This window comes from Python bivittatus, unplaced genomic scaffold (genome assembly GCF_059951505.1).
Source record: "Python bivittatus isolate LINGU-HERP-01145 unplaced genomic scaffold, Pbiv_v1 ctg000840_np1212, whole genome shotgun sequence".
In the NCBI taxonomy this organism is placed as follows: domain Eukaryota; kingdom Metazoa; phylum Chordata; class Lepidosauria; order Squamata; family Pythonidae; genus Python; species Python bivittatus.
In genome coordinates this window covers 1,339,647-1,483,825 of record NW_028277113.1, presented here as the reverse complement: position 1 = coordinate 1,483,825, position 144,179 = coordinate 1,339,647, and the positions used below count along the sequence as shown (strand labels likewise).

Below are 144,179 nucleotides of genomic sequence, written 5' to 3'. Positions count from 1 at the left end.
TCTCTAAGCCCTTGGAAGAAGGCAAAGGCAGACTTCTGAAAATTTCAACAAAATTGCAGGGACTTGCTCAGACAGTTACCAGAAGTCAAAACTGACTTGGAGGCACTTTTTTTTTCTTTTAGTGGTATTCACTTTTTTAGGAAGCCAGCTATGAGTGGTTATCAGGAGATAATCAGGAGTAATGTTTCAGAAGTATGCTGGTGATACTCATTTCTCTTTCTCTATATTACCTGAATTAGGAGACTATGCACAGGCATTGTCTGGGGGTCCGGATGTGATAATGCATTGGATGAAGGTCAATATGTTGAGGCTGAACCTAACCAAAGTCGTATGGATAAACAGTTCTCTTATCCAGGAATTAGAAAAGCCTTTTGCTTTGGCTGGGATTGCACTCATCCTGAAGGATTCAGTGTGTAACCTGGGGGTATTCCTAGAGGCATAAATAGCTTCCTGGCATGAATGACATTTTCCAACTGATCCACTAATTTTAGTCATTCCAGGTAGGATGCCATGGCCACAGTGATCTATATACTAGTAACCTCATGACTGACCTGTTCCAATATACCTTAAGCAGATACTTGTTTTTTAGATTGCTTGTTTGCAAATAAATCACAGCTAGATTTAAAATAAAACAACACAAAGAACGGGTTAATAGTCCAGACATTTTCAATTGGCATCAGCATTGCTGCTGGGGAATATACAGTAGCTATAGTATAGTATCTGAAGCTCTATATGTTTATCAGAACCTATAAAATCAGAGCCTCTAAAATGCCATAGAATTTACACAAGCAAAATGACACACCTTGGCTGTTCAGTGAAAAAAAAATCCATATTTGTATTTTATTGAACAGGGGTTTTTTTTGCTAGAAATGGTTTGGAATTCATTGCACGCAAGTGTGTTTGTTATAACTTGCAGGGCATGGATTTAATGATTAAAACATTAGGCTCCTTCACCAGTTACAAATGCATTCTCCTCTGAAAAGTGTTATCACTTAGGCTTAGATGATATGTTCTAATGTAAAAAAAAATATATAGGAACAATGTTGTGACAACCTAACATTAGCACACATAATGAGGAAAAGGTTTTAAGAAAATATAGAAAGAGCAACATTTAGTAACTTCCCAAACTTCAAAAGTGTGTACAGCAATTTTGACAGATTCTAGTCTGAGAGCCCGAAACTGAACAGTAGTATTTAAGTGATGAGGAAACTGACATCCATCACAAACTTAGCATTCATAATTTTGGTGATGGTGGTAGAGAAATACATTGCTGGTTGTTCAGACAACATGATATTTGGCTGAAAACTAAAGGAATCTTTAACAGGAAATGACCAATATAAATATATTACGTGTTTTCTCTGTGTTGCTAGGTTTTCTAACCCATCCTACTCTTCTTAAATAATGTCCTCCACTCCCCACTTTAGGATTCTCTGGAAGACTTCTGGCCCCTGTTTAACATTTGGCATTTCTCAGTATATCTCTTTCCAGAAAAACAGACCTGCCTTCCCCATAATTCAAGCAGGATTGGAAAATTCCCAAAATATGCTGTAGCCTAGTCTACCATTAAGAAAAATGATGCATTATTGCTACCAGCCTTGCTGGGACAGAATACAGACATTCCCTGATAGCAATGGAATTTTTTACTGCCGTAAATTCAGCTCAGTGTTATTGATTATTTGTACAGGCTTCAATTGTGTTCCTGGGCACAAGAAAATAAGTGGTTTTAGGGATTAAGTGTGAAAACAATGACTGTTGATCCATGGAATGCCGTGTGAATGGTTATCATGTTGGTGCCCTGCCCGTAAACCCATAAAGATATTCAAGCCATGTTATCTGATCACCCAGGATGATCCACTGGCAATCTTTGAAAAGGTGATGCTTGTCAGTAGCTTTATCTTTTTCTAGAATGGCACCTCAGCGATGTCAAAATCTGAAAAAGAACAACAGGTTTTTTTTGTGTTTTTTTTTTCCTCATTTTTGTTTTAAAATATAATCCAACCTTGGCAGGCACTCATGTTGAGGTCAGGTGACTCATAAAGGCAGTCCAATCCAGTCATGAGGCACATTTTTCTGTGGCTCAGCTTCCCAGCATTTGCTACACTTCCTGAGCAAGGCAGAATCATCAGTTATTCATCATAGTTAGGAACGTCTCCATTTCAGTCTTTGCAGCAGAGCATTACTCTTATTTGGACATCAAATTTCAGCCACCCCTTCCCTGCAAAGAAGAAATTTGCCTGCTTTCTACGTATGACCCATTCCTGAGTGTGGCTCTCTAGAATGAAGGAAGGAAATGTCTTGGAGCCCTGAGGGTATATCATATGCAGGAACAAGTAATTCAAGGGCACACCTTCCACTCTGTAGGCAGCCATTTATTTAGACACACACATACACAAATCTGACATCTGTAGAACCTACACACATACACAGAGAGATATAGAGGAAGGGAGAGAGAGAGAGCAACAGAAACAGGCACATTCATGAACAATGGGCACTTCTGCAGCAATGTTGCATACCACAGTAGGATCTTCTTTTGACCAGATTGATTTCATGATGTTTGTTTTGGGGAACTGAGCTGATTTATTTCTGACTCTGCTCCAGTTTATTTGACACTGCAGTAAAGCTAGAATTTTTTTTTAGGGGGGTGGGGATTGCTGTGACTCTGCAGAATTCATTTTCCCATTGACAGAAATGTTTGCCTCATACTGCCTCCCTCCCAGCTCTTAGGTCAAGCCTACCGTTACTCATTCCCCACACTTATCCCATACAACTTAAATAGCCTGTTTATGAAACTCACTACTTTTGGTATGTGCTGGTTAGAACTTACCTCCACTCTCCTTCAATCTAGTTCAGTCTAGCTGTTCTGGCAACATGCAGTCACAATCACAGCTACTGGGAAAAGTAGTCCATTGGAAAGCTACTATCATGGTATCATTCACAACTCACAGAGTTTTTAAAAATAGCAGAGGAGTGGCAGCAAGGTGGCTGAGAAGACACTGGAGGGTTTCAAACCTTTTGTTTATTTTTTTTTCCTCTTGATCTTCCCTCTTACAACTTCCCACTATAGCATCCTTCCTTCCTTCCTTCCTTCCTTCCTTCCTTCCTTCCTTCCTTCCTTCCTTCCTTCCTTCCTTCCTTCCTTCCTTCCTTCCTTCCTTCCTTCCTTCCTTCCTGTTTGCAGACAAATGCACCTAAATACTGTATATATCCTGGAAAACAAGGATGGCAGGGTTCTAGTGGGGTGAGAGGATTGTTATCTATGACAATGGTAACTGGGGTAGAACATTGATTTCATTATTTTGCACTTTCTTGTTGGTTAGCTGGAGGAAAAAAAGAAAATAAATCGTGATTAGGTCATGGTGTTCTCTCCATGTTCTCTGTACTTTAAGGTTGACAGAAATAAATATGATTGTGGGTTTGTTTCAAATTGCTTTATGAAGCACTGCAAGTGGGAGTGGTGGTGGGTTGGAAGTACCCATCCTTTTCCTGATCATATACAGTATCTCTCTTAGACAGATGTACAAGGTCCCCATATCCATCACCCATTCACCTATATGTATACATACACATGCAGATTCATACTCATATCACTACTTTTCCATCTCATATCACCACTGTTCTATTAGTTTCCCTTCTTACTGGAAGGGGCAGGGGAACCATAAAGGGGTTGGTGAACAGAAGCCTTGAGAAATCATGATGACCTGGAAATTTTGATTTCTATCATCAGATGTAGAATTGCTGTGAAATCACATGAGGTTACAACAAAATCCCCTCAACCCCAGCCAGAATGGTCAGTGTTGAGGGATGATATGAACTATGTTTAATAATATCTAGAAAGCCATTTGTTGTAAGGTTTGCCCCGTTCGACAGAGAAACTCCCGTGACACGTGTGGTTCACAAAAGAGGTTTACTCATGCGTAACGTAGCAGTCACAAGCAAAGCCAGGACTGGCTTGGTACAATTGCATCACTCGTTATATTCCCCCCTTCCCGCGCTTTTTTCTGCCCCGCGATCGCGTTACCGCTGCGGATTATCGGCCCCCCAATAATCCCTCTTGATTGTCCATGATGGCAGGTTCGGTCAGGGTCCATTGTCCTTGATTGGCAGTCCCCTCTGGCTTGGGTTGGTCCCTCCCCGTTACGTGCAAGCCCGAGGGTTCTGTGCTGCGCGGCGATCTTGTTTCGCTGCCTGCGGCCCCGTTCATTGTTGGCTCCCGCCGTTATCAGTGTATAGTTAAAGCTTCCGCTGCGGTTTTCCTGTTTGGCTGGGCGCAGGTGGCCCATTAATTAGCGGCGCTTTCAGTTCCTCTTTTCCTCGCTAGCTACTGCCGGTGGAGTTCGCGTGGTCTGGCTGCGAGCTTCCTCGAAGCCCCGTGCTGACCGAACCTGACATACCGCCCCCCTGAAGACAACTCCCCCCCCCGACTTTATTTCGGTTTCCCGGGGTATTTATTGTAAAAGTCCCGCACTAGGTCTGGCGCTCTTATGTGGGTTTTGCTTACCCATTCGCTGTGGGACTTGGGAAAATGTTTCCATTGCACTAGGAGCTGGACCTGCCCCTTGTGCCTCCTGGCGTCCAGTATCTGGTTGATCTCGAAATGCTGCTCCCCACCGACCATGATGGGTGGTGGCACCCCCTCTGCCTTGTGCCAGGCGTTCCCTGGCTGGTGCAGCTTTAGCAGGCTGCAATGGAACACCGGGTGGATCTTCCCGAGGCTTTTCGGGAGTGTCAGCCTGACGGTTACTGGATTGATGACCTCTGCAATGGGGAATGGCCCCACAAACCTCGGGCTGAGTTTTTTCGATGTCTGGTGCGTCTTTAGGTTTTTGGTTGACAAATACACCTGGACCCCCACTTTCCACTGCCCCTCGGGGAGTCTCTTGCGGTCCGCGTGTTTTTTGTAATCGGCTTTGGCTCTTTGCAATGCCGCGTGCGCCGCTCGCCGGGTGGCGTTGATTTGGGCGAACCAGGCATCCAGGGAGTTGATTTGGGATTCCGGCTGAGGCAACTCCGGCATGGGGACGAAGTCTCTCCTGGTGACTACTTTGAATGGAGAAAAGCCGGTACTCTTGTGGACGGCGTTATTGTATGCTACTTCCGCGAATGGCAGTAGCTCCGTCCAATCGTCCTGTTGGTGCCCCACGTAGCATCGCAGGTACTGTTCGAGCCCCCCGTTCAGGCGTTCCGTGGCTCCGTCCGTCTGCGGATGCGCCGCGGAGGAAAGGGCTTGCTTCATCCCCACCCGCTTCAGGAACTCCCTCCAGAACCGCGCGATGAAGTTGCCACCCCGATCGCTGACGACCCGTTGGGGCGTGCCGTGCAGCCGGTAAATATGTTGCACGAACAGCCTCGCCAACCTCTCTGCCGTGGGGACTCGCTGGCACACTACAAAATGCGCTTGTTTGGAGAATAAGTCCGTAACCACCCAAATGGCGGTCTCCCCCTTACTCTCCGGGAGCTCTACTATGAAGTCCATGGCGATCTCTTGCCATGGGCCATCGGGCTCCGCTACCGACTGGAGTAACCCCCTAGGCTTGCCTTTGGCCCCTTTCGCCGTCGCGCACACCGGGCAACCCCCCGAGTATGCCTCCACGTCCTTCCGGAGTGTTGGCCACCAGAACTGCCGCCAAATTAAGTGGAGCGTCTTCACGAAGCCGTAATGCCCCACGTTCCGGCTGTCGTGGGCTCTTTCCATGACCTCCCGTCGGCACCCCTCGGGCACGTACAACTTCCCTTCGTGCCACCACAAACCCTCTTGGTTGGTTAGCACTTCTCGGTTTTGCTTGAGCCAAGCGTCCCGCTCCGCCGCCTCCGCGAACCCTTGGTTTACCTCAGGCGCCACGTCCCGTTGCTCCCCCTTGGTCTGGCTCCGGGTCACCGCCTTTGCAGCCAGCCTGCTGGCAGGGATGATGGAGTCCACAATCTCCTCTCGTAGGCTGGCGTGCTGGGCCATGCGAGACAACCCGTCTGCTAGGAAGTTGCGCTTCCCGGGGATGTGTTTTAGGGTGAACCTGAACCTCCCGAAGTATTGGGACCACCGCGCCTGTTTGGGGGATAGCTTACGTGGGGCCTTCAGGGCCTCGAGGTTCTTGTGGTCCGTCCACACCTCGAATGGTTCAGCTGCCCCCTCCAATAGATGCCTCCACGTGGCTAGCACCCACTTGATGGCATACGCCTCTTTCTCCCACACCATCCACCTTCTCTCTGTCTCTGTGAATTTGCGGGAGGCGTAGGCGCATGGGTGGATGGCCCCCTCCGGACTGGGCTGGAGCAGGACCGCCCCCGTTGCCACGTCTGACGCATCTACTTGGATGATAAACCGCCGATCTGGGTCGGGATGGCGCAGGATCGGCTCCGCTGTGAACTGCCGTTTTAGCTCCTCAAATGCCCCCTGGCATTCTGCAGTCCATGCAAGTGTCATGCTGGGCTTGGGGGTTTTCCAGTGCCCTTGGTTTTTACCAAGTCTGTTAGGGGAAGGGCGATTTGGGCGAAGTTCGGGATAAACTGTCTGTAGAAGTTCGCAAACCCCAAGAAGCTTTGAAGTTGCCTCCGGGTTTGCGGCACTTCCCAGCCCAGAACATCCTTTACTTTCTCCGGGTCCATCTCAATTCCCCGACTGGATATCCGGTAGCCGAGGTAGTCCAGCTGCTCCCGATGAAACTCGCATTTTGATAGCTTCGCGTACAGCTGCGCCTTCAGCAGTCTCTGGAGCACCGTGCGCACCAGGCTCACGTGCTCCGCCAGGGTTTCGGTGTAGATGAGGATGTCGTCCAGGTAGACCAGGACGCCCCGGTAGAGTAGGTCGTGCAGCACCTCATTTATTAGCTGCATAAACACCCCTGGGGCCCCTTTTAATCCGAACGGCATCACGGAAAACTGGTAGCTTCCGAGCAGCGTGTTGAACACTGTTTTCCACTCATCTTTAGCGCAGATCCTGACCCTAAAGTAAGCTTCGCGCAAGTCCAGTTTTGTGAACACCCTCCCCTTAGATAGGTGCGACATTAAGTCCTTCATCAGGGGGAGGGGGTATTTGTACTCGGTGCTGATTGCGTTCAGCCCCCGGTAGTCCACGTGCATCCGGAGCGAGCCATCCTTCTTCTCCCGGAATAGTACCGGGGCCGCTAATGGTGACTTCGCGGGTTGGATGAATCCCCGCGCTAGGTTCTTGTCTATGAACTCCCACAGAGCCCCCATCTCCCTCATTGACAGGAAGTACATTTTCGGTTTGGGCAGCGTTGCCCCTGGCTCTAACTCGATGGCGCAATCACTGGGTCGATGTGGAGGGAGCTGGTCGGACTCCTTTTCCCCGAACGCCGCCGCCAGGTCTCGATATTGCCTCGGGATTCCGCCGCTCGTCGTGGGTTCCCCGGACTCTGTCTCTCGTTTTGCAGTTGTTCCGCCAGTCGCCGCTGCCTCCCCACGCCTCGGGATCGTTGCGAGTCTCCGGGGTTCCGGCGCTGCTGTTGCTGCTGTTGCCGCCCGGGTCTCGGGCTCCGTCTGCTCTCGCCCTGCCTCCCTGTGCCTCGGATCCTCCACTTGCCCGTCTGTGGTTGCGGTCGCGCCCGTTGCCACGGCCCGGTCCCCTCTGCTCTCGCACTCCGCCGGCCTGTCGATCCCGAATCGCACTGCCTCCGCCGTCCAGTCGACCCGTGGGTTCCGTCGCCGCAGCCACGCCAAGCCGAGCACCACTGCGTAGTCGGCCACCGGGACCACCACAAATCTTAGTTCTTCCCGGTGGCTCCCAATCGTCATCTGGACCGGCTCGGTGTAATACTGAGCTGCCCCCCCCCCGCCAGCGTGCCGTCTAGCTGGCTGAATGCAATGGGCTCCCGGAGGCGCCTCAGCTGTAGTCCGAGTCCCGAGACCACAGCTGGGTGCATCAAGCAGTGGGTACAGCCTGAATCCAGCAGCGCCCACAGCTATGCCTCCCCTCCGGATCTCACCCCCCGGATGTGTATCCTCACCCGGAACGGAGGGCAGTCCTCATCCCCGATTGGGTCCGCGCGCCTCGGTTCCCCTGCTCACACTGGGACGCTGTTCAGTGCGAGCGCGCCTCGTTTCCCGCCGGCTCCGAGTCCTCCCCGGAGGACGCCGTCTCCGGGGTCGACCACCCCCGCCGTCCTCTTTCGGTCACCGCCGCCACTGCACTCTTCCACAGTCGGTCGCCGGCCCTTTTCCCGGTAGGACGCGGGGGCTTGACTTCGGGCCGTGGTGAGGCTCCTTCCCGCTCCGTCGGGCACTGCGCCACTCGGTGGCCTCTGCCTCCGTACCGGAAGCATAGATTCGGGGTTCTGGTCGCCTCTCACCCCCCGGTGGACTGCCGCCGACTGCTCCGCCTTTCCTCTGGGGGTCTCTCCCTCGGCCGGTCCCTCGTCTGGTCCCGTCACCTCACGCTTTGTTGAATCTGCCGCCACACCAACTCCGCCGTTCCGGCCAGCCAGATCCAATCTTTCACTGTGGACGGGTCATCCCGTCCCAGTGCCCGCTCCAGGATCTCTGGATTGAGCCCCCTCTTAAAATACTTCACCCTTAGGGACTCCGGCCAGTCCATGAGCTTCTCTACCAACCTCCGGAACTCCAGGGCGTACTCCGATACCAACTTGTCCTGCTGTCTGAACTGCAGGATGTCGTCCTCAGCCCGCTTGGCGCTCAGTGTGTCCTCAAATCTGTCCCAGAGCGCCTGCATGAAGTCCGGGAAACTCCGCAGTTCCGCCGCGTTGGCGTCGTGTAGTCCGATCACCCAGCTAGCCGCTTGGCCGTCTAACAGCTCGGCCACGTAGGATACTCTATCCTCGTCCCTAGCGAATAGGTGACCACCCCTCTGCATAAAACCCCTGACGTGCGTCAAAAAATGCGGCAGCTGTTCAGGGTCCCCTGAGAACTTCCCGGTGATGCCTCGAAGTCTCAGGGCGTCTGCCACCCGTCGGTCCACCGACTGGGGCATCGTGGGCAGTGCCAGCTGGGGTGCCAGACTGCCACTCCTGTTGCTCGTGCCATCGCTCACCGCCGATGGTCCCACTCTCTGTAGCAAGGTCTGGAGCATCGCCTCCACGGCGTCTAGGCGCCGCTCGACCCTCTCCTCTAGTCGGGCGAGCTTCTCGTCCCACTCGCGGTTCCGGGGCCCCGAACCCCGGGTCATCATGACGCCTGAGCTGTCTGGCCCTTGGTTCACGCACATCGACCACCGCTCGGTTGGAGGGTCCCCGGCCCTGGCCGCTGTCCTGTCGCTCCCGGGTGGCTCTGACCGTCCTTCCTCGAGCCTGGGTCCCTCGTGCTCCAGCTGACCCACGGATTCCTTGTCGCTGGTCATGCCTGTATTAGAAAGGGAAACGCTCCTCGGTGGTACCGGGTAGCGCTAATGGTGAGTCCTGGCTTTATGTAAGGTTTGCCCCGTTCGACAGAGAAACTCCCGTGACACGTGTGGTTCACAAAAGAGGTTTACGTAGCAGTCACAAGCAAAGCCAGGACTGGCTTGGTACAATTGCATCACTCGTTATATTCCCCCCTTCCCGCGCTTTTTTCTGCCCCGCGATCGCGTTACCGCTGCGGATTATCGGCCCCCCAATAATCCCTCTTGATTGTCCATGATGGCAGGTTCGGTCAGGGTCCATTGTCCTTGATTGGCAGTCCCCTCTGGCTTGGGTTGGTCCCTCCCCATTACGTGCAAGCCCGAGGGTTCTGTGCTGCGCGGCGATCTTGTTTCGCTGCCTGCGGCCCCGTTCATTGTTGGCTCGCGCCGTTATCAGTGTATAGTTAAAGCTTCCGCTGCGGTTTTCCTGTTTGGCTGGGCGCAGGTGGCCCATTAATTAGCGGCGCTTTCAGTTCCTCTTTTCCTCGCTAGCTACCGCCGGTGGAGTTCGCGTGGTCTGGCTGCGAGCTTCCCCGAAGCCCCATGCTGACCGAACCTGACATTTGTAACCTAAATACCATTTGTAACCTAAATAAACACTAACATACTAGTAACTCACCATTACTGGCTAACCATTGCCTATCTTCCATTATTGTTCTTATTGTAGAAGTAAGTGACTGTAAAATTTATTGTTGAGTTTGGCTTCCTGATTAAAAGATCTATATTTCATCTTCATTCCATGTACTCTCAGGGTGACTCAATAGAATTATATGTAGTTTAATAATAAAATCAGCAATAAAATACAGCAAAAGCAACCAGCATAACAATTTAATTTGAAAATAGCAGCAGGCAACGTGTGGAACGATAGGAGGACCTTACTTGCCATAAGAAAGATAAAAAGATCTTTAGGAAGGAAGTGCCACAATGTGTGTGTCATTCCTTAGAAGACCTACCTCTGACACCTAGATAACCTCAGAAAACAGGGCACTCAGAGAAGTATAAAGCAGATTCTCTGGGGGAAGATATCTTTAGAAAGGAATATCCCAGAATGTTTAATGAACACTTTCTGAGACTTATAACATGCATTTGTAACTGGAAATTCCAGATATTTCTAGATACTATCTTAGTCCAGTCATGGGACACTGGGAGAACTACTAGTGTTTTCTCCTTATAATGATAGTAACCTAGTTTTATTTTTCTAGTTTAGACCAGAAAGTCTTCACTACCACTATTATCTTCCTTATTTTCTTGGCCTCTGCTGATTTTTCCTGCTTTCTTCCAATTTCAGACAGGAGGACTTGATAACCGAAAAAAAAGGAAAGAAAAAAGAAATCTGCTGTGGAAAGGCAACTGGATTAAACAGGGAGATAGTTAACACTCTCCTTTCCTGGAAAGATTTAGGAAATTAATATTGAAGCTAACCCAATGGCATGATCTGCTAGGCTCAAAGCATATGATAATGCCAGACTGATTCCTTTCTGCTTGGATTTGTTTCTCAAAAGTGTCCTCCTCTAGTTTTCGCCTTTGTTTGCCCACCTATAAAGCCTGTATTATTTAATCCTAATTTGTCAACTCTTTGGTCGACCTAATTTTCACACACCCTTTGGGGAAAATAACCATATTCTTCCATGCCACAGGAGCAGTGATTCTTGACAAGGCTGATATGCATACACACAGTTTTGCAGTTCTATTTTACAACATAGCTAATGGGTGGGAGTTGAATACAGAACAAATCTACATTTGTAGGTAATTATCACCACTGAAGTGTAAAGAATTTTGCAAGGTTTGGGGAGTTAATGAAAAAATGTATCTGTCATAGCAGATTCAATGTAATATGAGTTATGAGTCAGTCTTCCTCCTTTTAAAAAAAAATCTGTCTTGGTATCAGCGTTCCAGAGTGGAGCATTGGCTTTGTATTGCAAATGTACCCTTTGAAGTTGGCTGAAGTTTCAACTTTAATTGGAAGTGTTAGTTATGTCTTTTTGTTTAAGCATTCTGACAATGCTTGCACAGGCTGACAGAATAATAATGCAGCTGAAAAGAAAATGACTGTGTCAGGAAAAAAAAAGGTTCAGTTTTTGCATCTGGCAGAAATGAAACAGAATAACTTAGCAGGATTTTTTTTTCTTTTTAGTTTTCACCCAATCCTCCTGTAACTTTAATATTGGAATTATAATTATACCGATATGTATATTGGGCAATCAGAAACACATTTTTAATTGAAGTGTCTTGAGCATAACATGTTCGTAGGAATATTGTGAAACATGGCAATTGTTTCCATGGGTAGCTGGACTAGTTGCATCAAGTTTAAATTTGGTCCAGTGAGATCACATTGATACCTTAGCAATGGAGACTGTGAATATTTAAACTTTTCATAACACGTTGAAGCTAGAGAGCAATTTCTGGTCAGCCAAGCAAAAGCTGAAACAAAAGAAATGAAAGCCACATCATCAACTCCTAGAATTAGCTTGTTGGGCAGTGTGTTTGTCGCCACAGAGACTGTAATAAAGTTACGGCTTTCCAATAGGAGAACAGATTGTACCAGCAATGGAAAGTTTGCAAATAAACACCTCTTTTCTCCACAAAAAGCTGTCTGCAGTCCTATGAGGGTTGTTCTAAAGCAGGCAGGGGGCAATTCTTCACTGTGGCCTAAGCTGCATGTCTCTCATGCTGCTTCCAGCTGTTTTTTAAGCCAAATTCAGAAACTCAGTTTTGGATTGCGGTGGATTAGCAGCCAGGCCAGGCTGGTGCTGAGTCCAAACTTCTCATCACAAGACTTGATTGGTCATTTCCCTGCTTCTTTCTTTTTCTATCCATGCAGGGAAGGCAAGCTTGTGGACCAGTTTACCAGTGCCTGATTTTTCATTTTAGGGATTGTTTCCTCCTCACTTGTCCCCATCCCTGTCCTCTCCCAGATGTTTACACACATGGATGCTTTCTCACACACAAACATGCACATACTATCTTTGACACTAAGACAGACCTTTTCTGCCCCCCCCCCCCCACTTTAGGGTACCATCATAGCTCCAGTGCCACAATAATCAAAGCAATAGGCAACAAGTTCTCCCTTTGTTCCTCTGTGATTAATTATGTGCCATCAAGTTGATGTCAGCTCTTAGCAACCATATAGATAGATTTTCTCCAGGATGATCTGTCCCCAACTGGTACTTCAGGCCTTCCAATGGTGCAGGTCTTCTGGTACCCTTTTGTCCAAGCTGAAGTCAAGGCCTATGTATTTTCTTATCACACCTGCAGTTGTGTCACACTTTTGACAACCACACCTGCCAAACCTGACCCTAAGTCTAACTAATTTTCCTTGGATTTTATTACTGATCTGCCTGCTGTCAAGGATCTGGATGCTATAGTGTTTAAAGCTGAACTTTTTTTCTAAGACACCTCATTTCCAATAAAGGCGAATATGTGTAGCTCAGGGTTGAACTGTGGAGTCCTTGGGGTTCTCTGAGCTTGGTTCTTTTCTTGCAAACGTTTCATTACCTGGCTAGGTAACATCTTCAGCACTTGCAAGAAAAGAACCAAGCCCCAAGGACTCCATGCCTCATTTCATCCACTGTTTGGGTCTCTCCTCCACATCAAAAGTTTGGTTGTTCAGCAACTGTGAAAGAAGACATGGACTAGCATCGTAAGAGTGTAGCAGATGTGCTTTTACATATACAGGCCTGCACACAGACAGTTGCACGCCTACGACGCCTATGATCATCTTCTGTAAGAAAGCATTCAGTCCTCTATAATAAATATGTGAATAAGAGAACTAAACAATTAAGGTAAGGGTTGAGGCTTGTTGCAGGAGTAACAAATTGGATGGCAGAAAGTTCAGTCTAAACACTTGGCATGGACTGTTGGTCCAGGAAAGACTTTGCAGAGAAGGGAGGCCTCAGGGGAGGGTGTTTAAAGGGACAGAGTGCCAATAGGACCTATTTCAAGTCAGCAGTTTAGGGATTGCTGTATAAATTGTGAATGACTTCTTCCAAGTGGGAAGCTAGACCATATTTATCTTTAGTGTGGTTTGTTATTACCATTTGCTATTTTAAACCATATTCATCAAATAATATTTTTATGCTTTAGGAATATATAAAACTTCTGGAAGTCTGTTCTTTCTTTTTGGTCACATCATATATGTTTAGTGAATAACTGAAAAAATATGTAGTGAAATAGATACTTTCTTCCATCACTTGAATCAAGGCCATATGGGATGAGCTGTTCAAAAACTGATGCAGAAGAATTTTATTTTTTTACACTAGCATGTTTTTATAAAGAGCCTATGTACATATTTAATTCCTTTTATGGCTTCCCAAAATTTGCAGGGACATTTGACTGCTGCTAACATTATTGACGGTTAGTGGGGAAAAGTGGGTAAAGTGATAGCCTTTATTGGATGAATGTCTGTTGGAGAAACCAAACTCTCTTTGTCTTTCAATAGTACCTACTGACAGTAGTAGTCAGATATCAAGTATCTGCCGTATATTAAGGCAACAAAGAAGGGCCAGTTTTGCCTTAACTCTTTGTATTTTGACACCTCTGCAAAGTGATGGAATGATGTTCATCATATCCCATGCATCTCATTATGCATAGCCTGAGCTCTTGTGTCAAGTAATGGCACTGACCCCTTTGACAGTCCTACACTCAAGAAGTTCCGATTATGGCTGGTCACAGCTTTTAGAATTTGTTACATGAATTATATATTGATCGTCCATGACTGCAGTCTGCTGCAATAATCCTCAAAAAGTGTTCAATAAAATCTTGGGGTGGGGTTGTCTTTCTCTCTTCCAAACTACCTGAATGTTAATACATTATATACGAGTGGAGTACATATAGACAATTATTCCAAACTGGATTTAGGAGACAAATGGAGGGATTTCAGTATTATCTTAAGCCAAAAACAAAGTTTGCCAATGTAAACAGAGTATCTTCTCTGTAACTGTGAGTTGAGCCAACACATACCATTGTCTGAAGAATCCAAACATTATCCTATGCCATGATAAAAACTTAGCATTTTTTAAAAATTGGATCCTTTTAAATTCATTAAACGCTCCTTTATAGCTTCCATTAGTCTATTACATTGTTCTTTCTAATGTTAGGGCCTTCTCACTCCAGGGGATTCTGTAATGCACTTTTAAATTTGATTTGATTCAAGCTGTACAGAAAGAATTGTCAGCATAGTAGGGCCCCAGTAGGAAAATTAATATTCAGGATCTATAGCTATTTAGTATATGAGTACAAGACTTGGTATTATATGATGTGCCATTGAAACACATGTACAGTCCTGAAAAGTACTGAGTTAAGTCCCTGTAGCAGCTTCCTCAGATGTCCCAAGTGCATAGGTGATAATTATTACCAATCCACAGGAAGGAGATTAATTGCCAAAAGGCACTTTCACTGCACCGTTGCTTCCATTTCTCAGTCTCACAAACGTATCTGGAAGAAGATTGCCATCATCTTCAAACTGAGGACAAACAACAAAGAATGACTACCTTGCCTCAAGCAAAACCCATTCACCTCCACTCCACACAAAAGAAAAACAACATAATTTACTTGCATTCATGTCTGTAAGTCATGTTATTTATCTTTGTATGAAAAAGCAAAACAAAACCATCTCTATGAAAGGGAGCCGAAAAGGTGTCAAGACTTCTCTGACAACATGACAAGGATGTCTGCATCTGCCATCCTGCAAGGTAGGACACGCTGCCAGATACTTTGTTTGTATTTCCAAGATTTTTTTTTCTTTTTACATATCTGTAGATTTTATTTTTTTATAATAATTGTATTAAGCATTACAGTTAAACAGATAAAAAACTAAAAAAAAGAAAAAGAAGAAAGAGAAGAGAAAGAAAAATAGAAAGAAAAATAGAAAAGAAAAAATAAGAATATAGTAAAGAAAAAGAAAAATATATAAAGAAATGACTTCATCACAAGTATAAACAATTTCACAATATCATCTTCTCTTAAAATACAATGAATGATTTCTTCCCATATCCCATCTCTTATCTATAAATAAATCTTTAAAGCCTTCTCATTTAGTCCTGATGTCAGCAAAAGTCCATTAAAGGTTACCAGAGATCACAACATATCTATTTTAATCTTGATCACATAAACCAACTTTATATTCCTTCTCTTTACTTTTAACAATCTTGATCTCTAGTCCAGTCAAATAATGTCCTAGGACTTGATTTCTTTTCATTTTTTCTTTGTCCCTTCTCACAAAATCCTTCAGAACTTTAACAAGCCTCTTCTATAAATCAGTATAGGAAAGTTATCCAGATCACTCTTTTGATTTGTTATTTGTATATCTCTTTTAATTATTAAGACATCAGTTTCATTTGTGTATCCTGTGTAGCATCTTTTTCCATATCATTCTTGTAGCCTATCATTGTTAAATCCACTTTCAAATCAGTCTCAGTCTTGTTTGGTAAAACTTGTTCCTCTTCTATAACACCTTTTCAAATCAGTCTCAGTCTTGTTTGGTAAAACTTGTTCCTCTTCTATAACACCTTTTAAACACAATCTATCTATAATGGCAAACACTCTTAAAATTAACTTCTGGGGCCATTGTTCACAAATATCCTTCAATATGTCCAATGCTAAAGTATTTTGCTCCATTCTGTATTAGTAAGTCAAATTTAAGTGTTCTTCTCTTTTAATTGTAATCATTAGTTCCTTCTGGTTCCCTCTAATGTCCAACTTCAAAGTGTTATCCTATCATTTTTTTTTTTTAAGAATTCAAAACAACAGCATTTTCCCACAGGAAAGATTCTTATAATTTATTTCAAAATCTTATTTCAAATGCACCTGGATCCTTAGTCCATTTGTGATTTTCCAAAATCAACATTCTAATCACCTTTTGCTATTTATTGCAAAAAAAAAATTTTTTTAAGTCCTTAAATTTGTAATTAAAATTTCTTTTGCTAAGGATTGAAGCAAACTCACTCACTGCTAAAAAACAAACAAACAAACTTGTTGATCCAAAGGCCCCTAAGCTGAAAAGCAGTTAAGAAGCAATTTCCAAAAGTGATTAAGAAATGACGCTCAGCAAATCTTATATCCATATTGGCTACGTTACAGCTATGAGCTTGATGGAAATCCCTCAACTCCCAGCCACTCAACTCACAAGTCAACCATAAAAACCTCAGTTCCTGCAGTCTATTCACAAGGAGCAGCTGTCCAGAGTACAATTCCATTGAGGATTCATGGCGAACTAGATGTCCCTGAAGGAGTGGGGATGGCATTGCAGTGGAGATCGGCAGCCAGACTGAGAATACTGGCCAGCGAAGTCTCCCTGGAAAGAGGAGAGATCACGTCTCGTAGATTTTAAATTACTTAACCTGATGGTTGTAGCTTTTGAGGCGGGAAATACCAGCTAATCAGGCATGCCTTGTATCACCTGATGAGATCTATTCCAAGTGATTGCTACAGTATTGTTTAACAGAAGGTGTAACTGTTGGATGATCAACCTGGTGTGTGTATACAGTACTGTGCAAAAGTTTGAGGCAGGTGTGAAAAAATGCTGTAAAGTAAGAATGCTTTCAAAAATATATATTGTAATTGTTTGTTTATCAATTTACAAAATGCAAAGTGAGCAAACAGAAGAGAAATCCATATCAAATCAATATTTGGTGTGACAACCCTTTGCCTTCAAAACAGAATCAATTCTTCTAGGTATACTTGCACACAGTTTTTGAAGGAACTCAGCAGGTAGGTTGTTTCAAACATCTTGGAGAACTAACCACAGATCTCCTGTGGATGTAAACTGCCTCACATCCTTCTGTCTCTTCATGTAATCCCAGACAGACTCGATGATGTTGAGATTAGGGCTCTGTGGGGGGCCTAACCATTACTTCCAGGACTCCTTGTTCTTCTTTACCCTGAAGATAGTTCTTAATGACATTGGCTGTATGTTTGGGGTCATTGTCCTGCTACAGAATAAATTTGGGGCCAATCACACACCTCCCTGATGGTATGGCACGATGGATAAGTATCTGCCTATATTTCTCAGTATTGAGGACACCATCAATCCTGACCAAATCTCCAACTCCATTTGCAGAAATGCTGTCAGGTTCAACCCAAGAACAACAGTGAGACAGTCCAGAATCATTTCAGCTTCTTTATTAGCTTACACCTAATAGACAGAATCTCACCAGACTAAATCTATACCACAACAACAGTAACTATAACCATGAGGCCCTACGGAAGGGCCAGTCTCCTTCTCTTGACTTTCCCACACTCCAGCTGGGGGCTGAGGAGGTGCTTTCCCTGGAACCTCTCTTCCCTCTCCCAGCAACCTTGAAGCTCCATTCCAGAATCCTCCCCGCTCATGTCTTCCATCACAAATGCAGCCCCAAACTTGCAAGGAACCTCCACCATGCTTCACTATTGCCTGCAGACACTCATTATTGTATCGCTTTCCAGCCCTTCAGCAAACAAACTGCCTCCTGCTACAGCCAAATATTTCAAATTTTGACTCATCAGTCCAGAGCACCTGCTGCCATTTTTCTGCACCCCAGTTCCTATGTTTTTGTGCATAGTTGAGTCACTTAGCCTTGTTTCCATGTCGGAAGTATGGCTTTTTGGCCACAATTCTTCCATGAAGACCACTTCTAGCCAGACTTCTCTGGACAGTAGAGGAGTGTACCTGGGTCCCACTGGTTTCTGCCAGTTCTGTGCTGATGGCACCACTGGAAATCTTCCAATGCCAAAGGGAAGTAAGCATGATGTGTCTTCCATCTGTTACATTAAGTTTCCTTGGCCAACCACTGCATTTTCAGTCCTCAACATTGCCCATTTCTTTGTGCTTCTTCAAAAGAACTTGAACAGCACATCTTAAAATCCCAGTTTGGTTTGAAATTTTTGCTTGGGAGAGACTTTGCTGATGCAGTATCACTACCTTGTGTCTTGTTGCTGTGCTCAGTCTTGCCATGGTGTATGACCTGTGACATGAAACTGTCTTCCACAACCTCACCTTAGTAGCAGAGTTTGGCTGTTCCTCACCCACTTTTAAGCCTCCTACACAGCTGTTTCTGTTTCAGTTAATGACTGTGTTTCAACCTACATATGAAATTGATGATCACTAACACCTGCTTGGTATAACTGGTTAATCATACACTTGACTCTACTCCTACAAGATCCCTGACTTTGTGCAAGTGTACAAAGTGTGTTAGTATAAGAATTGATGCTGGTTTGAAGCCAAAGGGTAGTCACATCAAATATTGATTTGATTTAGATTTCTCTTCTGTTTGCTCACTTTGCATTTTGTAAATTTATAAACATAAACAATTACTATATATATTTTTGAAAGCATTCTTACTTTACAGCATTTTTTCACACCTGCCTAAAACTTTTGCACAGATATGTATATGTGTATATATATATATATATATATTTGGTCTGATTATGTCCTTTGTCTAGAAGAACCATCTAGCAAGAAGGAAAATGTCTGGCTCCTTCACATCCTTATCCCTTTTAAAAGACCTGAAGCCCAGGAGCTGTGAGAGGAGTTCCTGTAAACAGGGAAATACAAAGCCAAACCATTTTTTGAAAGAAGGAAAGTGGTTTCAAATATACTACAGCTGAGCCAGAAATAAATCATCTCAGGTTTTGAACACCACAGCTGTCTTAGATGAGAGAGGTCTAGGGGTGCTTTCAACCTAGCACAGTGGTGGAAATCCCCATGGTATCCTTTATCTCCTGAATTATCAACTAAAAGAAAAGCTTCATAATTTTTTTCTATGTGGTTTGGGGTCCCTGCTAAAGAAGGAAAACTTAGCCTGTGCTATAAATCTGAATAAAATTAACCATATAACAACACAAGTTTTTATTTCAACTTCCTCTATCCACATCACATTGGCACAAGTGATGTGTTGCAGGAATTTTAGTTTATCTGCCCTGCAGTTATATAAATGGAATCATTTTGTGCTAATATTGTGACTTTTAAATTTCTTCAATGGCATGCCCAATTTTTAACATTATTTGTATCTTAAGGACCAATTTCATATATTCACCTGAATGTTCCATTCACTTTAAACATCTGTGAACATGTGGCTATAGATGCAATGCTAAATGAAGCTTGGTAGTTCTCCAAAATACATTTTCAGTAGTAGGATGAAAATGATGCACCAGGACCCAATTCCATTTCTTATTTGTTGGGTAGGACAAAACTCACTTGTTCTTGAAAGTTTTTTCTAAAATGGTTTAGACTGACCATACCTACTTTTTAAAGACCCATTGTTCTCAGTAGGGTTTATTTCAGCGTAGATAGTTGTCCTTCAGATTTGCACTGCATTCAGATACCACGTGAAGTGATAAACTCTGGCTTGCAAACCACAAATGTTACATGTGCATATACTATAGCTTAGTGTGATGTATGAGCTCTATTAGTCTGAAGTGTAATGCTGCTGTTTATTGAGGTTTGTTACTGCAAGGTGTTGGTGCTATATCTATTTCTTCAAATACCATTTTTAAACACTCCTTACCACCCCTGCAAAAATACAGAACTCTGAGATTTTAATGTGATCTAACCCAATTTACCACACACACACACACAAAAGACTACAGCAAAGATTACTCTAATTCATATTTTTCCTCTTTCTCTTTGTGTGTGTGAAAAGAATGTATGAGATCTTTGCTTTTTATTTAAGCCATTTAAAACTGCAATGCTGTTGCACTCAGGTTAATAGAGCACAAGACTGCTTCCAAATGCAGCTGATTGTAATATTTCTGTTGGATAAAAGTCTGGAGGGAGGCAATTTAGTAATTTTGCTGCAGTCTCAATGATGTCCTGCAATCAACTGGTCCTCAATGAATGTCTAGCCATCAATATTAGCCACAACAGGAAACAACAATATATAATACAATGCACATTTTTCAAGATGCTTTCCGAGATCCTCCATCCTCTAATCTTCAGTATGAGCATAATGGACTCTGTTAGCTAAAACAATAGCAAGGGCTGGGAGGTGACCATTTTTAAATGACAGAGGGTTTTTTTAGAAAATCATCACAAAATACCAGAATAAATGAATAGTGTAAAATGTCTACTTTTGCTGCTATATCTTGTTAGGAAGGAGAAGACACACACCCTCAAATTTATTTAAACTATGCTCAGCATCAAGATTTCTCCAATGTAATAAACTATCAGCTATCAGTTTTGCCCCAGGAAAGTGAAAAAGACTTCTAAAAACCCAAAAAGGATGGGTGGATGGACGGACAGACAGATCTCCTTATTAATATATAATTATATAGATATTATTCTAATGTTTTCCTCTCTTTATGAACTGCAGCTATTTTCATCAGATAAGAATTACAGTGCTGAAGCAAAAATTCCTGTCCTAAATATTCCAATCTTTCCAATATTCCCGCATCATTCATAAATAGCAAGTAGTTATACAGTTTATTCAACAGCATAAACTATTTACAAATTTCACACATGTAAGAATTCTAAGCAAATCAAATGCCAAGCTGAGCTCCTTGTGTCAACCAAAAATAAAATGTAATATTTTAATGCTGAACAAAATGGCAGTGTTTTCTCCAATCCAAAATATCCTGAAGGACACTCCTCATTCTCTGTATTGGAAATAGCTATGTTCAAGAAGGGTTTGACATGCCTCTGGAAGCAAGCTTTCAAATGACACAACCAGAAGGCGTTACTCAATTGTGTTCAAATTGTGCAAGCATTCATGCTTCTTGTTTGAAAAAGATAAAGTTTGTGTGCTTTACAGAGAGGCACAGCTGAAATGACTTCTTTCTTATGTACCTGCCACAAACATAGCCAAATATCTAGCATTACTGATATGTTTTTCTGATACCAAGAGGGCTATCTTGTTCAGCCTTTGCAAAATTTATTTATGAATGAGGTCCAGCAGGTATAAAAACCCACCCTCAGCACACAATGAAGGGGATGTGAGCCATGTAACAGAGCAAACATCTAATCACTTGGTCATGAACAGTGATTTGAGGAACTCTAAAAGGTGAGGAAGTTTCCTCTCATTCTATTTGTGATCCGATCAGCAAACCAGAGATCAGCCCAGATCTTGCCTCAGCATTGCCAATCATAAACATTTTTAAAAAGCACCATTTTAAATCCACTTATAACCCAGCCAGCTCAGAACATTGAATAAAATGCAATGTAAACAAAGAAGGACTTTGCAAAATTTTTTGAGAAAAAGGCTCAAAAAATATAAGAAGCCCTGTGTCTGTCACCACCGCTCTGATGGATCTAGAGGGCAGCAAGTTAGTCAGGTCTCAAAATACTAGAGTTTTAGCTATACCTACAACTCTGCCTGGGGGAGGGATAGAGGGGAGTGGGACTGGCACCCAATAATTCTGATGTCATATAATCATCTGGCTCCTACTAGCATCCTCCTACCTGTATACAATATGGTTTGATATTTCCAAACTCTGCCTGCCTGCCTGCCTGCCTGCCTGCCTGCCTGCCTGCCTGCCTGCCTGCCTGCCTGCCTGCCTGCCTATCTATCTATCTATCTATCTATCTATCTATCTATCTATCTATCTATCTATCTATCTATCTATCTATCTATCTATCTTAGTAGCACAGTATTTAAAGAGAAGAGGCATATGTAAATAAGGCAAGGTGAGCCACAACAGGCAAAACAGCCTAAACTGGTGCCACCTGCTTATTTAACAAGTCTAAGATATTGCTCTACATTTCCTTTTTCCTTATTATAACATACACAGGAATTCCACTCTACATATCAAGTTAACTAACATTAACATAGTAGGAACCACTAAAGGTATGCATGCAAATAAAAATTGAGCTAGGTAATACAGATAATCAGAGGAGATTCCCTTAAATCACCTAGTGCTTTCTCTGTGCCAGCTTGTAGCTGTGATCAATAAGCATGGGAGGAATTTGACAGAAACAGAATCTGTTCATAAGCATCCATCAAAATTACTCACCAGATGAAAAAATTCTGAAGCTAGCATTCCACACTACATTGCCAGTGGCAGCAGATGTAGCCTGAAGTTTTGCCCTAGTTAAACAGAGCTCTTTTTTTTTCAAAGGAGTCTTCTGCTATTTACAAGATGAAGGTTTTCTCTTGCAATCACATATTGGAACAAACAGATTTTTTTCACGCTACTTAAGACCGCATGCACAGAGTTATAGCTTATTCACACAGTAGCATGCAGTGAAATAACAAGCCAGAATAATAATACTTGGGTTATAATAGCAGTGTAAAAAGGTAATAAACACAGTCCAAATAATCCTTGCAATTCTTTTTTTTTTAATTGCATAAGCTTAAGGAATACAAAAGAATAAAGATTTTAAAAAGCAGAGTGAAAAACAGGACATAAGTAAAAACATTATGAAGAGGAATTTTTGGTGATAAATCCTTCCCTCCTCTTCCATTTTTTTCCAGCCACTAACCACTACTTAAATATCTGTGCTATACTTTGAACCTTAAACTTTCATTAAAAAATAGATTTTTGCTTATTCTATATCTATTTGACTCATCTCATCTGTTGTTTTTAATTCATCTGTTAACTCTTTTCCTAGAAACTATATTCCAAATATCTGAACTTGCCTTGCTGTGTGATATATCATATATAAAGGAGCCATTCCTGCTTAAATTTCATTAAACTTCTGTTATGAATATATATAGTTTGTTTTGCCATTGTTGTATATTCTCCAGTTTGGGTCTTACAATCTTGTAGCACTGGCAAAGTTTCATTTTTCCAATTCTGTGCCAGATTCATTCTTGCTACTGTCAGCATATATCTTAGTAAGTTAAGATACTTTTCATTTATGCTGTCTGGTTCCAAAACTCTTGAGTTTCTTTGCATGACCACCACATGTGGTAAAATGTTCATTCTTTATTGTGGCATTTCTATCATTTATTATAATGTGACTTGTTCATCTAGGTGATCATTGATGGAGTTATATGCCATGTATAAAATCTCTTACACCAATTGTCCCCCAAATTGTAGCTCAGAGTGAATTTTATTGATTTTTTTTCATGGTGATAACTTCTTTTAAATTTTGCAAACACTTCATCATGCCATTTTTTATTTTTTCTGTTTCATATTTCAACAACAATTTATAAATGCATCCCAATAAATGTTCTTGCTTCTGTATAAGTGTTTCAAATGCTGTCATTTTTCTCAAGATCCCTCCTTCTTTCTTAAGGTCCTTTTTTTTTTATTCTTCCAGCCATTTGTAAATACATTAACCATGGTAAATTCCTATCTTCACTGAGCAATTCTTGCTGTGTCTTTAGTCTGTTTATTGAGTATGGAAATCCTTGCAATTCTGAGTTTCAGCTCCAGCACAGTTTGACCATGTATATGATAGCCAAAGTTGCAATCATTTAAAACAATAATGAACAAATCAGATTTTTGGCCAGACTACAGCTCATTTGCAGAATGTACCTTGCATGGACCAAGGCCTAGTTTACATTTCTAGCTGGAAAAAAAAAAATCACCGAGGATGGGTGAGACGGATTACTGCCTGTGATTTCAAACCCCTACTGCCACAATAGACAATATTGGGTTACGGAGATCAGTTGACAAAGTAAGGCAGATGCAGGAGACTTTTTTCTGGAAAATACAATCCTTTCATCCTTTCCACCAGCAGCATCGCCATCACCATCATCTTCATCTTCATCCCAACCAACTGCTTTTTGCTTCTTTCTGTCTGGCTTCTTTAAACAATTTGGAAAAGGGTGGGATGGCAACTTGACAGTATAAATGAGACTCCTCCTTCTAGATGAGATACTTTTTCCTTTTCCTTGCATTTTGTAGAAAGCTGAATAGGTCAGGAGACTGCTAATTGGGATATATGCATTTTTATTTATTTATTTTATTTATTTATTTAATAGACTTATCCCCGCCCATCTCCCCACAATGGGAGGAGTTGTGAATTTTGTGAAGAACAGTCATCACTCCATCCCACTATGGTCCAGTCTGACAAAGAGCAGGGGCAAAATAAAGGCTTAACAAAACTCCATATGCCTGATCAGAAAAACCATCTACCAAGAAGGTATGAATAAGAAACTCTCTGTAGATAATATATAAAGACAAGCCATAGGACTCTAGATTTACTTTTTTGTATCAAATGGCTTTTCTAAAAAGTGAGATTTGAGCGGCGGACACAACTTTAGAAAGGAACTCTATTTGTATGACATATATCTAGATTCTAACTCTGTAAGACAATGACCTCCAGAAGTATAGGCAGAAGGTAGTTCTGGAAGCAATATTAAATCTGCAACAATAACAGCAACAAAATAACTTGCTTTCTCATTTACCCTAAATTAAATAAAGGAAACTTGGAGTAAACTGGAGTGAATTTATGTAGAAATAACTGGGAGCTCTCCTCTAGTACTCAGAACACATTTTCTGGGCTCCAGCTGGTGGATCTTGGGATTCTAGCAAAATATAAAATAGGTCCTCCAAGCCTAAAATCCGGTCAGTATCCACCCTTACTTTAGAACATAATGTACCCTAGATTCTTGGGAATAATGAGGTTACAAGATTCATTCAATCTAACTCTTGCCAAAGGATTGGCTTGGGTTCTCCATTATCTTCCAAGTGTCAGCAAATTAAATAGAATATTAAATCTGATTTATAACTAAATGTAGCTTGTAGTGCTTACTGTTCATTCTTAATCTAAAAAAAAATTCCAGAGATTTGTATGTTATTTTCTAAAGGGCTTCTGCTTCTTGTGCTTTCTTTTTTCTTTCTTTTATACCCATCCTACATAGCATTAACTTCATATTTAATATCCAGAGACCAATTCATTTCATGCGTTTTTAGTGTGTAATAAAGCCAGTTGGCTGGAAGGAATTACTAAGGAATATAAAATATGCCCTAAGGTAGGGGTTTTCAAACTTTTCAAACCACTGAAACTGTTGGTTAAAAAAAACAGAACAAAACAAAACAGAAACCCTTATCAAGACACAGAACTCACGGATCCCCATCAAGTTCTCATAAAACCCTAGAGTTCCATGGAATAAAGTCCGAAAAACCCTGTCCTAGGGCATTAGTAAACTTTTTCATCAGCCTGATATTTTGAGAATACGGTAGTTTCTAGTGACAGCAGTCAATTTGTTAGGGTGGATACATTGCACCTTCAGTGTTGCTAGATTATCAGGTTTGCATTATACTGGTAGAATTCCTGGGTTTCTACAGAAATTCTGATCCTAGTTTTATACTCTAGCCTTCTTCTTTCCCTCATAATAATGATATAAGATACTTCACCTCAAGAAACACCCAAAAACAACATGTCTGCCATCCCCTCAGTTTTTAATTCTCACCTCAAGGGTGGCGCTTTCCTGCTCTCTCTGCCCCCATTAGCTTCCATGACAACAGCCTTCCGGCGTTCCAAGTCCCGTTTCCATTCCCAATGGCCCTCCTGAGATCCTACTTCAAACCAACACAGTACAAGTTTTGCAATTTTAAGCATTGGTGCTGCTACTAGCAAGAGTGTAGGAGAAGATATATGTTTACTTTTCAGACTACACCACTCCTAACTGGTAAAAAGCCAGGAGCACAACAGAGAAAGCCCACTCTTTCGCTAAGCCATCTGGCATATAATGTCTCAGGTTTTGCTAGCCACATTTGAGAAAGTTATTATGCAGTTATTTTGTAAGCAAAATTTGAAGCATTATTATTATTATTATTATTATTAATCTACAATTAGATTCACAAAGACTGGGGAAACTTAATAATTCAAGTCCTAACCAAGGACCTAAGAATGATTAAGGTCCTGTCTGAGGATATAGGCAGTTCCAAACAAGATTTTTTTTTTTTTTTGTAAAATTAGGGTGTTTAGGTCCAATAAATTCAAAATTTCCAGATTTTATTTGTGTGTTTATTTATTTATTAATCAAATGTATATGCCACCCATCTCACTGTATAAGTGACTCTAGGCAGTTTACAAGTAAAAAAGCAGTAAAAAGGAATAAAAGTTTACAAAAATATAAAGTTAAAAGACAGAGAGAGCATCCTCAGGCCACCGACCACCCCCAGTGCTGCAAGCCCCCAGTATCAAGGGAGTCCTTTCGGTTTTGCTCCAAGGGCTCCAGTCATGAGTGGTATAACAGCAGATTTCTTTTTCCACAAGCATTCAACTTCAAATCTGCCAGTCCTGCTATTTCACATTTTTTTCCAATTTCTCTTTCTCAGTCCTAGCATCACTAGGTATAGCAACATCAATGAACCAGACTTTCTTCTTTTCAATGACTGTTATATCAGGCCTGTTGTGAACAAGGAGCCTATCTGTTTGGATTTTAAAGTCCCATAAGATTTTAATCTGCTCATTTTCCAAAACCTTCTCAACTTGATAGTTCCAGTCATTCTTGCTACATTCAAATCCAAACCTCTGGCAAAGTTTCCAGTGAATAATTCTGGCAACTCGATCATGATGCTGCTTATAGTCAGTTTGTGAAATTTTGCTGTAGCCACTGATCAAATGGCCAATGGTTTTATCCTTTTCACCACAAAAACGACATTTATTGTTGTTTGTTACATGATGAATTTTTGCTTTTCATGCAATTAGTCAAGAAAGCTTATTCTTGAGCTGCTAAGATAGTCTTCAGTTTCTTTCTTTAACACTCCTGAACTTAACCAGCTCCATGTGGGGTTTTTATTGGATTTTCCTTTTATATCCTTCAGGTATTGACCATGCATTGATTTGTTCTTCCAATTAACAAATTGGTTTTCAATTGTTTCTTTCCTATACTCAGCCTTCTCCTTTATTGTTTTCAAAAGCGTTCTATTATTATTATTATTATTATTATTATTATTATTATTATTATTATTTGCATTAAGGAATGCAAAAAAATCTTGTAACTGCATACATACCCACTGCCATGAAGCACTTGGGACCACATATTTTTCAAAATATAGCCAAATATTGCCTTGGAAAGATATTAGCTCCCAAAGAGCTAAAACTGATCAATTCACTATGAAAAGCTACTTTTAAAAAATGCACTATGAACAGCTTCATTTTGTTCTATCCCACCACTATTCTCATTCCCCAAATCCTGAGAAGCAATTTAAAGTCAAGCTGTAATTATTCTACTAACATGAAATGCTGAGAACAAGGAGCAAACTCACTGCTCCGCCCTGAGCTGCGGCAAATCCTGCAGCAACAAAAATCCCATCATCTCTGCACCACACAAAAGGGAAAGAAGGCAAGACAAGGAAAGCAGCCAGGAGCATCTCACTTTGCACAGACTGATCCTTCTTTCGAGAAAGAAAAAGTGACCAGACCCTTTGCTTCCAAATGTTCACCCCTGAACCATCTGCCTGACCTAAAGAAGGGGTATTGCAAAGCCATCAAATGACCATTGGCCTTCTGGAACCTGAAGTTCAGGAACTGAAGGGGAAGTCACAGTTCCCTTTAATGGGGAAACAAAATCAAAGCATCTTTTCCCCCTCCCCCAAGGGGGAAAAAACCCCTATCTGCAGCAATTTCAAGTGCATGCAGCTGAGTCAGAAATAAACAAGCACAGCTCTCCCACCATGCGGATGTTGTAGGAACACAGAAGTCCAGAGGTCATCCCAGCTGGACCATTGTGTGGAAATATGCTGACTCCTGTTGTGATTTTTTTTCCTCTCTAAGCATGTTCATTTTTTTTAATTTTTTCAATAATAGATTTATTTTCCTCTGGTTGCTGGAAGCATCATCATCATCATCATCATCATCATCACATTATTTTATTTTATTTTATTTTATTTTATTTTATTTTATTTTATTTTATTTTATTTACCAAACTTATCCCCACCCATCTCCTCCCAGTGGGAGACTCTGGGTGGCTAGAGATTAAAACAATAAATAAATATATAGTTAAAATTTATAAGAAAACATTTATACAGAATAAAGCAAGAGGAAAAATCCAGGAGGCCGATGGAAGCAACACCAGGCCTCTAGGGGGCTAGCCAACCCCATATCTGATGACCTCCCTCCCCACCCCAGGCCAGATGGCAGAACCAGGCCTTCAAGTCCCTCCGAAAGGCTGGGAGTGAGGGAGCCTGTCTCATCTCTGGGGGCAAGATGTTCCAAAGGACAGGGGCTACAGCAGAGAAGGCCCGCCTTCTAGACCCCACTAGTCAGAGTTTTTTTGCCAAGGGGGTCCAGAGCATGCCCTCTCTCTGTGATCGGGTGGGACAGGTTGAAATCGTGGGGGAGAGGCGGTCCCTCAGGTAGCCTGGCCCTATGCCATGTAGGGCTTTAAAGGTGATAACCAACACCTTGAATTGGACCCGGAAGCAAACCGGTATCCAATGCAGCTCATGGAGCCATGGTGTTAAATGGGTCCTTCTTCGGACCCCAAAAATAGCTTGCACGGCTGCATTCTGGACCAGCTGAAGCTTCCGGATACTCTTCAAGGGTAGCCTCATGTAGAGCGCATTGCAGTAGTCTTTATTATTATTTGCCAAGGGCAGCTAATACCAGTGGTAAAATGGTAATCCTTAGCCAACTGCTTCCAATCTGCAGTTTAGAGCAGGCTATCCCCTTTGTATCTGGGACCTCAAGAGTTTGTTCTTTTCTTGAACAACAGCTAGGAGCAGAGGAGTGGGATTGGTGAGGCAGCCAAGCAATACTGGGAAAGTTCTGCAATCTACAACAGGAGGCAAACAATATCAATGCGGTTTTCCGACAATGTTTTTTTTCTGTATAATAAGCAGATAATCAGACAATGTGGAGGTGAAGGATTTTTTTTTCTTCAGAATCTCTTGTAAAATTGCAAGTGTGGCAGGGCTGGTGATTCTGCTGATTTTGCTCAGTTTTGCTTAAGAAGGTTGGAAACCTACTACCCTTTTTTCAGGCATACCTGAATTGGACTGGTATCTGCATAAGCATGTATAATATTGCACTATGCAAATCGAATTTAATCTGAATATTGTGTGAAGGAAAAGATGCTTCTCTAGATGGGTGTCTATTGCCAGAAAAGAGATGTGTATTATTATTATTGTGCTATAATCTCATCCAGTATTTAACAGGGAATAACCAATACTGAATCTAGGGAGACTTCTGAGTAGGCGTGCAGAAATGCCATTTTTGAATAGATGTCCTGCCTGCTTCTGAGCGAGCATGGAGTGAGTGTAGTCAATGCTTATTTGGGGAGGGACTTGCAGGGACTCTGTCCATTTTAATTTTGGTCCCATCAAATTAGAAGATGATCCTTGATACCTTCACAGAACTGGGCTAGAAACATTTCTCTACTGCTGGTGCAACCTTATGAAATAAGCACAAAGAAATTATTATTTGGATGTCTTGTTTGGTTGGACCTGTACAAAGACCTTTAAATCTTGAGAGGAAGAACATGTGCCTGAGAACAGAAGGGAGAAGAAAAAGATGGCTCCTGGATACAAGTTGTATTGAAATAACTATGTCCCTATTTCTGATTCTGAAGTAGCAGACACATAAAACAGAAGCCCTTGATTTGCACATATTTATCACAATCCCTAATCTGTCTGCCGGCATTACTAACAACACTTGCAGCAACCAAGTAGCCATGACAACTCATTGCCAACAAAAACAGGCACTCCTTTTTTCACTGAGCAGCTCCTTGTCTTCTATTTCATTGTTATGACCGGGAGAAAGATTCCCCTGGAGGCTGCTCTGACAAGATTGTGAGATTGTTTGCCAATACAATTGTGCACATTCACTCCAGGTTAGATGCCACTTGGGCAAAGTCTAGTAAATTGACTGGGCAATATCTTGCACAACCGTCTGGGGCTTTTTTCAGCTTATGGAGTTTGAGGAAGTGGCTTTGGGTTCTCTGCAAGATGAGCTGTGACATGTGCAGGCTGATCGATGTCCCGTCTGGCCTCTTTGAGCAGGGGGGAGGGGAAGTGCAACTGGATTTGGGAGGAGATCAGTGCCTCGTTAGTGGAGAGGTGAGCTTGCTTCAGCAGCATAATACGGATGTCTCAATTGCTGCTTTGGTTGCCCATAGGTTTCTGGGACTGGTTTAAAGCATTGTCTTTAATAAAACACTGAATAGTTTGGCACCTGTATGCCTGCCGGACCCTTTCTCTGAGTTGAATCAACTGCTCTATGCACTCATCCTGGGAGGCAATGCTGAAGGTCCCCATCTCACATGAGGTTAAGGGGAGGGGTTCCAGAGACAGTTTTTTAAAATTTATTTATTTATTTATTAAATTTTTCAACCGCCCATCTCCCCCCAATGGAGGAACTCTGGGCAATGGGTTTTGAGGTATCAGGTTCAGTTGTATTTTTATCAAGTGATAGTTATTTCCTGGAGTTCAGACAGGGGCCTTTCTGAACTTTATCAGGAGATGCAAAGAATTGAACCAGGGATTTTTGTAGGCAAAACATGTCTGCTTTCTTGCTCTGCATCCAATTTCCCACTTGCTGACTGAAATTTGGGCTTATGAACATTGTCCAAACCAATTTTTGTCAAATCTTTTATATCCACCTAAAAGTTGTGATAGCATGCTCTGTGAGTTGAAAGTGTTGGCCTGCACTGACAACCAATCATATTCCAACAATATGCAACTTGTTCTGCATAAACTTGGATTGATGTATGCGTTGAAACATGCATAGATAGTCAATCTTCACTCAGATATGCATTTATCAGGTGCATCTCAGTATGCACTGGGGCCTGCTGTTCTCAGTTCAACTGCTATACATACAACATAGGCATTTATAGCTGAATCAAGTTGATGAGCTTTAGGTGGATATTTTGCTTCTCCTGCAAAATTTTCATGCAAAATAACATTTCTGTTACACTGCCAATATTACAAGGGTTCGATGCTGTCTCACTAGTTCTGTCTGATATACAGTACTGCAGGTTGTTAAGCTTGTATTGTATTGTGCTATCATGGTGAAAAGCTGGTGACTTGGTATAGAATCTTTATCCACCTTTGCCAACTTTTGTGAGAGAAAGAAAACCTATCAGTCTGAGATTAAATTCCCACACAGGAATAGGACTGAGGTCTGAGAGGGAAGATTGGGTAGGAAAACTCAGGACCAAAGATCAGAGGGATTATTGAAGAAAGAAAATGGGGAGACAAAAGAATTTGCAAGCTGGGGACTGAATTTAAACGAGGGAGGCCACACTTCCTTTTTAAAAAAGGGATTGAAATAATACAATGAGCAGACATGGAGTTGGATAAGTCCTGCATTTCCACTAAAGTTTAGTGGATGATTGAAGTAACTTGGTGTGTTAAGCATTAAATCAAGCCTTCTCTGATTTCCTGTTGAATATTTCTGCTGAAAATAGTGAGAAATTGTGGCACTTTGAAATTAGTGGCATGATTTCTGGAGAATATGGGGTTTTATGACCACAAATCCACCCCCACCCCTAAATGTCAGGGGAATTTTCCAAAATACAATCTAAAAAGATCACACTACCCTGATTTAAATTTACTAACCAACCCATTACAGGCTTCTAGTAGGAGTTTATTCAGATGTTTTGGACACAAATGAGATTAAATGCTTCTGCACATAATGTCCTTTTACTCTAGGGGAAGAAGTGATGATTGCTTAGTTTTAAAAAGTCATTCAAGAATATAGAGGTACCACTTCTTTAAACATAGAAATTTGGATTGTGCAGAGTACTTTCTTTTTGTATGTCAACTTCTTTGCCCAGAAGAGCACAAAGCAAAAAGCACACGTAGCATAGATTGCTCAGCAGTCAGCGGTGTTCAGAAAGAAGGGATTTTCCATGGCATTTTTGCACTGTTCATCATAGCAAGTTGCCAAGTGTCTGCGCCAGATCTGCCTAATCAGCATAGCGACTTCTTTAAAAAGAGTTTTAGCCATTATTGCACAGGCTTGCTTTGTGATGATCATAGCTCCCTGCCAGTACACATTATCCTAACATTTGCTTTTTCCCTAGCAACTTTTAATGACCGAGTTAAAAATTCCTAACTAATTTGAAACAGTAATTATTTTAGAAAGGCTTGAAAGTTAACTCCAACAGCATATGTTTCTTATAGGGCATGATCAATATACCATGCAATGCAAAAAAAAAAAACCCATTCCAAACCATGGCATTTGATTTAATATCATGAAAACAGGAAAAACCAGCCTGGCAATTGGAAGAAATGTTTTAGGAAAGGCTGCATTAATAAGAAAGGGACAAGGTGTTTCGCAAACCTTTCCTACACCAAAGACTGATCTATCACCATTAAAAAAATCAATATGAAGATTATTCCCAGTTGTACATCTGTATCTCAGGCCCACTGTGAGCTCTGGTGGAAGTCATGATCTGATATCTGTAGGCTGTCAGGGTCTGGATGGGGAAGAACAGAGTCAAACTCAACCCAAACAAGATAGAATAGGTGCCAATTCAGACACCATCCTGTTCCAGGATTGTACCACCTTTAAGTCCTGTTGGAATTGTAAGAACAGACTCTCAATTTGAGGGTCCTCCCGGGTTCATGTCTTTTGTCTGAGGAGAAGGTAAGGTCCTGGCCAGAGAGGTTGGCTGGTGCCCCATTTGCAGTCCTACTAGAAATGGGAAGCACTGAAGATGGTCACTGATGCCCTTGCCATCTGTAGATTAGATTACTGTAACTTGACCTACATGAGGCTGCTGTTCAAGGCCACCTGGAAACTTCAGCTATCTAAAAGGCAGCAGCATCACAAGTTCAATGGTCAGTCACAATACTGCCTCATGACACCTCCCCTGTGGAAGCTGCATTGATTATCCTAGGTTACCAAGTACAGTTCAAGGTGCCGGTCACAATTTACAAAGCTGTATATGGCTTGGGGCCTGGGCAACTGAAGTGTTTCTGTCCCTCCTACCCAAACAAATAGGGATTGCCTGCTAAGAGTCTGTAGCACTTCTGGTGGGAGAGGGCCATCAGTGAGCATTCTCTGTAGCAGTTCCCCTCCTTTGCAATAGCTTGTCCTTCAGGGATTTATTATACTGGTGGATCTATATTCAATAATTTAACAATACTTTAATAGGATTACTATTTTAATTAAAATCGTATTGATTTATTTTGCATTTTGTATGTAAATTCTATAAGCTGCCTGAAGTCCTTGCAGTTTCAGACAGTAGACATCTCATAAATAAATAAATAAATAAATAAATAAATAAATAAATAAATATTTCATTAGATCTATTTATTTATTGCAGTTTTGCTATAATATTCCCTTCAGAAGCAATGGACTCAGGAGAAAGAGTGCTGTATTGGTTAAGATGGTAGACTTTTGTGCATCTTGAGTTCCTGGAAGAAAGTTAGAATGTGGATATAATTATATTTATTATTGTTGGTTGCACAGTCAGCCAGATGTTTAAACTGAATTTGGCATTTTTATCCACATCGAGTCCTTCTCAAGGACCTGGGATAGGCAGATGTTGTTTGATGGTATTAAAGGTATTGTCACAGGTTGTAAGCTGTTCCAAGTAAAGCTGCCTTTTGCAATTGACTGATGGTGATTTTGTCAATGCCGATGGTCTCAAGTGATACTCCAGATGTTTTGGGATTGTATCATCATCATCATCTAGAGATAGCAGGCTGCCCAAAAAGCTTACAGATAATTGAGAACATGCCATCGAAAGTCTCCCTAGCACAAGCCTTGCATTCAGTCAATGTTAGAAAAGTTCTGTCTATATAAATATATGATAACTCATCCATTTTCATCATATCATCTCACAATTACACTCTGAACAGTGGCCTTATATAATTACGTCAGTCTAAAGGAACAGGGCCATGTTCACAGTTCAAGATTGGAACCAGGAGATTTGGGCCTGGGTTCATGTGAAGAAATATGAATGAAGAAGCTTATTATCCCACCCCAGCAATTATCTTTCTTCCAACCACTTTCATCTCTGGTTGCGATTTTCAACCACAGTCCCTATGTGTTGTCGTCATCATCATCATCATCATCATCATCATCATCATCATCATCATCTAGAGATAGCACACTGGCCAAAAAGCTTATAGATAATTGAGAACATGCCATCGAAAGTCCCCCTAGCACAAGCCTTGCATTCAGTCAGTTAGAAAAGTTCTGCCTGTCTATATAAATATGTGATAACTCATCTTGGTAGGCCACAGGGTCTCTTGGATTCTATCTTGGCAACACTACTACAGTTTTCTGGATGGTTTCCAATTTAATGCACTGAGCTTATGCATACAGCCATTGTTCTGATCTCTCTCATTTTGTGTTGTCCTATCTGCCAACAAGGCATGATGTATATACATACCACAGCAACACATCTTATGTTTCACTAAAACAGAGGTCACCAGGCTTTAACCTAAGCTCTCAGAATTATAGCCGGATAATTTCTCTAAGGAAAAATGCCTCTTTTCCTTAGAGAAATATATATATAGGGGAGAGGGACTGTCTGTTTGATTGGCAGGTCCCTTTTGTGATGTGACACCCCCCTGTAATTGAAAATCCATAAATTAATTTGAGAGAAAGTTTCCAGTGTATTTTCATGATTTGGTATTTTAGGTCATATGTGAGAAATCTGTGACTGGGAAGTTTAGGGAAGAAGAGGAGTCATCTGGTAAATAAAATTATAATTTGGGAATCAATATACTCTTATGGTTTTTGCCATCTGATTTGAGTGTTATAGAAGACAACTATATATGATTAGAAGACTGTTCTGAACGGTAGGATCCTGAGAGTAAACAGTTTCACAAAGGCAGCCATTTTGCTTAAGTTGTTGGCATTTATAAGCAAAGACACTTTTGTATCTATGACATAAAGCTTGGTGTTACAGCTGTAACTATAACTACCAGCTATAACTTTAGGCCACCATAGATACAAAACCACATAATAGCTGCCAAACCACATCTAATTGGGCTAGACTTGGAGTTAGCAGATTAAATATAGCCTTAAAGGAAACTGACATCTGTCAACACAGCTAAATAAGGCCCATGAGTTCAATGGGACTTACTCCCAGTCAGTCTGTATCAAATTGTAACCTGAGTGTTTCGGTTAATTGGAAAGGTTGTTAAGTGGGCTGGAATAGTAAATGCACACTGAAAAGAACTTCTTTATAAACAAGCAAGTCTTGCCTTTCCTAATACCTTCCAAGTGTGTTGGACTACAGCTTCCACAATTCCCAGTCAGTATGTCCACACACCTGGAGGTCATTGGGTTGGGAAAGAATGAATTAGCACTATCCGAGGGCTTGCCTGTTGATAATAAAGACGTTACAGTCATTTTCAGTAAAGCAATCTTCTGCATGTTTAGTCAGAAGGAAGTCTTAGTGTGTTCAACTGTTCTCTAGTTAGGACAGGCACAGTAATTCCTACTGTTGTCTCTTCAAGTGGAAAATGATGCTAAGTTCCAGAAAGCAGAGTGCCAAGGGATTCCAGTTATTTAACATCTGTTGAAAATTTTGTTCAAATACTGAGAAGTGAAAATCTTTAAAATATGTCTTATCTATGTATATAAAACGTGTTTTACCCATGTATAATGTATATGTATAATTTCTATCAAAACAATGAAATAATAACTTTAGAAGACAGAGCCCAGGAAGGTTATTTGGGTTTAACATATACTTACATTTCCTACTTTTTACCAAAATGATTGACACTGCGTTGGCCTGTTTCCTTTTCAACCAGGAAAATGTGTGTTCAGTGATATGTGCTTTTATTTCAGAAAGGGAAAAAAAAAAGTGGTATAGCTGACAAAATTTGGATAATAAATCAGATATTGCTTAAAACAACAATGCATTTAGCTCATAGACATGTGATATCTTTTGTAATCTCTTCGGGATTTGTCAGTTTGTAATATGTTGCTTCAGAACACAGGGTTATTAGAATAAAAAAGCCCAGCTTTTTGAAGCTTGAACTGCTGCTTATTAGCATAGGGGTCTTTGACTTCTGCTTACATGTGTCATAGCAACATGTAAGTTGCTTAAGACCACATTTGACTAGCCTGTGGTCATTAACCTGTGTGCAGCTTGGAGCATCTTCTAGAATCATCCAGCCATCTTTGTACCAAAATAATTGCAAGGAGGACAGAATTTATATCCCCCAGTGGTGTCTGGGGAACGCTGTGCTATTTCCAGTGGGGAAATGTATTCTCCTTGCATCCTCTCCCTAACAGCTCTGAAGTGTAGCCCTATTAAGGCTAGAAAATAACATGAAAGTAATAGAAAATGTCTTTCCACAATTAACAGCTAGAGGAGGCCTCCATAACCTGGAGTCTTCCAGATGTGTTGGGACTCAATTCCCAGAATTTCAGATAACATAACCAATGGCCAGGCTACCTAGGAGTTCTGAGACTCGTCCCAACATATTTGGAAAGCACATTTTTAAGAAAAGTTTTTCTAGCTGGAATGTCCTGTTGAGTACTAGAAAGGCCACTGGAACTCAGCGATATTGGCTGAATTTACATGTTGTGCTAAGGCTTAATGTGACTTAATGTGATTTATTCAAACTATGGTTAAAGAAGCCTTGGTGTAAGAAGCTAAAAGTATCCATCAATGGCCCTTCCCCTCAGCTGACCATTTTAAGGAAAAACTAATGTCGAGCAAATTTGCAGAGAAGCTTGTCTATCATGATGGTTATTATCGTGAGAAAGACCTGATAAGCTTCTTAGCACTGCAGTTTTCTGGAAATCACCTTGAAAAGCATCTGCTTAGTTCAAATTCTTTCTATATTTTAACCATCTAGCCAGTCCATTAAAAGATGCTTCTATTTGCTATACATATTGTTCTATTTAAATTTGGGGGGAGGGGGAAATGGATATTTTTATTCTCTTGCTGGTGTTTTGTGTTTTTCCCTCCTTAATCTAATTCTAGAAACCACAGTAGTAAAGGAGAAGTTTACATCTTTTCAGAAGCCCAGAGTGATTTAGATATGTGCTAAATTTAAATAATATTGTGATAATATCTCTGCTGTAATAGAGTAAAAATACCCGAAGCCTCCCCTGCTGCTTATCCCCAACATTTAGAATTGAGATGTTTGGGCCTCTGTGTAGAAAGGTGCTTAACAGCTTGAATCCAAAGAATACACTGAGAACACAATGAACTGATCTTGGGCACCCATTGTGGGAGGGGCAAATGATGAAAAGTACATCATGACATTGCAACACAAATTCGAGCCTGTTTGTACTTGTGATGCAGTGGTGCAGGCAGGTAGGTAAGGAGTGGCACTTGCATTGTAACATTATGATGCATGTTTTGTCATTCTGACAAAATGTTGGCTTGTTGTGGATTCCCTGGGTATCCATTGCTGTTCTGTCTCAGGCGACCAAGAGAAGCCTGCCCCCCCCATAAAAAAAATTCACTTACTACTCTAATCTAAATACCTTAGAAAGTATGGAATTTTCTATACTTTTATATTAGCTCTGGGGTATATGGGGTGCCCAGGGAGGGGTAGCACCTTGGGTGGAGGGGTCTGCCATGCCCTTTTTAGGGCTGCTCCTTCACCTTTGATCCCCACCTGGTACTCAGCTCTCATCTGTGGCTCCAAGTAGCTGTAACACAGGCAGCGGCTGAAAAACTACTGGGCTGAACACTTTTTGAACCTATTCAATAGATTCAATAGGTCAACAGTTGATCCTGACGTCTTACAGAAGATTTCTCAGCTGCCAGTCTTGGATGCTCTAGACCTGCCTCCCTCTACTGATGAGGTCAAGAAAGCGATCTCATAGATGAATGCAAAGAAAGCAACAGGACAGGATGGCATTCCTGCTGAAATCTACAAAGCACTAGACCCAAACACCTTACAGGCATTCCAAGACATCCTGGAAGACATTTGGTCCACAGAGGAGATGCCTGACGACTTCCGCAATGCCCTCATCGTGGCTCTCTATAAAAATAAGGGAAGCAAATCAGACTGTGGAAACTACAGGGGTATCTCGCTGCTGTCCATTGAAGGCAAGATTTTTGCCCACATTCTCCTGAACAGACTTGTCGCTGTCTCAGAAAGGAATCTCCCAGAGGCGCAGTGTGACTTTTAGTCAGAATGGAGTACAGCAGACATGATATTTGCTGTGAGGCAAGCCCAGAAGTGTATCAAGCAGAACAAGCCTCTTTACTCTGACTTCATTGACCTGTCAAAGGCATTTGACACTGTAAACTGGGAGGCTCTCTGGATCATCCTGAGACATTATGGATGCCTGAGGAAATTCATGAAGTTTTTTCAGCTGCTCCACCACAGAATGACAGGACAGGTCCTTTATAATGGTGATACATCAGCTGCATTTGCCATTTCCAATGGGGTAAAGCAGGGTTGTGCACTAGCCACAGTCCTGTTCAATTTGTTCTTCACTTGCATGTTGTCATGTGCTGTCCAAGGTCTGAAGGAGGGAGTGTACATCAGGTACCGATTGGACAGCTCTTTCTTTGACCTTTGCCGCTTGAACGCACAAAGTCCCTCCATATAGTCTTCCAAGAAACCCTCTATCCTGATGACTATGCACTCCTGGCACACAAAGACAGTTGATATATCTACAGTTGATGCTGAACAAATTTTCAGACACTGCTATGCTCTTCAGCCCATCAGCCTGAACAAGACTGAAGTACTTTACCAGCCTGTGCCAAATACCAACCCACAGAACAAAAAATCACTTTTGACGACACCCAGCTGACAAATGTAAACAGCTTCAAATACTTGGGAAGCATCATCTTGAGTGATGGGTCTTTGGACAAAGAAATTGACTCCGGGATCAGCAAGGCCAGCCAAGCTCTGGGACAGCTGCATACTAAAATGCTCAATCAATACAACATGTATATCCCCACAAATCTGAAAGTCTACAAAGTTGTGGTTATCCCTTCTCTGTGATGGAATGGAATTATGAAGGCCAGGCTCAGGAAGATAAACATTTTCTTAGCTCACCGGAGGAGCATGGGTGCTACAAGAGGATGAGACTGGCACCTCCCTGAGAAATTCACACTGTTGTGGCCGGCTGACTTGGGACATGGGGTTTCAGTCTGGGAAGATTCTTGCTAGAGGTTGTAGCTAATAAACATAGCTGAACTGAATTTGCATTGTCTCTTGGAGTTCCTTGGGCTAGGCTTGACATCAATCTTGCCAGACTCTTACTACCTTCAAGATGAAGGAGTTTGAATCATTAGAGTCACTTTTCTGTGAGATGGGCAGCTATACAAATTTGATAAATAAATAAATAAACAAACAAACAAACAAATAAATAAATAAATAAATAAATTTAATAATCACTGCTAATTTGAGGAGCTGCAGCACAGATACTATTTGCCAAAATGTTCAGGGTAGCAATATAAATGTAGTCCTTGGTTAACAACCACTTTTTCAGTGACTGTTCAAACTTACAGTGGTGCTGAACAAGTGGTATTTATGACTGGTCCTCAAAGTTCTGACCATTGCAGTGTCCCACAGTCATGTGATCACAATTTGCAACCTTCCCTGCCAGCTTCTGAGAAGCAAAGTCAATGGGGAAGCTGGCAGGAGGTCTCAAATGGAGACCACATGACATCCTCATTTAACAACCCACGGTGATTCACTTAACAATGGTAACTGGAGACTAATGGGACTGCCGTTGCTAAGCAGCTTGGTCATGTGATGCTGCACTTTACATCATTTAGCAATGGAAATTCCAGTCCCAATTATTGTTGTTAAGCAAGAACTACCTGTACTCAATTAAAGCATCTTTTAACATCTTCAGAACTCCGTCTAATATTAGAAGGGTTAATATGCTATTTGCTAAATAATAAGCCTATTATAGCCATTTATAATTATTTGTAAGACTAACACTAAATGAGATGTTCAGATTTATAGGGAGGCATGGAATGTAAAATTGGTGGGTCTGATACATGAATGTTGGTGGGAGATCATACTGGCACCAATTAGCATTTCTACGCCACTGTCACCTCTCTTAGCTTCTGCATCAGTTTTATGGAGGTGGGTTAATGTCTCCACAGGTTAATTCCATCTTTCCATGTTGCTAACCAACACTCCCTCCCATCTGCCAATGGGAATGCACATAAAACACTAGCAAGCCAAGGTCCCTCTACCTTCATTCATTCTCCACCCTGTGGTTTCTTTCTCTAGCAAGGGGAAACAAAAGTTAAAACCCCAGCCAGCCAGTATGGAAGGAGCAGTAATGAGACCACTCAGTGTGACATTCAAGGGTGGGAGGTGGTAGCAAAACACAATGGGAAAAATGCACTTCCACAATATCCACTTATGTTGTTGATAAATGGTTGTTGTGGTGTTTCCTCTGTAGTAGGAGCTGATGATTAATGTGCATAGCTTCTCGAGTCCTGCAGAGCCATATATTGTCCAAATATGGCCTTTATGTCACATTTTTATAGATTTAAAATGATAATTAATCAATACATTTATTATTTTGTATCTTTGGGACATTAATGTTTCTTTTGAAGAAAAATTTGATAGGTACAGGTTATTGTTCAGATGGTGTACTCAAAATGCAACATTTATTCATTTGATATGGTGTTGTATATGGACGTGCAACTCACTGATTCAAGAACAGAAACTTCCATTGAAATCCAGAACATTCTGTTCTCCTCCAGACCATGCCAACCATTGCCATTTAATGGTTTCCAGAAGCAAATCCTTAGAACCAGAATCATTTCAACATGGCTGGGCCAAAATGTTTCAGTCTTTTAGATGTTTCAGTGTTTCAGGCTTCTGGTTCAGAGGATTTATTTCCAGAAACTAGAATGTCATAATCCAGAAAGATTTTCAGCATTATCTGGGAGGAGAACAGACTGCTTCAGAGTTCTCCAGAATGTTCCATTGCTGAATTGGTGGATTTTGTACATCTCTAGTTTGTGTTATAGTGGCTTGCTTTCGGACAAAAGTTATTTTATGTACATTCTGGAAGACACACTGACTTTTGTAAATGCTCACATTCTTTTGAATCATATGCCAATAATTTGGAAATTACACAAGCACAGCAGACATTGCTTTAATGATTTGATTGTAAAAAGCTCAGTGCTGCAAGACTGGAAAAAATACCTATTCCCTGTCAGTAGCACAATTGGTTGGTGAAATATTTTTTTTTTAATCTGAAAAAATATTTTATTGCTGGGAATCCTGACCAGAGTACTGGTCTGAAATTTGAACTGCATTTTATTAGTTTATGTTGCAATATTCCCATTTGTTTTATACCATTAGGTAAACTGACTTAAAAGTTAATAATTTAATTTTATAACAAGATACACACACACACGTAACTGCTTTATTTACAAGTGAGAGATACAGGATTTCCCCCCTTTTTTCTTTTTTCATATATAATTAAACAAAAACCCCATTGAAGGTGTCTGCTTTGTATTATACTTAATGTTATTACAAATTATAAATGCAAGAATCGTGGAAGTAGCACATCACTGATTTTGCAAACAGGCACTTTCCCACTATCACAGTAGGTGGAGTGGAAAGGGTAACATCTTCTTTTGAGATATTTTTCAACTTCTAACCTACGGGGCTGGGATTTCATGATGATCTCCTATCCGTACACTAACCAACCCTTGCTTACCTTTTCAATCTCAGCCAAGCTTGGCTAGATGCTGCTAGATTCTCAATGTCTTCAACGTCTCTCTTCAATAACCTTTGGCCTAAAAAGACGATTTCCGAGCATACTGAAGATACCATATGGCAAAACTAGGTTCCTTTGATAAGGAGTGGCATAATTTCTCCTTATTTTTCCTTGCTGTCATCATTCCAAAGTAATGTATTTAGAATTTGTACACTGATATTATCTTACCTCTTTCTGGTTCTTGGTAATATTTGCATCTTAATAGCGGAGAAGGGGAGATAATTTTATACCTCTCTCCTTTACTCAGAGGACCAAATGTATAGAAACAATTAAATTTGTTTATTTAACCATAACACATGAATAGGTAATATGGGATACAAAGTTGCTTCTCTTCACAGGTACAGAACTCCTTGTTTATTTGCAGAATAATTTACTTTTTCAAACAGCCACAGGTGTCCTTTCCTTTTTTCTTTTCTTTTCATATGTTCTGCTTATCTCCTCTTCTTTTTGCTCTAAATGTTTACTGTCAACTCTCCTCTCACCTCTCTCTCCACGTTCTAGCTTTCTGTCCCTCCTTCTGTGTAAAGACACGCTGAGTTAACCCTTGTCTTGCATTAGGAGAATGCGAGGGCATTACAGGAGATCACACATGATAGGCGTGGCAAGCTCCAAAGCTTAATTACAAAGATGTGCATTCCCTGATTAATGGCAAAGTGATATTTTTTCCAAAGTATTGCTTGTGCATGTTTCACTGGAAAAACATTCTTCTACAATTTTGTCTAGGCCAGTGCTTCTTAACCTTGGCTATTTTAAGACATGTGGACTTCAGCTCCCAGAATTCCCTATCCAGCATGCCAGGCTAGTGTAGACTGACCTTAAATCTGGGATGCAAACATCCAGATGACCACTACAAGGTGGCAAACTGACATAGCCCAGGCGTATCTGTGCAGTCCAAATATGTTATACCTATTTATGGCCTACTGCATTTTTTTCTTTATAATGAACGCATGAGATTGCCAGCAAACATCCACAAACCCATGAGATTTTCCAGAGTCCTTAAGCACTACATTGTGGTTGATCAGTGAAATATTCCTGGCAACAGCTTTAAACAAAACACTGACAAATGGCAATTGATTCCAATTATTTAACTACTTCTTTACTTCTTTTGCTTTATATATCCTTAAAAGGTATAGATTCTTTCCTGGATGTTTATTTGAAGGCTCATTCAAGGGCAAAGGTCTAGTTTAATCATTCTGTACCATATTCAAATGTAAACTACTGATGCACATTCTTCATGTTCTGCTTACATCTACTCAAAGAGGAATGATGACATTGAGAATGGCCCAAAGGTTTGGGATCAGGTTCTTCAGAGGAACATCTACACTGAGGAGGGAAGTTTAATTTTATAGGAGGAAGGAATTTTATTCCTATTCTGCATACAGCGTTAATGAATTCGTGAAATTTGAGTGTTTTCTGTCTTTGGTTGGTTGTATAATGAAAAGGCCAATATACCCAACTGCAGTGAATTTAATTACTAGAAATTGCCTCCATTAAACATGCCACAATTACTCCTACATGACAACACCTTCCTGGATTTTGTAACCTCTGTAATATCAATCTGATTCACAAACTGTCTCCATGAATTGTAACGTTTTCAAGGATTCTGATAATGTGGTGTTTACAGTTCCTCCATTCATAGTGGGATGTTAGAAGAACAATCAGCATGAAAGCATTCACATTTTTCAAAGGCTAAGTGCCCTGCATTTCAAAATAACCCGCTCTGGACACAGAACAGCCCAGATTTCTGTGCACCCCTATCTGTATCTCTTGTTGTAAAACAATTATTTAGCAATCATCAAATGTACACTTTATCTTTAATCTTTACCCTATATACTGTAAGAACTCTGTTATCCAGCCTCTGGTGTTCTTCACTCTTGATAGCAACAGAACAGTGACTCATTGTAACCTGCTAGTTTTAATACAATTATTGTCTTGGTGTGTTTGTGAGTTTTTCACCACAACACCAACAGTGGACAGACTTCAGGCAAGCAAGGTCTATCAAGTAAAGCGAAGTACAAAATAGTGTTAGAGCAGCAAGCACATGCTTAAAATTAATGAACAAGATGTCTCTGCACAATCACTGAACCTTATATTTGCTTTTGGTGCCAGAAATTAGCTCACAGTCAACTCAGAAAAAAATTCTGCCTGGTTCTAGTTTTTTTTTTAAAACCTATCTTAATTTCAATACACAATTATGTTGATCAATCAGTTGCCTCCATGATGTCTATAAGAAAGGCTGATTGTACTATTGTGTAGATTCCAGCAACTAGCAGTTGAATGATTTTGAAATTTGGATGTAAGTTATTGAATCACATTGTAGGAGGTGATAGATCAAAAGGTGCCATTACATGCAAATAATTTCTTCACCAAAGTTGTGCAACCATTTCACAACCTAACAATTCATTAATTTCAGTAAGACTTTGACAAAGCTAACTTTTCCAAGATCAGGTCTCTATCTTTGAATGGGAATCTTCAGGATTATGAAGTGAATGGCTAAAATGTAATCAGTCTATGAAACTATTTTTCAGCTTGATTCATTTTTATCTGTTTCTCTTTCCCGAAACATAGTGAAAAACCTGGATTTTTATGGACTTCAATTGAATACACTTTAAGCCACAGATGACACAAAGGACATAATTTGCATAATCTGTGCTGCACAATGACATAGTCTTTGACTCAACAGACTTGGGGAATAAGAGACATTCCTCCTTCCAGTCAGTCTATTAAAATCAGGCTTCACTACATCTTTTATTTTGAAATAAGATTACAAAAAAACAGAAGATATGTCTATGCAAAAATTGAAAGAGTAATGGGGAAAGGAGGAGTTGGTTTCCAGAGATCCAGACTGCTTTAGACTGAAATTACCAGAACTCACAAGGCTTTTTTTTTGCCTATGTTTTCAATACTTTTCTGATCTAGAAGGCTTTTCTATTTGGGCTGGGACATATCTGATGTATGACTTCTGTATTTCACACTGTGATATGGCTAAGGTAGTTGGATGTCTACTGCCATTGTCCCAGTTGTAGGCAGCACAGAGTTCAACATGTGATGGGCATAGTCTTTCAAACTCTTAAACAAATCGCTAGCTTCATTATGAACTCCCACTTCTAGTTTAACTTTTAGATCTTTTAAGGCAAATGCTATACTTTATTAGCGAGAATAGACTCATAAGTAAATATTCTCTTCTTCCATTTTAAGCAAATCTCTTCTACATTTTTATGTTCTGAGGCTGCATAGTCACTGCTCATGCAACTACCCATTTGGTCTTTGCCATAAACAGTCACTTCATGCTCTTTTAAGCAGAGCTGTTATGTAGAGCACTGCTATAACTTAGTGCATTTCTTGCCTTGAGTAATTCTTCCCACTAAAAACCTGGAATGTCAAATTATCTCCTAGTCCTTGCTAATTTGGACTCTATTTGTCCAGACTTCATATATTCACTCTCAAGTGAAGGACTCATGGCATGTTAAAGTTAGCTTTCTACACCACATAGCTGTTAGCTTGGATGAATGATAGAGACACAATAGGTAATAGGGATCTTGAAATATTTGAGCTATGACATTTACTATCAGCTTTCCTGGTCATGCAAGGTTAGCCCAGTTGGCAAATAGTGAAGTCAGAGCTTGTGACTGGATGAATTCCAAGCCACCACTCTGCTGATCTCAGTAATTATAAACTAGTCCCAATGATTCCATATGTTATTACATTATTAACATCTATTCCATGCTGGTTTTAGGTCTGGTTTAAGGACAGAGAGGTTTTCCATAACTTTGGTTAATTATCTATCCTGGGAAAAATTGGGAGGCTGGCACTCTTGATTCTCTTACATCTTAGTAAGGTTAACTTCTTTCTTGGCCACATTTTAGGTCAAGAGTGGGCATCACTGATCAGCAGCAGGTCCTTTCTTGAAGTATTGGTCCTAGACATTGTTGACATTGCACAATTCTTGAGATTTTTGATACTGTCCATAATTACAATGTGAGATCTACAAAATCCAGCTTTATCTTTTTTATGTTTTAAAATCTACACTAAATTGTTGGGAAAGGTCATCTGGTGATATGGAATTATATACCATTGATGTGCTAATTAGTATCAGTTTCCTGGAGAACATATAGACTCAAGGATGCACTCATGGGGTAGAAGGGCAAAGAGTGAATCCAGAGTGTCCTGAATTATGATACCTGGGTACTCACTGGACTGGCTAGTTGGGGAGCTATCCATTTGGAATTGAATCACTCTGCCATATGATATAAGTTTGTTTTGGATTGCACCATAACTGTTAGCTTCTGAATGTCAACTGCAACCCAGAATGCTTTATTATTTGCCACCTGCAGCTAATGCCAGTTATACTCTTGTAACATCTAGTAACTATAATGCAGTCTTGGTGCAACCAATTTTGAAAATGATCCAGAACCTTCAGTACACATAAAATGCCAACGAGGTAGGAAACATATCCCATTCATTCTGAAACACTGGCATGCTTACATTTGCAGAGGCCAGTAGAAACAGCTGGATGTGACATTTAAAGCCCTCCATGGCCTGGACATTATCTCAGAAAACTGTCTTTCCTGTACGAGCCTTCAAGGGTTTCAATTTTGTTGACAAAGACTGTTGCTAGTGCTGTGTTTCTGAAAATCAGGATCAGCTTTTTCTAAGGGTAGGTCCTTGAAGAGTGGAATAGGATTCTTTTAAGAGCTCTGTTCTTCACTGGTCTCATTTGGATGATAAATACATCCTCATTTCACTAAATATTTGGGATGTAAATAGAAGTGTGTGTCTACTGCTCTTGCCTTTAAACTATACTATTAATATATCATATAATTTATTAAAAAATTAGGTGGGGAACACTGATGTTAAACTATGGGAGTATAGTTAATACATGAAAGGAAAGGAGTTATTTAATATACTTTTATATGCTTGTCTAAATGCCATTTAGCTGCAGTCCTTATTTTATTTATCTCATTTATTAGAGCTATCATATTTGGGCCACAAAACTGCAGACAAGCATTAGATGATAGCAAAGAATTAGAGCTGTATCTCTTTGCTGCCATCTAGTAGCCCTCTGGAGTTTTGCAGCCCAGATATATTTATATATCTCTACATTTATAGATGCTCCTTGAACATAGAATCAGAGTTGGAAGAGACCTTAGAGGCCGCCTGATCCAACCTCCTGCTCAGTGCATGATCCCCTAAAACGATTTGGACAAATGGCTATCTAGCCTCTTTTTAAAGATTTCCAATTAGAAGGAACATATCACTTCATGAGGCTGCCTGTTCCACAGGTTTTACCATCAGGAAATTCCTGTATCTCCTTGAATCTACTTCCCTGTAGTTTCAGTCTCTTGATTCTAGTCCTGCCATCTGGGGCAACGGAGAACAAATCCCTTCCCTCTTCTATATGCCAACCCTTTAGATATCTGAAGATTGCTTTCATGTCATCTCCCAGACTTGTCTTCCACAGACTAAACATACCCGGTTCCTTTAATCATTCCTCACAGGAGTTTAAGTCCCATCACTATCTTGGTAGTCCTCCTCTGAAGGCATTCACATTTTCTATGGGTGCATCAAAGTATTTTTTCCTCTAGTTCATAATATATCTGCACACAGCATGAAACAGATTATACATTCGTTTTGCCCTCTTTATGCACAATGTCTTCTGAATTAGTGGTTCTTTCTCAATTTGGTGACTTCCATATGTGTTAGATTTTGACTCCCCTAATTCTATTGCTAAGAAGGCTGAGAGAGTTAGAAGTCCACTGTATTTTCAGAACATCAACTCTGGAAAAGCTATAGACAGCAATCTCCAGATATAGGCAACTGAGACATAATTTTTCACACAAGTGGTGCCACTGAGTCAGTATACTCACTGATAACAGCCACAACTGCTCCCTCAAAGTGCCCAGGCAAGATTACAGCAGTACCTTTGGTGGCCAGCTGCAGCCCTGCTGTTTGAGCCACTGTATCACTAAAGAAATCAAATGTTTCAGAGTCCAAGTGTATTGACAATTTGCACTGCCCCATGTCGTCACGCAGTCACTATGCATCCCTGCTTCTATAGAAAAGCTCTTTACTTCTTACTTGGTTTTATCTGCGCAATGGATCTGTGCATGGTATGGCTCATAAACAAGTCCTAAGGCAGTTCCTCCTATAATTTTGCTTTCTGACCATACATGTGTTTTCTCGGATTCCCAACTGCCCCAATCCATTTTCAGTCTGTTTCTCTGCTCTGCTTTGCCTTGATCTCAGCTTGCCTCTCTTCCCTTGGTGACATGTCTCAATCTGGTCAACATTCTGAACAAAAGCCTGCAAATGGAAAATCCCAATCTTTTTGACTTTGCTAAATTCTAATTTGGCAAAAGAGCACAGGGTCTCCTTTCAGAGGAATGTACCATAATTTCATAACCAGAAGGGAAGGGTCCATATCTGACTACTGTGGCCACTTTTACACTATATGCTCTTTAGCTCACATAGTGAAATGATCAATGCATGATGGAACGAGGGTTTTGTTTTTTGCTGGCTTGTGGCAGAACCTGATACTGATTTGGGCTGAGAAAGAGTGATTGGACAAATAGCACCCAGCTGGCTTCTGTTCCTAAGGACTAGAATCTGGGTCTCCCTGCCCCTAGTCCAGCATTTTAACCACCATACCACAATGGCTCACTATTAGCAAGAAAAGTTAATCTAAATAAAATTGCAACCGCTAACACCTGAAATGTTTTTTAAATTATTTAACTTTTATTACTGTTGCACCATTTATACAATTACATATAATTTCAATGCATCCATTGTACATTTTGCTTTTTCTTTTGTTTATTTCCAATGAGAGGTGTATTGGTGTCTGTGACACAGAATGGAAGAGAAACTGGAACTGCAATGAATGCAGATTTTTTTTTTTTCATTTTCACTGACCAATAAACAGAACTACAGGTGCACTCAACCACAGACATGCATTAAACTCGTCATGAGAAATCTAGGTAGGCTAAGTAGGATGAGAATGCTTTTTTTAACTATTTTTTAACTCCCAAAAAATATTTGGGGAAGAATAATTGCAGGATTGGCATTGAGAAAAAATGTGGACAGCTATGTGAGTTTTGTCTGAAAGTTGCCATTCATCCACTGCATAAAAAATACAAAATGATAAAGCCTGTAAATAAAATTTTAAAAGAACCCACAAGAAATACTGCTTTTATAAAGATTTGATTGGTGTGGCACTGGCCCAGAAGGCAGAATTAATTCTATCATTGCTCCCAATCCCTACTAGGGAAAAGGAAGGAAAAGATAAGTGGAGTGCATTTAGAGCAGGTCAGGAGGAAGAGGAAGAGAAGGAGAAGGAGAAGAGAAAGAGGCATACTGCACTTCCAGACAATCTGGGTTGTCTTCTTAATGAAATGCAGAGATTTTTGGAAAGTTGGCAGAAACTATATTAGATATTTCCCCCACAAAAATACTATTTAGATTACCCCATGTCAGCCATCCCCCCATCCCCCTCAACTTAATGGGACACTTCTTGCTTGCTTTCTCTCTTGGGCAATACAGTTCAGCTACGTAACAAGTTAGTAGAGCTGGGGAAAAAAAGATAATAAAAAAAAAGACACAGGTTGTTTTAAGTGGTTAATTTTGTTTTGTTTTGCAATAGGCTGTCCAATTTAATCCTTCACTGCTATGGTTTGATCCGAATTTGCTGCCGGAGCTTCAGATGGTTTCGCTTCCTCTGGTGGGGCTGCAGGCTCTGAGGCCTTAGGAGTAGAACTAGGTGCTTCTGTTGTTGGCGGGGTCTCCTTGGAAGAAGGCGCAGCCTCGTTGCTGCTGCTGGGTTTTGAGTCTGAAGCTTGGGCCACATCGCTTTTAGTTTCTTGGACTGCAGGAGCCTCAGTCTTTTTGGCTTCCCCTTCCTCCTTGCCCTTGTCATCTCCTTTACTAGTAGCTGTGACCTCTGAAGGCTGGGAAGCTTTTGCATCACCACTGGGCTCTGAGGATTTAGGGGTGTCACTGCTGGCTGGAGGAGCATCTGAGCTCGGCTCCTCCTTAGAGGTTTCAGTGCTCTTCGGAGGCTCTGCCTTTGCGTCGCCCAGAGCATCCGGCTTCTCTGGCTCTGGCTTCTTCGGTTCTTCTGGGCTTACACCTTTCTCCCCTTCCTTCTCTTCTGTCTTGTTGGCAGCTACCTGGGCATCCTTGTCTCCCATCTCCTCTTTGTTATTCTCCTTCACTTCTGCAGTTTCTGTGGTAGTCTGCTGGCTTTGCTCATTCTCTTTCGGAGCCTCCCCTTCCTCAGCTGCTGTTCCCTCAGCCTTCTTGTCTTTGTCTTTGGTCTTTTCATCATTCACATTATAACCCTTCTTCTTCTTGCTCAGTTTGCCTCCCATGTTGGAGCTCTGGAAATGAGAAACAAGAGAGGGTCATCCCCCAAATAAGGTTACCAGTAAAATGAACACTAAATTACTTTGTTCTTCTCACATAATATACAAGCAATACTCAAATAGAGAGAGAGAACAGTGGGCTGCATCCAGACTAAATTTCTCAATCGTGTTTTTGATCCCACTGAAATAAAGTAAATTAGTCATGAATAATTCAATCCCATTTAATAAAGTAGTAGTAAAGCATGAACAAGACTGTTTCAGCCCTGTTGTCCTCATCAATGCAACCTGCTAAGCTGTAAATCAAGTTGGCTGGGTTCATCCATAAAGCTAAGCCCAAAGCACTTTTAGACTTAGCAGGATGTGTGAGCTCAGCCTGTATTTGAATGCAACCCAGCCATTTTATAACTGCAAACTAAAGTAACATTTTCACTATGATCTTCTACTGTACAACCTGAGTTGCTAGTGGATTTTAATTCTGTCAGAATGGGGAAATTATTAAATGTGATTATTAAAACATAATACTTCATAGAGTATTGTAAATGCAGATCCTTGAGCCCCAAATGTTGTAAATCTCCATTCCATAGTGATACATTATCATGGCTTCCTTTAAAATGTTTCTAGTTTAATAAGAGTCTCCATTAAAGATTTGTTTCTGGTCTTTGGTCATAATAAAATATATTCTGTTCCATTAAAGACTTCTTGCCCCACCAATATGGCAATTTCTAAGAATGTTTGGCGATAGATCTACACTAGTCTTCCCCAATTTGGCTCCTTTCTACAACTCTTAAATCTGGATAGCAGTGGTTTGAGAACACTAGCTATCACACACCTCTCTTCCTCTCTATAATAAACTTGGACTTAGTTACTTGAGAAATAAACATCAATCAGGATCCCTGCCCTCTTCAAATGCCCCGACGTACAAATTTCCTATGTATCTTCTTTCATATACCATTCAAACCATTTCACCTTAATATAAGGAAGAAGGAAAATTCCCCTGCGGTTATAAAAAAGAGCAATTGTTTATTTTTCTCTGAGTATGTACATATACAATGACATTCAAATAGGAATGGGCGATCTTATCTCAAATCCTGAAAAAAACCTGCTTAATTTATCTTCATTTAATTTTCCCTCAGCATTCCTACAGATGTTTACTTGAGTGAAACTTTCCATGCATCCCAAATTGCATTCCAGGCAAACTAATTTCATTTTTTTTATTTCAGATGGACATCTTTCTTCTGAAATATACTGGACAATCTCCCAAGATTTCATGAAATATATTTGATGAAGCGGTGGTGAAATGCCATGTGTACATGTTCCTTCTCCCTTCCTTTGCTCCTCCAGGATGCCAACTTCATCCTTAACCTCCCTGCAACATCAGAACCAAAGAATTCTGACTTGATATTAGTTAACAAACCAGGAAAATAAGCTGGGGCACAGCAGGGTGAAGTAAGAGAATACGCTGTAACTGTAAGCTTTGGATGTAAGCTTTTGTCAAATCATAACTTAGGCACATTAGTTCATGCATGTTTATTCTTTCCTATACTTCCTGTAATTTAGAAGAGGAACTTGTGGTTTTCACCTGTTCCGAAAGATTTGCTTAAGAGTTAGTGGTTCCCCCAGTGAGTATGTGTCTATCTCTGTTTTAGGGAATAAAGATTTTCTAGCCACTTACACTGCACAAGCATTCATGATAATGAATATAATACAGCTGCTTTAGTGAAAGAATTAAAATGGTAACAAACCTCCTATGAAATACTTAATGAAATTAAAATGGACCCCATATTAACCCCGCCCCCAAAGGATGATCAGCCCATTTTGGTCAGAAGAACAGTCACTAAAACCTAACAACATTAGTGCCACTCCATTTCATCCATGTAGGTCACTGTGAGTTTATTGCATAAAGAAAATAACATGTTCATGCCCATCCAGTCACATTTCATTTCACAGCAGTTTTGCAAATCAGCAAGAGCAATGTATTAAACAAAAGCAAGAGTTATATTTGCTTCTAGATAGTCAATCCCCAATTAAGCCTCTATTTGTTTGCCTGGTGATGCCTAGATAACACAAACCAGCTTTTGTGCAATGTGCCTTTCCCTTCCCTTCCCTTCCCACCTACCTAACAGCAAAATGCACATGATGATTTGGGAGTTGGGGGTGGAAATAAGGTAAATGTATATTTCAAGAGAGCAGAGCACCAAAACCTAATCAGCATCTTTGAGACATAGGGCTCTGATTTCTCTTCCAAAAACAGGATGGTCAGCAGAAGCAAGTAGATTGCATAGTGCCAGAAGAGATTTTGCAACCCGGCCATAAATTATACTATTATATTTGAATACTACTACTTTTTCACAAGAATGAAGGGTATTTAACTGAGATAAAGAAACTCAGCCATGGGGGATGCAGGTGAGAGGGGCACTAAACATCTACCTGCTTTTTTGAATGACCGCTGGATTAGACAGAGTCACCCAAAATATGTTTCATTTCCAGTCCTTTCACATTTTGATTTCATCTACTGATTCTATTAACTAGGTCTTGTCAATGAGCTCAAGCGTCCTTCTTGTGCCAAGCAGCATCTGCCCACAAACTCAATGGTTCTAGCTGGGAAAACCCAAAGGTTGCATGTAAGATGCATTTGAACAAAGGGGGCAGGGGGACCCTATTGAGTCAGAAGTAACAAATGGAATAACACGGCAGGGGCATGATTTCTGGCCACCAGAACTACTATAAAGTTGGAAAGACACCAATACTCTGGCAGTTCTGCCATGGTCTGAAGAGCATTCACTTCCTTCTGTATTTGAACAAATATATTTCCACCAAATCTGGACTGCAAATTTCCACCGAGAAATATCAGGAAGGTAGGCTAGATAGAGAAATTGAAAAAAAGAGTCTGGAAGAAGGCAGTGACAAATTCCATGCTGCTGCCAAGAAAATGATGTGTCTATGAAATTATCAGGAACCAAGCTAATTAGTATTACCTTTATACTCACTTATATCCTTCATTTCTCTTTGTTATTGTTTGTCCAAATTAACAATATTGTTAAACTTAATAATCTAATTGTATAACAATTACATACACATATGCAAGACTAAGGGTGGTCCCACACTTCCAGCTTACCCTAATACAAGCACAAAAAATGCACCATTTCTGGGGGGGGGCAGGAATGATGTCATCTTCAACCCACCCCCAGCCAACAGCTAATGCAACGTCTGCCTGTTTTTTCTACCCTCTGTTAAATGTAGTGCTTTTCATCTTAAGCTGGCTCAAGCTGTGGGCTCTGGTTTGCATGCTGCACTTCAATGCCTTGTAAACCAGTCACTCCACTCCACCTATGGCATGAATGCTGTCCCCTCTCCAGTCTCTGGTTGCTGCCCCTGACTTTTTTCTTACAGGTTCACCAGTGGAAAGCTGAAAAGCTGGACTTTTGGGGTGGGGGAAAAGGGGCAAGTTCTTTGATGGAACAGTGAAACAATGGACTTGTTATTGAACAAGGTGAATGTTATTGAACAAGGTGAAATTAACAAGACTGTTGTTACTTTCCCTTCTAGACCTAGTGACAGCAAGCATGGTAGAAGCGTGGTATTTTCTTTCTTTCCTTTAAAACAAACAAGCAAACAGACAGATCCAGGAGGGGTAAGGAAGCAGGAGAATCCATTAATCAGGCTGTGTAAATGTCTAGAACACCAAGCTGAAACTGAGGCAGAGGCAGTCAGAGACTTCAAAATGGCCACTGTGTACAGACAATTGAAGCCCTGCTTCTTTTTATTTGCATGCAGTATACATTCAGTAGGGGTGGGGCTTTGATCTCCTAGTCATACCCACCATGATAAAGCCAGTGACTGTCACCGACTGAGGCCAAGGCAAAGGAAGCAGTTGAAATCCAGAAAGGATTTCTTATACTGTCTTGTTTTCTAGCTGGTTTGCCCATGGGAGACAAATGGCTGAATGCTACAGCATGGAAAAGCCCTGTTTTTGTTTAATATATAAAAAACTAATGTTCAGGAATTATTTATTCATTTTTCTCTTTTTATTCTGCAGGTAGAATAATTAATGGTATGTGTGTCTACCCAAGCCAAAGCAAACAAACAAACAAACAATTGAGAAGTGTTCCTTTGTTGCAGGAAGATCAGAGAAAAAGAGAGGAGCTTAACAGGAAGGGATAGGTATTCTGGGAAAAGAGATGGAATATTCTGGTTCTGTAACACTGTGATTACTGAAAAGAGGATCTGATCCCCTTTCTCCCTTTAATGTTTGCAAACAGTTCTTCTATGGATTGAGGCTATCTCATTGAGCCTTTTAGTTTTAGTCTTCCCAGATGATTATTAAGAGAAGTGAAGGAAGACATGAAGATTTATATCATGGTCTTCCTCCATAAAAATTTTCAAAAAATATAAGGACAGCTATTTGGTTATAGAAATATAATTTATTGCATTCCATGATTATGTGTCTACTATGAACCTTATCAATCTGTGTAACTGCAAAATGAATCTCAACTAACCAGCCATTGAGAGAGGCCCTATTTTTCCCCATTTAGGATAGCAACTGTAGTGAGGGCAGTGGGGAAGGCAGAAAAAGAACCTCCAGTTTGAGATAATCAGTTATCATGTATACTTGGGCAACTATCAACTGGAGAAGGTGATGTTCCATGGCAAAATGATATGAGGGAAGAGTTAAATCCTTTCTACACTACCATCCTACCAGTCTGAATAGGAGCACCATGATTGCATCAATTCCTTAAAATGCATATTTTATCTGTGGATTATTGTAGTGGCTTTCAACAGATGTACATTATGTTGTGTGTCAGGTGTTAAAAAAACACTATGCAGGGGGAAAAAATGGCTGTAGATCTTTTGAAAATATAAGTGCCAACTCAGATCTCTCTACAGCACTAATCAGCCTATATTATTCAATGAAGGGTACATTACAGATATCTGAAGTGCCTTTTGATTTATTATTTTAAAATATATCCCATAATTTCCATTAAAAAAGTATAAAACAAAAATGAAAATAGCTTTTTTGTTTATGCAGTAGATATAGGAAGCCAACCAGGGTAGTATTAACTAATTTATGAGGCATGTTAACCTTCGATACCCATAGCAATAGATACATGACAAACTAACCCAACACGTTCAACATATGTTCTCCTTTCTGTGGGAGAACAATTACCATAATTCAGTCAACAGTATTTTTGTCCACACTGATGAGGGATTAGAAGAGTTGTAGTCACTAGACATCTAAAAGGCAACAAGCTAGAGATGGCTATACCAGTCACTTTTACTTATGACAAGGGTTATGAAAAATAAAATTCACAGCCAAACCTTAAGAATATGATCATCCAGCAAATTTTCTGCAATACTTCCATCTCTCTCACCAACACCAATTCATGTTCACTGACACAAACCTGACAACATACACTAAGTGCCCAGATTCAAAAAAAAAGGAAGGTGTCTTCTATTTCTAATGGTCTGGTAAACCATTTTGGAAAACATACTGATCATGTTGACAGCTACTCTTCTAGGGAGAATGATAGCTTCAGAAGGAGGCAGCTATTTGAATCAAGAGCACAGTATGTACAGGAAAAGTTAAATCTGCCTCCTCTCCAGACCACAATCCTAATCCTGATTAAGGGTCCTAGTGCCCCTACTTAAAAATCATCAGATCTTTTAATCATCAGTCCCTGCCTACTGCTTAACCTCTTGGAAGCAAAAGGCAAGAAAAACACTGCTGTTAAAAAGCTGCAAGATTAAAAGAGAAGCATGATTATACCCATACACTATTGACTAAGCCTTTGGGAACCTCTCAGCTCCAATCCTCCTCCGCCAACTTTGCAATAAGTTGCTGACTGAAGTGAGATAGATAAACTTGCTCAAGTATATAAATAAAAGTAATTTGGTAAGCTGATTGGATGGTCACTCTCCCACCTTGCCTTGTACAATCTTTGTGATGGAAATATCTCTGAAAATCACTGTTTGGAACATTCCTTTTAAACAAAGGGAGCTTATCCTGCAAATCCTGCTAAGAGTACAATATCCCCATGGCCGCTTCTTCCATCATGGTGCTACACTGAGAGGACAAGAGGCAGTTCCTGTAACCCACTCCTAAAAGTAGCTGCATGTTTAGGATTTAGGGTGGGATATACACATTCACTTAACGCATCAGCCAATTGGCACAATGGAATGGGAGGCTCCAAAGGATTCTTCGTAGGATTTTAGACCAGCTCCAGCAGGTTAGGTGATGGCAAAAGAGCAGCCGCAGAGCAATGATGGAGCAGGGACTGCATTCAGTGCAAAAAGTTGTTGGGGCCAGAATCCACAGCCAAAGTGGAAGTGGCAATGTGCATGAGGAAAGCAGGCCAGGCCTTCAAGCTACAGGCATGCCTATCTGTGAAAGAACTGCTGAGGCTCTTGGCACTGCATTTTTCTGGACTTTGGACAGTGTGCTGGAGAGGAAGATTTGTTTTCTGCACGTTTGCTGTTTTGCCTGCACCCCTTCAAATTCCTTGTGATGAGGCAAGGAGAACAGAGCACAGGACTGCCAGGGAAAATTATACATCCTGCCAGTAAAACTGAGCAGTCATCTAAGCCTCATGCCAACTAGTATCCTGTCTGAAACGTGAAAGTTAAGAAACAGTTCCTTTCCTTTGGCAATTTCCTGACTTCATTTTTTTCTTCCTCTGGTTTGCCCTCACTTGTGGCTTGAGAGACCTACTCTTTTCATATATTCCTGCCCCCCTCCTCCACCCACCACTTTTTCATTTATTCTAATTTATCACAGAGGTTCCTTTCCACACACCAAGCCTTCCTCATTTTCCAATCTTTTCACTTATGCTTCCTGTCATCATCAGCTTAAAGCTTCAGCTTTGTTACATTCTAATTTCAGCAACTGCTGATACAAAACATTTGACAAAGGGAAGAGGGTTCACTACATCTGTCATGAGCAAGTGGGAAGTTCTCTGCATGTCATTACATGCACAAACCTAGGGATGTCCTACCGAAAGATATATTTTCAATTATTAACTGCAAATCTCTGGTCAGAATTCAAGTTATTCATAGAGGGTCACTCTTCAGAGTAAGCAAAGGATCACTCTGCTGTATTTTTATATTAGCTTCCAGAGCTATAAGGCCAAATGGAAGACTCGCTGGGGACTTGTACAGTCACCACTGCCTGCACAGCAAACATGCATCCTTCACCTGCTAACACACTGAAGAGAGCTATCAACAGCCAAGTTTCAACAGGGCAGCAGATATCAAGACTGCCACTCGAGAAAGTTCTGTACATGGGCCTAGCATTTACATTAGGCCAAATGATACACTACAATCAATGTGACAATCAACCTTCCTACTTTGCACTCACCATTAAACCACTGTTCCTTTCAACAATGGCTTGTTGAAGAAACCACCGCAGTCTACTTCATACATGCAAGCTGCATTTATTCCCACAGCCATTTTGTGATCCAGTACACCCTCATATTATGTTGTAAACTACTGAATTATAGTGATGCAGTAAAAGAGATGCATGGAATCTTTAACATATCTATTTTACATGTGTATGCATATGCAAACATGCGTATATTTACACATCAAAAACAATGCCAGGAAACTCCATCTCTGTCCCTTTTGATGATTTCATCATATCATCATGATCACATCTTTTCTGGCACTCAGTAGTTGAAAAAATACTGAAAGCAACCAGTTGCAAAAAGGTTGCCTATGCATAAACCTCAGATAACAAATCAGGAATGCTTGGATTCATACATCAAACTAAGCTAAAATTGAGCTGACGATAGTATAGCTTAGTGTAAAGAGTGTATCCATGATTTTTGCTTTTCTCACTTAACACAATGCAAGAACTCCAGGGCCTGCATACATTTTGCATAGATCAATTGTCTTTACTGTTTATTTAATGGAAGATTACTGCAATAATTTAATGTAAATACTATGCTGTACTGAAAAAATTCAAGTTGCCAACAGGTGCATATGTCATATTTGTCGATATCAAGGACTGAAGTAAAGACATGGGAAATCCTCACCTGCCTCATTTTAAGCCTTCACAATCTACTTTTGTGAAAACTGTTTTGCAGCCCAATCTGTGTAACCTGAAATTCTAAACTTACTAGAGAGTAAGCACCACTGGAGACTATGAAATTATTTTTAAGTGCATATATAGGACTTCATTATTAGGAAATCTTTTTCTCCATGGCTGCCAGCTGACCCCAAAATCATATCACTTTAGCCATGTTATTCTAGGATAAGATGCAGGCAAAAGGTTCTTTAAATTTTCTTTCTACAACCAAGTTTTGGTAGAGACTATCCCTTCTTATATAATGATATCCAGGATGGAAGGTGACTGCACAAGACTAAGATGATAATAGTTTCTACAAAAGCCTTCTGTATTAATTTCCAGGGTAAATTGTTTCCTGGCCACGTTTTAGCTTGCTTTGGAAATTACAGCATCTCTTGGTAATTCTCTAAATCTTACTCAGTTGAAAGTTTCATCCCTTTCAAATATTACTTGTTGACTATGGAGTTCAACAGGTGAGCACAACCCCTGAAAACAAACCCTTTATTGGAATGTACCAACATCCTCTGGATGCAAAGAGTGAATTGTTCCACTATCTGAGTTCCAGTTTTAGAAATGCTGAGACCTAGTTTTGTACCCTTTATAGGCAAAACATTCAATTGCCCATCATCCTTGAAATCCATATTTGTCTTCAGCTCAGATCACTGTCCCTCCTGCTTTTATCAAAAGTTAGGGTCACAAAAGCATCCACAAGAGCAAAATGATGAAAGGATTTTTGTGCTGTCACAATGCAAGCTCTAACCTTCTTGTATGTCCATGCAATATCACAAAACCATATAAAAGAGTGAGAGGTCACCATGTGATGCTGTTCTTATCATTTGCCCTCCTTAAGCCCCCTCCTCCTCACTGCCACCACCACAGATGCCTCTGCAGGTTGTAAGCAAATTGGCTCATATCTTTGGCAGAAACATCTAACTGAGCCAGACCTTTAGATTAAAAGGTAAAAGAAGAAGAAGAAGAAGAAGAAGAAGAAGAAGAAGAAGAAGAAGAAGAAGAAGAAGAAGAAGAAGAAGAAGAAGAAGAAGAAGAAGAAGAAGAAGAAGAAGAAGAAGAAGAAGAAGAAGAAGAAGAAAGAAACCCTAAGAAAACCACCTGACAATCTTTATAATGAATCCTCAGATGGAACTATCATCTATATTTCCTAAGGCATTTAAACTGATGAAACATTTTGTTAACACAATCATTGGAAAATTAAGATAGTGTTTTCACTGGGTGATTGGTATTTAAAAGCACAGAAAATTGCTCTGGCTGAAAAAAAAATCTAAAAACTATGAAGGCATAAGAACAAATTTACTCAAATGTAACTACCATTTATTAACTATATTAAAAATTCTTTTCCTAATAGATTATTTTCATCTTTACAAATGTCATTCAGAACCAAAATATTAAATATGAATATGTGTACAATGTTTCTATTTCTATTTAAGCTCACATATGCACTTTCCATTTTTATTCTCAGGTTATTGGATTTGCTTTTGCTGTTGGTTTATCTTCCTTTTTAATTTTGTATGTTTAAGCATTTGTTTTTACATAATAACAATAAAAACAATGAAGTGGAGACACTGGCAGAGTTCATAGAACATACTAAACCACAAAGTAATAACCATATCTTAATCTAGGTTGTTGTGTGAACCCCATCCCTCTGGGTAATTGTGTCCTATGAAAGACACAAATAAGCAACTTAGTTGATTTAAATGTCACCATCCAAGTCTTTTACCTTTTAATTGCCTGTTCACCCCTTTCATACCCCCAGCTAACTGATTGTGCTCTATATTTAACAGATAGGGACTTGCATATAATGCTAACCCATAGTCTAATTAATCACTAAAGGTATTGCTCACAATTGGCTGAATTAGCAATGCTTAGCCCTAAACCATATTTTATAAACACTATAGCTGATTGTATGCTTATGTTAAGGCAAAACCAAACGATTAGTCTTAAGGCTTTGTGTAATATACTAACCTTTCCATATGCGTTGAGGGAAACATCTTACTTTCCTCTGATAAAAGCTAACTCTCAAATCAAACAAAACTAAGATTCGTTATTACACCAAATTACCTCCCAAGAATGAAAAATACAGGGAAGACCCTTACCCTTTTTCAGTTGCTACTGCTACCATGCAAACTTCAATCAGCTTAACTTCATAAACTGTTCCATTAAAGCTGTAGAATGGAAAATGGCAGGAAAGGTATTCTTCCAGTCCTTTTCTGTACTGCAGTCTACCACTTCTTAAAGACTATATCAATACATCATTGTGCAAACAAGCAAATTATATTGTGCTTACTTTATGTATATTAGCTGCGGCTCTGCATGTGTCACTTTGTGTCCACACCAAATCCAAATGTATCAATTAACTATGGCTTGTTATTATGAAGATGAGTAGACACAAGGCTTAGTTTTACATATTCTATCCTCAATACCCAAAGGGTAGCAATTAAAAGCTTCTATTTCTACTTAATCGCTAACTAATTTGTCCACAATCTAGGATATCTAATCCACATTTCTGACAAATGACAGCTTGCCACATAATTTTCAGTAACTAACTATGGTTTACCACTAAGTAGAAATGGAACTTCTAATCTGCTTCCCTGATATGCAGAGAAAGGAGAAAGCACTACCAGGAATACATCACTACTGATGCCTTCTCACCTTCAAAATGGGCTGCAATACAAAAAAACCTGCTCCCATATCCAAACCTGGAATTAGCCTTGGAAGACTAGTTTCCATTACCATCAAGATAAGTTTTTCTTCCCAGGACGTTGCTGGTCCTATGGTAATTAAACAATAACAGCAATTATGTTATACATAAAGGAGACTACCATGTTGCCCATGAAAATCATTTTATGGTCATAAATGTATTTTTCAATCATTTCCAACTTCAGCTCAAAAAGCCAGCTCATGTAGAACAAACCACTGATGCTTGCTGATTGCCACAGGCAAATATATATTATTACAAGAAGAAGAGAAGAGGAGAGGAGAGGAGAGAAGAGAAGAGAAGAGAAGAGAAGAGAAGAGAAGAGAAGAGAAGAGAAGAGAAGAGAAGAGAAGAGAAGAGAAGAGAAGAGAAGAGCCCAGCACTTCTAAATATTCTTGTGGTAAGAGCTGTTCTTAATATAGTCATGCTGGCAACAAGGCTTCATGCTAATGTTATCCAGGAAGAATCTGAAGTAAAAGTTCCCTCAGCTGTTATCAGAATGCTGAAGTTTTGCAGAAAATTATGCCGAGTCTGGACTTTTAACAGAGAAAGTTTACAATTACAGGATGTCCCCAGTGATTTCCTAATGAGATTCGGGACTGTTTTCTGTAACTGCCTAAAACATGAGTTACATTTTACATTTCAGATGCTAGGTGCTATAAAACCTCACACCAACTAATATTACCACTGGTGGGGCTGTGTATGTTTAAAAAATTGTTATTGTTGTTATTATTTGCAGAAGATTTAAATATAGGAACATTACATGTAACTGGATACATGGTCAAAGAGACAACATGGAATAACTGCATGTCTTTTTAATTTATGATGTCTTTTTATAACATAATTAAAGGATAGGAAAAAACCTACCAGTACTTCTAACTTTAAAAAGCTGATAAGTATAGGAGATTTTCATACATGCTACTGGACCACCTGCCTGAGCAAATTATTTGAAAGTCTAAATGTAATCATATCTTGCAAGTGCATAAATCATGACTGGAGCTAAATCCTATGTTTCACTATCTTTTTCCTTTCTTTTCTTTTTTAAGTAAAAGTATGCTTCCACCATTAAGTTTGCATATGTCAACCCCAAATGTGCTAAACCAGCAATGCCCAAATGAAATTTAAGGAAGAGCAGGATTTCCAGAGGATAACAATTATGCAATACATTTAAGCCTCTTATACTTTCCCAGGGAAACAAGTACATGTGTGTGAATATAAATTACTCAGACTGTGGAAATTGGATCACTTTGGAACTAACTTACTTACTTAGGGACAGCTTATAATAGTATTACTATTAGGCAATGGAAGTAATCAGTTTTAAACATAGACCTATTCTAAAGCAGCCTTATAATGACATTGTTCAATGCTTTCTTTTAATGTTCTTATGCATAATTATAGAATGTGGAAGATTTTAAAAAATGGTGGATCTCTAATGCACTGGCATCCGGTAGAAGCCACAATAACTTCACTTTTGCTATTATGTCATCAGGTAAATGATGGGAATTATACAATTTGGGTCAGACTCCTCATGACATCATGATGCAAATGATGTACAGTATGTCATTCATGTCATTTCCCCAAAGAGTTCATGACACCATTTGCCCCCACCCCCATACCCATGCTAAATGGCAAAACTATGAAACAATAAGAGGTGTCATGTAATGGAACTGCGACTAATGACTTTAGTGAACAAATGATGGAATGAAGAGAAAAATCTAATGAATTATCCTACCAATACTTATCAGTTATCCTAGCATAAAAACAGAACAAGTATATTAACTGCCATCTAGGAACCCTGCAAATTTAAAAATGAAAGGATAGGAACAGTCTAGCCAAAATCATCTTCCTGCAGATTTATAAAGAACATCAAGCACAACACAATTGATCTCTGCGTTACAGAGTATCAGACATGAACAAAATAGCCAATCTTTCCTCTTCCAACTTCCAAATACTATTTAAATGAGAAAGAGGGATGTATGAACATGATTAGACACAATTACAGACTAGGATTAAACTAACTGGCCTCAAATTTTGACTTTTGGCCAGATCAGGTTTATTTAGAAATTCTTTGCTCTGTGAGACTTATTTCCTATTATACATGCCTAATTTACTACTCAATGTACTGTTGGAAACAACACCCATATTGGGAGATGAATGAAAATTTAAAAATGGACAGCTGGTATTTTGTCCACTGAAGTTCCCTTGTGAACTTGAGAAATTATTATTATTTTTTGTTTAAGAAAGTAAATGGGAAAAAAAATTCTATCCCCTAGTTGTCTCCTCACACATATATTTCACTACCACCTGTGCCTTCCACCCAAGCTTCTCTGGTTAGTTAGGGATTTTCCTGAACAGTGTGAGGTGCCATGTAGGAGCAATGAAGAGGAAGAACAGATGGAAACCTTCTTTACATTACTTCATTGTCAGTCTGATTTTGACTGAAGCCTCCTGTCCCAGTCTCTACCCATTCCATTAGGCATTGTTCAGGAACTTCCTCAATCCTCTAGAGAAAGTTTTCAAAAAGCAAAGGGGATTGTTGGGGCAATAAGCAGACAGAAACCTTTCTTCCATTAACTTCTTTAGATTACAACTTGTCTTAGGCTCAAAACCATACATCAGAAGAAAGCTGTTCATGCAGAGCTAGTAGCATAAAATCTAGTATTTTCATAATGTCTTACTCTATGAATATTATTTCCAATAACATAATTCTCAAATAAGCTGAAGCTGACTTTCCTTGGGATCCATGCCATTATTCCATCATTGCTAACACTGATCTTGAACAATACTGTAAATGTTTTTTGGACAGAAATGTATTTTATCACTGAATGCCATGCTGAAGGTCCCCTATTTAAAATTTTATATCCCATCTTTCTATTGTCATATCCAGTGAAAGCTACAAGGCTACAAACAATGAAATCCTAGCAAAAATAACAAGCATGGCTTAGAGTGAAGCTACTGCTGCATGCAGGCCAGTATATCAGACTTTGCTGCAATGTTGAGGCAGAACACATTTCACCCGCAGACTCTTCTATGTATAGAACTGGAAGCTGAACCTGAGTTCAATGGTAGCAATGAAATGCATCCTCCAGGGCATCTTAGATCATCTAGAGTCTGACAGGCATTCAGAGGCTATATGAAGCCTGCAAGCAACCATTCTGTGACCTCCAGAGGCTTTGTTTTGCTCCGTTTTTTAAGCACTCTGCATGGTTTAGGACTTGCCAATGCTTAAGAAACCAATCTCATGGGCTAAAACTCCTGAAAATCTGTCCCCCAAATAGCCTGAGCCTGTCTACTTGTTGAATGTGTCCTTGACATGTGGCACAAATTTTGGTGTGGACCTCAAGCTGATGCAAGTTGTCCATTCCCAGTTTAAGGGGTGCAGATCACTTAGCAGAGATGAATGGCTGACTATTCATGAATGGCTGACTATGTACAGGAGACTACAGTATTACTAGTTCAAAGGTTAGTCCATTGTAACTGAAGGATAATATGGTACCTCCCCACCTTCACTCAATATACAGAAATAGACTGGGCTGCTACTTGAATCTCGCTTCCATATTAATTCATCATATGATCAGTTTAAGTGTTCAGAAAAGCTATATGGCATATAGAAAGGTTGTCCAGTACAGAAGACAAGCCAGAAGGCTGAGGAAGCTCAGGAAAAGCAATCAGGAGGCTGTTACTATTTTCTACCAGCATTTGCTACCTGAGGTAGTAGTTCACACAGTAGTTTTACATAGCATCCAGCATGTGGGGCAGCCACCTCATCAGGCCTCGAGAAGTCCTGCTCCTTCCTATCATCCCAGGTAATATGGAAAGAGACCATAGCGAAGCTCTTCTCCCCACTAGTATTGTCTCTTCCAAAAATGCTCAAATGAGAATAAACTTCTATGGAGTATCATCATTGGAAGGGAGCCTTTAAAAAAAAAAATCCTGCTGCCCCAGCTATGAGACTCCTGTGCTTTGAAACTGATGGACAAAGATCCTAAACGTTTCATTTTGTTGGGATACTCTAACACACATCTCCAAGTCATGGACCCCCTTCCTCATGTAATATAGCCTCCCGCTCAAGAGACAACACCAGAGCTGGCCAAGAACCTCAATAATGTTAGATGTTGGAACCACTAATATCAGTTGTAAAGTTAAACACATATTCTCTCACCAAAATCAAAAGAAGCTTAATTGGAATTATTTTAGCTGCATCATTCCAAGGTTTTGGAACTGATAACTGCCAAAAAAAAAAAAGTTGCTTTCCTTTGGATTTGAGGTTTAACATAGCAATCCTGCTGTGATTTAAAAATGATTTATATGCTGACAAAATAAACACTACCTAAAAGACTGGTATTTGCTGAGAACATCTGAATGGGAGGGGCTGAGCAAGAGAAAGTTCAAGCCAGGCTAAGAGTATCCAGAGCTAGTGCAAAACCCAAGTCAGTAAATTCACAAGTCAAGTTCCACAGTAAATAGGCACATTTTATAGTTTGCATGGATATGCGATACCATGTCATGCTGGCATACTTGTTTTAAAGAGTTTACTCTCTAAAGCATTAGATAGTTGAAGTTTCAGCTTCACAGTCTGAATTACCTAATTCTCAGTACATCAAAGCCATACTGCTATAAACATGCCATGGGGGATTTAGCTTTGTTTAACGTTCCATTCCACCATAGTTTCAAAACAACAGTTTTCCTCTGTAGCTTTAAGCATTACTGGGTAATATCAATGCACAATTTCACATACTTTCCACCATATGAATATTTCCTTCTGTCAGTCCTATCCATAATTCATGTACTGATCACTGATATTTGGAGACTGTTATCTACTTTGACTTAGTCTTTAATGAATTGAAATGGCTTATGACTTCATAGCGAAGCTCCGAAATCATTGGGTAACATGGCTTTCATGATAATTCCAGAAGTGTAGCTGTGGTACAATCATATCCTATCCATGTTTACTCATCAGCAAGCTGATAAAAGCTCTTATCCATATATACATGTAAAGAGAAATGGGCTCTATCAGCTTGATCTTGTCTTCTGATTAAATCCACAAAGAGAAAAGAATTGCTCTTAAATTCCTTTGTATTCAACACAATAGCATGCGGCAGGAAAAATAACTCTGCAGTAGCAGAAGACAGTCCCTGGCATCATTCTTACACTATTGGATTCCCATCAGCACAAAAGGGGATTTTTTAATGTATTCCAAGGCATAATCAGGTAAAGATTATTCCAAATTCAAAGACTGATCCCATTTCTCCACAGTCTGCATACCATTTAATCTGCTAAAGTGTTAAATTGAACCACCACTGCTGAAACTATTTCTTGCAGTTGCTATCCATTATTAATAATCATTCTTGTATTTCTGCTACCTATTACACCATGCAAAGATATTAACTGATTTACTACATTTTTATTCCACCCTTCTGGGTAGTGTATACAGTTCCTGTGTCCCCATTTTATCTTCACAACAACTTTATAGGTCACTAAGTGAGCATGAATGAATGAAATGTAGAATCCAGGTGACCTAATTCAATTGTCATCACATACTGATTTTCACGTACAGAGGCAAGGAAGCAAACTGCATGCAGAGACCAATGGAAGATCTTCTGAAAAAATAATTATACGGTAAATAGAAGCAGAGGCCTGAGTAGAGCCGCCCCAGAATATGAAGCATTAGGCAAAATTAGCACTTAGTTTCCAAGTGAGGCTCTTGGCCATTCAGTTGTTTTATCTGGTTATGGCACTGCTTCTCAGATATCAATTTTCTCTCTTTACCTGGGAAACCAAAGCCAGGAATCAAACCCAGGATTCTGCTATGTGAAGCTTTTGCACTCCACTGAAATAGACTATCATGTAAGGCATCTTCTGTACTGGGCTATGTGGTTTAGCCAAATATCTACAAACATTATTTATTTATCAATCTTCTCAATCAATATTAAAGTTAAGCTTATTACTTTGTAGCAGCAAATATATTCCAAACATCTTTTAAGATCAAATTTATTTCTCCAATTGAATATGCTCAGCCCAACAATGTATAGCATATTAACAACACAATGCAGCAATATCTGGAGTACCATCCTTGTCTTTGCTGAAGACTTATATGTGCTATCCAAGATCTGTTTCATTCTGGTCTCCGTGCAATAGAATTTTTTATGAGATTTTGCTTATCTTGCCTAGATTTGACCTACTTCATCTGACTTTACCAGCTGTAACATAACTTATCTATCTTTATTAGATGTTACTTTCCCTGACTTGAGACCATGAGATATTACCAGCTTTCCCAGAGACAGCCTTGGGTGCCCACAAGATAGGTTATCAGTATAAACATCAGATCTTCTAGGACTGAGGCTGCCATTCTCTGGAATTCATATAAGATTCTATCAAACTGGAATGTTGGGACAGGGATTGGAAATAGGAGTGACTGCATGGATTCATTACTTTGTAAGCCCTTTGTGCTGTAGGACTCAGTCTGTAGCTTAGAATGGGCTGTGAAGTGATCATCTTCTTTTTCCCATGACACCAAACAGTGGGTAAAAAAGTACTTAACTCAGATCTGTAGGAGTATATTATTTAAAACTTATGCTAGTGGCTGGATAAATTTTACAGGATCACTAATAATGTACACATAATACTTCCATAATATACAATTGACCCTTAAGGATAGATATTTCTTCTCAAATAAAAAAAATGATTGGCCATTACTATAGATGTTTTATTGGGAATTGCTTATTATAGGCCTGTGGCAGCATCACAAATTTTAGGGCTGGATATGTTCTGATTGGCAGTGTGTGTTTGTGTTTGCTTATAGTAGCATGTCATTAAGAGTAAAACAGGAGTGTAATAGATCCCAAGAGCTAAATAGAAGGGGAAAAGAGAATTCTACATCTAAAACTCAGAGTGAATCATATGCGCTGGCTGGCTGTCAAACAAGGCTTATCATCTGTCTCTGATTGATGTTTATCTCATAGCTTACATAGTGTGAGAAAGGATCCCCACACCATGTAGATCAAAGCTCTCTCCAGGGCAGAACTGGCGATAAGCTTTCTACATTCCTGAAATCATTGTAATCACATTCATCACAATGTATTTTCCAAGAGTGATAGGCCACTTTGATGAAAGGGTGAGTTTGTTACAATGCTTTCCTTGGCCAAGGCTTCAGCAGTGTGGCGTGGCCACCCCTCAGTGAATCACCATGGAGAAAAAAATAAATTTTCAGCCATACTGGAGGGTAGGCCACTATAGCTAAGGAATCTTTGGCAAAATGAATGGCTTAATTCTAAAGCTGACCCTCTACTGGTGCTGTCACTATTTCATTTACACCTCCCAGATTACCTGGAGATAATCTTTGGGTGCATACTCTCATTACTGCTTCCTAATAATACTAGTGGGTTTTTTAATGATTAAATGATAGAGTTATCTTATGATACCTTGGCACCTAGATACCCTCTTACAAAGATCCCTGAGAATTACAATTTGGTGGAGATGCTGAGCATTCTCACAATTCCCCACTCTTACATTAAATTATAAATGATGGGAGTAACCAGCAAGAGAGATTAATGATCAAACTGGCACAATTGTGGATACCTGTGTCCTTTGTGGGGAAAAAAATGCAAAGGAATAAAGGCTGGTGTACTCACAGTTGAGTTTGCTGTATCAGTTCTTATTTATTCATTACCTAAATTTGTACACCATCAAATCATTACACACATGGCAGTTCACAGCAATACAATTCAATAAAACATAAATCAAACTCATCCCACAAATCCAAGCCATAAAATCCATCACCTACTAAAACCACAATTAATGTCAAAATCCAAAACACACAAACTATAAAGGCTGCCTGGGTTCACCATGAGTACCTCAAATCAATCAATCAATCAATCAATCAATCAGTCAATAATCAATCAATCTGTATGCCACCTCAATCACCAAATAACTCTACATCTAGCTACTTCTCCAGGCCCCTATCTCATGAACCTCCCACAGAACCTAAACATTCCTACCTGGGATGCATGCAAAGGTTAGGTGGGGATCTAGTCACAGGAGATGATCCTGAAGGTTCTTGTGTTCTAAAAATATGAAGGATATGGCTATTAATGACTATTTGTTACTTTCAGATTTAGCTACTGGCCTGCAACTAGTTGCCAACCCAGAAAAAGAGATTACTGGGTAGACTGGAGTTTGGTTTAATGCAGTAGAGCTCTTGGGATGGAACACACAAGAGCTCTGGCTATCCAAATCCATAAACCATGACAGCCAAAAGCATGCTTTAACATTTTTCTTTATGTGTAATTTTTTCAGAGCAAAAAACAATTAAGAGAACGTAGACTAGGCAGTCAGATGGAAGTGGGTTTTCTTTTTCCTTTGCTACAAAAATCAATATTTAAAATATGACCAAAATCACAAATACTTGAAAGTCAAACATTTTTAGAATTCTCAACATGGTGAGATCAACCCACATTATACATTTAAGCCAGCCTTCCTCAATGTAATCACTTCCAGATGTAGTGGGACTAGAACTTAATTCACAGCCAACATTTTTATTCATGATTCTGATACATGTGTTTAGATTGCCTGCTTTGCACACTTTCTTCCTCCTCTTATTAAAATAACTAGTTTTTAAATATCTTGACATCTGGGAATTTTTTATGCAAATCTTCCCCAAATATAACACAGTGTAAATTGTTAAACCATTACTTACATTCTTAAGTTTCACAGTATTTTGTTAAGTTCTTTGTATTCTGCATTTAGGAAAAGTGAATCCAAAACACCTTTCTTTAATTTTTTTTTTTTCTTAGAGCTGAGTAGAAGAGCCATTCCTTGGTAGAAGAGCTTAGAAGCTACTTTAGCAGATGAGCAGGCCAGGGTCTGTCAGGAAGCTAATAAACTAACAGCAGCCATTCTAATTCGATTTCAGAGGATCTTTGGAAAGATGGGGATCTGTCATTGAGGAAAGTACTCCTATCTTCAGATCTGTTAACAAGTACATTCCTGGAGGTTTGCCATTCATGCTGAGTTCTTGTGTATACTGGAAACCAACATAATCCACAGCTTTCTTTTGCATTCAAGCTTTCACTTATGCATGATATCCCATTATAGCTTAACTCTGAATGCCAGATTTTCTTCTAGGCTATGGCTGAAACCATGGATTTTGCTTACATCAACAGAAGAAAAGAACATGCTCCTCTCAAGGCAAAGAAACCTAGCCAGAATTTCATGCTTGCTTTGAAATCAGGTAATTTCGGGGTGGGGTGGGGTGGGGGGTCCAACTTCAACCAATGGAGTATCCTATTCTATTCTATTCTATTCTATTCTATTCTATTCTATTCTATTCTATTCTATTCTATTCTATTCTCCCATTGCATTCAGGTAAATTAGATATGGCTTATATTCTTTGTCTGGCATTTCAGGTACTAGGTATCGAATACCATCCATATAAAAGTGTGCAAACACACCTGGGCAATAGAAGAGAACTTGAAATGCCTGGGAAAATATGTGTAATTAAAAAAAAATCTTATACTTTGGTTGCAGTACAAGGTACTGAAGGATTACAGATAGCAGGGGTAACATGGACTTCTGGATGGCATTTGGTTGTCCTTTGCAGTTCACAGCACATTATAACACTGCAACACTTTCTTTCTCTCTTCCAATCCAGATAAGGTTTATTTTCCAGCCCGTTTCTGAACTTCAGATATTACTATTGCTATCTCTCCATTCTATTTCCAATGTGCTTGCACAGTGAATTTCTCAATGATCAGGGCTTGAGAAAACTTCCATTCAAGGAGCTACTTTTGGGGCTTTTTTAGTAGAATTTTATATCATAGCCGCAAGAAGACTACTCATGTAAGTAGTGTGTATGTGTGATGTGTTCATCTGAACTGAAGGAAAGATATTTTGAACTGGTTTCATCTAGTCTATTCTCGTAATGCTCTCCTAAAATGCAGTGCTTAGTAAGTCTCTTGGAGGAATACAAACACAGGTAATTAACAAATATGTGTGCTTACAGTGATATACCAAATCATGAACTAGCCAGGAATGAGGTGGCTTGAAATAGTAAAATGGGTAACAGGCCAAATAGTATTATAATCAAGTTAAATATAGACTAATATTTGATATTATATCTCTGCCCATTTGGGGCACTGTAAGTCTGACAAGGGAGGCTGAATGAGACTGAGAGTGAAGGAAAAGGGAGATAATCTGATCCACAGGACTTTGAGCTAAGTCAGAAGACCTATTTGCTAAACATGCACTTGTGATGCACAGCTACTATATTATATACTGTCTATGATGTAACGTTGCCAAGTGCTGAAATGATGCTTAAACAGATGAATCTGGCCTGATCTAGCCAAGTAGACCAATAGAAAGCAGATCTTCAAGAACTGAGGTACAGAGATCTCAGGGAAGCTTTCAACAGGCAAAGTGTGGATTCTAACAAGTACAGTATTGATTATGTGCCATCAAGTCAGTGCCAACTCTTAGCAACCACATAGATAAATTTTGTCCTTGATGATCTGTCCCTAACCTGGTCCTTCAGGTCTTCCTACGCTGCACCCATCACCACTGGATTAATCCTCCTCCTCTCCTCCTCCTCCTCTTTCCTTCCACCCTTCCCAGCATCAGGGCCTTCTCCAAACAGCTCGGTCTTCATATAATGTGCCCAAAGTAGGATAATTTCAGCCTGGTCATTTGTGTCTTTGTTTGATGATCCATTGTTTGTTTTCTTGGCTGTTCATGGTATTCTCAGGAGTTTTCTCCAATACCAAATTTCAAAAGTGTCAATACTCATTTTATCCTGCTTCATCAAAGTCCAACTTCTACTTTCATGGGGTGTCACAGGAAATACCACTGCCTGCACTATTCTGATCTTCGTTATTATAGAGGCATCGTGGCATCCACAAGTATAGCTGGCTAATATCTCTAGTTAAAGCAATGGCATATCTAACCTCAGAACCTGGCACAGGCTAAGAAATCAGTGAAGAGTTCCAATAGCATTAAACAGCAGTATGGAAGTGTGCGTGTGCATTTAGGCTTTTTTCTCCGGAAATCCCAAATGCTCAGAGGTATCCTTTATACTGAAAATAATTGTTTCAAATGTTGCTTCCTTTATAGGGGAAATAATCAGAGGGAATATTAAAATTTCCTACATACAATCAAACCCAGAGACTTTTTTTTGATGGTCAAACAGTTGGAAAAAACTTATGGAACTTTGTTCTTATATATGGTAACAGCAGCAAGACTTTTATACGCACAGAGGTGGAAGGATAAGACATTACCTACAGTGGAAGACTGGATGGTGACGTTGATGGAGTTAGGTGAGATGGTGAAACTGACGGCTTTGATTTGAGATAAGACATTGTGTAATTTTAATAATACTTGGAAACCTTTTTTGGACTTTTTGCAAGATAGGGAAAAAATGAAATTTTGCTGTATGCATTGGATGATAATAATATGGATTAACAGAAATAATGGAAGTTACGTTTTAAACTTAGAGTAAGAGTTGGATGTATATTGTTACTTATATCTGTTGTGAAGAGGGTCGGAAGTCAATTTTTTTTTTCTGATTTCTTTCTTCTCTCTTTTGTCTTTTACACGTTTTAATCTTTCATACTTATTTCTGTAATTCTTTTTCTTTCTATAGTCTTCTCTTAATACTAGTTTTTATTAGTTTTTATTGTTTTTTTAAAAAAATTAATAAAGTTATTATTAGAAGGCTTGCAAAAAAAAATTAAAATTCAGCCAAATGTATAAGGAATCCAGCAATGAAATGAACTGTAGAAATACAGTGATTCTGACAGCATCTGTTTTATCAGAGCTGACAGTAATAAAAGGATATTAAGTGTAATAGTCACATGGTGACATAAATCCAGTGGAACAGAACAAGTAACAGAGTATGGGCAATTGATATATCCTTCCAAAGCAGGAATGGATGGTGTGACTAATACTAATGTGAATGTTACTCCCCTACTAGGTGATTTTTAAAAACTCAGTCATAACATTAAATGCATGACTTTTAAACTGAAGTTAACTTATTAGACACAGCTCATATTTCAGTTTTCAGGTCACTTGAGCCTCATGTATTCTTTAGTTCTGCTTAGTTTTCAATTGGCATTATCAGCAGTTCATGAATCATAAATATTCCAAATGTGAATACCAACTGGAGGGGATATGATATTGTGGGGTTTTCAGTGGTTCAGGTTTCCTTGATTTTTTAGTGGTTCCAATTTTCTTAAGGCATTTTAATGCATGTTAGCTCTGATGTGCTAGAAGAACTAATTCCATTGACCTTGGATACATGAAACATCTGGATAATTATAAAAACATAGAAATAAAAACAAATAATTATGTATTCTTAACCACAAAGCAATGTATACAATGGATCCTTACATTTTTCAGTCATCCTCTTAGCTGAGATCCATATGAAATTAGATCATCTGAAGGAGTGACCATACACTGACTCATATTAGGAATTTTAGCTAAAAATTGGCTCTGCTGAATTCTTTCAAGCCTGTGATTTGGTCATTTTACTAGCCAAGAACTCCCTTCAATCTGTATTATGCAGAGCAGCTTTTTCCAACCCTCCAACTGTGTTGGGCTAGAATAGCTTTCCTATTTAAGGCATAATACCTTTCATTTAGTCTCCTGCTTTCTATAGAAGGTTTCACTGGACTCTCTCCCACACTTTAAGAAAGAGCAAAAGGTTACAAGATCACATGGTAGTTTTGGGTCTCACTGCTAATATGCATTTTGGCTGCATTCCTCCACCATCTGCATATTTAGCAGAATGTGAGGGAGGATATATTGTAGGAGGGTGCCCATGGCGAGGCCACAAATAGGACAAGAGAGGAGCAGCTAGTAACTAGAGGCACGCCATGCACCACTGTTGATAAGTAGCCATTGTTGGTATGTAACCATTGATAGTCTGCTTTTCCACAATTTAAGTAATCACCTTTTAAAGCTATGTCAGCTTTCCAAGATCTTGCACTAACAACTCTCTTCTAATCTTATTACCTGAGTGTCACTTAAATGGAAGTATCTTCTAGGTCTTCCTATATGCAGAGAGCTCCTCAGCACATCTGACTTGGCTCAGAAATCTTTCTTTCCTCATGTTTTGTATGCCATTTAAGGCACAGAAGCCCCAGACTAAAGGCAGCATTCCTTACCGTGCCCTCTACCAGATTCATAGGATGGCCTTGGCCTTATTGATTCAATTCTGAATCTGAAAAATGGAAAAATCCGGACCTGCCTCATAGTTCTGCTAGGGAGATGAACAATATTAAGGATTATTAATGAAAAAAGGCATAGGAAGTATTCATAATAATTTATTTATAGTCTGAAACATTGCTTTCTTAGCTCTGCTCCTTATGAACTCCAGTCATGAATTTGTTGAAGTCTGTGGGAGAATTAAATGTCTCTGTAGGCAGAATTAGGCCAAAAAGTAAGTCCTCTGACAATTTCTTCTGTATGCCCAAATCTGTGCCTAGTTTCTAAATTTAAAGTTAATCCTCTTTCAAACCAAGTATTTCTTTAAAAAAGAAAAAGCAGGACTGCACAAACCTTCTAATCTTGCTAAGGCACCATGGACTACATTTTTCAAAGTCCATAGAAAAACTGTACTAATGCCAATCCAAGATTTATATTTTCCTCTCACAAATGGCAGTAAATGCATTAAAGTAAGCCCACAAAGATCAGATAAGGAAGTGAGAAGGGAAGCACTAAGAGTGGAATGACATTCTTGTGGTTTCTGAACATGATAGATTGGAGCATAGTGTTGGTCTACTTCAGAGGAGGAGGAATGTTGGGAGGGAATGAGATTTTGACTGGTCCATTTCTTCCCTATCTTCATCTTCTCCTTCAGGTCAGGATGGAAAAGGAAAAGGTAGAGATATGGGTTCTGCTAATTAATTTACCACAGGAAACTGCCTCCAATTATTTTTTTAAAGCTGTTTTTAATGTGGAGGGAAAGATGCCAAGAACAAGACAAAACAAGGTGGTCATAGCTTAGCTGAACAGCATATGCTCTCTATTCAGATGGCCTCATTTGGCTATGGACACTTTGGCTCAAGAATCAATTTTATTCCAGAACAAGTGGCAGAGCCAGAGGTTAGAACAAATATAATGCCCAGCAGAGTACAGAGGATGACACTACAAGGATGAAGATACAGATGAGACATTAGGAAGGACTTCTTGATAATAAGAGCTGTCAATCAGTGGAATAGGCTACTGCATGAAGTGGCTTCTTCCCCTTCATTGGAGGCTTTCAAACAGAGGCTGGACAGTCATCTATTAGGGATGGCACAATGAATCCTGCAGTGTGCAGAGGGTTAGACTTGATGACCTCTTATGTCCCTTCCAACTTTATGATTTTATGAATATGAATCGTGTATTTTATACATGTTGATTAAATTAAAGAAAATTGTTCCCAGACAATTGTCAATACCTACAGTACTTGATTTCCAAATCATTACTAGCAGGCTGCCTTAGATGGTTACCTGAACATTGGCTAATTTAAAGCATTAGTGGAAATACACCATAAGCCAAAGAATTCCCACTTCTTGCACAAACCATCATCTGAGCATCCCTAGTATCTTTTATTTTGACCATTTTATCTCCATTGGGTACAGGGATCTTGGTACCGCTACCAACATACCTGATGTTTCTCTTCATATCTTGAGATTAAATGGCAGATTATTTTGTCCAGTCACAGCTTCAAAGCTACATTATCCTCTGTACTCTTTGTTCTGAATCCTATACCAACCCTTGAGGCAAGGTGCTTAGTTGTCCTGTTTTTTCTGTTTGGTACCAGTATGTTTGTGAATTTTACTCAGCTATAAGATTTCCTCAAGGTTCACCTGGTCTTCAAAATCATTCTTTTGACCCTTTTTTCATACTCTGAGCTCTGGTGTACTCTTCTCATATTTCCAATGGCATGGTTCACCATTTATTTTTCTTGCACTACTTTTCTGTGTGGTTTTCCTATAGAGATCCACTACATACACAGACATAAAGCTATGCCTTTTGGCATAAAACCCAGTTCCATGCATAATGCAACAGAAGTTGCCTGCTTCTAATTTTAATTCTGGTGTTGTGAAAGGGACTGAAATCTATGCTTGAACAAAAATTGTGGAGATCAAACAGGATATTGAGAGCACCTCAGGAAGCTGCTATCAAACACTTTTCCACCAGGTACAGCCAAGTCTGTTTAAACCAACTTGTTGGAAGCTCCAGTGACACTTCACTCAAACTTCTCAACACTGTGCAAATACCTTTAGTGTCAGCACTGCGCATTCATAGGTCATCCAAAAACTCTGTACAACAGTATTCTCCAGGTTGTCTAAATGTCTGAAGACTTTTTTTTGACTCTTTGAAAATCATGACTAGAGGCTAAGGGATTATGGTGTAGACTCTACCTGTGGTGAGTTTTTGAACTCATCACGCTTGTCAGTAAATGAGTTCTTTTATGCTCCCGTTAGCCTAAATCAATATTTTTGCCCCTTTTCTATTTGTGCTTTTTTTTCTTCTTTTTTTTTGTCTTGCCATTTTCATACAACTTTCTTCTGCTGATTATCTGGCAAGTGCTAACTTTCTCAATCTCTCCTTTTCTTTATTAAATGCTTATATATATGCCTGTGTGTGTGTGTGTGTGTGTGTGTGTGTGTGTATGTTAGGGATTATTTATTTGTCTATTTATTTCATTGGTTTTAGAAGCCACCTGATTCCCAGATGTCTTTTGGAAGCTTACATTTTAAAAGGAGGAATAATAAAATGAAAAGAAAAAAGAAACCCATACTATACGTCTGGTGAAAGGCAAAACCAGCACACCACGGAAAAAGGCAACAGACTCTTGATAAGCCTCCTTAACCCCAAATCTGTGAGCAAAGCTAGAGACTTTCGGAACTGCTGTAGGGTGGGAGCCACGTGGGATGGTCCAGCCTATCATCTGTTTGGATAGGGTGCATGACATCAGGAGAGGCTCTCCCCACCCCCTACCCCACCCCAAGTAATATCTATCATCCATGCCATGGAGAAGATGGGAAGCCATCACCTTCTAACTCATCCTGCGTGGAGAAAACCCTTCCGTGTAGGACAAGCATTGCCAGATCTTGCTGATTAGGACCCTTTGGCCAGTGCAGTAGGGAGCATCCCTATCTGACTTGCTTGAGGAAGGTTCCACTATCAAGGAAGGTGCCAGGCACCTGCAATGGAATCAGTCTCACAGGTGTTACAAGAGAAATGCTGACAACGTTATCCTACTTGCCCAGCATTATACCCTTTAAGATAAGTTCATACTATGTGAGAATCAAGGGCGTATGGTAACCCAGGAAATGTCTATTTGTTAAATGTGTGGCTATTAGCCAATTTTTACAAAGCTTTTGTGTCCTAATACAAGGGCAGGGAGCTTAAGTCTATAGTCCAGTTATGGAGAAGAACTTTGAACTCATATCTGCAAAGTCCAGGCCTGTTCTCTGGTTGCCACTACAATGAAATGGAATCAATTCAAAATTTGTCTCAGCAGAGACAAGGTAAACTAATTGGGTTGTCGAAAGAATAATAGGATTGCTTTCATAAAAAGCTAAGAAAAACAATACCAGCAGAAATGTCCTTTTTTATATTGTCAAAATAAAACAGAACTGTGCTAATTCAGGCTCCCTGCCCTATGCGCATACTGGAAAGCAACTGCATGCAGATATCCATGCTTTTATTTATTTTGCAATACATGTCACTATTAAAACAAAAAACAAAAATGTGTATGCAGGCACATATGCACAAAACTTATCACAACTGAGAAAACGCATTGCAAAAATGTAAATATAATTTTGTGTAAAAAAAATTGCACATTGCAAGATAGGAGCATATGGACACCCTCCAAATTGCAAGCAGATGTAGAAATTAAATGATACAAATATAAGAAAGAAAGAAAGAAAGAAAGAAAGAAAGAAAGAAAGAAAGAAAGAAAGAAAGGAAGGAAGGAAGGAAGGAAGGAAGGAAGGAAGGAAGGAAGGAAGGAAGGAAGGAAGGAAGGAAGGAAGGAAGGAAGGAAGGAAGGAAGGAAGGAAGAAAAAGAAAGAAAAGGGAACAAGTGACATTAGACTTGACGGATTCACCTAATGTGAAAAGCTACTATAATCCTGTTTGCATCCGGTCTTCCTAACCAGCAGCCAGCTCAGTTTTGCAGCATCGGTTGCAACTACAAACAAGTTTGCATTTTTCCTCTTCCAAGACGAATGGCTCCTCAATGGTAATCAACTCAGGCAGCTTGCTTGCTTAAGTGGACTGCCATCCCATCTCCTTATCCATATTCTGAGCCTTGTATTAGGGAAGGGGAAAAACATCAACACCTTCAGTAGATCGGTGTTGTAATGTAAAGACATTATTTTGCAAAAACCAAAAAAAAAATTGCAATCAAGAAAATTGAGCCATTGTGCTGCCACAAGGGAGAAAAAGAATGGTAAGACCCAGTATCAGATGCTTTCCTTATGGCATGGCTTACTGTGAATAGCTTTGGAGGAAAAGGAGCATTTCTTGAATGCTGACCTTTCACCTTAGTTCGGAAATTATATCATGAGGGCAATCACAGTTTTCCTGTTCTGGTCATAAAATTACTGCCAGAGGACTGGAATGTGTGGAATGTATTCCAAAGTACAGCACCCTAGGGAGCAATCCTAAATGTAACTATTACTGCTGGTGGATAGCTGGGAGCAGAGAGTAGCATTACCTACATTCCAAGCATTCTGATGCCACAACATTAACTGATTGCCACATTAACTGACACAGGATCAGCCTAAGGCCAAGGGCCTTTTAAAAGGAAAATTTAACAGGAGGGAGAAAAGAGATTTTAAAAAGTGTGATAAGTGCAAAATGGGATTTATTGACAATAAGGTAAAACCCTAGACCTTTCAGGCTACAATAAGCTCAGTCAGAAAATCTTTTACAGGAGCTGTGCTTTTGTACATAAGCTTCTTTGAATTAAATATCCCTCCATGAAGAGCTTATCCTAGCTTTGAATGAGTTGCGTTCCTGCTTTGTGAATAAATTCCAGTTTGCACCAATTTTCTTTTGATCTATATTGATTCAGTGTTACACACATACAGTGCTACAGATCAAAACAAAACATCTCTACAATGAAATATTATCACATAATTCCAGCTTGGTCATCCTAAGTCTTTTCAGGCCATTCCCTGGCATCCAAACTGGTGATAAATAATTTGCTCAAATCTTTTCTTGCTTGTGCCTTTTTGGGGGCTAAGCAAAAAAGACTCCTGGAACAGCAACATTCATTTTCCATTTTACTTTTAAATGGTGAGATGTCCACAACCCACTAAAATAATGATTGTTTGATTAATTTATAAAGCAGGAATGAGATTCATGTTTTGCATCAAAAAGTGAATAGGGAGGAGAGCAAACTGACCTATTCCTTACTTCTTCTTATTGCATTTGACCACTTTGGAAGCCTTATTTCTCTTGAAAGGAAGTCTGCCTAGAGAAGCAGCATAGCAAAGTGAGCCTCACACCAATGTTATGACTAAAACGACAGCCACATGAAGCACGTATCACAAAACACCGTCTTTGATCCAAATCAGATGTGACACATGCCATCCAGCTTGGTGTTAAATAAATATTGTTAAACAAATAACTGTTGTGGGGTAGAGGGAAGGAAGGAAGTCTGTTCAGATCAGAACCACAGCACTGTGAAAGGGGATCTTTAACCTGTTGTCCAAGTACTGTCCCAGTTAGAATAAAGACCCACACGAGAAACTCCACTAGTGACTTTTTTCCTTTCACAATATTCTTGTTCACACTGTGGTGCAGGATTATTTAAACCCCTTACCTATCACTCCCCAAACATTTCTGTGTAGTTTCCCGGCTCTCAGAATTCAACAGTGAACATTTTTCAGGGCATTAGCATAGGTTTAGCAAGACAGGATGCCAGTGAACTAAAATTAAGCATCTAAAGTTTCAGCTATACAGATTTAAGATCACGGGAAAAAAAGAACCGTCAAAAAACTGCAGCTGAAGTTTACACTTGACAGAGAAAGAGGAACTAAAAAAAATGAAAGTGTCCATAAAAGGAAATTCGTTCGGTGCCTGCACAAATTTGACCCTAGCTCTTTAATTCATATAGCTTCAACAAGTAACTGCAGAGTGCATGTGGCAGTGCCCGTGGTTCTACTGAACAAAAGGCTGGTCCAAGTATTCACTGTACCTGCTTACACAAGTACAGACAGCATTAGCCATCTGGCCTCCTGACCTATCCATGCCCCAGTCTCACCCAAATATTTAAACGTTTGAAAACAACGTTTTCAAGCAGCTGACAAATCACATTGCAGCTGCTGCTAGCTTTCTGAGCTGTCTAAGAGAAAATGCCTTCCAAATGCACAGTGAGAATTATGGGAACCTATTCTAGGCGTAACAGCAGGAACATGGTTAGAGTCCTTGGGACAGAACATCTGGCAGTAGTTAGAAAGGATCCAATGGTAGAGATTTAGAGTCTGGGTGGCTTGGGGGGCGGGTTGTCTCTTTTTTTGAAACAGACTCAAAGCCTTTGACCAGGGAGTCTGAAATTGAGTCCATTTTGCACTGTCTTCTTATCCAGAGTTGCATAAAGCACTTTGTTGCAAAAATCTGTAAAAACCCTCCATCTTCATCCATTTAATGACCAAAAAATTTTATTTGTATAATACAAAAATGTATTTCCTTGATAATATGATATAATTTTATAGATATGTATCTTTGATGCTACATTTCCTCTCAAGCCTATAGAAACAGCTGTATACATCTATCAAGTCAATTTTCACAAATCCAATATATCCACAAACACAATTTCTGTCTATTCTTGACGCAACTGTGAGGTCAAACATTGTTTTCCATATTAAAGTTTTGCTTGGTGTAAACTGGAAAGCATCAGTTTCATCTGGTTGCAATTTTGATTATCAAGAATAAATGGAAATATTTGCCAGAGGCAAGGCAACACCCCTTCCCCAACCTGAGCATTTACTAAAGTAGTAGAACTGCCAGGATGCTTGAGAACTAACTTCCTTCCTTCTTCTGTCTCTCTGTCTCTCTCTGTCTCACATACTGATACACACACACACATGCACTCCTCCAGTTTTCTGCAATTGCTTGAAAGACTCTTAGGCCAAGACTGTGATTAATGAGACATAGCCTCTCTCTTTCCTAGTTTATAATTTTTTTATAGACTAGGCAAATTATTGAATCTCACTTCTCAGTAACAAAAAAATTGAAAGTTTATCCTTTTAAAAGATATTCCAAATATTCCGAAAGTAATATGTCGCAGTGTGGATACTTATCTAAAACATACTTAGCTTGCCATACATACAACTATCATAAATAATCTTGTAGCACAACACACTCTGCCTAGGATCAGCCCTGTCTTTTCCAAGCAGCTTTTGAAACATTTCTCATAGTCCAATACATATGGTAACCAACTCAAAAGGCCCATAACATCAGTGTGCCACTAACCTGAATTAGTCCTTGCTTTATGTAAAATAACATAAGTACATAATTTGCATTGTTTGTGCAATATATGATGCATGCAATGTGACCCCACCACACACATTTGGCCCTCCCAGAAATGCCAGTGAATGGGATAACAGCTGATACTACACAACCAATGTGAGATACAGTAGCTCCCTGCTGACATTACTGAAGAAAAATGAAAAATAGCATGTGGGAGCTCTCTGAATAACTACATGGACCATTCACAAAAAACAGTTTTGTGGCTGGACCCTTGGGTGCTAAGAAGATACCAGTGATTTGCTATACAAGATGTTTAGCATAATTGGTCACAAACTATCTAGCATATTTGGAATATTTGGAACCTGAACCTATGGATTTACCTTTCACTAATGTATGGGGTAGTGTATTATATTACCAAATACACTATTTTGTATGTTGAATATCAGCTTCAGTTACTTCTCTTCCTCATGGCAAAGGATCATTAGAAAGCAAGTTAATGTTTGTTTTAAAAAAAACATTGATCTTTTAATATAAACATAGACGGTTTCAGATCCTGGCATGCAGATATAGTTGGGAACCATAACAATGGCAGACAGCAGCTGATACTTTTAAAAATGCACAAGGCAGTATGTAACATAAAACAGATCTCTACTGTTTGAAAAATCTAGCTTGCTTGTTACTATATTTGCAGAGCAGGTTAATGTCCTACAACTGCTGGAACTAAATGATCCATAAGAAGTGTCACAAACGTGCAAAAAAACCCAAAACCTGGTAATCTGAACTGAAGAAATCAGGTGATCCAAAGTGAGACAATATCATTGAAAGAAGTAACAATAACCTTCGGCTAAATTACCATTTTGAAAATGCCTGAACTGGTTGGACATGTACATGTTTGCATTTTTAGCTTAAAAGTAATCCCAAAGATTTTGGTTTAAAAAAATGAGACTTGAAAAATTTTACCATTGTTAATAATGGTGCCAACAAAACCACAGTTAAGGCTGATGGAAAGAATGAGATGGCAGAGGCTGGAAACAAACATATTTGAACTTGCAGCTCATTCCAGATCAGGCTTATTAATTCGAACTCCACTAGCCCTCAGAATTGTTCATTGTGAGAAAAGAGCTTCCATAGCTGCATTTATAATACAAGGTTTAAGAAAAGTTGGTTCATCATTCATCGATTGGTTAAGGACAGCATCTGGCTTGATTCCACCATAATATTTTATCCAAATACATCACTGCTAATGTTGAAAACTGGTCAGACGAGGTGATCTTGCAACACATTTTTCACAAGAATAATCTCTTCGCCCATCCTTGAGAGTTGATTATTAATACTGTTGTTTTTAAGAACAGCTGAGCAACCCCAATGAGTGAAATAATTTACTAGAGGGAAATGGTAGACACATCAGCATTAAAGCACCTCACAGAACCATTTGTTATCATTGGAAGATTTCATTATGGTTTCTAAAGAACTTTTTCCCACTAAAATCAGGAATCAAGCTGCCTTTGACAAATTGATTTTGGAGGTGGGGATGGATGAACATTACTAACCCATTTTAGATGTCTGTTTTATTGATAACTTTTTTTTTCCTTCTAGAAAATTCAAAATTACAGTAATATCTGTCCACTTATTTACTTCAGAAATATGTTTCAATTCAGTTTATTTCAGGCTATCTTTTTTTTTTAACTGGGTCTTTAACTGGCAGCCTGAACTGCAGATAACAGGCAGAAGCTCTTTCCAAACTATCCTGTCTTTTGAAACGTTCCCAGAGTGTGATTCTTATTTCAAGTCCTAAATCAAATGGAGAAAGTATTTCACTGGACTATTGTATCAGTTTCTGGCAGATTGTGAAGAAGTATGTGATTACAGTTGTCACTCATTGTGAAGGAGGGGGAAGACAAGGCCAGGTATTGAGTGTGCCAGATTAGTGATGTATAAAGGTTAAAATTTTGGACCAATTCCCAGAATATTTTGAGTAGACATATTTATGAGGTCATAGTGAACATGTTTGACTATTGCACCCATATGTTCATTAAGAAGCTCAAAAACATCAGTCCCTACATTGCTGCATGTAACATAACTGTATCTTTGCATTATTCATCTGTACGTCTATTCCATATACTCTACTGAGCCAGAATAAATAGCTACTTTTTTTTAAAATAAAGGGGAAAAAATGAAAATGGAAGTGAAGTTGCATCCAAAGAACAGCTTCTAAAACACGGACTGACTACCTTTTCAGGCTGAGACACCACCATGCAATTTTATTACTATGCACCTCACCTGCAAAACACTGACTGAAAATTTCTCTGTTGTTTATGCTGAGATCTCTCATGACAACACCAAAATTCCTAAGATTTTGCATTAAGATTTCCACATTCTTTCATAAGACAACAAAAGATTTTGTACTCTCATCCAAGATGTTGGGTGAAATTGCCAATGTCTTAGAAAACTGGACAATCTTGCAAGACATCAATATTTTTATTTTTAAATATATTTAATTTGCATTTCCGCTTAACATGAGGGTTGCAGTGTTATTCTGAGAAGAATGTAAATTCCAGGGACCTTTAGGTGCCATTTTACTGATCTCTGATCAAGGTGTTCTAGCAGGAAAGTGATGTTTTCCATTGGAAAAGCAATAAACACCTCCTATATTAAACATTCTATGTTGCGTGGAGAAGACGCCGGAGAGAGGCTGGTGGCCTGAGTGGCTCCAGTTGGCCCACTGCAGGACCATCCCTCCCATCTGGCCAAGGGATTCTGTGCCTCCATGGCTATTTCTGGTTTACCTGCTGGAAACAACAGAGCCCCACCCAGCACCTAATTTTTTGTTTGTTTGAGGGAATATCAACTTTGGGGAAAACCTTGTGGATGTTCCCAGTTCTATTAAAAAAGGCCGGGGGAGGGACCAACTGTCCTAGGCTGCAGCCAAACTCTGGCAGCTCCTCCAGTAGTTGCTTTCACAGTGCCTGCCTTCTCCTCATCTGAATGCCCCACTTCACTACACTATCCCTCTGAATGAAAGTATCAAATGATCCATTTTCTCAGCCCCAAAGTGCTGTTGCCTTTCAGTTATTTATTTATTACATTTATATGCTGCCCGACTCCCAGCAACTCTGGGCAGTTTACAAACTGGTAAAAACATTTAAAAACAAAGAGACAACAAACACCAAAAGAAAAATAAAGATTGCAGAAATGACCAAACTGGATGGGAGCAAAGCAAAAAGGAGCTTCAATCACACTCCCCAAAGGACTGGTCAAAGAGCCAGGTCTTCAGGGCCCTTCGAAACACCAGTAGGGTGGGGGCTGTTTGAATCTCGTGGGGAACCTAATTCCAGACAGAGGGCAGGCACTGCGACTGAGAAGGTGCACTTCTGGGGTCCTGAGAGATGACATTGTTTAATCAAAGGAACCCAGAACAGCTAACTCTGCCAGATTGGAAAAACAAACAAACACCAAACGAAATTCAAGTTTATCTTGTCTGTAGTGCTCTTATTTTAATTGGACAATGAGAACTGAATAAGAGATTTTGAGGACTTCTGTCTAAATCACTGGGTTTGGCTAAATTTACATGGATATGAAATATCTTTCATTCAGCCAGGATTACCCAAAAAGTGTATGATGTGGAATGGTAAGCATACAATTCTGTGGTGCTTGATCATTTACAGAGAATTATGAATATGGTTGGTTGATGTCTAATACTGCCATGACAAACAATTCTGTTCAGCTCTCCTTAATGATACCTGAAGTGCAAATACTGCACAGAGCTGCATCCCATGGAGGCACATCAGTATGGCCACTGTGATGCTATATTAACATGGCCACTCTGATGTTGCATCAGTTTGGCTACTGTGAAACTACCCTTCAGTGAGGGAGGGAATCATGATGACTGAGAGTCATCCCACAAACTAGTTTTCTAGAGATCCAGTAGTCACAACAAATGTATATACTTCCTCTAATACTGAGACAATATGCAACTGACAATCTTCCCAAGAACTGGGAAACAATAGTTCTATAAGAAACATCTGGTGCATATCAGCCAGTGGGCACAGTTCACTGAAGTTACTCTACTTAAGTTAGATAAATTGCTAAGCAAAGGGGTAGGATGAAATTTTCAGTATCATGAAGAATGATGTTAGATCTACAAAGTTAAGTTACTGTATCCAATAACTCATTGTATCAAAACACATCACTGTACAGAATAGCAATTTTAACTAAGTTTCCATGTGATTGCTGATAAGGTTGTCCAAGACTCTTGGTTTTTATAAAAGCCATTACAGCATGACAAACCTTTTCAACTTAGTCTTTTTAATTACAGTTATTGGTTATTATTTATTTTGCTGTTTATTTGTTCTATGTGATGCACCGTTGTGATGGCATCTTATCAGAAAGATGGTATTAAAATAGTAATAATAATTATGTGTTAAGTCAAAGCCAGATTTTGGATGCAACATACAATACATTTGGTTGGCAAATCAGGGATATTGTGTGACAGGTTATGATGAGTAGACACGTAATTATAATGATCTTTGCACATGTATCTGTTCTTGTAATTGTGGGTTCAAGTCCTGCCTTGACACAAACTTCTACTATGCTCTGGGGCAAGCCACTGTTTCTTCACCTGAAATCCTCATCTTAAAAATCCACATAAGCTACTTTATACAGTTCTTATATGGACAAACCACTGAAGGCTATAAAACACTTTGCAGATGAAAATAAACTACAGAAATGGTACTTATTCCTAAAGAGTTGTCCTCTAGATTGGTATAAATTGAAATACACAAAAGTTAGGGGAATTTAGACAGATAAAGGTTTATTAGGTATCATGTGTTACAGTTATTATCACCAGTAGTGGTTTTTTTGTCATTCTTTTTAGCCATTTTTAAAAAATATTCACAAACATTTCAGTCAAGAACAAACTCCTACCCTATCCCCCATGTTTTCAGAATTCATAAATCTTCATTTTGGGATTGCCTAAAGCTTCCTTAATCAAGTAATAAAGTAAGGTAATAACTCTTTATAATCTTTAAAACAAATCTGTATCAAAAAAACCCCACAGTACTGGAGGGCAGGGCATTCAAAGTATAATATAATTACTTTTCAACATTGCTGGGGTGGGGGAAAGGGACAGAGAGAAAGAGAGCCATCAGCAGAGCAAACCAAAACCCTTCAAATGGTTGAGAGACCATCACATGTGTTGAGGGTGCAGTTCTTCTGGCAATAAGGCAGCCCATTCCAGAGTACCCCGGTACTCCAGTTTGCCTCAGAAACCTCCAAAATTTACACATATAGCCAGCAGCGTTCCTACTTGCTGTAAGCTTAGAAACCAGGACTCCAGGGATATGTTTGAGGTATTGCTTTATTGCCCTTCAAATGCCCATGGACCAGCACCCTGAAGTAAGCCAAGCTAGACCTGGCATAGTTATTTTATTCTCCATTGGGGTCAATGGATGGGATTTTTTTAAAGCACTGGGATAGATAATATCCAGTAGCTACCCAACCACAGTAAGTTGGCAATTTTAGGAAAGGGTGGCTACTTAATTGGGTATAAGAACTGTCAATCAAAGCATAGTAGCACAAGGTACCCCCTCCCAGTTTATATTCTGGAGAAAGCAGAGAACCGAGAAGAGAGGGATTTGGGTGGTGTGGGTGAAAGGACAGGTCTGAAGGAAGCTCTGATTCCTGGCCCTAGGAAAACCTCCATCTACCAGAGCATTGGGTTTATGAATATATATATTGAGTGCCAGGGAAGGCAAGAATTGACAGATTATAGATAACACTGTAATATTAAGTGAACCAGTTTGCAACTCATTTTAAGTTATTTAATAAAGGTTAATTGTATTCCCTGTTTCAACATCAAAGAGTTTATGTTCTATATCTTCTCCATGTTTCATCCAACATGGCCACTAAAAATACTGTATTCCCACAATAAAAAACATTGGGATTACGCTGTAATGTTTTTACATGGCCCTTTCTTAATCCCAATGAGGAGATCAAATAGCCAAATATCACCAGTTCAGTACATTCTGACATAATTATCTCCTCTGTGTGATTGAATCAACTTTTCTGTCATTATTCCAAGAAAAAAAAATACAACAGCCAGAAGATTCTAGCAAGCACGATCAAAAGAAGGGTCACACTCACAGAGTTTTAATATTGGAAAATAAATGTTCAATGCTGCTGAATTGCTAGTTTGTATCTGATAATCAGTATGGGAGAATATTCAGAGCAGGCATAATTAATTTCAAGCATGTATACACATACATTGCCAAAATGGATACTGATTTATTTCCTAGAATACAGCTAAGTTTTGTAAAAACATATACAGTATCCAAAGAGCACATTTCCAAATTGCTAACATACAATGAAGGGAGGACTAAAGCTTTAGTAAATGCCATGCCTACTTCAGTGCCAAAGAGTACAGGTTAAACTAGCTGTTTAATAATACATGGCTTCAAAAAGATTTCTCTGAATCAGGGAAAGATAACTGGAATTGTCCACTTTCACAGCAATAGACCAGGCAGAAGAGTTTGCAGACAAGCAATTTCTTTCTTGTACCAACTTCAGGTTTCACAGCAACTATAATCTCTTTCAGTTTGACCAGCTATGTTTGCATACTGCAATGCTTTTAGTAACTTTGCTACTTCACAGATTTCTTGCTTTAATACATTTTTTCAGTCTACCATTAAGGAAAAACTATGTGGTATTGTTATCATTATAAACCATACAGAAAAGGAAAAAGGAAAAAAGGAATTATATTGGGCAGAACAATTAGGTTTTTAACAAAGAGATCAAATGATATTTATTTATTTATTTATTTATTTATTTATTTATTTATTTATTTATTTGCTGCATTTATATGGATGCCCAACTCAAACAATGTGATTCTGTATGGTATACAAAAATAATCAAAAACAAATGCAAAAGAAAACAACATACCGCATTAAAAATGAACTAAAATAATAAAATGGCAACCAAACCAAAAATATACTGTGACTCATCTGACTGGAAACTGTTCATCCCAAATCAAAGACCTGGGAAAAGAACCAGGTCTCAACTGCCTTTCTGAAGTTTTGGAAGGTCCAGGCCAGGCATATATAAAGGAAAAAATCATTCCAAAAGGCAGGGGCCACCACCAAGAAGGCACATATCTGATATTATATGAGGGGACATTATGTCAGCTCAACAAGGTAGACCAGACTAAGAAACCAGTGCCATGTATGTCAGGAATACTTTTAGCATTACAGCTATAGTAACAGAATCTTGCAAGTCTGAATGTGTTTCCCCCTACCTCACTTTATCTTCATATGAACTAGGGAGGGGATTGTCTGAGATGTTTTCTCAAGTAATTTTCTTGGCCTGGGCTCAAGCCGCTCTTATCTGATTGTTGTCTTGGTAGCAGCTCTGCTCTCTACATTGCCCCCTACATATTGTTTCAGTGAGACCTGGAGTGTGCCCACTCTGTTGGAGCATGTGAGATGGGCAGACAGTCTTGGAAGCTGGCAGTCATGCAAATAAGCCAAATCCTATGCCACACAGAGCTTTATAGATGATAAGCAGCACCCTGAATTGTACTCAGAAGCCTACTGGGATCCAGTGGAGTTCATGAAGCAAAAGTATCATGTGGGCATAGTTAGGGACCCCCATAATCACTGTGCTACTACATTCTGGACCAAGTGAAGCTTCTGGATGGTCTTTGATTGTATTTCAAAGTTTGGGAATAAGCAATAAGGCTTAGGATAAATAAATACTGTATATCCAAACGTATTAATGATCACACACTGAGCTGTTCTATAAAACACTGAGAATGAAAATGTCAGAAGAAGATTTCTTTCTGAAGTAAATTCAGCAAGGAGCACACTCAGGTTCATTTAGCACCGATGGATTCAGCCTATCAAATACAGAAGTCCATTTCTGAAACACACTAAGTTAGAAACAGATGCTTTATAAAATAATGTTGTGCTAGTAGTAATGTTAGATGGCGATTCTTTTAAAATAGTGGAAGCTAGCAATTTATAGTATTTGCTAGTTCATCCAAACAAAACAAAACAAGCTATCTGGCATAAGAAGAAAAAGCTCTACTGGATCAGATCAAACATCTCCATAAGTCAGCATCCTATTCATCGCAACATTTAGGTACTAACAAGCTACAAGCAGGAAAATATTGTTTGCCAATAATGATATTTATGAGCATATTGGTGGTAGCAACAGCTACAATCTCTGTGGTAGAAGTGGGCTTCCCCTCTCCCCCAGGGTGGTGCTTCAGGGGGGCCTAGAAAGGATGATTGTGACACAATGACATCACCAGAGTGGGCAAGGCTGAATGTATTAAATGGGAAAAAGTAGCTGTATGTTTAGCCTTCTATGTAGGAGAGAAGAATCACTAAAAATTCCCATTTTCCTTGGGATTCTTGGGACATTACATAAGAGAAATGCATGTAACCCTGCTATTTAAGAAAATTGCATTTAGCAAGAAAAAAGAAAGATGGTAGGAGAGAAGTGTACATGCATGCAGTTTGATAACACTGATCAAAAACATAGAATTAAATCCAGATGGTTGATACAGTTATAGGAGGCCAGGTGTGCATATGCCAGACAAAGCTCCTCCTATACTCCTATACTCCTATAATCCTCATTCATATATATATATATACACACAAACACACACATATACATACATACATATACATACATACATACATATACATACATATGTATACATACACACACACACACACACACACACACACACTCCTATACTCCTATAATCCTATACTCATTGGAAGGATTGATAATGAAGCTCAAGCTCAGATACTTTGGTCATCTAATGCGAAGAGAGGACTCTTTGGAAAAGACCCTGATGCTGGGAAAGGTTGAAGGCAAAAGGAGAAGAGGACGGCAGAGGATGAGATGGTTAGATAGCATCACTGAAGCAATGAGCATGAAACTGAGCAAACTCAAGGAGGCAGTGAAGGACAGGAAGGCCTGGCGCGATATGGTTCATGGGGTCACGAAGATTCGGACACGACTTAACGACTGAACAACAAAATACTCTAGCAATTATTGCAAAGACCTAGCCTCCTGGATTACACTAAAGAGAATTCAGAATTACACTGAATTACACTGTGGTGTCCATGTTGGGAGGCATTCATACACAGATGTAGTGAATGAGTATTTCAAGAAAGAGCCTTGTACACTGTAATTTTCCTTTAAAAAGCTGTCAAATTTACTACATTTCATAATGTAAGTAATTTTCATAATGGAAATTCTATTCATCAGCATAACCATCACCACACAATCAATATAAGTATTTATTTAACTTTGAAATCTATGGTCTTCCTTTTACAATACTACAACTACCCCATGTTGAAGCACTTTCTGCTTGTGGGAGATGTTCCAAGCAAAGAAAATATGATCACATGCAGACCCTTACCTGGAGCCAAGTTTTATCCCTTCCTCCTTTGGTTGGCTTCTTTCAGTCTCTCAGAAGTTGAAAAGGAAACATTCACTGTAAAAAGTTTCTTCCAGAGCTTACATCCTAATTGCACACAATAAAAGTATCAAGCAGTCCAAGGAATCCTGAAATAAGCATGCTTTGTCTGAACTTGTTCTGTTAAGAGCCAAGCCAGTAAACTTCCAAAAAGAACTTGAATGAATGTGCAGTCTTGCAAAGCTTTTCTACTTGGCAAAGAAAACCTCCTGATTCTAATGTGAGGGCTGTTTCAGCTAAAGAGGCCATTTGGGAACTGTTTTGACAGCCACCATAACATAGTTAATTTGCAAGTTTTATCCGATTGATTTAACATCCCACAAAAGTCATATAGGTATGTATTTTAATAAATATATCCATGTCTGCATGACAAGGAAAACTGTCCTACCCTTTAGAAGAATTGTCATAAAAGACAAATTTTGTTCTTGAACTCTAGAAACTGTAATATACTTAATAATAAAATTTATTAAAACCTTTGAAATGTGGCTTTAGATCAGTCTTCAACAGCCTCTCAGTGTTGGGATTTCATTTTCCAGAATTCTCAAATTCCACTGGCCAAAATGCTTGGTCAATATGAAGCTACAGAATGTTAAGATTGTCATTCAAAGCCCTTCTCCTGGATTTGAAGTTAAGATGCACTGTGAACAGAAATATTGTCTATGTGTGCGTGTGTGCGGGCATGTGTGTGCATGTGCACATGTGTGAATTAACTTTATAGATTTTAAGTTGCTGTTTTTCTGGCCTTTTGGTTGTAATTATCTGGTTGAAATATCTGTTGCAATTATTTGGTTGAAATATCTGTTCAGCACCAGGTGAAGGTTCTATGTTTAATTCTACAATTCTTCTGTTTGTAATTCTGTATTGCTTGAATACTGCTATTCTGTTATATTTCTACTATGTTTTGATATTTATATTGCACTTGGAAACTTTCCCCACCTCCTTTTTTATAGCCTTTGGAACTTCGTCTGATCATGACTGTTGAAAGTAGACAACAGTTTCTTGCCATCTCAGGTACAAACTGTAACATATCCTACCAAAAAGCTAGCCATGACCACACTTGGTTTGGCCCAACCCATTTAAAACCCTCAACCTCCCATCCTAATCTTTTTGTGAACAACTCTGGGAAGCCAAGGCCCTAAAAGTAATAGTATTTAAAATAAAGAAATAATCTGTCACCAATTAAAATCAGTGAGATTTAAATGTGCTTAATTTTAACTGGGTCATGTCTAATAAGAATATGATTTTTATAAACCTACATGGCTTATAGTTCCTTTATTTTAAACACTAATTTTAAAAAAGTTACATGCGCTAAGAATAACTGAGATGTAAATTCAATATGGAATGGAATTTCCATGTTTCAAGGCCATTCCTATTCTTTATTCAAGCTAATCTGACAGCGAAATTAATTTAAGAGATAAAAGAACAACTTTGCAGTGCTGAAAGATTATGTCTGTACAATTTGACCTGTGCAAGAGGCCTAACTGCAACTTGGATCCACATCAGTATGCCTTAAAGCCACTTCTGTCCTTAGGGAGCAGTTTAGCTAAGCAATATTTGACAGGATTAAGATACATTCTCAGTTTCTTAACGATTTGGGCCTCCAACTTACATGAGTGAACTTGAATTCTGGTTTCTGCATCTCTGGAATAGGCTGCTTCAACAGTTTCCACTGCATGCCCTCAATTGCTACTTTGTGATTCCAGTTATGATTCTGCTGACCTCAATATGTCTTCTGCATTGATCTTGTTTTCCAAATAACAGTCTAAAGAATATATTTTGCAAAGATATATCCATTGTACATCTTGCAAAGAAAACCACTGCAATTTATTCAGCTCCCTGTTACCTCTGAGATGGCAATTATGCAAGGTATATGTTATCCTTCAAAATGCCAGACTGTTTTGCCACTCTAGTTTGTAACTTCCTGAACCTAATCTTCTGTGTTTGATATTCTCATCCAGAACAACAAGCTGCAAACAGACCAGTTTTGGAACTGCAGATTGGCTTTTTCCCTCCTGAGTGGTGATCTTGGACAGATTACTCACACATCAGTTTCCCAGTGCTCCAGATGTAGAGAATGTTAAGTGATACAGGCAGATATTAATAATAGATATTAATAATAGTAATTAATAACAGTAGATATTAATAATACTGTAGATATTGCTACTCCTAACTCAGCCTACAGTGAACTGAAATGATCAAATTTACAATCAAAAATTTAATCTTCCTTCCTTCCTTCCTTCCTTCCTTCCTTCCTTCCTTCCTTCCTTCCTTCCTTCCTTCCTTCCTTCCTTCCTTCCTTCCTTCCTTCCCTGCCTCACCTTCCAAACTGATTTTTTAAAAAGGAAAAAAACTTAGATACAATAACTCAATTTCACATTTGGTGCGTTAACTTGTATCAATTTTACAAGTAACCAGCTTCAGAGGAGCAGACTTATTTTCCCCAAAAAACCAAATACTTTTATTGATCCATTTTTTCATAGAAGCAGACTTATTCACAACTGGATTATATACAGCAAAAGCCCAGATACAACCAGCTCAGGAGCCGAGGCTAGAAACCATGGCATGCTTATATGAAGTTCTTAGTATAACTGAATGTTCCTTTTCTCTCCCTTTGACTGAGGTATTTCAGAAGTACTAAAATTGACCTGCTTCTGCTGACTTTTTTTAAAGTCTAATATTATAGTGAAAGGCTCACAGGAAATACCGACATCGCCAAGACAGAGTCTCTAGAAGGGCTTGATTGGCTATCACATTGATTGCGGCCTCACACACACCTGAGACAACTGGAGGGCACTGAAATAGTCCTCCTCAAGGTTCCACTGAAAATAATCATAAGCCACAAACCCAATACTTCAGTGCCTGAATAGATTCTGTATGTTGACACAGCTTCAGAACCAGGAGGGCAATCTTTTTAGTGGTGTTGTTACACAGTCTGTGCAATTAAGAATACAACAGTTTTGCCAGCCAAAAAGAACAAATAATTTTAGATTATTTCATCTGGCTATGACACCTAGGCAACAATGCTTCAAAAAAAAAAAAAAAAACCCTAAAAGATATGCTAATGTTGTGTAGTCAGGTTCAATTATTTAAGGCTATAGCTGCCTATCACAAAGAATGATCTTCCAACTTCAAGATAACACTGAGAGGACAGTATATCTTAAAGGATATACCGCATGGTGTCTTATTGAGCCAAGTTAAGAGTTGCTACAAGTAACCTCGCAATTCAGTTGCCATTGCTATCAATAATGTGTTTAAATATTTGTTTATTTGATACTTCATACATCTATGAAAAGCTGCTGCGCATATTCTGGAGATTCACTGGATCAAAGTTCAGTGAACTAAATCCTTATAGAAGAGTTGAATATTATACTTGTGGTGTATTAGACAGAGATTTAAATTAAGCCAAGTAATAATGTATCCTTTATTAATATCTGCCAGTTGTCAACATTTGGGTTGGAGATACAAAATCTGTAATGCTGTAATCTAAAATGGATCATAGTAGAAGTATTGCTTCCTGTTTTCCTTTTTGGTTATTTAAACAGTGAAGAAATTGTCAAGAAGAATAATCATCTGCCATGCCAGAACAATCATGTAGACTGACCCAGAAGTCAACCATACACAGGCTGGTTTTGAGAAAATTGTGTTCCACTAAGAACCATGGAACTGAAACTGAACAAGTAGAATGTTACAGTGGTGGTCAGAAGACACATCAAGAGGACATAACCTCAGGAAAAGATAATGTGACTCTCAACTTGTGTAGTATAAATGAAAACCCTGGTAACTTGGGATATATTCTTCCTTTGATCCATTTAACAGACAGCTCAGAGATAAAAAGGCAGGCATGCCTCACCCAATGCAACTTCCTTTCCGTATTCACAGCCACATATATTCTGTATTCATATGCCACATATTCCCTTGCCTCTCACATCTAGTGAGAGCATATTAAGCCCCAGAGTACACTTTTTTTTTTTATGATACTGCTGTTCCATGACAAGACAACATTCCTCACCATAGCTTGCTATGCAAAACTATTCAGACCAATGCTTTGGAAAGTATTCCTCAAAACTCACTGTCCAGTTCTTTGGAGCACTAGAGTCTCTGGAAGGCTCAGTATGATAGTTTCAAAATCTCCCCCAAATTGTCTGAGTATGCATGTCCATGAACAGACAAGCAAAGTTTCACAGAATGCCCCTATGAATTATTTTATAGTCCGTCCTCCCTCCCTCCCTCCCTCCCTCCCTTCCTTTTCTTAATCTATGGATTTATTTAAATCATTGTGGTAGTTCAACTTGCTCATGCTGACTTGCTCATGCCAAGCCTTCTAGCTTTCTAGGTACAACTTCTGTTTCACTGGTTTGTGTATTATTTTGTTCTCACACTTTACTTACTGACTTTAACACTAAGAAGTTCCTCCATTTATTTAAGGGGTAGTTAATCTTTTGGAACTTCCACCTGCAACCCTCCCTTATCCTTCCATATATCATCTCCTAGCTGAGAATATCCAGACCCGACACAATGAGACTTTGGAGAAAACAAGTGGCAGAGGGAAGGAGATTCTTATTTTATGAGTGTGATCTCTGTTCCACTAATGAAAGGAAAGAATATCCAAAGCCTTGTGCCTTTTTCAAATAGATGGAAATGTAAAAAACTCTATTATAGCAACTTTGACTAGTATAAGTTTATTTAGGCCTGCTAGGAAATACCATTGTGATTACAGATGTTATTTTTCAAAAGTAGCAGTTTCTACAGATAAGATTCGTGGCTGCCTTCACCAATATAGCACCCTCCAGGTGTTCAAGCAGCAACTAGAAAGTCATTTGCCTGGGATACTTTAATTTGGATTCCTGCACTAAGCAAGAGGTGGGACCTGATGGTCAAATGCCCCTTTACAACTTTTTGATTTCATGGTGCTGCAACTCCCAGAATTCCTAGCCAGCCTGGCCTTCAGCTTTCCACTATACTGGATGGGTGCCATTTTTGGAGATGACTGGCTTGTTCCATATTGTACATGTTCGTGTGTGTGTGTGTGTGTGTGTGTGTGCACGCATATATAGTTGTACGCTTCATTAGATGTACATTACTAATCTGTAGAGGTAGTCCTCAATTAATGATGGCAATTGGGATTGGAATTACCATCCCTAAGCGACACGGTCATAAAGTGCGATGTCATGTGACTGTGAACATCACTTAGTGATGGCAATTCTGGCACTTCCGGTTGCCATCATTAACTGAATCCCACGCCACTGTTAAGCGAGGATGTCACTTGGACACTATTTGCGATCTCCCTATTGACTTTGCTCGTAGGAAGCAGCAAAAAAGGTCACAAACAGTGACCACATGACTGCAGGACACCATAACAGCCAGAACTTCAAGGACCAGTCCTAAGTACCACTCATTCAGCACCGTTGCAACTTCAAATGGTTGCTGAACGAGTGGTCATTAACTGAGGACCACCTGTAATTGCAATTACAGTGGAAAACAACCACTTGACTCCATCCTAGCCTATGCACAGGATCCCCTTAGAGTACGGGGAAAAGATAGCTGAAGTGAAACAGATGAAAACTTTAGAGTAGATCTGTACCCCAAAATATTCATTTTATACCAGACTTCCTTCAAAAAATCCCAGATAAAAATGTCAAACATTTTCACAGAGCGCATTCTCATCTTTGAGAACTACAGTTTCCAGGATTCTTCGAGGTGAAGAATTAGCATTAAAACAATGTAAGTTGGGGGGGGAAGGCATTTAGAGCAAATAAAAGGTAGTGCAGAGACTAAACAGATAATTTAGCAGAGACATTATAAATTGCATAAAGATTAAGGAGTGTCAACAAAGAAGAGGCTATACTGGCAAAAGAATAATGACAAAAAAAAGACACCAAGACTTGAGCAAGAAATTTAGCAACTCCAGAGAAAATAAAGGGGAAGATTTTTGGAGAAGTTGAAACAGAAGCAGCAACAGAGCAAAATTTGTCAAGGGTCAAAGTGGTTGGAGTGAAGGAAGAACTGCATATACTATCAAAGTTATGCAGGAAGGAGAAAGAGGAGAGGAAGGTGACTACAAGATTAAAATAAATTAATAAAATAAAATAAAATAAAATAAAATAAAATAAAATAAAATAAAATGCTCCCTGATCACCACACTCACTTTGGGACAGCAACAAGGCATCAACAAACAAAACCACAGGAAAGAAGTTAATAATGGCATAGTGAAATGGGAGATGATGACTTACCCTAGACAGGATTATATTAACTGTCAATGAACCCAAGATATAAAATTGTTAAAGACAGGGTTTCAACTATAATTAAGATGTGAAGAGGTAATGTCAAAAATTAAGTTAAGAGGACTTTAGTTAATCACAGAAGTCAAGCAATTTAAGACTTTTTATTAGGTAGGGTCTTCCTAGTGTAATATAAAAGCTGAGCTCAGAAACAGGAACAAGTCATTACAATGGATCTCCATCAAATTTTATTTCTTGGTTTAAACTTTACTATTCTAGTTCTTCTGCTTGCATAATTATTAATGGGATTATTTCCCTCCCAACGAAGAGGTATTATAGCGCCTGTCAAGGACATCCCATGTCTCCTCTTATATTTAATTTACTGTAGACACCTTTGGTTTGTTGTATTAGAAAATTTTGTGATACTCAGATAGGGCAGGAATTATTATTATGTATGGATGGTATCTGGCATATTTTTAACAGCTGTCAATGATTTGTGGAAATTATGTAGCAATATGATAAATATTCTGGATATAAAATAAATTGGATCAAATATTTTGCCAGAAAGCAATAAAGTTTCTATGGAAATATATTAGAATGGCTTTTCTATCTTGTTCATATTCTATTAAACCTCTGAGGATAATTGTTCCTAGGAAAATATCCTGTTTGGTTGATCTGAATATTTCAAATAACTTAGCACAGATTAATGGTACTATCTATGGGTTTATGGGGAAAAATAAATATTGTGAAAATGATTATTACCTTAAGATTGATATATACTCCAAGAATGCCCATGTTAATTCTTATTCTAATTAGATATTTTAAACAAGTCAATGATTAAAGTTTTAAACAATGGTCAAACTGCAAGGTTCTTCCTTTCAAAGTTACACTTCATATGAAAATGGCCTTTTAATTTTCTGATTTTTTTAATAGTATTTTGGGCATATTTTCTTAACTTCCATATTGCATTAAATTGTGATGAACATGACATTGATTATATACCATTAAGGATCCAATTGCTGGGGAATTCTGGAAGTTGAAGTCCACACTTCTTAAAATTGCCAAGTTGGAAAAACATTGCTTTATACCTTTCAAATCTCTGGACCAATCTTAGTCCTTGGTCCTAAATATAGTGGGAAGTCTATTGTAGTTCCAGCACTGAAGGCTGTCATATATATTTAAATGATAATGGGTTAGAAATTAACATTTGATCCATGTTCTAATGAGAAACTGACCATTTTGAATAATTCTTATTTTAAATCAGCCAAATTTACTATAATAAACAGGGTTCTTGGAAGGAAGTTCAGATTTGAAGATTTCTGTGTGTTGCTTAAATTATATAACAAAAATTGGAATTTGCTTATTTATGAAGAACTTGACTATTCCCAAAAAGATCAGAAGTTCCTAGAAAGGCACTTCTGTACCAGATACTAAGGGTTGGTTTTATAAAATACGACAACTCTTACCATTTGAAATGGCACTTTATTGGCATAAAGGAAAGACTGCAGACTATGTTTCTCTGTGGTCAAGATTCAATTTGTTCTTTAAAAAGTGAGATGTAGCAATTCTTAGATAAACGTAATTATTGTTGTATTTTATTTAGCGGGAGTTTTTTGTTGTTGTTAGTTTGTTTTATAGTTTTATCTTGTTTTGTTCTACTGTATTTACATTCACTTTTTTTTCATTTTGTAATTATATTAAAGCAATACATTTTTAAAAACAAGATAACAAGAGCTGTGAAACAGGAAGTTCCAAATTAAAATTCTGTGGTAGCTGTGGATTTACTGGATGAAGTCAGATAAGCTAACTCCTCTCAGCCCCATTCTTCTTTCAAGGCTCTGTGTGTCTCTCGTTTATTTGGCACTCAACACAGAGCATGGCAGATGAGATACCAAATGTTCTACTGTGACATGAAAGAAGCATCCTTCTTTCAATTATGTTGACACTACATGTTGTTCTCTTCAAAAATAGGTTTCATCTGAAGAGAATTTATAGCACTTAGTTTAAACCCACAGTCCACACCCATGGTTCACTGAAACATCAAATTGCCTTGTACATTTGGTCAGCACTTTTTTTCCCCCATCCTGGCTCATTACCAAAATCTATTTTGCCTTAGACATCAGAAGAGAATTAAGAATTGGGAAAAGTGGCATGGAACGAGAATGCCCTATGGTTTCAGTGTATTTATATAACCATGCTCTTTGCATAAAAGCCTAGGAAAACATGTAGTGCAGCACACACATAGTGAAAGTCTGCATGTACTTTAGCCAAGAGGGCAGCAGGGAATCTGGCATTTGATGCAGAAAAAATCTGTGGAAAATCTTCATGGTCCCCTTGTTTCCAAATCTTGTGGCTCTTGAAAAAGGTAAACAAACAAACAAAAAAGGCAAATGGTCCCATAAGCTCCAAATGTTTCAGGCAGGGCTTTGTTTTGCTGCATGGTACCATCCAAGGTCACAACACATATACACTTCTATGTACATACGTAGCAGTTTTACTGATGGGCATAAAATTGGGTGTAAAGCATTCACCTGTCAACCATTCATCGTACATGCTTTCAGCACAGAACCACTATGGAAGAGATCCTGTTGAATGTATTTCAATTTGCAAATATCTAATATGTAAAAGGACCCATTGTTTGTCCATTGCTGCTTCTCCTTCTGTCTTACCTCTTTCTCTTTGCATTTCACTGTATCAGGGATTTTCCCCCAAAGCAATTTATGTGACAACCCAGCAGTGCTGTCAAAGTATCACCTTGCAATGAATTAAACCCATGCATATAAATTGTCTTAATTTGCATGCTTATTCTCTTTTCTAAACAGCTTTTCTGAGTGAAAGAATTAGATTTATTTTTTACTGTATATAATGTACATCTAAACACCCCCTACCCAGCCTGTGAAGGCCACCACCAAGGCTCTTACCTATTTGCTTTGCCAGGGGACAATGCAGCCTTCATTGCCAAAAAGGTTTCTCTCTCTTGTTCCTCTACCCGTAGGCTTTATTTCCTACCTCTTGGCATGCACCTCAGCCCATAAATAATAATCGATAAATTAACCAAGCAAAAAAGAATAATAAGCTGACTACTAAAATGGCAGAAACTTTTTCTTTGGAATTAACAGAAACAAATTAAGCAAAGTTGTATTTCAGCAGGAAACAATAACTGGTTCAACTTGTCTGGGCTTGGAAGCTAAGCAAGGTTAGGCCTACTTAGTACTTGGATGGGAGATCTCAGGGAATACCAAAGTTGTAGTCTAGACTAGAAAGTTGAAAACACATTCCAGAAGACAGTGGCAAACCATTTCCAAGAAAATCATATGGATATCTCCATAAAGTCACCAGGAGTCATCTTTGACTTAACTAAGTAATACTGTAATATTTTTATTTGGTAGATGCTTACAATTAAGCTCAGTAGAAGCAAACAATAGCATTACAACATAGTATAAACAAATATTAAAACAATAATTTTACAAATGTTTCCTCATCCCAATACTACTATTATTTAAGCTGTTATTGGATATTGCAATAGTAGAATGCATTACTTTTAGGAAGAAGGCATAGTGAAAAATATTACAGGCCTGGCATCCTAGCGTAGTTATTAACAAGGACTCAAAGACTCACTGAACCTCTCCAAGAGTTATGAGTATCCTGCCCTCACTTCCCAATGCCAAAAGTTCATCTGCAAAATGTAACATTTCCAGAGTACCCAGGAATGACATTTGTATTGTTAGTTCCAGTCACTCTTGCAGCATTACTGTTGCCTGTACCACCATTGTCAGGTTTTTGTTTTTTGTTTTTTAGTGATTTATCATTTGTGCCTGAGGAGATACATCATGTAAGGTAAGGCTCCATGGAGGCCACTTAGCTCAGTGCCTGCACAGAGTTAAAGTAGGGGTGTGCAAAAGTGATAGCTGGTTCTAAGCAGAGCTGCAAAGTATGGATGCAGAAAATGCTTCAAGTTGGAACTTATTCCAAAATGGCTATTGCACATATTGTGCAGATACTGCACTGGACCTTTGTAGCTTTTGATTGGGTTAATCTAGTAATTTCATTTCCAATTTCGCCAACACAACCACAGAGACTGATGATGGTCTTATTGCTATCAGTTCAAACTATATGGGTGGTAAGTGGGGTGGAATGCTGCAATACAGCAGGAGTTAACTGGCATGGTGGGAACTGAAAAGGTTGTGGACTCTGCTCTGCTACTTCCTCTATACCAACTGGAAAAGACAGCTTGCAGCTGCCTACCTGGCAGAGAAGTTACCAGAAATTCCTTTAATTCTTTGCTATGGGGAAGTGCTGACTTCACATGAGTGGGCTGCATGTGGGTTTTATGTTCTGTTTTCCTTTGCAGCCTTTTAGGCTCCAAAAGAAAGCAAGTAAATACAAAAAGGCAGATAAATACAAATAGCTATGGGTGAGTGTTACATATTCTGCTTCACAGACAACTGTTGATAATGTTGGTGAAATTGTAAGATGTAAATCTAAAGACTATTACTTAGTACTATGTTGAACGTCTTGGTTGGTATGCTAAGCTTTGTGTTTACACTGTGTATGTTCTTTTTGTAAAACTGATTTTTAGTTTTGGATGTATTCAAAATTTCAAAGGTTTTGATCCCTATTAAATTTGATGTGTATGTGTTTGCATTCCATGTATGTCCTTGTGCCTTGTTGATTTTAAGCTTCAGGGCACATCACCTGGTTTGCAGAATTTAGTGCACTAGGGAATGTTAATGTGTGTTTATGTACACACACATATACACCTATTGCAATAATGCTATTTATTCATGTAAAAGTAAAACTACAGGCAGCAGACAAGCCCAGCAAAGATTAGCACAGTAGCTGCTTTTTTACTAGGCTTCTACAGGTAGTCTTCAACTTACGACCATTCAAAGTTACGACAGCCTGGGAAAGGATGCTTTATGGCCCATAAAGCACTTCCAGCCATCATAAAATGTTGCGCCGCCCCCCTCCCTGCAGTCATGTGACTGCATTTCAGGCACTTGGCAACCAGCTTGCATTTACGACCGGTTGCCAAGCCCTGCACAATCATGTGATCACCATTTGCAATCTTCTCTGCTGGCTTCAGGAAGCTGGCAGTGAAGGTTGCAAGCAGATGGGATGGAGGGGAGCTGAAATCCTTCTACAGGCTGCAAGAACAACGCTCAAATCCTGAGAATTTCAGCTCCATTCCTGCAGCCCCGCGAAGGATTTCCCTCTGTGCATGGAGGGGCAGGAAGCCCTTTGGCAGGCTGCAGAAACATTTGAGAGTGAAAGAGAGCTGAAATCCTTCAGCAGAAAGCTCTTTTACTCTGTCTGTTTAACGACCCAAGAGTTCGCTTAATGACCACAACCGGGAGTGCCCAGATTGCGATCACTGAGCAAAGCAGTCGTGTGGGCGTCTTGCTTAACAACTGCCTCACTCATTGATTGAGATTCTGGTCTCAATTGTGGTCATTAAGCAAGGACTACCTGTACTGAGGAGCAGGTTGTCCAAAAGAGAAGAGAAAAACAAAACTCTGCAATTGTGCTGCTCGAGCTTGTTTCCTAAATGAGACAGGGTGGGAATCCACATGGACTGCTTTCTGCCACCCAACCTGCAGAAAAAAATGGCTAAGGGTATGATTGCCTATTTTTATGGTCCTAAGGTGAAGAAGAAAAGTTTCTTCTCATTGTTTTTTATGGCTAGACAATCTAGAAAAAACCCAGTCAGAAAAAGAATTGCCTGTTACTTTGTTTCAAAAGTTGAATCATTGAAATATGGCCAAGTTGTGACGTTTTGATGGAATAAATTAAACAGTGCTACATTCCCAAGATTAAAACAAAATGTATTTCCAATTTCATCACATCCTTACTTCAAACCCAAAGCCAATCCTGATTATTTGAAACTGTCCTTCTGAGCATTTCACCAGTGAAATAATGTTAGCTGATGCCGCTATTCAGCAACAAGTAAAATTAACATTCTCTGAAATGAATACCCTTATGTAAATAGACACTACCTTTGTATTTTACTAGGAGAATCCAATGATAATATTGCAGGAACAATTTATTGCAGCCACAACTTAGCCTGCTGTGTCAAACCAAATACTACAGTTTTCAAACTATCTCTGATGGCCTGGCACAACATATGAGACTACAGGTAATCCTCAACTTACAACCACAATAGAGACCAGAATTTCTGTTGCTAACCAATGCAGTCTTAAACTGAGATGCCACATGACCACATCACTTAGCAACAGCAATCCCGACACTCCCCTTTGCAGTCATTAAACATATTCCACCAGTCGTCAGCTGAGGACCCACCCCAATCCAAGCCATTCCAGGCTTGGTCCCTCCCAGCTCCAAGCCTCAGTGAGGTAAGGAACTGCCTTCAACTCCCCCCACCCACCTATCTCCCCCCCCCCGCACCTCTGCCCTTTTTGCTGCCTTGCACCCCTGCAATCATAAGTACAGGCAGGCTGCCAAGCGCCCGAATTTTGATCACGTAACCGCAAGGGCACTGCAATGGCCGTAACTTCGGGGACTAGTGGTAAATGCATTTTTTCAGCACCATCATAACTTTGAACAATCACTGAACAAATGGTCTTAAGGCAAGGACTACCTGTAATACAGCTTAGCCATAAAACCATGATTAAACAATGGCATAGCTCAGTACATAAATACAGTCACACATTTATCACTTAATGGGGCTCTGTTAAGCAAGTTTCTCCCCCTTTCCCTCCCTGTTAAGGCATAGCTCAATGCTATCTATGTTTCATGTTTTTCACTTAGAGACATCTCTCAACAAAATTCAGAAGGAATCAAATTCAAGGAGTTGTCATGGTTTGCCTGAAGCAAAAGATAGTGTTCAAAGCAAAACTGGAGTATCTAGGAGTTACAATAAACAGCATTTGCTCTGCTAGAGAGGAGGAAGAAATATTCTGAAAAGTCTTTAAATATTCATAAAAAAACAAAAAAACAGAAGGATTCATGCAATATTTCTAATGAATGCTAATTTAGAAAATGTTATGGGTCTTTATATTAAAAAAATAATATCATTTTATGGCTTGTTTCTGAGCACTGCAATATGTCCCCCAATTTTTAATTTTCTCTATAGTGCATTTTTAATTAATTATGGGAATTTGCACCATTATAGGAGCATAAGTCATGTGCCCAGAGATTCACAGCAACCCTCCTACTCCTTTCATTTTCTGTGACAATGAAGACTAACTGTCACCAGTGACTGAATTTTTGTAGTCTTCTAGCAAGGAACAGCTAAGGCTTAAGTCCCATTTGGGCTACATTAAGTGTCTTAATGTTATGGTTGTATAAAGTGTCCACCCAAGAAATTAGAAAATCTTTGAAAATCTGATTGTGCATACTGTTTTACCAGGAGAAAGCAAATCCTTGTGGAATGTTCTCCCATCATAAATCTATCTATGCAAACTGCTGAGACATACCAATTGGGGAAGTACTAATTTCCTCAGACCTCTGCATCTAAATTGTTGATCATGGACCTGTATGAAAAATGCCACCGATCTTTCATTTTCCACTTGGTTTCAGAGGTATAGCAAGGTTGGCCTTATCATCAGGCAATGCAAGGCAGGTATTTCAAACAGCAGAGTTTAGCTATCATAAAAGGGGAACAATCAGTAGGTGACAGTCCTCTAGAAATCAACCTATGTTTTACATGAAAAGGGGGAAGAAACATCTTTCTTTTGTTAAAATGTCATCTTCTATCCTTTCTCAGCTTTGATCTCTCTTGTTTATACAAAATCAGAAAAGTGAAGTTAATAGATGTGAAAATGATCACTGTTGGGGAGGGAGGGAGGGAGGGAGGGAGGGAGGGAGGGAGGGAGGGAGGAAGGAAGGAAGGAAGGAAGGAAGGAAGGAAGGAAGGAAGGAAGGAAGGAAGGAAGGAAGGAAGGAAGGAAGGAAGGAAGGCTGTAGAAGTGAAGAAATGGGGGAAATGGAGGGTCATTTTTATAATATTAATTATATAACTAAATATTCTCTTAGAAGTTAAACAAATCTCAGAAACTTTCAATAAACAATGTAACAAAACAGAAAGCGCATTAAAGTGTTGTTTATATGATATTATTGCACTGTTGCTGTCAGAAGATTTTGGAAAAAAGAAAAAAGAAAACTGCAACATATTGCCTGAGTTGGAAGAGTCTTCCATTTTTGGTTGGATTTGCAGACTGAATGAAATAAACACACGAATGTATTTTACTGCCAAAGAAAAGGATTTTTACTTTTAAAAAATGGCACAACTGCAACCTAAAGCACAGTTTGAACTGGACAGTTTTCCTTTCCTTTCCTCTTTTTGCTTCATTCATCCTGCAAACCTACCCAAAGTAAGTTATTGTTTCCAAATATTGCATTTATTTATTTATCGTATTTATATAGCCGCCCATCTCACACAAAAGTGGCACTTATGTATTAGATGTTATAACCATCTAGAAAAAAAAGAAAATTGTAGCATATGTGATACTAAGCTACTGCAGAAAGAAAGGCTATTCTCATAAGCACATTCCATTCTCCGTAGGCATTTTTAATCATACCTCGGGCCCACTGCTTATTGCATGGACCCTCCATTATTCTGCATATGGTTTTTATTTTCAAATCTCTGATGCTTTTAGGAATTTGTTCCTTGACTTCATTCACTGATGTTTAGCTGCAGTATGCATTGACTGACAAGCAAAAGGGCAACCAGTTCACTCCCCTTCAGCCCATTCCCCCAGATTTATTTTCTGAATCAACTCAACAATTTAATCAAAAACATTCATCCTTTAAAAGGGGTTGGTGTTTGGGAGGAAGGCATCTTTTCTAAGCTTGCCCTGTTCTACATACTTCTTGCCTATTACATGGAGATCAAAGCAGAGAGAAAAAAAATACTAGTACCTGAGATATTTCAGGGGGGAGGGGGATAGTATTGTTTCTTTTATCATCTGACATAGATAGCCTATTGAAGTATTCCATTTTATCAGATGACAAACAGTATTTTTTTCTTAATGGAACTATTAGGGATAGCTGGCATTTCCCTAAATGGATTGCATGACATTAATAACAATACTATGTGATTTTTTTCATATTTTTTTTTATTTTACTCTTATTTTGCTAGCGTTGCTCCTTCTCTAATATAATTTTTGTATCTTCCTCTTATCCTCTACTGTGGCTGGTTTATTACTCTGTATCAGTAGGTCTCAAACTTTTTGCCCCTGACCACCTGAAACTTGCTGGAAGGTCTTGATCTCACATAAACACATACACACATATAACACACAAATAGATGCATGTGAAAGCTGTTAAAAGAAGTAATATTTTAATAACCATAGTAGTGCCTTTCTAAAGTAATGGATGTGCATGTTTCTGTGATCAACACTCTGTGAAATTAGGGATAGTAATCTCCCAAAAGTTTAACTGCAGGCCATGCTTAACATTCATACTGCTCCTGTATTGGATTTTGACAGCCTAGCCCTTCCTTATTTATTTATATTATATATTATATTATATTATATTATATTATATTATATTATATTATATTATATTATATTATATTATATTATATTATATTATATTATATTATATTATATTATATTATATTATATTATATTAATCATATTTATATAGGTGCCCATCTCACACAAAGTGACTCATATGCTATATTACAGGTAAATAGAGTATCTGTGATCCTGCATATCTGGAGATAACTGATCAAGAGAAAGTTGCGTTTATTCACCTGTTTATTAATCTGGACAAAACTGCCTCAATCTTCATTGTCTGGACAAAAAATCAAGAGCAAACATTCACATTCCATGCACAGCCTTTTATGGAGCACCCGAATGCCTACTAGTACAGAAATGGTTGTTTTAGGGTCTCTGCTCTAGACTTTTATTTGATTTACCATTATAAGCACATATTTCATCTCATATCTGCATCAGATATATGACAAAACCATTCTTTTCATTTGGCAGCATACTGTAGATGACCAATGTGTTTCTGGGGAAAACAGCTCATTTTATGCTTGATCATACAATTTTGTTATCTAAATATGCTCATCCTTACATCATACCATAATAGCCTTTCAACCATACCTAGTCCAGTCTGGCCCCATCCTAACACATTAAGTTAGATAGGGGATCCCCAAATCTACCAGTCAAGTTAAGGACTAATTAACATATATTAAGTCTGCTAAGACAAATTCTCCAATCCTGTGTTGCAGTATATGTATAGACATTGTTGGAAAAAGATGATCATACTGCCAGCTACAGCTCTTAATGTGAAGACTGGATACATGATCACATTGCCCCACACAATAAAGTAGTTCTAAATGTTATAGAATAAGAGTAGACACTGAAGAATGTTGATTTGGACATTTTCTCCAGTATATTCTGGCCCTGATATTAGGTTACTTTCTACAATGCTGTGGTTGCTTAGCACAAGACTGGCTTAAGACCATGGTAGAGATTATGTAATACAGAATCATGCTGTAGGATACTTTTTAACAAAGAGCCAAGAACTATAGAGCCCTCTGAATTTGAAGCAAAAAAGTAATTCAGAGCATACAGGAGTGTGAAAATAGCACCTGTCTTCAGCTCCTTACACCAAATGCCTCTGAATTCGAAGTGTTGCACAACCTGATTAATGACCAGACTTAAAGAGAAAAGGACCCAACAACTTCTGAATTTCAGATACATGGAGGTTAGCTAAGTATCCAGCAGTGAGACATAAAATATTCAATTCAGCACCTGTCCTGAGGTACTCTGTGATTAATTCATCTATAGGTAGTCCTCACTTACTGACCATTTGTTTAACAACGGTTCAAAGTTACAACGGCCTCGGAAAAAGTGATTTACGACCTGTACTCACTCACAACTGTCACAAACTGTAACACCACCCCCGCAGTCACGTGATCACAATTTGGGCGCTTGGCAACTGGTTCGCATTTACAACCAGTTGCAGTGTCCTTCGGTCACATGATCATGATTTGCTACCTTTTCGCCAGTTTCTGGCAGAAAAGTCCATTGAAGAATCTGGATTCCCTTAATGACCACATGATTCACTTAACAACCATCATAAAAATGGTTGTAAAATCAGGTCCAGTCATGTGGTGACTTACTTAATGACCACCCCACTTAACAACCAATTTTCCAGTCCCTATTGTGGTTGTAAAGCAAGGACTACCTGTACTTGAAAAGTTGAGCAGAAGAAATTAAGGGGGAACCCCAGTTCAGATTATAGTATACATGGAACTTTTTTTCAAATATTAAGTAACTTTTTCTGAAGAGCTGGTATGCCTAATACATATTCCAAAAGACTTGTGACAGTGATGGTTGGGGGGAAAAGTAAAAGGGGCCACAAATTAGATACAATGGCAAACTGAATTAGGATTACATCTCCTTATAATATTTGCAGAATGGAATTCCAAGCAATTCCATTACACTTGATTACAGAGTTTGTAATATTGATCTGCAGGGTCTGTTTGTAAATTAAGTAACATAATATTTGCATTTTCAGTAGGTATTCAATCTCAGAAAGATAATATTCTGCATCCTAAGAAACTGTTTTTGGTTTGTATGTGTGTGTTTGCTAAAGATGGAGACAAAAGCTAATTGGGGCTGGAGGAAGGGCATGTCATTTGGAAAATGGTTTGCTTTTTAGCTACATCACTTCCAGACATGTAATTCACTAATTAGGCAAAGACCAAGCAAAACAATAGCTGCATACTTGTAACATACCTTAAGGATATCACAGTTAGTCAAGACTCCCTAGCTAGCAATCAAGAATACTACTAGGCCATAATCACAGTAGCGATCTCCAGAAGAAACCCCAAATTCAATCCAATCCCATAAATTATACATCTTTCAGCTGACAGACATTTGCTTGAGCTATACTATATTCTGTTTGTGATGTGTAATAAATTTGAGAATTTCAAACTGTTTTTTAAGAATAAGAGGGGCAAAGAATAAGGAACATGATGTATAGAACAGAAAAAGAACAAGGATTGAAACAGGAACTACGGAAATTCTGCTTCTTTACCTAAAATAAGACCCACTCAACAGGATTTATTTTCTCAACTTTCAAGGTACATCATTTGCACAAATCTTCTTGAAAACATGTAAACTGCTAATATGGCATTTTCAAACAAAAAGTGAAAGTGAAATTTTAATGATTAAATTTTACAAATCAAAGTAGGTAAAATTAAAGATTTACTGGAGCATAACAGACAAGCAACTGAATCCCAGTCAAACATACTTGAAAGAAAATCCCATTTTTTCAAAAAGGACTCACTGCCCAGTAAGTCCTCTCAAGTAGATGCTGTACTGGGAGTTTGCTCCTTTAAACTCAATGGGACATACTTCCAAGTAAAAAACATATGATATCATACTTACCAGGAATTGTCTTTCAATGAAATCAGCAGAAGTTACTAACAAGCAAACACGTTTAGAACTTAGGTCACTAGCTGATCATTAATGGCAAAGCAGCTTCATCAGGTCATTTATACCCCTTTATAAATATGTCACATGGAAGCAAGACCTACTAACTCCAACAAATGCACTTCATTGGAAAAAAGATGTATGAGGGGACTGGGATATATGAGGGGGGTTCCATTTTATGTTGCAGATTTCAGCAACGACTTAAAAGAAACAACTTCTGCTTTTTATGAGATATGGTTTTCTAAGTATAACTACACCTACACAGAAGGCTTAGTTAACACTCAGCTGCTAACAAGAGTCAGCAACAATAATAGGAAAATAAAAGACACATTAGAAAATATATTTTATTTGAAGTTTTTCAGGGCACCTTGACACTCATTTTTCCCTTACCATCTACTTACAACATATATTTGTAAGGGTATGGAAAGCAGACAAAAATATCTAAAACAGAACTTGAGCAATGTTAGATCACTTGAGCAAGATCTTAACAGCATTCGGTTAGGGGACTTGTTCTCAGTTGGTGGCAGGGCAGCAATGTTGCATGTGATATACTTCCTCAACAGTTAGTTTAATAACAAATTTCCTGAGTTACTCAATCAGATGGCTTAACAACTTACCAGACACCAAAGCAAAGGAGGGAGAAAGGAGTCAGTGTAGGGTGCAAAAATCTGGATAACCATTAGAGGGCAACAAAGAGATACAGAAAATTCTCTGGAGTTGTTTGCCATTAGTTTTATTTCAGGGTAGAGAATAGCCCTGGGGTATATAGCACATGAAATAAAACTTTGTGTAAATGAGTATTTATTCTGTAATTCGGAAATATTCAGTACAAACAGAGCCTTTAATAGAAAGCCCTACTTAATAAAAAGTCTTATTCTCCTTTCAAAATTCTAGTTTCTATTTTCTTTTCTCATATCTAAACCAAAGTTGCTACTTTTAATAGCCCCTCCTCCACGCCTCAGACACATGATTGCTTCTTGGAAGGTCTATCTATATAGTTGGCCAACTCCTGTCCAACAGTTAAGCAAGTACTGGGCTAATTATTATGGCAAAAGTATATATCTGTTTGCTTTGTAGCTTTTTTTTAATTAAATGAATGCTCAACAATGGAATGAGAAAATTGCTGTAGTCATTACAGTTTATAAAAAATTAACAACAAATGCTCCCAATTTTATTTCATCTTATTTTATTTCACAATTTAATATTTCCAACTGTGGCTTTTTAAATTTGTTGGAAACCTTGCCCATCCTTGGTAAAATATCCTTCTCCCTCAGGCTAAAGCTGGGTGGCATTCATATACGTTCTGTTACTATGTTGTAATATTTGTGGTCAAGGCAATAAACTGAGTGACTAATTCTGAGGCCTGTAGACAAAAGATACCCAATCAGCATTCTTCAAGGTAGCATTTAATTGGCTGAGCTACTATTGTTTCTAAAGATAAAGACACACATACACATACACACACACACACTTGGGCCTACCAAGTTATTCATTTTGAATGTGACAGTTTTTGACATGGCAAATCTCTCAGTGGGTCCCTGCCTGAAAGAAGTTTGAAAATTTAAGTTCTTCACTGCTATTATTTCCTCTACCATAAATATGCCAGGCAACCAAAATCTTCTGAGATGAGCTTTTCCATTTGCATCAATCACTCACATAATAAGAAATATTCTACCATAGTAAAAAAAATAAGGTAAAAATATAATCCTGAAGATCTACTTGATGAATGTAGAATTTTTCATTTCTCTTAAACTGTTGAATCTAAACAAATGTTACTTGCATGTACTTTTCTGGTTGGAGTTTATCAATTGAAAAAAGAATTTGTTCATTTCCAGAACCTGCTATAATACTAACATTTTCACATGGAACTAAACTGTGTCCATGCAGATTACTAAGCTTCACTAAAATAAACTCAGTTATCTTTATGTTCCTAACAAGTAGTCAGCTTTTACTACATGTTAACACAGAGGGGTAGGGAAATGGTCATTGTTATGTCAGTAAATGATTGGGGGGGGGGAGAAGAGAAGCAATGAACCAAATATCAAGAGAAGACAGCCTAAAGATGGGAGTCTGAATACCTTTATCCATTTCTTTCCTCACAGGAAACCATTACAGAAAAGAAGAACGCATCTCTCTAAGGTGGAGAAATCTGGTTAGCAGTGGCAGCTTGAGTGTCTGCTATGGCAACAGCTTTTTCTAAGTATCATAAAATGTGGAATGTAATTGTATTATGTACACTGCCGTTCCCTAATTGTCGTCTTCCAAAGGATCAGCCTAATTAGTGCATTTCAACTATCCTTCTAATGTTTGCAGACAAGATGGCCAGCCTAGCAGATACTAGTTGATGAGTAGAGAAACGCAATGAAATGGTTGCCCCAGTTCTTAGCAGTTGCTTGAAAGCCATTTTGCAAGATACGAGAATGAAAAATTACCAGAGCCTACACCCACCATTTTCATTTATTTACCTTGATTTTTCATTAATTTAAATGGCAGAGAAGATATCTGTTTTCCTGCCACAAAAGTAAAACTGTTGAGTCATAATATTACACTAATGACAACCTTATCTATTCTACCATGAACAAGGATTTTCTTCTGGAATATTAAACATAATTTCATCCATGTGGGATTGCACATTTCATGCTGAGACTTAAACACTGGGTTTAAAGCCAATACAGTATTTGCCAATGCAATTATTATATAAGAGGGGTCTGTTGACAAATGGATTTCCTAAAATACTGTCCTAAAGATCCTGAGTGATTACTCCCTCAAGATGCCAGTCTTTGTTCCAATAATTCTGATATGAGCCTGTCTAAGGATGGAAGGACTTGCCTCATCTCTCTTCCACACCCTGCTCTCCTACGCATGCGCCACACGAAGACAAAGGAATAGGTAATTACAGAAGACTTTCATTCATTTCCCCTGCAGTACTGCAAAAGAGAAGCCAAACTGGAGGGTTTTCTCACCTATCTACATGATGTGGCAGACAGTCTGTGCAAGTGTGCACACCACTGATCACTCCTTGAAAATCATCCTTTAACTAAATAGCGGTGGCTGGGTGTAACATTTCCAGGGTTACAATTTAAATGCACATCCTAAATGGGCAGACTGCAGGGGTGGAGAATGAAGCAAAACTGCAGAATCTAGGATTTGCAAGATACAAAGATTTGCTTGGGGGTGGAGGGTCTTTCCTATGAATATTCATGGAGCACGGAGCATCTGTGCAATAATTCTGATCTTAATAAAGATGGATCTCCACATTTTCAAAAGCTCTTGTCTTGCATTAACCAGGGTGGGGGATTAAAATTGTGGCAGTGTCTTCTTTTTTCCAAGTCATATCCGTGAGTACTAACAAAACCATAAGCTCTTTTCTTTAGGGTCCTCAAAGCAAGAAAAAACCAAACCAACACATGCCAGAATGGTTAAAATTGGCAGACGTCCATTTACAAGGGAAGTATCTTTCCTTCCCTCCTCCTCCCCACCCCCACCCCCACCCCGCCCGTTATTTCTTCAGTAAAATTAGATCTAAACGATTACTTTCTAATGTTTGACCACCGTGCACTCCCAAAATGTTTGGAGTTTTCTACAAAGTGTTCCACAGGTAATACTGGGAAAACCCTTTGCGAACCCAAGCTATGAGTATCGTTCGCTACGTTCTCGCTATAAGCGCTCCCTGTCTTTTCCCTCCCTTCTCCCCCTCCCCGCAAATCTTCTGCGAGGTCTTAGCAGGGATGAACGCCCCCCCCCCCCCCGTGTTCTTCGTATCAAGTCTTTCCCATCGAAGGAGAGTGAATGGCTTTTTAGAAAGCCTACTCAAAAACCTTCCACCCTGATCCTCCCGTACATGTTCTCCATCACGCAGTCATCCCGCAGATGTTTCATGTATAGCAGAGATTTCATTTCTACACATCTCCCTCCTTGTATCACAAAACCATCGCGATTATTCTCTTTCGTAGTAAAAGCCGTCGTCCAGGCATGTGGACTACATAAGGCAACTCCCAAGAACGATCCATTTCTTCTCCCGTACTGTGGCTCTTTTTTTAATGCAGATTCTTAATCTTCAATGCTCACGCGCGCAAACACACACACACACACACATATATACCTGTACGAAATCGTTTGAGAGAAGCGTGTGAAACCGACCCAGTGGGGGAAAGAATCCAATCAATTGGCTAGCGCGTAAATCAACCTCTCAGCCCTCAGATGGCGACGAAGCGGCGGCAAGTCTTACCTTCTTCCTCCACTCCTCTGTCCCCCTTTGTGTGGGAGCTCGTGCGGATGCGGTCACAAAGAGAGAGGCCCGGCTAGCCCTGTGCCCACCGAGTCGCCGGAGATCTCCCTCGCTCGGTTGCTGGGAGTGGAGTGGCTGGAGCTGGCTGATTGGAGCAACGCCGGCGCCGCCGCTACTGCCTCTGCGTTTCTCTCTCCCGCCCGCTCCTCTCTGTGACAGTCTGTGTGGGCAGTTCAAAAGCCACACATGCACGCGCGCGCACACAACCCTCCCTCCCTCCTTCTTCCCCCCCCCCGGGTTTAGAGGGTTTTTTTTCTCCCTTTCCTCCTTTTTTTAAAATTATTCTCCCTCCCCCATTCCACGCAAGCTCCTGCGCTTCAGGAGAGGCTCGCGCCCGCCCTTAGGGGGCGTCCTGAGCCCAGGTTTTATATATAGGCTTTGCCTGGCCAAGAAGAGACGTGGTTTGGAAGGTGCGTAAACGTAGCTTGAGCCGGAGCTTCCAATTCCCTCACGGAAAGTGATCTTAAGGGGGGAAAATAAAATAGAATTCAGGATTCCTCCTGGTGGATTTCTCTTCCTTTCTCAAGCCTCTTTCAATCCTCCAGAGGTAATCTGTATTTTTTCCCCCTCCCTCCCCGCATTTTGAGAGCCTCCTGATCGTGCGCGCGCGCGAGCGTTCTTGTCGAATTCCGGCACCATCCTTGAACCTGGAATGGAAGGGAAAGAGAGCGCGCGCGAGGGACAGACCAACACACGCCCTTGTCTGCTTTCTTTGGAGGAGCGACAGCTCACAGCCGGGGGGGGGGGGGGAAGCGGACCCCAAAAGGTCGACGAAGTCTTCGTGCTGGAAGGCGCAACGTGCTGTGCTGGGATGATCAGGCTCCCCGCTGACAAGCCGCCTGCGCTCTCTGCCTTTACATTCCATCGCTACGGGGGGATTTAAGGCACGCTCCGTCTCGGAGCGTCTGTGAGGCACTTGAACGACCAGAGAGCTTACATCGTAAAACCATGGGTTGCTCCAAAGACAATGGAAAAGGTGGCAACGAACAGGACGCTGAGTCTTTCTAAGGTCTGGTAGGGTGCATTGGCATGTTGGCATGCTCCAGGACTTGAAGCGCCTGTCCGACAGAACAATTCGCATGCACTCTTTTCACCTTACTTCACAGTCCAATAAAGGCTTCAGTTATCTACAACCGTCTGGTTCCTTTGCTCCTTCCAACAGAGAGGCAGAAGACTCTGACCTTAACAGAGAGAGCGCTGCCTGGGTTTAGCACGAGACTGCCCGAGAAGGACGCGTCTTCGGCGGAGTTTTATTTGTGAATCTGTGGCGTCCTCTGTCAGTTAAACGGCCGAATAGCAGTTTGTCTTCTATATGAATTATAAACAGTCGAAATATTTCTTTGAAATGCACTCCTACACTGTTGTGGAGCTGTATACATTTAAGTTATGAAAATCATAATGCAATGCATTATAAGATGGGAATAATATGCAAACATCTTTAACTAAAACTTGATACATTTGTATGCATTGAGTTTAAGGGTGCTGATTACAGATTGGATTATATCGCTATGATAATATGAAGGACTTACATTGCTGTAATGTACTGTAAAGTTAAAAGGAGTTCAAATTTGGAATTTCATGTGCATTTTTCTTTTTTTCTGGGCTACATTAACATGTTCACAACTGTGCAAACAAATAGCAAGAGAGACTCAAGCATGCTTTGTTTATGCAGTACGTTTACTTAAAAGTCATGTTTAGCATGGCAATTTTCCTGCCATTTAGCATGTTCAGAAAAGACTGAGAAGGGAAAGTAATTGAGCTGAAACAGATAGTTCCTTTTGTATTCATAAACATGCATTTACTCAAAATGTATTCAAGTTTGTAACACAAGCAGGTAAAAGTTGACATGTTCTGCAAGTCTTTACCGAAACCCCAGTAAATAGAAAAAGCTGGAAAACAAACAAGGTTAAAATACATGTGACTAGAATACCTTCCAAAGGTTAGTAGTACAGAATCCAATGCTGCAGTGACAGTGCATTGGTTCCCATAGCAACAAACATTTTTGGTGTCTTTTTTCCCAGTGCTTTTAAAATGCATCTAAATAGACAACTCCATGAAATACAGTAAAGAAATAGTTTCTTTTGTAGAGAAGACAAAATAAATTATAGCCAAGAGAGGTCAGTTCACTTTTCCTAGAGGGAAAATTTGCAGAGCATTCACATCTACAAGTAGCATGATGGATATATACAGCAGTTCAATCTAAGTGGATATCTAATAATTTCTTCTATAATGATGAGCCACCATTCTGAAGAAATTAATAGAAATGGTTTGTTAAATGGGAAGATTCTCCTTCATACCTAATGTACCTTTTTAGAATCTACCATGCCACATAAATTCCTTAATATTCACATGTACTTAATTAAGTCTGTTCTTCTGATGGAAACAAGCAGCCCAGAAAACACGGTGATTGAACTACAGCTCTACTAATTATTATGGAAACAGGAGGCAAAGCCTGCATCAGGGGGAAAATGCATATCTAACCAAAGGTAACTTGTGCATTCTCATTAAGCTATCCCTGCTTAGGTTATTACAAGAGCCCAAATATGTTTAGGTGCAACACTTCTATGGAACACTATATCCCTTATTCAAATTATTGTAAATTGGTGCTTAATGGGATTTATTTGCTTCTACTTGTTACTGACGTATCGGTAACTATCTTGTAAAATTGCTCTGAAAAGGCCTAGGCATGAATAGCTTATATATTGGTGAGGATATTTGTCTGTAACATAGCTATTGGGTTTCCACTTAACAATTGCAATGTTTTCCTCTGAAAGTTATCAGTATGTTTATTAGTTTCCATTTTCCGGGTTCTGAGAAGGTGCACCAAGTACCTGGAAGAGTGCTGTCTAAAACTATCTAATAGAATTTGAATATACATGCCATCTGTGTGTGTGTGTGTGTGTGTGTGTGTGTGTGTGTGTGTGTTTGAGCAGGGAGACACAGGTTCCTTTAGGCATGGAAGCTGGCTAGATGACTTTGGGCCAGTCACTGTCTCTCAGCCCTAGACAGAGAAATCAGAAACATCTACCAACCGGCAGTGGACCAGCATGGTACATTACAATCCATAACCTTCAATCCTTCTTCCTGCAGTGGATGGATTTGGGCTGATGATAAAACACACACACACATATGCTTACATACAAATACTAACAAGATATGCAAGAGATGGTGAGAATATATGCAAAACCTGGTCAGCAACAATTTAACAGAAGTCACATTTTCACTGCCTTTGCCACAAAAACAATTTAAGTTTTATTTATGCAGCACAATGGGTCATTCACCTTTAGCTAGTGCAAGACTATCAGCTCCTGAGGAGAAAAAATTAATTCTTGACAGAGGGTGATTTTTCACAGTGGATAATGTAAAAGGATGGGCCTTATTTACATATGTTTCCACATGTATTGAATATATATGCGTAGGACAAGACCATACCTTCCCCAGACTGACAAAATACTAGGGTACCTTCCTCATTGTCATATTCAACAGAGCAACTGAAAAAAGATACTTTCATGCGTCAGGACTTGGTACCACTTGTGCAGGGATTGTGTTGGTATGTGGAAATGACCTTGGGAGACATTCTTCTTCCTGTCTCCCAAGGTCATTCCCACATACCATCATAGGGATGCAGGATTATGGCTGACAGGATAACGTCCTACCCTGTATTGTGCACTTAGGCATATGTGAACAGGTCTTCTGTTTCATAAAATTTGGAAGAAGTGCTTTGGACCTCATGCGAATGCATCATTAATATTTATTAAAGCAGTCCATTTTTTTTTTCAGACTAAAAAGATTAACTGTAGTTGAGTCAGTAAACACAAAGGTAGTTACCCTGCCTCATTGCTTTTTTCCTTGGGGACCTTCCTTGTACTTGCTGCTTCATCTGATTCTTTCTCTCAGCCAGTCTCAAAGGCACATGAAGTATTAATGTTCATAAATGAGGGGGAGGGGAAGTAAATGCAAATACAATCTAGAGTTTTATATGTAAAGGCCAGCCTACCATTAGGTAAGTTAAGTGATGGTCTTGGCAAACTTCTAATATTACCATCTTCTCCAGAATGGGAGAGGTGTTTATGGCATTTCTATCAGAGATGCCAAAATAATGTGATTAGTCTTGGATATTAGATGCTTTGACCTCAGAATGAGCATCATTGATTGCTCTGTCTTAGTCAACGTCTTATACTGGCCCATGATGGTTACTAGTTATATTGTATGCTCATATTTTTTTTTATTCTGTAACCACAATAATCTTTTGTCTTCCTTAATGTGATTCTCTTCTTCACCAGCAAGAATTCAGCAGGAGAAAGGCAATAACTCATGGAAATTCACAAGGAGAGAAAACCTAGTTATCGAAGATCTTCAGACACCAGATATTTAAAGGGTTTTTCTACAGGGCTGGAGACCCTTTTCTGAAAGTTCTTGTAACTTAATAAAGTAAAATAAAAAGTCATAAGATGGAACATCCAAGCAAGGAATATGAAAGTAGATTGGGGTTTCTATGAGCTTTACTCACTGAACAAACCCTTCAAGTCAAATCTCATTAATGGTTCAAACAAGACTTTTTCTCTTCTTGATCTATTACTAATACTTCTTCTGACAACATAGGAATAAAGATAACCTGTTCTTGTAGCTTTCAGGATACACTGAGGTAATATGCTATGTATGTGTTCAGTCTACAGTCAATCCGAAATATAGCCATCACACTGCTAAATGGTACCAAGAGAAGAAATATATCTTGATGGATCTTAAAGAGCTTCACTGGCTTTTGGTTCATGTCCAAGCACAATTCAGAGTGCTAGAGCTACCCTTCAAAACTGCACAGTGTCTTGTTTCATGGCTGAAATCAGCAACAACTCCATGGAGAAGCCATGGAAAATTAAAACATTAGTCAACCAAAAGCCAGGTCAGAAGCCAAGGAAACAAGAAAAACAATGACATCACAGGGATAAGCACAAAAATTGCAGTACACATGGTCTGATATCACAAGGAGCATACAAGAGGTAGCATCAGTTGAGAATACATAAAATTGAACAAGAAACTGCAGTTGTTAGCATCACAGAAACCATACTTAGATGCCAACTTAGGGGTCTTCTTCTTAGAGGCTCAGGGTTTGCTTTCTTACTCTTGATTTTAGCCAAAAAGCTGAGAAGCAATTGTTGCTAATCTTACCAGACAGTGGGGCAATCGTTCTGCAAACCATCTTTTTCACTAATCATAGTCAGCCATCCATTCTTGGGAAACACTGTGTGGCCCAGTCTCATCTCTGTCTGCCAGCTGTGGACCTGTTGGATCCTTCTGATTGTAATCTTGGAATAGTTTCACCTCTTCCTCATCCAAAATTTTTTCTGAAACAAGCAAGACACGTAGCTGGATAAAGTCTTTCTGGATATATGAAGGAATATTTATTCCAACTTGAACTTTCTCATATAGTAAGGACATTTTCAAAGCCCATCCTCTCAGTGCTTCTTCTACATGGTTATTCTAGATAATTCTTTCTCAGTAGTAGTTTTCTGTTTGTAGAACACTTTCCTATTTCTGGAGCACACCAAGTGCCACTAAATGCATAAAATACCATTTTATTTCACAGGACTTTTCATTTTCTGAGATTGGTTTAATGTTACATTGGTTTAATGTTTAATGTTTTTTTCTGCTGTTTCATCTTGTGCAATGTACAATAAGTACAGTCTTGTGCAACTGTACAATAAGTACAGTTTTAGCTGTACTTATATTGAATGTACTTCCAAATATCAGAACTCTTTTCCAGAATCAGAAATAATGTGTAGTTTTAGTGGAAAGGTGAGCTCCCTGCTTGGAGAACAGTAACTAGAAAGTTATCTCCTAAACCATAAAATAATGGATGTAAACTCTGGAGTACACACCAGCATTTTCTTTTTCCCTTTGTAGGAATGGTGGCTCCTTAGTTTGCCATACACTTAAGAGGAAACGTTTTTTCTTAATATGACTTCTAAAAGAGATCTCATTTCTTAGAACTGAATGTTACAACAAAGAAGACATTAAAGCAACACAACCCATGTCTAAACATGTTACAACACAGAAACTGTACAATACTGTAATGTTCAGAGACAGAATTAAACTGCAAATCTTAATGGCAAGTCTGTGCTTTTCTCCCTGAAACTACTTTTCCCAGCTGCTTCCCTCCTAATGAGAGAAGGGTTCAAAGAAAAAGAGCTGGGAAAAATTGGCTTGAACATATCCAGGCGGAGAGAACTGAAGCATGCCTCTTGTCTTCCCACCCTTTGACATTTCTCCTAGCACACGGTATAGGAAGCAGGTGACAGCCAGTTCTAACACTTGGGTCGGCCAGCATCACATCTTGTGTGCTGTAAATATGGGACACCTCACATCACTAGGGATATAACTCTGTTGTAGCTTTAATCATTTAGCATTAGCTTCTGGAGCAAAGTTCAGAAATTAACTGCTTTAGCCGAACTATCCAGTTGTACAACTCCTTTAATTGTACAATTTGACCTGCCAGAGAGAACCTCAAAAGGGTACAATATGTTTACAATAAAACAAGAAGACTAGCCACGTGAGGTTTTCTAATGAAATGTGGGAATTGGTATGTATGAAGACGAATTACAAAGCAGGGAAGCAATAATAAAGAAGCAGAAAGGAAAATGAAAGACTTACAGTTCATGAGTAATAATCCATAGCAAGAACTGCTGCTGTAATAAAAATAATGGGATATAAACTGGCAAACCTTGGTTAATGAACAAGAGTCTCTGTTCCTGCCAATCATTCAAATATTTAATGTGAAATTAATGTTATGTTATACTATTCTATTATTCTATTCTATTCTCTTCATTTAGAAACTTCACAGCAGCTCAGTTGCAGTCTGCTGTTAAGCAGTTCAGAGTCCGATAATACTGTATGATAAAAATCATCAGTAAAAAACAATGCGATAACAATAATAATAGCAACATACTACATTCATGTCCTCTGTTGACATTACTTATGGCAGTACCTCTCTCTAAACCACATGGTCCCCAAAAGCCTTCTGCAATAGCCAGGTTTTAACACACTGTCAGAACAGCATACAGAAAGGGGTCACTCTTGTCTCCAGGAGCAAGCTGTTCCAGAGGATAGAAGACCCACGGAAAACGCCCGCTTCTGTGCCTCCTCTCATCGAACGCCCCATTAGATGGGGACTCTCAGCAGCACTCACCGCTCACGTGCAATGGATGGGAAATTTTCATCCAGAACTGGCAGCCTTTTCATGTTTTGTTTTTGTGCGCCTTCATGCTATAAACAGTTCCTTTGTAGGGTCAGAATTAAACCATTTTCAGTGCATAGAATTCTGAGGAATCATGACACGGAACACTGAACAAAATTGGGGGGCTTTGAAATCGTCAGCTTTTATTCATTCCAGGGAAAACTTGGAAATAGAAGAATTAAATTATATTCCTTCAGGTAGAAAATGACAATACTGCATCTGGTTACTTGATACTGGGCTAGAAAAATGTTCATAGAATTAAGGGGGACAGTCATATAAAGATACCCCAATCTTTTCAGTTTCAAAACAGCCCTACATCCTACAATATCAGCACTCAGATTTTGCAATCTGGAACAGTGCAGCCCCTTGCCTTTTTCAAAGTTTGGACACTCTAAAACTTGTATATTAAGATTAAAGCTGTGCATGTAAAAAAGGGGTGGGGCTTCCTAATACAGTTGCAACCACCATCTTGACTTTTTTGACCCCCTTTCAGATACCCCACAGCTCAGCAAAACTAATATTCTACTTTTCTAATATTCTTCTAAGCCACCATTATAATATCAATATTAGGCCAAATACTGGAGAAGGCTGAAATGCCACCTGGCAGAGTGTGATTTGGGAAATCATTAAAAGGTAGGTAACTGTTACCCCTATTGCCATGGAAGCAGAGAGCATCTCTTATGAAAATATACGAATTGTTACCTAGTGGGTTACATCTCAGATCAACTATTATATTGGAGGTCTGCTATCTATGATCGTCCATGAACCTGTCCAGCTCCATTTTAAATCATACAGATTGCTTTCATATCATGACAAGAAATTTACACCACACAGCTTTTTATAAGGACATTGTTTCTATTTTCAATTCCTTTGCAAATGACTCAAAGCATAGAATTTGCTTATTTTTTTAATAGTAGCTGCAGTTATTTCCATTGGCTTGTCCACTACGACTCCAAGTTCCTTTTCCAAGCTCAGGTTTTATTAATGTATAAAGGAAATTTGGATTTTTTGTGCCAAAGCAAGGAGAAGACTGAGCCTGGTGGCACCTCACAAGTGTTTGCATAATGTATATAGAGAAAAAAAGATAGCTGCAAAAAATGTCCTCATAAACAGCATGGAACGATTAATGTTAAAAAAGACAGGGAAAATGCAGGGTGATTTTGATGGACATGAAATTGTTTTGAATGAAAGGGAGTAAACAAGGAGTGCATTTTAAAAATAAAGCAATGAAATGATTTGGGATGAAACTAAAGTGAGGGAATGCTGGAAGGATTATTTTAGAGATTTGTATAGGAATGAGAATGAACACGTTACAAATGTTAGTGTAAACCGAAAAAAGGAAGAAAAGGAAACAATAAATATTGTGAGAATGTTAAAAATAGTAAGACTGTAGGGGGAGATGGTATAACAGGGATAATATTAAAATATGGATGCAGATGCTCACCAGAAATTATTATCTCCATTATTTATTAAACATCATGGTCATTCTGACTTGTTTTATCTTAAGCTGTTACTGTCAGATCAATCTGATTTTACTTTCTTGACCACAGCTAAGTACTGTTCTATAGTTTGTACAGTATGCCATAGTATCTCTTCTAATTTTTCCTAGATATGTTAGAATAATTAATTTTTTATCCTAATTAATTGTGATTCTCTTGTTCTATTTGCTGGTCTATGACCAAATTTAAAAAAAATTGATTTGATTAAAATATGGATCTGGATTGCTTATGGAGTGGCTGTGCAACTCGTTTGATTTGTATGTGAAGGCTGCAATGGGAAGAATGCTGCTAGTGCTCCTCTACGCCAAATAAAAGTTAACAAAAGCCATAAGGGAATTAGTTTGTCAGATGTGATGAAAAGGTTTTTGGAAGAATTCTGACTGAAAAACTTATTTTGGCTATCCTGGCTGTTACAAATCATAACAAATGACAAGTGATGACTTTAGAAACTGGACACTAGAGAGGACTAAAGACTTTAAGCAGAAGGAAAAAAAATACAAGCCTCTTCTTGATTCAGTTAATACTGGGACTTACAAAATGATACAAAACATTATAACATTGGAAATATTAAAGGAGATCTTTGAAGAATGGAGCCAGAAATTAGTAACTACAGTGATACCTCGGGATACGAACGCCTCTGCTTGCGAATTTTTCGGGTTACGACCAGCTCTGGCCCCAAAATTTTACCTCGGTTTGTGAACTCCGCCTCGGGGTACGAGCCATTTTCCGCCCGTGCCACGTGGTCCGCGGCCATTTTTCCGCCCGTGCCACGTGGTCCGCGGCTGTTTTTCCGGCCGCGCCGGGCTGTTTTCGCGCCGCGCCGCGCTGCGCCGGGCCGTTTTCGCGCCGCGCCGGGCCGTTTTCACGCCGCGCCGCGCTGCACCCGGCCATTTTTGCGCCGCACCACGCCGCGCCCGGCCGCTTTCCGTGTGGTCCGTGGACGCCAGAACGGATTAACGGTAATTACATTGAACCTTATGGGAAATTGCCTCGGGTTGCGACCAAATTCGGGCGGAGGGCAGAACGGATTAACCGGATTTACATTGAACCCTATGGGGAAATTTGCCTCGGGGTGCGACCAAATTCAGAGGGCGGAACGGATTAACCGGAATTACATTGAACCCTATGGGGAAATTTCCTTCGGGTTACGACCAACTCGGGATACGCCCAGAGTCATGGAACGGATTAAGTTCGTATCCCGAGGTACCACTGTACAATGTCAACACTCTCAGTAATGATGTCTGCTTCTATGGATAAACTATGTCTAAAAGATGTTAATGAAAGAATGACAGATTTGGAACAAATTTTATCTGGCAAGACAGAAAAAGTACCAAAAATGGAACTACAAATGATAGGCGAAGAAAATGATTTGGAAAAGGATGCTTTAGGGACTTCCGGGGAAGAAATGGAGAAATGGCAGACTGAAGATGGTTCCACAAAAGTAGAGCTGATGACTATGGCAGAATAAAGAGCCAGTGAGTTGACTGGTTCTTTGTAATTCCTCTCTGGACAAGGAGAGGACTTGAGAATGCCCACAAGTGCTCCAGAGAGATGCTCCTCATGAGGAGACTGCAGGAGAATGGTCTCTGGCAGGTTTAGAGCTCTGGGAGACAAAGGAATAACCATCTTGCTCAAACTGTGGTTGGCACCTTTAAAAGGACACTGGGTTTGCATACATCCTTTTTTAATCACTTTCAGAAATTGCTTGTTAACTGCTTTTCAGCTATTAGGAACTTTTGGATTGACAAGTCTAAAAACATGAGGTGAGTTTCCTTCAATCCTTAGTGAAAGAAGTTTTAAATATAAGTTTAAGGACTTAAAAAAATTTTTTTTTGGAATAAACAGCAAAAGGATGATTAAAACTTTGATTTTAGAAAGTTACAGTCTAAGGGTCCAGATAAATTTGAAATATGTTTTTGGAATTAATTATAAGATCCTTCCTGTGGGAAAATGCTTTTGTTTTGAATTCTTTAAAAAAAAATAATTGGACACTAGAGGGAACTAGAAGAAACGAAAGATTACAATTAAAGGAGAAGAACATTTAAATTTGGCTTACAAATACAGACTGAAGCAAAATATTTTAACATTGGATATATTGAAGCATATTTTTGAACAATGGACCCAGAAGTTAATTTTAAGAGTATCTGCCTCTATAGATAGATACAGAAAAAGTATTGAAAATAGAACTACAAATGACAGGCCAAGAAAATGATTTGGAAAAGGATGCTTTAGGGATCTCTTTGTTTCAAAGATGTTATAGAAGAGAAACAAGTTTTACCTGACAAGATTGAGACTGATCTGAAAGTGTATTTAAAAAATGACAGGCTACACGAATGACAAGGAAAAAGATGTTGGACATACAAAAAAAAAAACAAAAGGCTGATATCTTAATAATTAAAAGGGATATACAAATAACAAATCAAGAAAGGGACCTGAATAATTTTCCTATATTGGATTTACAAAAGAGGCCTATTAAAGCTTTGAAGAATTTTGTGAGACGGGAAAAAGAAAAAATGAATAGAAATCAAATTCTAGGACATTATTTGAAGGGCTTAGAGATCATGATTATTAGAAGTAAAAGAAAGGAATATAAAGTTGGTTTATTTGATCAAGATTAAAATAGATATGTTGTTGTCTCTGGTAACCCTCAATGGACTTTTGATGACATCAAGACTGAAATGACAAGGCTTTAAGGATTTGTTTATAGATAAGAGATGGGATATGGGAAGAAGAGGTCATTTGTTGTATTTTAAGAGGAGATTATAAATTATTAAAATTGTTTATACTTGTGATGAGGGGGGAAGTCATTTCTTTATATATAGGTAGTCCTCGACTTATGACCACAATTGGGACTGGAACTTCCATTGCTAAGCGATGTAGTCATTAAGTGAGTCACACTCAATTTTAAGCAAATCCAGCTTCCCCCACTGACTCTGCTTGTCGGAAGCCCCCGGAAGGTCACAAATGGCAATCACATGACCCCAGGGTGCTGCATCCATCATAAATACATGCCAGTTGCCAAGTTCCCAAATTTTGATCACATAACCATGGCAACACTGCAATGATCATATGTGCGAGGACCAGTCATAAGTCACTTTTTTCAGCTCCATCGTAACTTTGAATGGTCATTGAATAAATGGTTGTAAGTCAAGGACTACCTGTATTTCTTCTTTTTCTTTATTATATTCTTATTTTTTCTTTCTTTTCTATTTTTCTTTTTCTTTTTTTCTTTTCTGCACTTTCTCTTTTATTCTTTTCTTTTTTTAGTTTGTATTAGTTTTTATTGTTGCAATTGTAATTTTTAATAAAATTACTACTTTAAAAAAAGGAAAAGGACGCTTTACTGGATACAGAAAGCCAAGTTGTGAACTTCCACTGATATAAACAAGATGGATCCAGAAGTTGGAACTGGAAGTTGGGCCAGAAGTCGGAGAACGCTAACCCTTTCTCACCATCTCCTGACTTCTGGTTCTGATTTCCAGTCTTGACTTCTCACATGGTCAGTTGTGTTTGGTGTGTGGTGACTGCAAATTGCAGACTGCAAATGTCTGCAATTAAGCGCAAGAGTCCTGAAGGGGAGGGGAGTAGTGTGAAGAAGTGGCCATCCATTACGATGCTCATGAAGATGGAGATATTGAAGAAAATAGAGTTCCAGACCAAGCTGATGGCAGAGGGGTTCAGCTTAATTGAGAAAGCACTATCACTGTTTGAGATGCAGGACCCTAACATGGAGCACTTCACCAAGGTGTCTGCAGCTGTCCATGATGCAATCCAGTGCTACAGCATCATTTATAAGAAGAGGAGGACCAACGCCCATAGTTCACTGGACTGCTTCTTCTGGAAGGTGGAAAAAAGTGCTGTTTCAACTACAAAGGACAAGCCTACACCATTGTCGCAAGTGCCTATGTCAAGGCTGCCGCTTAGGTAAGGTGTGGACTGGGTGCTTTTTTTTTTTTTTTGCTTGTTGGACTTACGAACAAAACGGACTTACTAACAGCCTCTCGGAACGTAACTCATTCATAAGTAGGGGACTGTCTGTATACAAAAGAAACTGGCTGAAGTTTTAAAAATTAAAAGGGAAATACAAATTATAAATCAAGAGAATGACCTGGAAAATGTTTTCTTATCGGATCTACAAAAAAGGATTGTTAAAGCCTTGAAGAAATCTGTGCGATGGGATAAAGAAGAATTGAAGAGAAATCAAATCCTATGACAATATTTGATTGGATTGAATTAAATATTAAAACTGTTGTTTATTTATTTATGTATTTATTTATTTATTAAACTTTATTTATTAAACTTGTTAGAAGTAAAAGGAAAGAATATAAATCTGGTTTATTTGATCAAGGTTAAAATAAGACTTTTTTTTTTTTGGCAATGTTCTGGCAACCTTCTATGGACTTTTTGCTGACACCAGAACTGAAAAGTTGATATTTTCTGGATTTGCTGATAGAGAAGGCATGGGATAAGGGATGAAGAGATATCTGTTTAACCTTATAGGAGGTGAAAAGTTATTAAATTTGTTTATACCTCTTGTGCTGAAGGTTGGGGGTCACTTCTTTATATATCTCTTTTATTTTTCTTCTTTTCTTTTTTCTTGAACTTTTTATTCTTTCTTTCCATTCTCTTCTCTTTCTTTAAGTTTAGTTTATATTGGTTTTTACTATTGTAATTAAAATTTGTAATAGAAATTATATTTTAAAAAAAAGAAAATAAAACCCTGGGAAATAAATATTTCCCTCTGTTTCTTATAACAAGAGATTATTTGAAAAGACCTGTGACATTATCCTTTCTGAATTACTTTCTACTGATTTGCAAATATCAAGCCACAAGATGGAGCCCTCAGGTAATCAAAATCATCTTAGACTATCATTATATGAGGGAGGAGCCAATTTAAAATCAGTTTCATTGGGTTCTCCTCAATCATGAATATCAAAATAGTGTTCTCATTTCTTCCACAACTTGCTCTCCCACTGGCATGTTCCATTCACAATCTGATCCCACAACTCCAGTAATTAAAGTGCTGTTTGTTACATAAATCCTTTTTGTCATCCACACTGATTCTGTTGTTGGTCATTGTTGTTGCTTCTAGTGTTTGTCCCAAGGTTTCAGGGTTTGATTGGTTCTGCACTGGAACTTGCCCAGTTCTTACAGAGAATCTATCAATGCCTGAAGTGACAAGGGATTTATTTATCAGCTGACACGGCATAGAGACTGACACGGATTTGGGCTGAGAGGGTGTGACTGGCCCAAGGACATCCAGCTGGCCTCTGTACCTAAAGGAGGACTAGGACTGGGTCTCCCCACTTTTTCAGCCCTGGCTCTCGAACACGTTGATTCTGAAATATCTGAACTAACAAAACCCTAAATACTCATCTGGTAAAATTTGGAACCAAATTACTCCATGCTTTTTCACACAGTTTCTATCATTCGTCTTTTTTTCCCCCTAGATCATTAGTCTCCATACCGAATAGTCACCATGTTCCTTCCAAGCAATGGAAGTGCCCACTGAAAACTGAGTAGAGATAGCCACGTGATTATTACAATAATGTAACAGCTATCTGAAACTCTCCCCACCAACACTTACATTTCCATGCGTGGATGCATTTGTAGGGAGTGGCATAGCAGCTGAAAAGCCAGATCCTGGAAAGATAAACTCAGAGTGACATATGAGATCGAATTCTTACACAGAGGACTCTTGAAACGGGAGACACGGCTTAATTCCTACGTCTTGCTTTGAAATCTTACCCCATTTTTCCAGAGAGATTTATTTTCATCCTATATTTTTAGGTGCAAAGTTTGATGATTGGATATAGAGAAAGTACCTCAGCCCTTTAAAATGAATGTCACGCATGGCACCAGCTGTCTGTTTCTATGAAAGAAAGGAACTTCTAATAACTACAGCTCATGTCCATATAAGGCAGATGGCAGACCTGATACTAATTAAGAATCCTACAGAGAGGTCTAAAACACATCAAACTATCTAGGCTATTTATAATATTACGTTAATAAACGTAAATGTATGCATGCTTACATTCTCTTCTTTTGATCGTTAATGAACACATCATTAGAAAGGAAAGAAACAGAAATGGCCAGAATATATTTCATAAACTAAGGGTGAGCTGTCTGCAGGTCACATGCAATTCTAAAAGCCCCTTCATTTACCGTCAAAAATTGGTAGAAAACTGCTTGGCCACAATCCAACAGTTAGAAAGGGTTAGGGTTAATAAAAAATACAAGCTGTTGTATGAAAGAACCTTAGGGAAGTATGAAATTAAACGTATGGATGGATTTTCTATTAAATTTTCAGAAATATTTGGCAATTTATTTGTTTTCCTTTCAAATGTCCATTTTCCAAATGCCCCACTTGGTAATACAATGGGCTATACATTTTATACACAATGGACAATGTGTATATGAATGTGTCCTATCTACTCTGTTCTTCCTTGTGAAGAGGAAGCATACAGCATTGGTGGCCATAGCTATTAGCAGAATTTTATCAATTTATACCTCACCTTTTTTGTTTTGGCCCATCTGTTTCCCTTTGTGTCCTAAGTTGCATGACATGACAGCATTTAAGGGAAGGGACCTGGAGCGTACCTGACCTATTTGACCTGGTGGAATGGATAGGTTCCCTCAGGGAGAGGCAGTCCCTCAGATAACCCGGCCCCATGCCATCCAGGACTTTAAAGGTGAGAACCAGCACCTTGAATTGCACCCAGGAAAACCTGAAAGCCGGTGCAGCTCGCACAGCAATGGTGTAATACTGGCAAACTGTGGAATACCCAGAACTATGCATGCTGCTGCTGCTGCATTCTGGACCAGCTGCAATTTCTAGATGGTTTTCAAGGGCAGCCTCATGTAGAGCATGTTACCAGGAAGTGACCAGAGCATGAGTGACTGTGAGCAAGGCCTCCAGGTCCAGGCATGGGTGCAACTGGTGCACAAGTTGAATCTGTGCAAAGGCCCCCTGGCCACAGTTGCAGTGCTACCCTGGCCAAAGCCAGAGATGACACCTCACCAAAACTAGGGGGACCAAAAGACCAGAATCACTCCATTGTGCCATGCTTGAGTCAGAATTGGTTCCTCCCCATCCAGGCCCTTACACCCTTCAAGCACTGGGGCAGCATCACTTGGCAGGCCAGGGGACCAAGTATGAGGGAGTATGAAAGGTGGTTGTTTTTTTTAATGTATTTTCTTATTTGTCTATTTGTTGTTAGTTGCCCAGGGTTATTTTATGTAACACAGGGAGCCATACAAACCAAATAAATAAATAAATAACTTTGGCCATTGCTGTCTTTTTAGGAGCCACACTGGGTAAATAAAACTAAAATAAAAGTAAAAAGACGCATAGAGAATGGGGTTCCTAAAAAGGCTAGGAACAGGATTTATTCTTTGACTTTATGGAGTGAGGGTTCAAAAGCTGACTGGTTGCTACTGTTGCAGCGAAGTCCCTAAGAGCTAAACTATCCTCTGACTGAATATTTCAACTGCTTATCCTCGAAATCAAGAACTGCTGACTTTCCTAAAAAAGTCTTCTGCTGTAATTCTAACAGGAGAACCAATTAAGTGTGTTTATTCCTTCCAGTTCAGATCAGTAACAGGATAAGAGGTTTTGAGTTCTACTAACTCTTGGATCTGACTTAGTCATTCGTGTTAACTTAGAGCCAGATAGATCAAAAGGGATAACAGGTCAGGAGGTGTTCCTTTGCTACCTGCTGGTTGAAGTCACAAGATGTCTATTGCTGCTGTTCACTGTTGCAACAAGATGTATTGCGAGTACATTGAAGCTGTTGCCAGCCCTTGCTGAAGCAACATGTTTTGCAAAATCTGCATCACCATGAATGCCTGGAAGGGACTCCTCATTGACAGCATCTTTTACTTTTAACTGTGTGCCCAAAGGATTTCAGTTGAAATGTGCCAGAGAATATATATAGTCCTCAGAATTACAAGGGTGGGGAGAACTGTTGTCAAGGTTACCAGATCTGGGCTGCAAAAATCTGGGCAATCACTAGATAGCAGCAGAGACAGGAAACTAATTCTGGTGTTAGCCTTAACCCACTCGAGGCTTAAATGAGGACTCAGTACAGTATAGGAAAGAAAATGACTCCTAGAGAGTGAACTTATTTCTGGGAACTACCTTAGGGATCCACTAGGGGTATCCATTCAATTATGCTATCCATAGAACATATATGCTAATGCAGGAAACGTTGTAAGACATATCTGTTGGACTGGATATTTAGTCACAACTTGTGTATCATTCCCTTCCTCTCCTTGACTTATTCTGATAGCAAACCATATGAGTAACTCTACATTTGTACTTCCTGGTTACTTCTACACACTTATTATTACCATAAACAGTAAGTTCATTTGTATAGTGGATAGCTATTATAAGGTATAAGATCCTTGTCATTTAAAAAAAAAGTAAAATAAGTGACTAATCCATGTTGAGATCATTACTATAGTTACTCTAAAAAATTTAAAAGAAGAGTTATACTTAATGCCCGTGTGTGTGTGTGTGTGTGTGTGTGTAAATCTAGCTTGCAGCTGTGCCTTTTCTATAAAAATGTGTGGCTTATGCCCTTGGAAAATTGAAAGTAAAGGATAAGATATTAATACTACTGTATGTTGGAGTGAAAACTCCAGCCAACTGCAAGATGGTAGTAAAGAGATACAGAAAACAGATGCTGCCCTCTCATTATGGTCCAGGTTTTTGCAGCCCAAATCCAGTACCTCTAACATCAGACCATATAACATTGACAAAACTTCTTGTCTTTCTTACTTGCTTGAGAAAAATGAGGTTGGAAAGCATATTAAACAGGAAATTCCTTTCAAAAGATAAGCAGCTGCCCAGTTCCAACACTCAGCTATCCTGCAACTAAAATGTGTTTGAGTACACTGCCACTTTCATGAATAGTCAGCATTTCACATATATACCCAAAGGAAATGCTTGGATTACAATCCATCAAGATGTTTTAAGAATTAATGTGCTTGTGAAAAAGCAAGATGTCTATCAAATTTATTTATTCAATTTATTCGATTTATAAAGCTGCCCACCTCACTTTTACGTGACTCTACACAAGTGCTTTTTTAATGGTTATGTTTTTACCATATAAATCTTTGTGTCATAGGAACATAGAAATACACTAATATCTAGTCTCATTTACACTAATTATAACTCATTTCTTTCCATCTTTTTCAAAGCTTGGAGAAACATAAGACTAAACCACACCCACAAATTGTAAATTAAAGTTTACTTTGATGAAAATCAAGGTTCTGCTTTAAAAAAAGTTTTTTAACATGCAATTTTTTATTTTTATACTTCATCTTGTAACAAAATAAAAATGTCCAGAAAAATGTGACACAGGATATAGTAACTACAATTCTATGCATGCTTGATTGAGAGTTAGTCCCACTGAATTCCCATGAGACCTATTGCGCATACTGCTGGAGACCAGATTGTGAAAGTTCCATACTTGCTTTTAACGATCATGCTATTTTATGTTCCAGTAAAAGGGGAGCAAGACATTCTACCTGGAAAGGTTTTCCTGACTGATGATTCTTCATTACATTAACATTTAAAAATATAAACCATAATTGTCACAAGCATGACAAATTTATTTCCAAGGTTCCAGAGAGCATCATTTTTGAGGTATCAGCTGCTGCTATGCCAGTGAGTATCTGGATCCCACAGAAGAAGCAAGGAACATCTGACACAGTTAGATCAAAGCAGGTAGTTCAATCAAAGTCAAGTCACAGCAAGAAAAAAGTCAAGGAAGAAGCAGATGAAAACAGATTTTGGACAGCTGCTGCTGAGCTCTGCTGCCTGAAAAGCTTTGCCTGTTGGTTGGTTGGTTTTATTTGGCAATATTTATAAGCCACTTCAATCCATGCAGACTTTGGGTGGCAGACACAGTTCAAAATACAATGCATTAAAAATATCAAAATAATGTCACTCAGCCGATCATGATTATCACTAACCTTGTAGTAGTATCAATTTAACTTGCTTCTTAAAAGCAAGGAGGGTTGGGGCCATCTATACTTTTAGGAATAAAGTGTTCCTCAAGGGGGATCACAAGTGAGAAGGCCTCAGCAAGGAGCTAAAGACAACTCAATTAACATCCGTTTAAAAAATTATGACCTGTAGAGCAGTGAACTCTATTCATATGCATTACTACCCAAGGAGTTAATTAGACTGTTAAAGGGTCCTCATCTGATTCTGTGAGTGAGGAGGAGGTTCTGCTAGGTTCACTGACTGAATAAAAGATAATGATAGGGTTGTTCCTTCATTCTTCTAGAATTCTGAATAAGAATATGACATTCCCCCTGTAAATTGAAGTGCCCAAAACATGCCCTGAAGATTTTTTTTGTTTTTGTTTTGCCTGTTAAATCGTTACATTCTAAAACAAGATAATTAGCAAAATTAAAGTGGGTAGAATTTCAGGTCAAGAGGCCTTTTGAAGAAGTGGTTTTGTGTGTGTGTGTGTGTGTTAAATGTTTATGCAATTTGACCAATTTCATCAATGTGAAGAGAATTCTTTGGGGTAGATAATGATAGTGTGGCTGGAAGCAAATGAATTGCACAATAGCTTTACACAAAGAGTGCCCCAAGAATGATTAAAATACCAACCAACATCTGAAGCAGGCCTGTGCTGAGCAATAATGATTGGGCATTCGGTTTATTCATCAATAGAAACACAACTTTTCTTAAGGCAGGAGAATGTATGCAATTGTTGGACTTTGGATGATAATTTAATTAGTTATGGTAAATTGTAGCCTTTACCATACGGAGCCTGGGCTGATGATGAGTCACAGTTGGAGATTCTTGTAATTCTTGTTTGGAAGTTTGTTGTCTACTCACGCTGAGGAATAAAAGTTTCTTCCTATTAAAAGAATTATCCATAGATATTCAAAATGTGAATTGTCACTGCAAGTTTAAGGTATTAGAATAGAAAGAAAACCTGTGACTGGTATCCAGGGTAAAATACAATTATTGTAAATATCTAACCTTTCCATCTGTAATTAGACAAAGGAACACTAGACGTCTAAATTCCAATACATGAAAATACTTTATAAGAAGTCTGGTATTTACACACCCTTAATCTAGGAATGTTATAGGATTAGTAAAGCATGCTTTTAACAGGAAGTAGACAACAAGGAGCAATTCTTACAGACTAGGCAATCTTTTAAATCCAAATGATGAAGAACACAACTGAATTTTACCAGCATTTCTCTAAGTTTAGATTGCTAAAATAATGCTGAATAAGTTTTGAATTCTATATTGCTCTGCTAAAGTGTAAGTTTTCACACTGACCCGTAGAAAAACTCTTGTTAGTTTAATCTCAATCATAAATGTTAGAATCTGATTTTTTAAAGCATTTTTCAGAGGATTGATATAGAAATGAAAATATTAGTGGAGTACAATGACAACTTTCTATATTTCATAGACAACAGAAGTTGAATTTGCATTCCTATGCTGTTAACTGTGTTGTTATTCTTTTACTTAGAAATCCTACACTATATTATCCACGTGTTATACAATAAAGATCAACTGCACTGTTGCCATGATATTGTAAACATACTTCGACAGATAACATTGTACCACTAAAGGTGATGCCTTTGAACACAAGAGCAAGGATTGTATCGTTAGGGCAATGACAGAAATAAATATTTCAGTAATAGACCCTTTTTTTCAAATGACATTTGGATAGTGCAAAATGGAGCATAAGAGTGATTACAAGGAAAATATCCCTTAAACACCAGTAACTAGCTGAACCCTTATTTTGCTTGTTGAACTTTTTCCTAAAATTCCCCTTTGATTTCCCCCCATTTTCAGACTCCATGTGAGTAAGTTAAAGCACCATATGCTACTTTTCTAATTTATCCTTATTCAACTCTAATTCAACACACCCTTTATCTGAAAAAACAGGACTGTCCAGATCATCTCAAATTGTATCCCTAAGTTGCTTGCTTATAAATAAATAGATATCTAATTCTTTCTGTTAGGGGATAGCCCATGTTCTGTTTAATAAATGGAGTGGTTAGCTAAGTATCCTGTTTTCAAAAACACAATTACAGTGGTACCTCTACTTACGAACTTAATCTGTTCCGTGACTCTCATCGCAAGTCGAGTTGGTCACAAGTCGAAGTAAATTTTCCCATAAGGTTCAATGTAATTACCATTAATCCATTCCGGCGTCCGCAGACCATGCATCAGGGGCGGAAAAACGGCCGCTGACCATGTGGCAGGGCGGAAAAATGGCCGCGGACCACGTGTCAGGGGCGGGAAAATGGCCGCGCACCACGTGGAACGGGCAGAAAATGGCCGCAGATCCGGTTCGTAAGTCGACGCGAGTTCGTAAGTAGAGGTAAATTTTTGGGGCTGGAGCTGATCGTATCTTGAAAAATTCGTAAGTAGGGGCGTTCGTAAGTAGAGGTACCACTGTATTTTGCCTGACTACTGTCATTAATTCTTGGTATTCTAAGACAAGAGCTTTCATTAACCCACTGCTTTATTTACAGTTCCCTGGACGTGTATTCTTCAGACTTCTACAGAGAGTAGGAGAGTATACTAAATCAATTAATTCATTAGATTTTTTTTTTCTGATAGCTTCATTTCCCTGTTAGAATCCAGACAATGACAGTAAATGACTACAGTATGCATAATGACTGATTTTTAAGTGACCTAGTGGGCTGAAATGCTTTTTTACAATTTTCAAAAAAGGCTAAGATTTTTTTTCTTTAAATGTAAAGCTCATCATATCCCCAAAGGGTGTTCAAGCAATAATCCAATGCTCCTCAATGCACAAAATTGCCCAAACATCTGTTAAAAGCAGTACTTTGCAACTTTTCATATGTTGCTAAAGAACATGGGTGCCATCAAGATAGAAGTACTGTATGTAATTCTTCTCCAAAACAACATATATACATTTACAAGTATTTCCTTATACTGCATTTATGAATTATGGGAAGCTTTATGAGCACAAAAATATTGTCAGAACACCAGGCTAGAAACTGGGAGAACATGAGTTCTAGTTCTGCCTTAAGCACAAAGACAACTGGGGGACCTTGGGCCAGTCACTCTTTCTCAGCCCTAGGAAGGAGGCAAGGGCAAACCACTTCCAAAATCTTGCCAAGAAAACTGCAGGGACATATTCAGGCAGTCTCCAGGAGGCGTGTGCATGCACACACACACACACACACATGTAACCTGATTTTGAAGTGTAATATGTACGAGTGTTTGTGTATGTATAAAGATTCAGAAAGAATGTATTTGTATTATAATAGTTTGAAGCAGGTTTCATAGCTGAAACCAAGTGCTTCTTGATTTGGGATTGATTAAATTATTATCTGAATTAATACTGATTAATAATTAATCAGGAACACAATCTGGGAAATATAAATTAATCACCACTGTGTGCAAGGCAATGGCACAACTGGAGTAAATGAACTAGAGAGTGAAATTAAGTCAGACCCCCCTTGTATCCTTAACCCTCTCTTTAAACTGTGCCTAATTCCTGACTATATTTCTGTCACTTACTGCAGTGATAAAATATTTCTCTTTTGTCATTGCATATTGCTTGCTTTTATATTTTAATTTTTTACACATACATACACACAGACACCCCCCCACACACACACACAGATGGTGGGAGAGAAGGTTACAGAGTTGGATTGACACTAATTTATGGAACAGTCCACACTTTGGAATTCAAGTGATTTGAGAACATCTACATTTTCTGCCTGATGGCTAATGATAACTAAAGGAATGTTTTAAAATAAATATAAGTAATAACAAAGGCTTATTTTTTAAAAATCCACTGTAAACCCCACACATGCTTAACTAAAAATTCCTTTTCACTCTAGAGTCTGTTCAATGCATATCTAGTTGTTTCCAAAGTCCAATAACCAGGGATCATAGTTCAGTGTTTGACATTCTGAAGCACCCATTCTTTTGCATTCAACCCTGGGAATTTTCTGATTGGACTGGAAGCCCCCCTGCCTGAAACCTTGGAGAAGTATTGCCAGTCAGGGTTTACTGTGCAGTTCCAGAAGGAGCAATAATCAAATCCAATGTAAGACAGCATGTTCTTCCCTCCTCTGTATACACACCCTCCATTTTTTTCCACCCAGCCTTCTCACCTCCTCCCTGAAACATTTAATTGATTGCTTTCTGTTCCCAACAAAATAATCCTTGGCAAAAGCAGCAGTAAGGCAAGTTCCACAGCCATGTGTGTATTCAACTACTAACACCACCACAAACAAGTGAGAGTTAGACAAAAACATTAACCGAGTTTTACTGGTGATGGGAATGACTTTCTGGGCCAAGACCTTCTGAAGGAACGGTTGTTCACTTAGAACCAATGATTCTGTGGACAAAACTGAACCTTTGTCATGAGGACTTCATGGAAGGGCTAGGGAACAGTAAGGGTGCATTTATTTCAGTTTCGTAATGTTTAAAGTGGGAGAGTTAAAATATTTACAAAGGAAATGTTTGTCCTACACATGAGACTATTGATGGCCTAGTTTAGACAGTCATTATATCTTGGTTTATGAAGTTGTCAACTCGCATCATTAGGACTCGACATTTTTTCCTTAATCCTCCCCTTTTCGTCCTCTAGCTGAATTTATGGTCAAAGACTTTACTAATACAGAATTCTCTATTACATTTGACCTGAAAACCTCTGGCCCCATTTTCAACATACTGGAATACTCAGTCATCCAAACCGAAATCCAATTCAGGTTGCTCATGGGTTTGTGGTGCAGTTTTCAATGAGGAAAAAAATAATTATCTTTCCAACAGTGCTGTGTGCAGTTTTTCTGCAAAGGAAGTGGCTGGGGAATTCCGGGAGTTGGAGTCCATACATCTTAAAGTTGTCAACTTTGAGAAACACTGATCTAAAGGGCTGCTCATCTTGGAATCAACCTGTCCAGACTGGGAAGAAAGGCCTTCTTAAAGATGCCCATTTTTGCTAAGTTCCTTTTGTTGGGCACATGGGCACTTCTGTTTTCCCATATTGCTCCCAAACTATGTTACATTGGTCCTCACTCTTTTGTTAGGAAAAGTAACAAGAGTTTTCTTTTCCCATGGTGAAGACAAATTTATTTATTTATTTATTTATTTTATTTATTTATTTGATTTATCTCCGCCCATCTCCCCCTAATGGGGGACTCTGGGCGGCTCAAGTGATCCATTAAAACAATAAATATTTATAAAATTTCAGAAAACATAAAAACTATACAAAACATTACCAAAAAAGAAAAAGTCCAATAGGCTGATGGTTTTCACATCTGCAACCGAAAGACTTCTAGGAGACTAGCCATCCCCACACTTGATGTCTTCCCTGCTTACTCCAGGCCAAGTGGCAGAGCCAGGTCTTCAAATCCCTCTGGAAGGCCAGGAGTAAAGGGGCCAATCTTACCTCTGGGGGCAGGATATTCCAAAAGCCGGGGGCCGCAGCTGAGAAGGCCCACCTTCTGGACCCCGCTAATTGAAGCTCTTTTACCAAGGGGGTCCAAAGCATGTTGGAAGCTCTTTTACCAAGGGGGTCCAAAGCAGCTGAAATCATGAGGAAGAGGTGGTCCCTTAGGTAACCTGGTCCCATGCTATGTAGGGCTTTAAAGGTGATAACCAACACCTTGAATTGGACCCGGAAGCAAACTGGCACCCAATGCAGCTTGCGGAGCAACAATGTTACATGGACCCTTCTTGGGGCTCCAAAAATAGCCCATGCGGCCACATTCTGGACCAGCTGTAGCTTCTGGATACTCTTCAAGGGTAGCCCCATGTAGAGCGCATTGCAGTAGTCTATATGGGAGATAACAAAGGCATGAGTGACCATTCGAAGGGCATCCCGATCCAGGAAAGGGTGTAACTGATGCACAACCTGAAGTTGTGCAAAGGCCCTCCTGGCCACAGCTGCCACCTGCTCTTCAAGCAGGAGCCATGAGTCCAGGAGGACCCCCAGATTATGCACTGGGTCTGTTTGGGGCAGTGCTACCCCATCCAGCACCAAAGATGACAAAGTCCCGGATACAGAGGAGCCATTAACCCACAGCCACTCCGTCTTACCAGGGTTCAGCTGAAGCCTGTTGCTCCCCATCCAGACCCTTACAGCCTCCAGACACCGCGAAAGGGCGGTCACGGCATCACTTACCTTACCTGGGATGGAGATGTATAATTGAGTATCATCAGCTTATTGATGATACTTCATCCCATGATAGCGGATGATCTTGGCCAGCAGTTTCATGTAGATGTTGAAAAGGAACGGAGGGAGAACCGAACCCTGCAGCACCCCACAAAGGAGAGTCTGAGGATGGAACCTCTTGCTCCCTATCACCACCGCTTGAGATCGGCCCTGAAGAAAGGAGGTGAACCAGCACAGAACCGTACCACCCACCCCCAATTCCCTGAGCCGTCCCAAAAGGATACCATGGTCGATGGTATCAAAAGCCACTAAGAGATCAAGGAGAGCAAGGAAGGTTGTACTTCCGCCATCCCGCTCCTGCCAGAGATCATCCATAAGTGTGACCAATGCCATTTCCGTTCCATATCCAGGCCTGAAACCTGACTGAAAAGGGTCCAGATAATCTGTTTCCTCCAGAACCCTTTGGAGCTGTGAAGCCACCACTTTCTCAACCATCTTCCCCAAAAAGGGGAGGTGGGAGACTGTCCAATACAGTAGGATCCAGGAAGGGTTTCTTGAGGAGGGGGTAAACCAATGCCTCCTTAAAGGCAGCCGGGAACACACCCTCCTGCAAGGATGTATTAACCATTGCCTGGATCCAACCACATGTCACCTCCTGAGCTGCTTTCACCAGCCAGGAGGGGCTTGGGTCCAGGTGGCAAGTCCAAAGGATCCTGTCCACTTCCTCAGGATCAACAGGATCAAACTGTTCCCAGATAACTAGTTAAGGACAATCCCCTGGTATCTCCCCAGACCCTGCCCCATGCTCAGAGTCTAACTTAGAATGAATTCAAGCGATTTTGTCCTGCAGATGCTCCGAAAATTCCTCCGTGCAGCCCTGCAAATGAATCACTGAATCCCCCTTACCAAGGAGGGATCTAGTGATCCCAAACAGGGCCACTGGGTGGCATTCAGTGGATGAAGGCAAATGAGAAGAATGAGACCACGCTAGCTGACAATGCACCCCAAATCAGTATATCTCTCTGGCCAAACCTTCATATCTGTTTGTTCCACAGAACACATGGGTCTTAGTGACACAGCTAACTGGCATAATCCCCGTACCCACCCATGCATTTAGTGAATGTGAAGGAGGTTCTGGGTGATTTGGGGTTGTTTTATTTTTGGCAAATATCAAGTGATATCAAGTGATCTTCCCCTTCCTAAAATAGAGAATCATAGACATGTAACAGATCTAGCACTGCATGACCACCATTTTTAATGAAGTCACTGCACACATGCAGCTGTGAGTTAACAAATCTACAATAATAATAGATGTCAATGCATGTAGGAACTAGTTTACAAAGTTATATGGACCTAACTGCTAATCTGGTTTGAACCCCTACCTAGTGACAGAATCATTCATTCAGTCTGTACAATTCAGTAACCAGCATGCCATAAAACAATATTAGGAACGAAGCTATGAGACTTGAAAACTGAAGAGCAATTTGCATTACTTGAACAGTCATGAGAATAAGGTGGTTCTCAGGCAGTTTGAGCAAAGGTCTCAAAAGCTATTCAAACACTTTTGTGCAGTGTTCATGTCCTACAAGATACTATTTCCCATTCTGAAATGGATATTAAGTTGAAAGAGATGTTTGCTAACTCACAGAGTAAGCAAACCATGCTGATTTGTTTATTCATGAAACTCAGTTACAGAATAATAAGCAAATCAAAATAATCCCAGGAGCCATAATCTGAAATTTGCTGTGATTTCAAAACAATATTTACAATTAGTCCTCAGTGTGTCATCTTGAGTTATATACCTATGTAGCTATCAGACAGCTCTATTTCAAGTCAGCAAAGTTCATAAGTCTGCTTGGACAAATCCAGAGTCATCTGTTTTGATCCTTGTTCAGAGATAAATAGAGGATAAAGTCATAGACCCAGTATAATCTGTCTGAACAGAAGTCTAGAAGGTGAAAACAAAACAGGAAAAGGAACATAATGCAAAGATGGGACCGTAAGTGGAAATTCTTTGGCTGTTAAATCAAAACGTTGGCCCACATGAATTTATAAAGACAAAAAGATGTCAGGTGCTCATCTCCAGTCATCCCTGGTATAATGGATGAAGATATAGTTCTAGGGCATGGTCTGTTTTACCAATAATATTTGTAAACAAATAGCAGGCATTGGATATTCTGGTGATCCCCAAATTAATGGCCTGCCTTACCCATTCTGAGCTTGGTACTTTCCAGGTGTCAGAGTATCCATTCATATTTAGAAGGTACCAGGAAGGCTGCCCAAACAGATGGCCACAGAGCTACAAAGTCTACTGTGATAGAAATGATGTATAAGAGATATAGCAATGACTGCAGAAGTGGGAATTAGATTGCACATAAGAAGGAAATAGCATCAGAGGCACTTTCCCCTCTCAATGGCTCTCAATCTCCCTATTCTTACACGATGGCAATCATAAGTAGGGGGCATGGGTGCTATGTACCCCCATCTGCTTTTTTCTTAAACCTATGTGCTGGTTAGTAAAAGAACTTTTGGGGGGAGCAAATTTACTACGTGTGAACTAAGAAAAGTGTCCTTCATTCTTTTACCCAGCAAAGTTTCCCTAGCCAAGACAAAACCCACTTTTAGAAAGAATAAAATAAATACTGTGGAGTTTGGATTTGATATGCTCCAACTTGAAAAAAAATGGAAGTTTGAATTTTCAGAGAGGAGACTTGGTGGAAATATTTTATTCAAATGGTCTCCTGACATAGTAATACCTCTGCCTATTTGCCAAGGTTTGGCATCATCATTTTATACATTACATGCATTTGTACATTACACCTATTATTCTTGCCCCACCTTGAGGCCTTGGGGAATCATCCTTGACAGAATTTGGCTGCAGCCCTAGATCTACATCGCAGAGCTATATAATGACATTATTTTTGTTCTTTTATCAGGGAAAACTGCCATTCTGTAAAATGAATGATGTCTGTAATAACATTTGTCAAGCAGAAAGACAACCAGTTCAAAATTAAAGAAACAGCTCCACCTTAAATACAAAATCAAGACAAGATTTTTTTTTTCTTGCACTGCAATTTCTCTTTCATTATGTGAAATAAGACCTACTTTTCAAAATTTTGTCTTAATGCTACATCTTTTATAATAAATCTTTTTATGACATTTGCTGTTGTTGGTTATAGGTTCCCTGCTCAGTTAAGTATGCCTTAAATCTAGAAGTATTATGACTCTTAACAGGGAAAGCATCTTCAAAACCATAGATTCAGCTTTGCAGACTTTTCTCCTTCATCTTTTTCTGTGATCTAGAACAGGGAAATGATACTTCAGATAGAAAATTTAAGATTTTCCGTTTCCTCTACTTTGACAAAATCTGGGTGATCAGGCTTATCGGTAAAATAACAGCACTAAATTCAAAGGGGTAAATTAATGACGAGGGACATCTTCCATGAAGCTAGAAGAAAATTATTTATTAAATTCTGTTCATCTTTTCTCTTAGTACAGAAGTAGGCAATTTGGGGGCTATCAGAGCAGTCTTTAACATGGGAGGCAGAGGACTCAGAGGTGGTATCTCACTATTCAGCATAGTTTGTGAGAACCAGATTTTACATTTTCACACACTACAGCAGCTAAGCCAAAAATTCATATTTTTCCTGCTTGCCCAGGCAGAGTAGGAAGGAAAACCTGGAGCACGTCATGCAAGAATCTGCCTTTACATACACAGGCAAAGCCATAGGCCTGATGGAATCACACTCTGGGCTTTATGGACAGCCAGCTTGTCTAGACAAAGCAGGAAAAATGCAAATTTCTTGGCACAGTTCTAATATGTCTTGTGGATGCTTAGATACAACTGTATGCCAAATCAAAGTACCACTGTTGTACCAAAAATACTTGCACTTCAGCTGTTAATGAAGTATTTAACTTATATTGATTCTTTCTTTTAAAAAATTGATGTGCATAATAATGGTTTATACATACCAATTTAATTCAGGAAGACCTTGGGTAGAAAATTCTAAACATTTCTAAACAGAAGTGTGGTCAGTGAATTGAGGATTGCAGTTAACATCCTTTAACTAGTAATTCATTTAGAATTGTTTTAATTATCTCACTGTGTACTATATTAGCAGTATTAAAAAAGAAGGGCAATTGAATAAAGAAAAGAAAATTAAGCATTCATACTTTCACCATCCATTCTCAAAAAGGATATCAAGCTCTTTCTCCTTCTGTTTTGAATTCTACTAGTAAAGCAACCACCCAAATTTCTAATATTTTATTATCAAGGAATGCCCTATAGCTCAAAGGGAATTCTATATGCATATCAGTCTTACCTGCCAAAACCATTGTATTTCTCAAGTATTTAAATTTAACGTTAGTTAAAGTATATTATTTAGACCAAATTCCTGAATTTGTGATATCAAGATGATGAGGAAGGATTAACTGTTCAAAAATTTAAGGGGTCAATGGCTTGACAATGTTTGAAATTCTTTATCTTATTGGTGCTGTTCTGACTCACTGTGTTGAAATAATGCAGCTTTTTGAAAGCCATGTTAGTATGTCCTGCTTATCAACTACTTTGATATTTCTAATTTTGAAGGACTAACATGACAGAATATTGGTTTGAACTAGTTTTCACCTAATTTAGGAAAAACCCTGAGGGAACTCTAGTGGGTGAATGAAGAGGACAGAGTTGCCTCTCACACAAGCCTACTTTGGAGTTTACAAAACCATGTGTTTTGTTTCTCAGAACAACAGGAACTGTACCCTTGCCAACTGTACCATGGACCCTTGCCAACTGTACAATCCATGGATGGATGGATGGATGGATGGATGGATGGATGGATGGATGGATGGAAGGAACATCAGTAGGAAGGAAGCGTGGCTGGTACCAAGAGGGGTATCTCTGGGCACATTTCCATCTACCAGGATCACAGTGGGATTGGCAGCTTTTCTGATTAGTCAAATGGGGGGCAGGGGGGGCTCTCAAACAGTTTTGTTAATTCAAAACAGCTTTCACATATCAGTCATGTTTACAAGAATCCTAAATGATAGTTGGAGAATGAGAATGGCTTATTCTAGTTACATGAGAGGTCAGATATATTGGCCACATGATTACCTGAGACCCCCTGCAATTCAGAGAAGACAGACAATATTCATAATTTTATCAGGGACACAGCTACTGTATGATGAACCTCAAACAACTGTAGCATGTTGTTCAAATCACAGACTTCCTTATTAAAAAGCCAAATAGAGCACTAAATAAATTCTCTCCTCTTTTATGCCCACTCCTTTTGCAATTAAGAGAGGCAAGGGGACATAACCAGGGATGAGAAAAATGTTTCCACAGCTGTCAAATTAACTGGCATAGTACATGTACCCTGTATAGCAGGTTGGGACTTAAGAATGTTTGGCCATCAAGGGGACACCATTTGCATGGTGACCACATCAAAAATGTTTTGCAAATGCATTTTTAGATTGTTCTTGGAAAAGTTTTCAGGGTTG

At 39.3% G+C, this 144,179-nt stretch overlaps 1 protein-coding gene across 3 annotated transcripts; it reads right to left on the bottom strand.

Annotated features, from left to right (window-relative positions):
- Positions 1–48,514: 48,514 nt before the first annotated feature.
- Positions 48,515–113,974, bottom strand: BASP1 (brain abundant membrane attached signal protein 1). Of its 3 annotated transcripts, none has more exons than XM_088130835.1 (2): positions 113,749–113,974; positions 48,515–50,173 (listed from the first exon to the last, which is right to left on the bottom strand). In XM_088130835.1, the coding sequence occupies exon 2, from the start codon at positions 50,162–50,164 to the stop codon at positions 49,448–49,450; it is 717 nt and encodes a 238-aa protein (XP_087986961.1). In that variant the 5' UTR covers positions 50,165–50,173; positions 113,749–113,974; the 3' UTR covers positions 48,515–49,447. The 3 variants fall into 3 exon arrangements, with proteins under 3 accessions (XP_087986961.1, XP_087986962.1, XP_007443479.1); XM_088130836.1 differs by having other exon boundaries at positions 113,623–113,756; XM_007443417.3 differs by lacking the exon at positions 113,749–113,974 and adding an exon at positions 68,928–68,995.
- Positions 113,975–144,179: the final 30,205 nt, after the last annotated feature.

Coding starts and splice junctions, on each gene's coding strand:
- BASP1 (XM_088130835.1), bottom strand. CDS start 50,164: ATGGGAGGCAAACTGAGCAAGAAGAAGAAGGGTTATAATGTGAATGAT.